The sequence below is a fragment of the Stenella coeruleoalba genome, assembly GCF_951394435.1.
Source record: "Stenella coeruleoalba genome assembly, chromosome: 1".
Taxonomy (NCBI): domain Eukaryota; kingdom Metazoa; phylum Chordata; class Mammalia; order Artiodactyla; family Delphinidae; genus Stenella; species Stenella coeruleoalba.
The window spans coordinates 33,411,861-33,553,324 of NC_137169.1; the positions used below are offsets into that span (position 1 = coordinate 33,411,861).

The following is a 141,464-nucleotide window of genomic DNA, read 5'->3' on the forward strand; positions in this document are numbered from 1 at the left end:
AAATTTAAGAAAATTGAAATTGTATCAAGTATCTTTTATGACCACAATGCTATGAGACTAGATATCAGTTACAGGAAAAAAAAAAACTGTAAAAAACACAAACACATGGAGGCTAAACAATACACTACTAAATAGCCAAGAGATCACTGAAGAAATCAAAGAGGAAATCAAAAAATACCTAGAAACAAATGACAATGAAAACACAACGACCCACAACCTATGGGATGCAGCAAAAGCAGTTCTGAGAGGGAATTTTATAGCAATACAATCCTACCTCAAGAAACAAGAAAAATCCCAAATAAACAACCTAATCTTACAGCTAAAGCAATTAGAGAGAGAAGAACAAAAAAAACCCCAAAGTTAGCAGAAGGAAAGAAATCATAAAGATCAGATCAAAAATAAATGAAAAAGAAATGATGAAATGATAGCAAAGATCAACAAAACTAAAAGTGTTTTTTTGAGAAGATAAACAAAATTGATAAACCTTTAGCCAGACTCATCAAGAAAAAAAGGGAGAAGACTCAAATCAATAGAATTAGCAATGAAAAAGGAGAAGTAAAAACTGACACTGCAGAAATACAAAGGATCATGAGAGATTACTACAAGCAACTATATGCCAATAAAATGGACAACCTGGAAGAAATGGACAAATCTTAGAAAAGCACAACCTTCTAAGACTGAACCAGGAAGAAATAGAAAATATAAACAGACCAATCACAAGCACTGAAATTGAAACTGTGATTAAAAATCTTTCAAAAAACAAAAGTCCAGGACCAGATGGCTTCACAGGCGAGTTCTATCAAACATTTAGGGAAGAGTTAACACCTATCCTTCTCAAACTCTTAGAAAATATAGCAGAGGGAGGAACACTTCCCAAACTCATTCTACAAGGCCACCATCACCCTGATACCAAAACCAGACAAAGATGTCACAAAAAAAGAAAACTACAGGCCAATATCACTGATGAATATAGATGCAAAAGTTCTCAACAAAATAGTAGCAAACAGAATCCAACAACACATTAAAAGAATCATACAGAATGATCAAGTGGGGTTTATCCCAGGAATGCAAGGATTCTTCAATATACACAAATCAATGTGATACACCATATTAACAAATTGAAGGATAAAAACCATATAATAATCTCAATAGATGCAGAAAAAGCTTTCAACAAAATTCAACACCATTTATGATAAAAACCCTCCAGAAAGTAGGCATAGAGGAAACTTACCTCAACATAATAAGGGCCATGTATGACAAACCCACAGCCAACATCATTCTCCATAGTGAAAAACTGAAACCATTTCCACGAAGATCAGGAAAAAGACAAGGTTGCCCAGCCTCACTGCTATTATTCAACATAGTTTTGGAAGCTTTAGCCACAGCAATCAGGGAAAAAAAGAAATAAAAGGAATACAAACTGGAAAAGAAGAAGTAAAGCTGTCACTGTTTGCAGATGACAAGATACTATAGAGAATCCTACAGATGCTACCAGAAAACTACTAGAGCTAATCAATGAATTTGGTAAAGTAGTAGGATACAAAATTAATGCACAGAAATCTCTGGCATTCCTATACACCAATGATGAAAAATCTGAAAGAGAAATTAAGGAAACACTCCCATTTACCACTGCAACAAAAAGAATAAAATACCTAGGAATAAACCTACCTAAAGAGACAAAAGACCTGTATGCAGAAAACTATAAGACACTGATGGAAGAAGTTAAAGATGATACAAACAGATGGAGAGATATACCATGTTCTTGGATTGGAAGAATCAATATTGTGAAAATGACTGTACTACCCAAAGCAATCTACAGATTCCATGCAATCCCCATCAAACTACCAATGGCATTTTTCACAGAACTAGAACAAAAATTTCACAATTTGTATGGAAACACAAAAAACCCCAAATAGCAAGCAATTTTGAGAAATAAAAACGGAGTTGGAGGAATCAGGCTCCCTGACTTCAGAGTATACTACAAAGCTACAGTAATCAAGACAGTATGGTACTGGCACAAAAACAGAAATATAGATCAACAGAACAGGATAGAAAGCCCAGAGATAAACCCACACACATATGGTCACCTTATCTTTGATAAAGGAGGCATGACTATACAATGGAGAAAAGACAGCCTCTTCAATAAGTGGTGCTGGGAAAAATGGACAGCTACACGTAAAAGAATGAAACTAGAACACTCCCTAACACCATACACAAAAATAAACTCAAAATGGATTAAAGACCTAAATGTAAGGCCAGACATTATAAAACTCTTAGAGGAAAACATAGGCAGAACACTCTATGAGATAAATCACAGCAAGATCCTTTTTGACCTACCTCCTAGAGAAAGGAAATAAAAACAAAAATAAACAAATGGGACCTAATGAAACTTAAAAGCTTTTTCACAGCAAAGGAAACCATAAACAATACGAAAAGACAACCCTCAGAATGGGAGAAAATATTTGTAAATGAAGCAACTGACAAAGGATTAATCTCCAAAATATACAAGCAGTTCATGCTGCTCAATATCAAAAAAACGAACAACCCAATCCAAAAATGGGCAGAAGACCTAAATAGACATTTCTCCAAAGAAGACATACAGATGGCCAACAAACACATGAAAGAATGCTCAACATCACTAATTATTAGAGAAATGCAAATCAAAACTACAATGAGGTATCACCTCGCACCAGTCAGAATGGCCATCATCAAAAACTCTACAAACAGGGGGCTTCCCTGGTGGCGCAGTGGTTGAGAGTCTGCCTACCGATGCAGGGGACACGGGTTCGTACCCCGGTCCGGGAAGATCCCACATGCTGCGGAGCGGCTGGGCCCATGAGCCATGGACACTTAGCCTGCGTGTCCGGAGCCTGTGCCCCGCAACGGGAGAGGCCACGACAGTGAGAGGCCCGTGTACCACAAAAAAAAAAACACAAAAACAAAAACAAAAAACTCTACAAACAATAAATGCTGGAGAGGGTGTGGAGAAAAGGGAACCCTCTTGCACTGTTGGTGGGAATGTAAATTGATACATCCACTATGGAGAACAGTATGGAGGTTCCTTAAAAAGGTAAAAATAGAACTACCATACGACCCAGCAATCCCACTACTGGGCATATACCCTGAGAAAACCATAATTCAAAAAGAGTCACGTACCACAATGTTCATTGCAGCACTGTTTACAATAGCCAGGACATGGAAGCCACCTAAGTGTCCATCGACAGATGAGTGTATAAAGAAGATGTGGCACATATATCCAATGGAATATTACTCAGCCATAAAAAGAAACAAAATTGAGTTATTTGTAGTGAGGTGGATGGACCTAGAGACTGTCATACAGAGTGAAGTAAGTCAGAAAGAGAAAAACAAATACCGTATGCTAACACATATATATGGAATCTAAAAAAAAAAAAAAATGGTCATGAAGAACCTAGGGGCAAGACAGGAATAAAGACGCAGACCAACTAGAGAATGGACTTGAGGATATGGGGAGGGGGAAGGGTAAGCTGGGACAAAGTGAGAGAGTGGCATGGACATATATACACTACCAAACGTAAAATAGATAGCTAGTGGGAAGTAGCCGCATAGCACAGGGAGATCAGATAGGCGGTTTGTGACCACCTAGAGGGGTGGGATAGGGAGGGGATATGGGGATATATATATACGTATAGTTGATTCACTTTGTTATACAGCAGAAACTAACACAACAGTGTAAGGCAATTATACTCCAATAAAGATATTAAAAAAAAAAAAGAGAAAGAAAAGACAACAGGGTGCCCGGACTCAGAGACCACCAGGTCAGGAAACATCTTCAAGTCTTCCCTTCCCCACATTTTATAGGTGGAGAAGCTGAGGCCCAGAGAGGAGAGGAATGTGTCCTAGCTGGGATTTGCAGCCAGTCCTTCTAACTTCCAGGCAAGTTTTCCTTTCTCAACATAATGCTGTCCCATTGGTATAAAGTATTAATAGTAGTAGTATTACTGGTATTGTCATTTTTATTACTGTTATCATTGCTTACGTGGTGACACTCCTTTTGACCAGACACTTATTTAATCCTCCCTCCAACCATCATATGCAACAATCTTAACCCCATTTTACAGATGAGGAGCTCAGGAAGCTTGGAGAGGTTAAATGACTCATCCGTAGTTTCCCAGTCAGTAGGTGGCAGTGTGGGGAAGTGGTCCCAGAGCTTGGAGTCCCAGTGCCTGAGGTCAAACTCCAGTTCTCTGCTTATCAGTTGTGTGGTGTTATGTCACTTGCCCTCTCTGAGCCTTAGCTTCCTTTCTTGTAGAACAGAGCACCTGTTCCTACCTGGGACGGGGCTGTGAACAGGCCTGGGAGCAACGCTAGTACCTGGGCCCACCACTGGCTGTGTGCCCTCAGCCAATCCTTCACACTCTGAACTTTGAGGCCTCATCCAGGGATGGGGAAAGCAACGTCCACTTTGCAGGGTTGGTGTGGGCGTTCCAGTAGAGTAACCGGCAAGAGCTGGTCCCTCCTGTTCCTGGTGCCCTTTTTCCACCAGGCCCATCTCTGAGGTCCCTCTTCCTGAGGCTCTCCCAGACCCCTCCATCAGGCTCTGCCCTGCCTGCCCCAGGCTCCGGAGCCAACCCTGAGTTCACTTCTCTGCTGAAACACAAGTCTGCCCAGCATGGCATCGAGTTTATTTATGAGGCTGTCTGCCCCGCCCCCGGTCCCGGGAGCCCCGGGGCAGGGCCCTGTTTGATTCACGGCCCGGTGCAGCGTCTGGCCAGCGTCGGGAGCGTGTGCTGAGCAGCGCTGATGGGAGCTGGTTCTGGGAGGAGGCATCGGAGGTCTGGCTGGCACAGATCTCAGGCCCAGGGGTAGTGGGGGCTGGCTGCTGCCAGGGCTGCTGGAGAAGGCTGGGAACCCTCATGGCTCTCCCTCCTTCGCAGGCTCGTTCACCCTTCCCTCCGCGCCACCCCTCAGTCACTGACTCATTCACTCAGTAACTTCTTCACTCGCTCATTCATGCATCTGCCTGCGCCTTCACGTACCCCTCACTAACGGGGAGCTCATCCATTCATTTCTCCACTCAGCCCTTTATTCATCCAACAGACAGTTCCTGAGCTCTGATATTATACCCAGTCCTGCCCTCTGCAGAAGCCCTAGACGCACACAGAGACTTGGGCCCCAGCCCAGCTCTGAAGATCCTCTATTCGGCAGTGGCGGGGAGGGAGGGCGAGGGGGCGGGAGGCACAGACTTATAAACAAATGACTGCGGTGTGGAGTAAAAGGGGCCATGATCACGTACTATGCAACGTGCCCGCAGATGCATCTGAGCTGGCTTCACAGAGGAGGTGACATTTGAACCGGGCCTTGGAGATTAAGAAATACCGAGTAAGGGCTGGTGAGGCTGGGCTTAGAGTTTGGGGAGGGGGAGGAAGAGAGACGACAGAACAGGGGGAGAGACACTTTCTACAGGACTTGGGGACTGCTTGGCTAGGTGACTGATGAGGCAGAGGGAGGGACAAGAATTGTGTTCAACCCCACCCTTCATGCAGATATACTGAATCCACAAATACATAGTCAGTGCACAGGCAGCATCCCAGGGGCTGGGGCTGGAAGAACGACACAGACACCCGCCCTCAAAGAGCTTACGTTCCAGTGTGGGAAAAAGCAAACCGAGCATGTAATGCTAGATGGCGATAGGATACGTGCTTTAAAGAACAGTGGAGCAGGGGATACTTGTTAACTCGTGTGCTCAGGGTGGACCTTCCTGAGGAGGCAGCACTTGCGAGAGATGCTGCATCTGGCGAGGGTGTCCACGCAGATCGCTGCTGGGAACTTGACCTGCTTGTCGAGGAAGGGGCTGGCGTCCATTCAGCATCACGTCCACACCCTGCATTGGGCTGAGCAGCTGTGCAAACTATGGCAGCCACAGTGGATGCTTTCATGTGGGCATCCGTCCACCCGTTGCCCCCTTGCTGCCCTGCAGCAGGGACCCGCCTTCATCTCTGAACGTGATGCCCAGCACAGGGCCTGGTACATGTGGCTCCCTGGGGACCAGGAAGCCACAAAGGGGTCAGACTGGGCAAGAGACTCAGGGGTAGCTGCTGCCCATCCAGGCAGGGGTCAGAGGTGGACGAGGAAGTTCAGGGCTTCTGGAGGGGTCTGGGTACCCATGGGGAACAGGATGTCTTCCAGCAGGTGCCCAGCCCTTCACGGAAGAGATGAGCATGGGGGAAATCCAGACCCACCCCACTCCCAGGCAGGGGTGGCAGCCTTTCTGAGAATTGAGATTCTAGAATTGGGGCCCGCACTGAGGCTTTTTCTGATCCTGGAGCCAGAGGCTCTAGAGAGGGACAGAGTCCTGGGACGAGGTCCAGGGAAGAGAGGGTGGCGGGCAAGGGTGAGCAGGTGCTGGAAAACTGTCTCTTCTTGAGCTCTTTCATCTTTCTTCCCCTTCTCCCCAAGCTTTGAGCCCAGAGCCCAGCCTCTCCGGCCCTTACTGGTGGGTATGGGGTCAGCCCTGGGGTTTCTCCTGGGGGGCAGAGGCTCCTTCCATTCACCCTGGGGCTCCTGCCTCCACCAGCCTGGGGGAATGCCAGAGACCCGCGCGTTGGGCTTGAACGCTGCATTAGGACTAAGCTTAGAAGAGGACCCTTAGGGAATGATGGGGACCCTGAGGCAGATCAGGGTGCTCCAGGGGCACTGGGGTCTGGGCTGTGGCCTCTGGTCCCCAGAGCCTGGAGACCTCTCCGGAGATGTTGAAGGTCCTCAGCTCTGTCCAAGGAGGATGCGGCATCCTTCCTGCAGGAGGAGCATGGGCCTGTCCTGGGAGTTTGCAAGGAGGACCTTCAGAGTTCAGAAAGGTGCATGTGCTTCATGCCCTGAGACTCCGGGATGGAAGGGAGAGAGGGGCCAGGCCTTGGACGACTCAGAGCTGCAGCCCCTCTCCTGACCCCAGAAGACACTGGAGTCCTGCCAGCTACTATTTGGCAAAGATTTGGTGAGGGTTTCCTGTGGCGGGGAGTATTCATGCAGCTAGATCAGGCCAGTGTAAGCTGTCGAAAACAAAAAGCTATATTTTAAAGAAATATTGTTACTATTCTTCTTGAGTCATTGCTTTGTCCTGCAAATAAACTTCCCGCAAAACTGACAGCTGAGCCGTAACAGGCACCTGGGGAATTCTGGATGCCTTGAATGACTTTTTAATCCTCAGGATTTTAAATTACAAATATAATTTATGCTTACACTAAACATGCAAATGTTACAGTAATACCAAACTAGAAAGGGACATCCATTTCCCCCAAGTTCTCTTCACCAGAGGTGACTACTGCTAACAGTTTAGAAGTTCTTCCCCCAGATTTTTGTGCGAATGTTAGGGTAACGTGGATAATTTCTTTGCAATATAGTAATGTGTATTTTTTCTCATGCTTCCTTGTGCTGGAGGCATCCATTTGCCTCAGGGAGGATTCAAATTGCTAGAACAGTAATATAAGAGGAATAAAGAACAATGCTCAGTTAGCTTTGACTCCCAAAAGAAGATCTCAAAGTCCATAATAAGACAATAGTCTTAAAAACCGGCTTTGGTAAGTGACATATTGGTTAAGATGCTTTGGGCTGCAGGTAATAGTAAGTCTAACATACACTGGCTTCAACAATGAGATGTACTGGCTCAGGTAACCAGATTCCAGAGATAGGGTGGGCTTCAGGGCTGGCTTGATCCGGCAACTCTGGCCCATCTTTCTGCAGTCCATTGACTATGCCCTCCTCTGTCTGATGGCTTCATCCATGGGTTAGTTTCCCTCAGAGTTGCCAGATGTCTGGCCCACACATTCACCACCAGGACACTTAAGGGAAAGGAGAGCACATCCCTTCTGGTGGTTCTTTCTTAAGAGCAAGGAAACACCTTTTACAGAAGCTCCCAGCACTTTCATCTTGGCTAAGGTCACATGTCTGTTCCTGTGGCCAGAAGTGCACCCTGCACTGGCATTTAGGCCTGAGTTTCTGGATCAAGTGGGATGGGATTCCATGACACCAGTTAGAGCTGCCCCTGGAACTGAGGTTGGAGTCAGTTTCCCCAGAAGCATGTGGGTGGCGTGAGGGTAAGACAGACTCCAGAAATGAAAACCAGGGTGTTTTTAAGAGGAGGAGCAGGGAAACAGAAGATAGGTAGAGAATCAGCACCACCTACTATAAGAGAGAGAAAGCCGAGTTCCCTGCTCCCAGAACTTTGTCAAGAGCAAAGTTAGAGGACTGAACATGGAGTTTTATACTCTAAGGCACAGGTAGAAATAATTTAGGGTGCAATGCAGGGGAAACGCTGCCCACCTTGGGAGGATGTGGGCAGTGCTTCCATTTCTCAGAGGAGCCACTAGAGAGTTGGATAAACAGATTTGGAGGAGGAAAGAGTGATGCGAAGAGGCTGCCTGAGGGATACTGTGCCCCACCCTTCCCTCTGAGCCCCAGCCTGGGAGAGGTTGTGGAAAAGATAGAACCCCAGAGTGGGACTTCTGCCCACTTCTAGAACTCTGTAGATGCTATCTGGAGGGAAGTTTGGTCCACGCCCACAGTAGAATAGAAAGGGCAGCAGGAAATGTGTATTGGTTTCTTGGGCTGCCATAACAAGTGGTTTAAAACAACGGAAATTTATTCTTTCACAGTTCGGGAGGCCAAAAGTCTGAAATCATGGTATTGGCAGGGCTGTGCTCCCTCTGAAGGCTCTAGGGGACAGTGTGTCCCTTGCGTCTTCTGGTTTCTAGTGGTTGTTGGCATTTCTTGTGACCCCATCACTCCACCAGTCTTCGCCTCTTTCTTCTCATGTCCTTCTCCTCCGTTTCTGAATCCTCTTCTGCGTCAGACCTCCCTATGACTTTCTCTTTAAAGGGCACTTGTCATTGGATTTAGGGCCCACCTAGATAATTCGGGATGATCTCATCTTGAGACCCTCAACTTAATTATATCTGCAAAGCCGCTTTTGCCAAATCACATTTGCAAGTTCCGGGGGTTAGGATGTGGACGTGTCTTTTGGGGGGTCAGCATCCAACCCATTACTAAGAGTGCAGGCAGAGGGAAGACCAGGGATAGTGCCCCTAGTCACGCTTGTCTTCTGCGTGATGTGGAAGGGATACCTCAATGTCCCAGTACCCCAACAATGGGAGGACACAGAAGCCCACAGAAGGTCACTCAGGGTTGTGGTGGGTCACTTGCCAGTCAGGACCCTGGACAGGGTCACAATGTCCCGGAAGTCCCAGCCAGACTGCAGGGGTTCTGATCAGCCCCCCTCTTCTGGAGTCTCCACAGTCTTTACCAAGTCAAAACCGGCCCTGGGCTCTGCCTGCTGCACAGGTAATGGCAGCTGGGATGGAAACCAAGGCTCATAACAAACAGGAGAAGACATTCTGACAAGAGAAACATGAGGCCAAGGAGGGGCCCTTCCCTGATGCCTTGAGAACACCCAAGCTTCTAGTTCTTAGACCCTCATCTTGGGAGGGGGACCTCTTGTGAAGGGGAAGTTTGCATGGACTGAATCCTCCAAAGAAACTGAGTTACTTTTAATTGCAAATAGCTTATTTTTTCCTTCCCTTCCCACCCCCCATCTAATTGTATAAATGACAAGCCTTCTGCAAGAGATAGGAGTGCCAGGTATTTTTTTTATTAATGGGCATATGCTATACATATTACTCTGCAAATCGCTTTTTAAAAAACCACTTTATTGAGGTGCGATTGTGCAAAGTGCATTTAACACTTCATACATTAGACATATTTTTATGATGGTATATTTTGGAGTTATCGTACTTCTTTTTAAATCCATGCATTATAATTTATTTAACTAACCCCCTCCGGTTAAATAAATTTGGGTGGATTATTGGGCTTCATTGAATTAACAAACAAATCAAGTCCAGCAAAGTGCAATATTGCCCATTCAAGCTGGAGTTGCAAAAATGCAATATTTTCTTTCCTTTCTCCTAAATTTATATAGCTCTGACCCCCACATTTCAGCAAATGAAAAAGTAATTAATTCTGACTGTTGGTCAGAAAGATGCACCTTCCAGAACACTCTGGGAAGTCAGGTGGAGGGCAGCTTACCAGGACTCGGCCCTTCCAGTGAGAGTAGCATTCTGAACTCTTGAACGTAAACTGCTGGCAGTGTTTACTCTGCTATGAGTTAGTCAATTGTCGCTTGGGAAAGAAGGGCAGCAGGACAGGGATCTTTGCCTCATTGCAACATGCCAATTGCAAAGTCCCTTTAAAGAAACTCCCTGCATATCTCTGTATATCTCTGAGGAATGAAGGTGCGGAAAGGGCTTGGTTATGCTCTCACCTAGTATTTTAATCAGAACATTTTAGACTGCAAGCAGCAGAAACCCTGATGAACCATAAGCACAGCAGGAAATGTGTTGGCTCATGCAAATGAGGAGTCTAGGAACTTCAGACATGCTGCATCCAGGTGTTTAACTGACACCATGAAGACTGTCTCTCTCTCCATCTCCCAGCTAGGACTGCCTGCCTTTTTTTTTTTTTTCTTGGGCAGATTTTCTCCATGGTGCAAGTTGTCCACCAGCTGCTATAATCTCTTCTTTACAGCTCATGATCTCAGAAGATGAGAGAGTTTCCAGGAAGCTCTAACCAAAGGCTCAAGGAAGACTCCGATTGGCCTGGCTTGGGTCATGCGTTTATCCAGTCATGGTGTCTGGGGCTGGGGCTCTGGCTGGCCAGGCGTGGTTCACGAGTCCCCCTGCCTGGGTGTGGGGGGGCTGCCCAACTTGAGCCACACAGACAGAGCAGGATTAGTGGGGGAGACGCAACTTGCCAAAGAAAGGCTGGACTGACAGACAGATGTTCACGAGGCCTGGTCCCTGTCAGGGTTACACCTTTGTAGAGAAGATGCTTGTTATTTGGATACAGAACTGGATATGGCTGAACTCCAAACTGATAGCTTTGCAGAGCAAAGCAGACTTTGACTGCAGAGCGTCAAACCCTGCCCAGACCTGTCTTAGATTCCCACTTCCCAGTCCCCCTCAGGCCAAAACAGTGGTTGGGGGGTGCTCATCCAAGCCCACACCCCTGGGCCCAGCCTCTCCCTGACCCTCTGCCTTCCTTATGCAGGCTCCACAGACAGTGCAAACACACACAGCTTTTCTGACCCATGAGAAGACCTTAGAGGAGCAGCACATTCTGAATTCAGGTAGCCTAAGGCTAGGTACTAAGTGGGTCCTTATCAGTGTTTCAGGACCCTGTACCTTAGCTCAAGGTCCTTTGTTAAGGTCAACCTTGGGGTCAGCTCTTGACTCTCCTGATTCCCGCGCTGTGGCCTAGGTCTCTGCTGGCCCCTTTGTCTTTGCTCTGGCCCTGGCTTGCAGCCTCTCTGCTGGGAGTTGCATCTGTGTCTCCGGCTATGGGAGGCATCCTGGGGTTTGGGTGTGCTTGTGGTGCATCGTCAGAGGACTGCGGGGGCCCTGGAAGACAGCATTTTGAGATGGTCTTAGGGACGCAGCCTAGCTTGGGTGTACGAGCAGATACACATATGGCTGGCGCATCTTCTCATTCGACCTTCATGGTAGAGTCTCTGCTGACCCCGCCTCAGTCTCATACCCCTCCGCTTCCCTATATAGCCTGAGCTGGACAATACGAACCCTTTCTCTAGGCCTTTGTCTATGCTGTCCCCTCTGCTAGAATGCCCTCTCCTCCCTGGTCAATCAATACACATCCTTCAAAATCCAGCTTCAAAAGAGTAACCACTTCACACAAGTGAGAATTCGACAGTGACTAGCGTGAGTAGACGTGCTGTAGCGTGTGCGCCCACAGCTCTGAGCCTCCGGGCTTCTGTGAGCCTGGGAGATGGCAGGGAGCTGACACCCTCTCATGCCTTGACATAGCCCTCAACCAGTGACTGACAGGCGTCGGTGTATAAAAACCCAGCTCCCTGGTCCCCTGAGTGGGATAATTCTCGGGGGTGTGGTTTATGCGATTTCCCAGAGTCTCCCTGTGGGATTAACCTCCAGATGCCCGAGGTGGTAACCTGCTCGTGGACACACACTTCCGGAGCCTCTTCCCTGCCCCTCTGTCGCTTCTTCACTCCCTTTTGAGTTTTTCTAGGATCGCCTGCTGTGATGGACTGAATTGTGTCCCCCTAACCTCCTATGTGACTGTATTTGGAGATCAGGCCTTTAGGGAGAGGATTAAGGTTAAATGAGGTCATAAGCATGAGACCCTAATGTGGTAGACTTGGTGTCCTTATGGGAAGAGGAAGAAACACCAGAGATCTCTCTCCCTCTCCGCACATGAGGCCATGTGAGGATGCGGTGAGAAGGTGACCATCTGCCAGGCAGGAAGGGAGACCTTGCCGGAAACAAACCCTGCTGGCACCTTGATCTTGGACTTCCAGACTCCAGAACTGTGAGAGAATAAATATCTGTTGTTTTGACACCCAGGCTACGGTATTTTGTTACGGCAGCCCTAGGAGGCGAACAACCTGCCAATGAAACTACTCGCTCTCCAATCCTTGTCTCAGGGTCAGCTCCTAGGGAACCCAAACTAGGACAGGCGCTCAGCTTCACTAGGCAGCAGGGAAATGCGAATTATTTCACACCTGCCGTAATGGCTAAAAGACAAGGCGCAACCATGCTGGTGCTAGTGATGACGTGAAGCTGTCATGTACAGCTGATGGAAGTGTGCAATTGTAAAGCGTTTTGGAAAACTGTCGGGGTCGAACAAAGCTGAAGATGTGTATATCCTATGACCTAGCGGTCCCACCCCTAGGTATACCCCCAGTAGAAATACATACATACGTTCATCAAAACTCAGGTGCAAAAAAAAAATGTTCAAAGCAGCACTATTTGTAATAGCTTCCAGACTGGAAACAGCTCAACTTCCATCAACAGTGGAATGGAGGAACACATTGCGGGCCATTCAGGTAATAGAATACTACACAGCACTGAAAAAGAAGAAATCCTGTTACATGTTGCAGCATGGATGAACGTCAAAAACAAAATGTTGCACAAAAGAGACCAGACACGGAAGAGGGCATACCATAAGATTCCGACATAAAGTTCAAGAGCATAATATTTGTACGGAAAAGCGTACAGATCATAGATGCCCAACTTGAGGAATTTTCACAAACTGAGAACACCCATGCAGACTGTAGCCTGATCAAGAAATGGAACATTACTGCTACCCCAGAAGTCCCCTTTCTGTCCCCTTTCGGTCACTGCCTGACCCCATCCGCCCAAGGAAACCACCTTGCTGACTTCTAACACCACTAAAACTGTAGGTTTCTATCTATGGAATCTTATGGGATGGAGTCTTGTTTTAGACATTTTGTTTGTGAGATCATCCATATTATTTTGTTAGCTGTAGTTCAATTTACTTATTCATTCTACTGTTGCTGGGCTTTTGCATAGTTTCTAGTTTGAGACTATTATAAATAGTGCTGCTATAAACATTTTAAAAATTATTATTTTATTTATTTTTGCCTGCGTTGGGTCTTCGTTGCTGCACCTGGGCTTTCTCTAGTTGCGGCGTGCGAACTTCTCATTGTGGTGGCTTCTCTTGTTGCAGAGCATGGGCTTTAGGCGCAAGGGCTTCAGTAGTTGTGGCTCGTGGGCTCTAGAGCTCAGGCTCAGTAGTTGTGGCGCACGGGCTTAGTTGCTCCGCGGCATGCGGGATCCTCCCAGACCAGGGCTCGACCCTGTGTCCCCTGCATGGGCAGGTGGATTCTTAACCACTGCGCCACCAGGGCAGTCCAAGCATTTTTTTTTTTTTCCACTGTCTCTTTCATCAGGTCTTTATTCAAAATTAGCTGTCCAAAATGATTTGACCTTTACAAAATAAACAAATTTAAGTTTATGCAGCAGCCCTCTTTTCTTCTGTGGTGGGGTTTCTTTTCTGTGGGCTTCCTTTCAGCTGTTGGTTTCTTGGTCACTGCCGCCTTTTCTCCCGCCAAACGCTTCTTCTGCTTCTTTTTTTTTTCTTTTCTTCTTTGTTTTCTTTTTTTTTTCTTCTGCTTCTTAATGCCAACAGCCTTCTTTCCTTTCTTTCCCACCACAGGCTTCTTGCCTGGAACCTCCTTCTCATCTGATTTGTCTTCTAGTGCTGCTGCAGCCCTATGCATCTGGATTTTGTGGTTCTTGGCCTGGAGGACAATGGTGTTCCGGCGCATGGTCTTTGCATATGGGTTTAGCTTCAACATGATTCTCAGGTTTTTCAGTGGATTCTTCCTCAGGACTCTGAGATGAATCTTCTTGCGTGGTGCTCAGAGGGCTCTTTGGATCTCTGGGCTTTTCAAGGTTCTGCTAAGGTCTGTACTGAGCACCTTGTGCATGGGGAGGTTGTATCAATAGTTAGTCTGGAGGGAGGCAGCTTTACGCCAAGTGCCGCACAGCTCATCTAACTTGCAGAAAGCACTTTCAGTCCAAATGCAGGAACATCCCACATGCCCACCAGGAGCAAGTTTCAAAACCTTCAGTTTGCTTATATTAAGTAGAGTAATTCCAGGGATGTTTCTGAAGGCCTTGATGATACCACTGTCCCCATGACAGATGATGCAGTGTATCCTGCTCTGGGTACAGCAACGGTTTCTCATTTTCCCTTTGCCAGCTCTCATTGGCTGAGAGGTGTAGACCTTTTTCACATCATTCCAGGCCTTAAGTTTCTTCAGAGGCAAAACAGCCTCCTTGGTCTTCTCGTAGCCTTCAACTTTATCTTCAGCTACCAAAGGAAGTTCAGGAACTTCCCCTATATGATGACCTCTAGACATGACCAGCGCTGGTGAGGCCGAGGCAGCCAGTGCAGAGCGGATGGCATATCGCTTCTGCATTGTATTCACTCTGTGGTGCCAACGTCGCCAGATCTTGGTTGGCGCAAACATGCAGCCTCCAAGACACATGTTTGCAAAACCATCCTGGCCAGAACGGTGAGTCCCGCCACCTCGAACCCTGGGAATTTGAGCCACAGCTCTGCCGGTACCCCAAGACTCGGCACTGGTTTGATGACCCGCTAACTCACGGATAGCATCGAGTGGTCTGTTGTTTTCACACAAGCTGGTGTGAACAAAGTTTACAATATCTGGTCGAATGGGCCTGAACACAGCAGGCAAAGTGACATTTTTGTCAGATGGCTCCCCCTTTTTGGAGTACACTGATATCAGTGGACGAGCACACGCCATGGCCGGGAGAGGCGAAGACCACGCGCCTCGCAACCCGGTGGCTCCCATAGGGAAAGCTGAATGCTCTAGTACACATTTTCTTTCTTTTTTTTTTAATTTAATTAAAACCTGTACACTTTTATCTTTTTTTTTAAAATTTTATTTATTTATGGCTGTGTTGGGTCTTCGTTTCTGTGCGAGGGCTTTCTCTAGTTGCGGCAAGTGGGGGCCACTCTTCATCACGGTGCGCGGGCCTCTCACTATCGCGGCCTCTCCCGTTGTGGAGCACAGGCTCCAGACGCACAGGCTCAGTAACTGTGGCTCACGGGCCTAGCTGCTCCGCGGCATGTGGGATCTTCCCGGACAAGGGCTCGAACCCGTGTCCCCTGCATTGGCAGGCAGACTTTCAACCACTGCGCCACCAGGGAAGCCCTGTAGTATACATTTTCTGATGAACATCTCTAGACATTTCTTTGGGGGTATATACCCGGAAGCGGAATTGCCAGTCCATTGCTTGCTTTGATTTCATTTTTCATCTTCTGCTGTCCTGATCCTTACTGAGGATAACCACGGAGGCCTCTGGTTTCCGTTTCTGGATGAAGTCAGTGGACTTCAGTTTCCCTCTGTGGCTGGGCCATGCCTTCCTCGCCCAGGTGCTGTGAGGCTTTAAGAGCGTCCCAGGGGAGTAGGATAAGGTCATGGCCCAGCTGGCCCAGCTCCCAGAATTCCTGAGGCCAAAGGTATTTATCCCAGAGGAATGCGGATACTAAAGACCCAGCCCTGGCTGCCCCACGGGCCAGGTGCAGGAACCGGGCAGTAGGTGAGCCTCGGGTCAGGGCTGGGCCAAGCAGGGGAATGCTGGAATGGACAGGACACAGCCCAGGCCTCAGGGGCCCCTGGGCAGGGGGCAGGCAGGTCCTGGGCCACTGTGGACCCACGTGAGCAGGGGCTGGCCTCCTTAGCACCTGCTTCCCAGGGGAGTAGGATAAGGTCATGGCCCAGCTGGCCCAGCTCCCAGCATTCCTGAGGCCAAAGGTATTTATCCCAGAGGAACGCCGATACTGAAGACCCAGCCCTGGCTGCCCCACGGGCCAGGTGCAGGAACCGGGCAGTAGGTGAGCCTCGGGTCAGGGCTGGGCCAAGCAGGGGAATGCTGGAATGGACAGGGCACAGCCCAGGCCTCAGGGGCCCCTGGGCAGGGGGCAGGCAGGTCCTGGACCACTGTGGACCCACGTGAGCAGGGGCTGGCCTCCTTAGCACCTGCTTCCTCTTCTCTGGGTCTGTACTGAATCAACTGGGGATCAGAGTTACTTCTTCACCAGACTGAGGACTAAAGGAGATAGAAGATGCTTACCTGGGTCAGTGGGCATTGTCAACCCATTTCACAGCCAACGAAGCTGAAGCTCAGAGAGGTTGAGGGGCTTTTCTGAGTCACCAAGGATTGGAGCCCAAGTCTGTCTGGCGCTAAAGCCTGTGCTCTTTCCACTGCCTGCCTGGGGGTTGACATGGTGTGGTTTGAGGGGTGTAAGGAAGACCAATCCACAAAGTCAAGCTAGGTCTTCTCAATGCTTGAATTTCCACCATTAGAATTTAACTCCTCTGCATTAAGTAATACCCTCTTCTGAAAGGCTTAGGGGTGTAGGATGTGCCACATCTAATGTTCTGTGTGCAGATAATTTCCTGGCAGAATCAGAGAACAGGATCCCTCTGAGGTATGCTGGGATGCCTTCATTCACTTCCTCAGCCCCACCAGGGCCCTGTGCCATTTCATGAATGGGAAACTGAGGCACTGAGTTGCTCAGATCCCTGTCTAGGACCTTCCCCAGGCAGCGTCCCTGCTCTGCCAGGACCCAGACCAGAGGGGCTGAGCAGGAGAGGGTCAGCGGGGTGCCCTGGGGTTTTCTAGCCGGGATCTGCCCTGGGACCTGCCAGGACATAGTTGTCCCTGGCCCAGTTCTGCAGAAGGGAGGGAGGTACGGGTGTGGTCTCGGGCACTAAGATAAGTGCTGCTCCCATCAGCTACTGCACTCACACCCTGCTGTCCTCTTTACCCCGGTGTACCTGCAGCCCTGCACCCCGACCTGACACTGTGCACAGCGCTAGAGCTGCAGCTGGGCTGGCCTCCCGCCTGCCGGGGCTCCTCCCATGGCCCCAGACTTGTGCTGAGGTGCTTCTGGCCCTGCACGTGTCTCAGGGCCTCTGAGGCAGAGATCCCTTTGCAGCGAGGTCCTCTTGGCTTCCTAGGGACTCATGGCTGCTGCCCCTCAGTCTTGGGTTGGGGCCCTCGGAGAAGACCTGAGCTAGGATTTGAGGGCATGGATTTATTTTTGAGGTGATTCCAGGAAGCTATAAAGGACGTGGAAGTAAGACCGGAAGGGCAGCCAACACAGGCAAGTTAATGAGCAGCAGGTGGAAAGCGGGGCTCAGCCCCACTGGGGACCTCCGGGAGACGGCGTGGAACCAGTCTCAGGGTCGCCCCACCCATGGCGTGAGGAAGCTGGGGTATCTATCCACCACCCCTATCCTTTTTGATCAAGGGCTGCTCCTGAGGGCATTTTCCAAAGCCCCTGGGATAGAGCCACGGACTCCTGCTAAGTGCTGGAAATGTGGGTGGGGCTTGAGAAGGAGAGATGGAACATGACGGGAGAGCCTGGTGAAGGTGCTGAGTTAGGAGGGCTTGAGTCCCAGCTCTGCTGCTGATTCATCTTCTCTGAGGGTCAGTTTCTGCATCTGTAAAATGGGAATAAAAGTACTGCTTACCTCCCAGGTGTGTGGTGGGGATCAAGTGCATGGGTGATGCTGGCACCTGGTGGAGATTGACAAATGATGCTTTTCCTTCCGTCCTTCAGGCCAAGGGTCAGGCTGACTCATCCAGTCTTGGGGCACCCAACGACCTGCCATGTTTACCAAACATTGCTCCTCCCAGAGCCCTCCTCCCTCCCCTCCCGTTATCTTCAGTTTCTAAAATCAAACCGTGCCTCATATCTAAGCCGTGCCAGGTGGTGTGGGCTCTAGGAACCCAGGAATACCTGAGCCTTTCTTACCCTGGGAGTTCACAGTCCAGCTGAGATGACAAATGTGTGTCTGGGTGGTGGCACGGGCGTGGGTTTGGACAGGCGGGTAGCAGTTCGTGGGTCAGGCCCGGGGCAAGGAGGCAGTTCAGGCTGAGAGAGAAGCGGAGGAGCTGGGGTGTGGGGATAGAAATTGTTCTGAGGGGAGGAAGGAGGTGGGCAGATATCAGAGCTTATATTTTGAGGTTCCTTGAGAAACCCCAGGTAGGTATGATTATCCCTGAGTTACAGAGGGAGGCTGAGAAGGGACCTGCCTTGCCTGGTTGCTGTCAGAGCAGGGGATGGTCTGACACCCTCACTCCCCCACTCCCACTCAAGCCAGAGTTGGGGGCATCTGGGCCCAGAACAATATCTCCCTTGGTGGGGGTGGGGATGGAGGTCAGGGCTGGGCAGCCTTGGAAACAGAGGCAGGGGTTCTCTGCTCTGCCCCCTCCGTCTCCTGCCTTTCTGAGCCCTGCGTGTACTTATCCACCACTGCCATCCCAGATTGGGGTGGGAAATCCTTCACTTTCATGCTTCTTGTTCAGATTCCATATGCATTTTGCATCTATGATATATCCATGTTTGTACTTAAACTCAGTAAGGTTTATAACCACTTACTAATTACTAAAATAATCAATCTGCCTGTAATGAAAGCAATGACACTGTCCCTCTGTTGGTTCCTCAGTGTGCGTAGAGGAGAGAGGTCCAGGCCATGTGGGATGGGCCCTGGAGGAGATGTCATGGTTTGCAGACCCTGAGGTGGCACCTCCTGTGGTGCAAATGCACACCTGTGTGTATCTGCATCAGCAGAGAGACACACTGCAGTAGTTCCGTACACAGCTGTGCCCACACGCACACAGAAGCACCTCTGGATCCACACACGTGGATGCTCTCCATCGACACTTACAGACACTCTATGCATGTGTTCTGACACATGCTCAGACACAAATACACACATTAGCTTGTATGCTTGTGTCACCGGTGCTCCCACACACCTGTAATCCCTAATCATGGACTTGCACACGCATCCTGCAGGTACGCCTGCACTCTCACGCATGCACACGGATGTAGGCACACGTATGCACACACATCTAGGCAGCCACAACCAGGCGAAGACTTACACTCTCAGGGACACTCAGGCACACATACTTGTACGTGTCGACGTGCACACAGGTGGATTGTGTATGGACAGCCATCCTACGAGACACAAACCTGAATGCCTGGACACCAGCCGAAGGATCCCCAGTCGTCACACAAGAATACATTTCACACGTTGGTGTGCCCTGCGTGCGTGTGCTCACACTTGGTCTCCCGTTAGCCAGGTGGGACTCCAGTGTGCCAAGCTCACCACGCAGCATCAAAGGTGCAGGGCGGGAGCCTGCCCTCCCCTGCCCTGAGTCTGCCCACTCCCAGCAGGAGCCATCCTCCCCCCTGCGGAGTGACTCATGCACGTGGCAAGTGCAGAGTCTCCAGAGGGAGCAGATTCAGCATCTACCCCGCGAGAGGGACTTCCCCGGCCTGGCAGCTGGGCGCTTGGAGCCCAGAAAGGACAGTGACCCGCCTGGGTCTACACAGCAAAGCCTGGGCAGAGGCAAGACCAGGATCCAGTCTTCTCTAAAAGGCTAGTTTGGATTGCAGGCTGAGGGGGAGGCAGGACTCCCCAGGATCCCCCTCTCCAAAGCATCTGCAGGTTCAGGTGCCCACCGTCCCCCACCACACGTGATTAGCCATGACAGTGCTGTTGCCAGGAGCCCCCTACTCAAAGGTGCATCTATTTGGGAAGGGTGGAGTCAGCTGAGGAAGTAGACTGGCCAGCCCCTCCTCCATCCTTAGCTCCCTGAAGGGCCAAACCACTGGGCAGGACTGAGAGGCTGGGGGCTCATGCCAGCCTCAGAGGGACAGGCCTGCAGCCAAACAGGATCCTGGAGAACAGCGCTGGAAGACCCTAGGAGGGGTCCTCTGTACCAGGGGATAGGGTGGGACATGGAGTGTCTCCAGGCCCCTCACCCTCCCCAATCCGGGTGGCATCAGGAGTCTCTCTTTTGCATATCAGATTCCTTGTGAAGAAGTGGTTTCGCTATCAGAGTAGCAAACAATAAGAGATGGATAAAACCCTGTGCTGGAAGGCTTGTGAGGAAAGGGCCCTTGCACCTAGTGGGGACAAGATTGTAACTTAGAACCTCATTCTTGGCAGAATATTTAAAATGTGCTTGTCTTTGGCCCAGCAATTTCATGTCTAAAACTCGGTTCTTTGAGGACAAAGATGTATAAACGAGGTGTTTACTGCAGCATGTTCATGAAAATGGTAAATGGAGGCCTTCCCAAAGCCATCAGCGGGTGATGGTCAAGTAACAGCAGTCTGTCCATGCCAGGGACCACGTGGAGCTGTTAAAATTCAGATAGGGGTGGATCTCTGTGTACCGGTCTAGAAAGTGAGAGGCCTTTGGAGTGAGAGAAGAAGGTCTCAGAATAGGGAGACTCATGTCACCATTTATTATTTTAAACACCTCTAAAACATTAGAAAACATATACCTGAATCCATAGGAAAAGGCTACTTACCCCACTCTCAGAGTGGTTGCCTTGGAGAGGGAGGTCAGGAGGAAACTTTATTTTAGAAGCTCCCATATTCTTTTCATTTTTTTAAAGCCACAAGTTCTTGTGTATGTATTGTCCTAACTTTGTAATTTTAAAAAAGAGAAAGTATTAAGATTTCTTATCTCATTATTTAGTAGATGGAGGCCAGAGGAGGCAGCGACCCATCCACATGACCTCAACTGCAGCTCTGACCTTGACCTCACCCAAGGATCCTACCTCAGCTGCCCAGTGGCAGGGCCTTGGAGCCAGGAGAGGAGCCATGGCTGCGTAGGTGGGGATGCGTGGAGAGATGGGCTCTGGGGTGCAGGCCAAAGATGTGCTGCAGAGGGAGCAGCTCCCCCCAGGCGTGGAGAGATGTCCCCTGGGAGAGCTACCCGTGTGCCGAGATAGCAATCCTTTATCATTGGGTGCCCTGACACCCCTGTTCTAGCTTGGGGCTCTGCCTGGCAGACCCTGGCTCTGCCACCTTCAGAAATGCCGCTGAGAAAAGCCACCCTTCGCTAAGTGCCCTATGGGTGCCACCTCTGGTGCAGTTGCTTGCCGTGGGTGCTGACCTACACTCTCTTACTTTGACTGAGGAGACAGTGATGCTTAGTGGTTAAGGCCATGGTCTCTGTAGCCAGACTTCTGGGGCAAAGCCCACCACTGCTGCTCACTAGCTAAGTGACCTGGTGTGGGTTACTTAACCTCTCTGGACCTCAATCTTGTTGTCTATACGATGATAACACAGCATCTCCCCAGAGGGTCGCTGAGGGCTAAAATAACATGCTTAAACCAAAAAAGTGGAAACAACGCAGACAAATGGATTAACAAAATGTGGCCTGTCTCTACAAGGGAATATTATTCAGTCATGGAAGGCATGACATGCCGACCCATGCTCCGACGTAGATGAACCTTGAAAACATTATGCTAAGTGAAAGAAGGCAGACACAAAAGACGACTTATTGTATGATCCCGTTGATATAAAATGTCCAGAAGGGGCAAATCCATAGCGATAGAAAGTAGATTCCTAATTTATAGGGACCAGGGAAGTGGGATATGGGGAGTCACTGCTAATGAGCAGTGAGATGTTCTTTTTGGGGTGATGGAGATGTTCTGGAATTAGATAGTGGTGATGGTTGTGTAACTGTGAATATATTAAAAAAAAAAACCACTGAATTGTACACTTTAAAACAGTGAATTAAGTCCCAATAAAAAATATGCAGCAAAAAAGAATTAGGAATGAATATAAAATTTATGTATAAATGTAGCACACGGTGTTTATTGGATTGGTGGGAAATGGGACAAACTTAAATACACACCTACAGAGTAACAAATACATGTGGCACAGCCTTATGGTGATGTGTTACATAGCCATGAATAAAATCTTGTTTTGGAAAATTTTTAAAAATTAAATAAAGTACTTGGGACAGTGCCTGACACAAGAAGTACCCACAGTGTGTGAGCTGTTATTAATGAACTCCAGGACAAGCCTATATGGTTGGTCCTCTTATCCCCACACAGCGGATGAGAAACAGGGTCAGAGAAGGGATGGGAGGTGACTACACTGCCCTCCTCCTGGTCTGCTGTCGGGGAAGGGCAGAGTCTTGGCTTCAGGCCAGTCTGGGTGCCCATCTTGTCCTGGGTCTGCCACCTTCTAGCTGAAAGGCCCTGGCCCAGCCCGTCTCTGCATCACTCTGAGGCTCTCATGGCCATGGTGTACCCTCAAGCCCCAGCCCGTGGAGGGGGGATAGGGTCGCTAGGAGGAGTCTTTGAGAACACGCCACCCAGCCGGCGGTGCTGTTACCATGTCACTGGGACCAAATGGGTGGAGACTCCAGGAGACGGGATCGCTTCCTCCAGCCCCGCCTGCCTGGAGTAGTGAATCACTGAGGGTGACCTATTGGCCAGGAAAGGAAGAGCCCCATAAGAAACCTCAGGGGAAGGCGATCCAAGCAGAGGACAGGGGCGCGGCCTTTCTCCCTGCAGGTACTTACCCCATTCACTATCCCAGGGCCTTTTTTTAATCCGCTGTCCTTGGGAAAGGCATCCCCCCTCCCTGGGCCTTGATTTCCCCCGCCGAGCCAGCCCAGCATGGTGGTAATGACAACATGGTCTCGGGGCCCAGACTCCCTAGGTCCGAATCCCAGCTTCCCTGCTTGTGCTGTCTGACTGCAGGATCCTGGTCTGGGAAATTCACCCGTCTGAGCCTCAGTTTCCTTATCTGCAAAATGGAGATCATAACGGTACCCACCTCACTGGTTCCTTGTAATGATTAGATGAGAAGTGAGTACAACAGGCTTCACACAGGGCCTGGCACACTTTAAGCCCTCAAGCGCTTTGCTATTACTGTTACTATTATTGCATTATTTACTGTGAAGGGGCTGGAGGACACGTGTGTGCCTGGAGGCAAGGGGCTGGCCCCCTGGGCCCCTGTCTCTGGGCCTCCCAGCCTGCTGTCCCCGCACACAGTGATAGACGGGCTGGGCCCGTGGCGTCCTGGCAGGCCTGTCCTGGCAGCTGCTCCCACAAGGCGAGGCCCTCTGAGCTTTGGAGAATTAATTAGGCCACATTCCTCTTCCAGAGTTCCTGGCGGGCCCGCACATGGCCCCCTTCCGAGCTGCTGAGGGCTCTTGGCTCAGGTCCCTGGCAGGCAGAGGAGAGGCCCACACTCTGCTCTCCCCTTCGAGGGGCTGGGAGGGCCCCTTTGAGCTGGAAGCACTGGCTGGGGAGGTGGGAAGGGCCGAGGGTAAGCCAGCCGCCCAAGGCCAGCTCCTGTCCTGGCTCTCGCCCCTGATTAGCCACCTTCGCTGGCTCCCCATCGCTCAAGTTCGAATTCCTGGCACTGGATGCTCTTCCCAGCCTGGCCCTTGCCGATCAGACGGGCTGCCTCTGTTCGGATTCTTCCATGCTCCAGCCCTTTCCCTCGTCCCAGCATGTGCAAACCCTACTCCTTCTCCAAACCCTCCCCTCCACCCCCGCCCCCCCAGCTGGAAGGGCAGCCCATAACTTACCTACTTCCTGTCCCTTCACTTTGCCCTTGTCTGTCTTCCCTGCCAGCCTGTGAGACGTCAAGGGCAGCAAGTGTGGTTTGATCCAAAGGCATGTTTCAGGGATGGTAGTATTCTCCAGGGAGAATTTGTCTGAGGCTGTGGCAAGGTTGGGGGCAGGTGGTGGTGATAGCTGCTGTGGATTTCCCTGCTTGTAGCCCCTCCCCCTGCCAGGCGCTCAGGAGGGCGCTGCCCATTCCTGCCTGCCCATCTCCAGCCTTCCCCATGCCCCTTCCTTGTTTTGCTCCCTGAGAGGGGCTGAGAATATCTCTCTTCCCCACAGAGCCTTCACCTCTGCTGTTCCTTCCACCTGGAACACTCTTATCCACCCTCCTCCTTCCCTTGACTGATCTCCTCGATCTTGGCCTAGACATCACCTCCTTCAGGAAGCCTCCCGGGCTCCCCCACCAGGGGCTCCATCACACTGTGGACCTACCCTCTTAGAGCAGCAGGACAGCAAACAAGCTGAGAGCCTGAGATTTAAATCCCCAGCTCAGCCACGTATTAGCCGTGAGATCTGCGTGAGTTACATAACCTTTCAGTTATCTCTTCTCTAAAATGGGAATAATAATGATAGAACCTGCTGCGTAAGGTTGCTGCGAGGAAGCAAGGAATCCACATGCAGTGAGAGCTCAATGAGCGCTCCATAAACGTTCGCTATCACTTCTGTCTTCATATTAACAGGGCTTTCTGGAAGGGCTCTTCTCTTGGCCTGCGAGGGCAGGGCCTGTGTCTGTCTTGTTCATGAGTCTTTGAACGGTGATTGTTCATAATGGTTGAATGTACGGATGGCCACATTCCAACGATTCATTGCTCTGATAGGCAGATGACTTTTCTCAACCCCAAACCCTGAGATTCAGAGAGTGAGAAAGCAAGAGTGAAACTAATTCCTTGGGGTTCTTGGCTGGGTGAGGGGGTGGAGGGAGAGGCAGCCCAGGGCAGGAAAGGGCCGGTTTTTAGCCTAGATATGTATCAGGCCGCACAGCCCCGGACATGGGACCGGACTCCCCTCTGCCTCTGCTTCCACGTGTGCATGTGACCCGCATAAATCTGGGTCAGCCTGTGCCCCCTTCTGGCCTATCTCTGCCTGGTGTTCCAATCAAAAGGAACACAAACTTGGCTCAGAAATCCTTGACAAAACCTGTGAGAGTTGATGGAAAAGGCAGAAAAAGGCAGGAAAAGGAGGAGATCTTGTCCCACAAAATCCAGACAAACTTTCTAAAATGTTGACGCCTTTCTTCCCAGGGTTCAATTTGACTCAACAGCTGCTCTTTGTAAATTTTCCTCTGCTTCTTCCAAACTCTATCCCACCTTCCCCCACACTTCTGGGGCCCCGGCTACCTGGAATGTGGTCAAGAAGCAGGCTCAGACTTTGAGTGCCCACGACCCTTGACCCTGCACACTTCTCATCTCGGGAGAGAGGTATGGCTGGCGGAGGGCTAGAGCAGGGCTCTCTTTAGTGCAGGGTCCAAGCCAGGGGCCCCCGTTTCCTGGAAATCAGGATCCAGGGGATTATGTTATCCTCTTGCCTTTCTTTACCTGCTTCCTGGGCCTCCCTTTAATCATCTCTGTCACTTAATCACTTGGGTCCCTGATCTCTGAACTCTGGCCAGGGCAGTGAATGCCTAATTCCCTGGGCCTCTGACACACCCTCAGCCTACGTTGCTCTGCCTGGCCTCTATCGCACCTGCCATCATGGGGTTGCCCCACACAGCTGCCTAGCCTTGCCTTTGGCTGTTGCTTTGGGATTTCCAAGGGGGCAGGGTCGTTTTGAATGGGATGCTGGGCTTCTGCGGAGTGAGATTCCCCTGGCGTCAGGCTCAGTGAGATTTGAGAGGTGTGCTGGCATCCTGGGCTGCGGTAGGAAGTAAGTGACTAGGCCAGCGCCATCACACCAACCCTCACCACCCAGAATGGACCCCTAAGGGCCAGTAGTGAACTTGCTTCTCTATCTTCTGTCTCCTCATTTGCTCTTGCCCTGTGCGGCCCTCTGGTGGCATTTTTCCAAAGCCGGGCTCTGACCAGGTCCCCGGTGCTGGTAGATCTTTCATGGGTCCCCAGGGCGTTCTGTTGCAAATGGCTGTTGCAAATGGCTGATTAAAAAGAATGAAATAATGCCATTTGTAGCAACATGGATGGACCTGGAGATTATCATACTAAGTGAAGTAAGTCAGAGAAAGACAAATATCATATCATATCACTTATATGTGGAATCTAAAAATAATGATACAAATGAACTTATTTACAAAACAGAAACAGATTCACAGTCTTAGAAAATAAACTTATGATTACCAAAGGAGAAAGGTGGGGGGAAGGGATAAATTGGGAGTTTGGGATTGACATATACACACCACTATATTTAAAATAGATAACCAACAAGGACCTACTGTATAGCACAGGAAACTCTGCTCAATATTCTGTAATAACCTATATGGGAAAAGAATTTGAAAAGACTAGGTACATGTATATGTATAACTGAGTCACTTTGCTGTACACCTGAAACTAGCATAACATTGTTAATCAACTATACCCCAATAGAAAATAAACTTAAAAAAAAAAAAACTGCAAATGGCTGTCCAGGCACATGGTAGACAAAAGTCCAGAGAGGGTGGGTTAGCAACCAGAGATGCCCAGCCAGGGCAAAGGGGTGTGGAACTCAGGGCTTGAGCCACTTGTCCCAGGCTCTTTTCTTCTCCTTCCTGTGTTCCCTTCACTTCCAAGCAGCCCCTTGCTGAGAGATGCCTCCCACCCCCTCCTCAGGCAAGACAAAATGCTAGAGCACCCTTTCATTGTTTATTACAAACACAAGTTCGCAGGTAAATAATTGAGAGTCTAAAAAAATACATTAAAATAAATAATCAGAATTTTCAAAGTTCTCAGAGCAAATAAGTTATATACAGACAGGTGAAGCAGACCAGGCCCTTCTCATCAGGAGTGTCCCCGGGTATGAGGGTACAAGGACTCTGGGGAGGGAGAGCTGGAGGGGACAGACGGGGCCCAACTGGGACTTCAGTCCTGGATAGACCCATCCAGCCTCTACGGCTGGCTTAGTTGTGAACGTCCACCACCACACATCATTCCTGGTTTGCAGCCACTAGACAGGACACCTCTTGGAATGTGGCCTCCAGGTTAGCGCACTCCCCACGCCGTTGCTTTCAGCAGGGCTGTCGGGCCAGAGCCAGCATGGGGGGCCGGGCTGCAGCCTGGGGGCTGATGGCTTTCCCGGGCAGTGTGAGGGCATGGAGCTGCCTTGAGGGAGGCCCCCTCCACAGGGCGAGGAGGCCAGAGCTTGTACCAACTCCAGCAGGTGGGTTTCCTGGCCCGGGAAACAGGCGGAGGGTCTCCCAGCCCTAGGATGGCCCTCTCCTCCCGGCTCCACGCAGGCTTTCTTCCCAGAGTTCCTCCAGCTTCCAGAGCTATCTCTTCCTCCACCTGGAGTGTGTAGGCCTGGGCTCCCTTGTTGCTTTCTGTTGTCGCCTAGCAAAGCGGATCTGGGCTGCAGAAATGTCCCTGGAATCGAGAGAGGTCAATTAAGCATCTCAGGAAATATAGATCACTCGAGAGTTCCCTGTGAGAGGCAGTGGCCATAGGGGACGGATCCCTTGCTCACAGCCATGGGGTCAGCGGGTGGCCACAGCTGACCCTGAAAACAAGGTCTGAACATCAAGGAGAGGCCAGACCAGGTTAGAAGCTGCTCTACCCACAGGGAGCTTTGGCAAAACTGATGTTCAACATCAAGTGCAACCAGAGTGACTGGACGGCTAAGAGCAGCCCAGTGGATTCCCCCGACCGCCTTCCCACTTCCACAACTCTGTCCGTGCTGCTCCTTCCAGGCTGTTTACCTTCCGTCACCCAAACTGCACCCCCTAAAATTCCCATTCCTCAAGGTCCAGCTCAAGGTGGTCCAACCCAGACAGGTATGGGTCCTAGCTGCCCTTTGAACTTGGCTGAGACCCTGGTGGGGACTCTGGTGTCATCCAAGTGGCCTCATCCTGGCTCAAGGCATTCTAGACTGGGAGCTAGGAGGCTGGCTTTGGTTCCCAGCTATGGGAACTTGGACAAGGGTCTCAACCTCTCTGAGCCCCTTTCTTGGCCTGTAAAATAAAATCAGGCCTCAACTTGTGTGAGACTGAGTACAGGTTGGCAAAGTAAACTCTTTGCTAATGACGGAGTGCCGAACACTTGCAAAGTCCTATCTTGAATTTTTTCATCCTAAGACAGTTCCTAAGTATAGCCTGGGTCCTACCTACCCCACCATTCTGCCTTTTCTCCTATGTTTCTGCTTCCCCACAGAAATGGGAGCCCCCGAGGGGCCAGGCTGCATCCCGGCACTGGCCAGCCACAAGGAGCCCTGAGGGACAGAGGTGGGGATGGCAAAGACCTCCAGAGCTCCCTCAGGCCAGGCCCTGTTTGAGTGTCTTCATGTGTGTCAACCTGTCTAACCTACAACAAGCCCATGAGGTGGATACACTGCTGTCCCCGCCTCACAGACGGGAATCAGAAGCACAGAGACGTTAAGTGATAAGACCAAGGTCACAAAGTTTGTTTGTGGTAGGGCTGGGGTTCAAGGCAGGAAGTTCTGGCTCAGAAGCTGCCCCTTTAGTCACTGTGCTGCATGGTTGCTGTGGGGTTTCTTTCTTTTTTTTTCCTTTTTTCTTTTTGGCTATTTTGTGTCTTCATTGCTGCGTGCAGGCTTTCTCTAGTTGCGGTGAGCAGGGGCTACTCTTCGTTGCGGTGCACGGGCTTCTCATTGCGGTGGCTTCTCTTGCTGCGGAGCACAGGCTGTAGGCGCACGGGCTTCAGTAGTTGCAGCACGCGGGCTCAGTAGTTGTGGCTCATGGGCTCTAGCGCGCAGGCTCAGTGGTTGTGGCACACGGGCTTAGTTGCTCCACGGCATGTGGGATCTTCCCGGACCAGGGCTCGAGCCTGTGTCCCCTGCATTGGCAGGCGGATTCTTAACCACTGTGCCACCAGGGAAGCCCGGCTGTGGGGTTTCTGTTCTCAAGTCAGTTTGGTTGGACAAACTTCCATGGGCACCTCCTGGGTGCCAAGCCTTGAGCTGAGCCATGCTGAGGCCGCCAGGGAGGCAATCCAGTCTGGGACACAGAGAGGGAGCAGGCCGGGTGGTTGACCCCTCTGGACCCCAGCATGTGGGAGATGCTTGATTCAGACACAGCCTGAATGAATACCTGTGGACCTTCCACAGTCACAAGCCCTCGAACCCTCTATAAAAGTCTCCTTCCAGGTCTGGTGGTAACAAAGAGCATAGTGATTAAGAGCACAGGCTCTGGAGTTAGCCAGAGGACAGCTTGCTGTGTGACCTTGGGCAAACACCTTCACCTCTCTGAGCTTCTATTGGGAAATGTGCAAGGCATACAGAAGATGCTCAATCAGTGCAGGTGCCCCTCACCTCAGCTGCTGGAGGAGCTCTCCTGCTGTGGCCCATGTCTTATCAGCCTGGAACATGGCTGCAGAGGACCCGCTGCCTGGGACTGCCACAGCTTCAGTCCTAAAAGAACAGCATTAGGGCCCAAGTGAGGGGCTGTTCAGAGCCCCAAGGCCACCTGGCTGCAAGCCTGGCCCAGCCGCCACCCACCGACCTGCCCTCAGGAGCAGATCCATTTCCACCCTGTGCACCTGGCATCCTTCCTTTCCCAGGTGCGGTGGGGACTGAGGAAAACTGAGCTATGGGGAATGTGTTCTTAGCCTCAGAAAGAGGCAGCTGGGTGGCTGGCCTTCCCAGAATCCAGCCACCTGCAGCTGAGCCAGGCCCTTTGCAGGGGAAACTGAGGCAGGGGTGGAGCCACAGCTGGAGTCTCAGGGGAGAAGTTTCTCGTAAACTGTCATGGGAATAGGAGGCTAGGGATGGTGAAGTCAGTTTCTACTTTCCCAAATGCTCCAAGTGGAGGAGGGAAGGAAGAAAGTCTCTCATCCCTTTTATAGACGGGAAAACTGAGGCCCAGAGGGTTCAGAGACTTGGCAAAGGCTCTCCCAGCAGCTCTGTGACAACCCTGGGATGGTGTCATGGCCTCCCAGCTCCGAAGTTACTTCTCAACCGAGAAAGTTCCGAAGTTCCCTGAGCCTCAGGTCCGAACCAGAACCCCTTGTCAGTGGACAAGGCCGAAGGCCCAGCTCTCCATCTGACTAGCTGTGTGGCCTGACAGGACCAGTCCTGTCCCCTCTCTGGGCCTAAGCTGCCTCAGCTGTCACCTAGGGAGAATCCCCCCTGCCCAGGGGTAGGGGCGTAATGCTCTCAGAAGCCCCCAGAGCTGGGCAGTGAGATGGGTTGGCACTCAGGGGTGACTGGTTCCCCGCAGGAAGGTATGCTGCCCAACAACCCAGGGCAGCCTCTGGGCCCCTAGGACCCTGCTCCTCTGCTGCCCTCCAGGGCAGATCCAGGCCAGCAGCCACCCCTGGACCCTGCAGGCTGGGTGCCCACTTACCAGGGCCTTCGATGGCAGAAGGTGGCACAGGCGGGGTCGCTGGCGCTGTAGCATTCACAGCGCCCTGGCAGAGAGCGGCGCTGGCGTCTTGGCGGGTTTCCCAGGCCATAAGGAGCTGTCTGTCTGTGGGCGCGCAGCCAGCAAGGTAGTGGTGTAGGGTGGAGAGAGAGAGAGAGAGAAATCGAGAGAGAGGATTAGATAAACCAGGACCGCTGGCAAGCTGAGACTGTCCACACTGCACTCTGGGACGGCCACCCATGCCACCAGGGTGGCAGCAAAAGTAACCAGCTCCTCACCTCAAGAAGTCCCACCACAGGCTCCTCCTTAGGTGCCAGGTAGCCCAGGGCAAGACCCTTCCCCTCTCTGGGCCTTTGCTCCCCCTCAACTCCCACGGGTCCTGCTCAGTAGGACTCTCAACATGGGGAGGAGGGGGTGGAAGCTGTCCTTCCCGCCCCTCCCTGCCCGCCCGGACAGGAACGTGAGCTGATGCAACCAGGCTGGTCCCCCTATCCTCAAAGAAGACCCTCAGCTTGTCCTGGAGGAGAGGAGGAAATGCCATCTCACAGAAGTAAACATGCAGGCTCAGAGCTAAACTGCCCCCACCTGGTCACCACTTGTCTGGAAGGGTGATAAATGTTTCTTAGAGTCTGTTTTTCTGTTGTTGTTTTTTTAAAAGTTTTATTGGGTATAGTTGCTTCACAATGTTGTGTTAGTTTCTACTATACAGCAAAGTTGTTTCTTAGAATTTTGACTTAAAAATGGTGTGTGTGTGTGTGTGTGTGTGTGTGTGTGTGATCAGCTGAGATTGAGCTCAGATTCAGTCTGGCCAAGGCGGGCCAGGGGAGGGCAGGGACCCTGTGGCCGGTTGGACCAGCAACTTAGGTGCCAGTGCTAATTTTAGACGGTGTGGTTGGAGCTGTAAAGACTCCAGGTAGACCCAGCACACAGGGACGGGCAGGGTTAGCTCCACACACGGATTAGCTCCACACACGCTTACGTGCCGGGCTTCTCTTGTCTTCTGTAATTTGGGGAAGGGAAAAAAAACACAAACACAGAGAAACTTCAACTTGAAGTATGCAGTGGCCCGGAGGCAGTGCGGGTGCAGACAGAACAGACAGCCCTGGGCCCGCACCCTGGCTCTGCCAGGTGACACAGAGCAGGTTTCTCATCTGTCATTTGGCGACAACAGCAGTACCTGCCTCATGGGGAGGATGGGGGTGGAGGGCGGCTCAGGAGATGGTAATGCACAAGCAGTGCTTGGCGTAGGGACTGGTGCCGTCAAGACGTGGGTGCTGTCATTGATCGTATTATTCTTGGAACGTTATGCAGAGGCAGCACGGTACAGCCGCTGTGAGCTCTGGCGTCCGCAGACCTAGGATGGAGTCTCCGCCTACCACTTACTCCTTCAAGCTGTGTGATCTTGGGAGAGGCATTAACCTCTCTGAGCCTCAGTACCCTGATCTGGAAAATGGAGCCAATACTTTCTTACCAGGCTACTGTGAGGATTCTCATGAGACAGCCCTCTATACTGTTCAGGCAGCCCCCACGTAGGAGTTGAAGCAAAAGCTGATTGATACTGATATTAGCCCAATACCCCCAGGGAGAGCTCTGTAGTGTGCCAGAGGTTCCCCGGCATGCCAGCACCCCCTACTCTTGCCCCCTGCAGCCCCACTTGGATCCCCACGGAAGCTCACCCGGGAGTGTTCACCCAGATGATGTCCAGGTGGCAAAAGTAGACGCACTCCTTGTCGAGCCAGGAGCTGCAGGAGCAACGGCGAAGCCGCAGGTGGGAGCCTCGGGCAAGGCGCAAGGGCGCTGGCTGCTCTGGGGTGTGGGTGGCAGCAGCCTGGCTCTTGCCTGCATACACAGGAGGGAGAGAGAGGTGGAGAGGTGGGTCAGGGCGCCTGGCACAGCTGGGATGGGGGACCCGCCGGGCTCCTCCTCTTGCATAATTGAGGAAGTTGGCATTCTCACTGCTCAGGAGTTCTGGGCCAACCCCGGGGAAGCCCCAGCGGCTCTGGGGGGGAAAGTCTAATGGCTGCCCTGGGACTGCATCACCTCTAATTGCACAGCCCCATGCAGCCACCGTGCTGCCCCTGTGTGCCCTCAGCTGGCTTTGAGGGCACAGCAGCCCCAGGGGGAGACACAGACAAACAAACCCAGAGGCTGTTGCAGCAGCCGAGGCCAGGGGGCTCACCTTCGTGCAGGGCCACGAGCAGGGCTAGAGCGATGGAGCACCAGGCGGTGGGCATGGCGACCATGGTGGTGGCAGAGTGAGCAGGCTGGACCGGAGCAGGCAGCGCGCCTGTTGCCAGCGACTTGCTGCCAAGCTGAGCCGATAGCTCATTGCCTCGGTGCCCTGGCTGCCACTTATAACACCAGGCACGGCCCCGCCCCTGCCCGTCCGCCCTGCCCCGCTGCACCGGTGGGCCGGGAGCCAGGGACAACGCCTCCTCCCAGGGCGCCTGGCCCGCCCCAGCGCCCGCGGTGTGGGGAACGGGAGGGGGAAGGAAAGAGGGGGGAGGGAAGGCCCCTGCTCCTCCCTCTGAGCCTGGAGCACCTCCCAGCGTCCTGAGGCTCCCCTGCTGCCCCCAGGGACCCCTCCCAGTCCCACTGGGCCTCCTCAGATAATCCCCCAAGTGTCCTGAGCCCCCTCCCTCACTCTCCGAGGCTGCTCCACAGGTCTTGCCCAGAGCTCAGAGTTTGGAGTGAAAGGTCCCATAAGCAGAAACCTCCCTTTCCTGCCTGCCTACTGCCAACCAGGTGGTGGGTGTCCCTTCGGTGGTGTGAGATCTGCTCAAGGCTGTGTGGCCTTGGGCGAGTCAGAGCCCTCTCTGGGCCTGCTTTCCCCAGTGAAGGACACAGCTCACCCCTGGCCTCCGACCAGCCTGGAGTTGCTTCCTCCCCCCTCCCCCCAGGAAGCACCCTTCTTCCCTTGTTCCCCAGCCCCCACCCCCACCCCCGGGGGCCTGGGAACAGGAATTCTGGTCCCCTCCAGAACCTATTCAGTTGCGCAGCCACCGCCTAGGACATCGCTCCTGGGCCTCAGTGACCTTGTTTGCGAAACAAAGCCAAAATGCTGGGTGCTTAACCTGTTCGGCTCATAGACTCCCTTGATACCAAGAAGGGGCCTTCCGATGGCTTGTGGGCACACACATCCAGTGCCCCTTAGAAGGCCTCCCATCTCGGACATGACAGGAAGCCTTGGCTCACCTCTGTGACTTTCTGCAAAAAGGGCAAAGTGGTGGAGGGGCTCGCTGGGGGCCAGTGTTCTGCTCCCGCCCCTATGGTGGCTCAGAACCCACCCTTCTCAGGGACCCTGTCTTCAGGCACAAGAGGAAAGGCCCTTTCATTTCTCGGAACTCCCAGAACCCGTGCTCTTACGCCTGACTCATGACATTGGGCTTATCTTCTCATGATCTCGAGGTCCAGAGCTCCAGAGACGGCTGGGCCTGGAGCCTGCCTGCCACACAGTAGGAGCCTCTGAGCGGGTGCTCTCCGACGGAGGAGGAGGGAATGAATGAATAAAGGCCTGGATTTGAACTGTGGAAATTCAGGAACCCAGGCTGCCCAAGTTTTAGTTCCTGTGTTCAGCTGTTCTTTTACCATTAGACATTTAAGAAGGGAGAGATAGATGACCATGAGAAAACAGGCAGTTCTGTTTCTTCCCAGGGTCTGTGCATGTGTGTACACAGGTACGTATGCGATCCTGGTAGAGCAGGGCAGAACGGAACAAAGACGGGAGATACCTCCTTCCCCTAGGCTGGCTCAGGCTGCAGTGGAAGCAGAAACAAACATTTCTGAGCACCTACTGTGTGCTCAGGGCACTACAGACCCCTCTCCTTCACAGCCCCGGACACAGCTGTTCTCATCTGGGTACCAGCTCCACTGCTGCCCGGGAGAAAATGGAGACTCTGACAAGAGCCCAGTCCGGCCAAGGTCACACGGCTGGTGGACGCAGAGCCCGGATGGGAACTTGGGTCTTGGTCTCTCCAGTAAAGCACAGTGACTCCCCACCCAGCGCTCACGCCCTACCCCGCCTGGTGCCTCTCTAAGAATTTAGAAGAGTATTTCTGGAATGAGGTGAGCAATGCTCTCAGTCATTTCTATGAGTCTCCAAGGGAATATAAATACGGAATTAAGCTAGGTTAGGCTTGGGGTCGGGGGTGGTGGGGGGAAGAGGATTCGAAGTACTGAACCCTGAAGAGAAGACAGAGGAAAAGCAGGTCAGCGGGGAGAAGGAGGGGGTCAGGGAGGGGAAGAAAATAAACAGGGAGGCTGATAAAGACAGGTAGGGAGAGAGGGAGGACAAGGAAGCAGAGTGTAGTGAGAAAGAAAGATCTCGGATTTGAGAAAGTAAAAGAGAAAAGACCATCGGAGTGAGAGTGAAGGTTCTAACGTGCCTAATCTTTGCACAGGTGCAAAGTGCCTGCTCAGGACAATAGGCAACCAGAGGCTCCTAGTCTGGGAAACGTAACAGAAGAATTAAATGGACCAGGAGACAGGATCCTTCTCCGGTGTGAAAGGAGGATGACGACAGGGCAGGGGTCAACATCCGGCAACCAGGGTCAGCTCAGGAAGCTGTGCCCGACTCCAGTTTCCCTCTTTCCCTGCCCTCAGCTCGAGCCGGGAAAGCAGGGCTCCTGTGAAATGGAGAGGCCGGACCTGGGAACCTGAGTGAGCCCAGGTCTTATGGGGTGAAAGAATTCCGGGAACAACGTTACCCCACTGGCAAGAGTTGGTTTCCAGGTAGAGAAAATTCAGCTGAGTTAAAAACAGCCAGACCCGGGCTTCCCTGGTGGCGCAGTGGTTGAGAGTCCGCCTGCTGATGCAGGGGACACGGGTTCGTGCCCCGGTCCAGGAAGATCCCACATGCCGCGGAGCGGCTGGGCCCGTGAGCCATGGCCACTGAGCCTGCGCGTCCGTAGACTGTGCGCCGCAACGGGAGAGGCCACAACAGTGAGAGGCCCGTGTACCGCAAAAAAAAAAAAAAAAAGCCAGACCCATCCCCCTATGTCTCTTGGCCTGGGCCCTGACAGTCACCTCTATGCCTCCTGGCTGGTGTGGCTGCACGGAACCCCCAATCCCATTGCCCTGGCTCCTTCCATCTGCCCCGGCCAGCTGCTCTGCAGCACTGCCTCAACTCTCACCTGGCCCCGCTACCTGACTGGGCTGGTAAAGTCTACGGAAGGTCACCCCGTCAGAAGTTGGAGGGAATTGTTTTGCACACAAAATAATTTGCTCCACGTATGCTTGGCACCAGCCTAATCCAAGAAGGAGAGGGCAGGCTGGCAGAAGAGGTGTATTTCTGGGTGAGACACCGTGCTAGGAACTGCCCTCTAGAAATCGTCTCTGCGCTTCACTCCCATTTGGCAGATGAGGTAACTGAGGTCCAAGAGGAGGAGCAACTTGCTCAAGACAGTGATGGGCTGGACATGTTCTCTCGGCTGCTAATCCAGCCCCACCCTTTCCTGCACAGCAGTGAAGCTCCCAGGGGTCCAAGCCGAGCCCCAGACCCTGGGTCCCTTTGAGAAGGACTGTCAAGAAGGATCCCACTGGGATCTCGGGAAGACTGGGGCACTGGGACGGGTCTAGGCTACCTTCCCGTGGATCCCAAAGTTCCCTCGATCACCCCTGAGCTAGTAGTAAATTTGGTCCCATCGAACAGCTGTCCAGCTGAGTGGGATGGAAGATGCACAGGAGTGAGGATTAAACGTCCTTGTGGTGACGTCCAACAGGGCAGGAAAGGGCTGCAGCAGGTGCCTGGTGTTGCAGGAGTGGCCCCAGCTTTGCTCTTCATGCTGTGTGGGCAAGTCCTGTCCCTTCCCTGGCTTCCCTGGACAGCTTTCCTCCCTTCCCAGTGAGCGCGGGGTGCGTTCTCAGCTCTGACAGCCTACAACAGGCAGAATCAACCTGCCCTGAGTTTCCAGCTCCCCAAATGCAAGCCCTGCAGAGGCTGTAACTGCATCACTATCGCTCTCGCTCCCAGCTTGGAACCCTTCGCTCTCTCACCTTCTAGAAAACCGGCCACTCTCCTGTTGCCACCTGGTCCCACCAGGTTTCAGGAAGTTCTGTTTGCAGCCCCAGCAGAAGGGACACAGTGTCTCAGCTGCAGGCACATACCGTGCGGGCAGCTTAGCAGAGCAAGCAGCGGGGCAGAGGGGCTGGCCAGGGGGAGATGTCTGGAGCCTACAGGGAATGGGGGGCTGGGGAGGGTTTGGCTCTGGAGCCAACCTGAGTTGGGGATTTAGGGACTGAGGGAAGTAAGACATTCCCATCATGACCTGCCCCCAAGCTGTGTTCCCTTGGCTGTGGGTCAGGACCGCCCCCACTTAAGCCTGGGGCCACTCAGCCTCAGGGCGTCTTTCCGGTGGGTGGTCTGGGCCTCCTGCCATCGACCAGAGCTCACCCTGAGCCAGCAGGGCCTGCCACCACCCACAGCAGCGTCCCCATGCTCGGTCCCTGCAAGCGCGGCCTCGGCCCTGTGGGGCCAGCTCCCCTGGTCTCTGCCTCTTCCCTCAGAGGACACCCCCTTCCTAATTCTCCTCCTCCCTCCAGCCCATTGGAAAGATTTATAGGTCCCACATAAACTACTTTTAAAGGAATAATTCATGTGCCCTGTCTGTTATTAATCTGAGGGTAATCAGAACAGGGTCAGCGAGGCCCATGGAACTGCTGGAATTTCAGCTAAAAACAGACACTGTTCAGTAAAGGCTCCCTTGTCAAGAGGCATGTGAGTCCCGCTGGACTTTCTGAAATAAGAAAACCAACCCAGGGACTCAGCATCCAGGATGGAAATCTTTGCACTTGATGTTTTGGAGTTAAAGGGCCCAATTCCCTACTGGGGTAGGTGTGCATTTCGTGAGCTTTTAATGTATTCCAGGCTCTGCACATAGCACAGGGAGATCAGCTCGGTGCTTTGTGACCTCCTAGAGGGGTGGGATAAGGAGGGTGGGAGGGAGACGCAAGAGGGAGGAGATATGGGGATATATGTATACGGATAGTTGATTCACTTTGTTGTACAGCAGAAACTAACACAACAATGTAAAGCAATTGTACTCCAATAAAGATGTAAAAAAAATATATATGTTCCAGGCTCTGTGTTAGGGGATTTACATACCTTTATCTCCATTAATTGTCATAACATACCTGAGGGGTGGGTACTATAATTCGTTCCTATTTTATAACTGAGGAACCTGAGGCTCATGCCTCGCCCAACGTCACACAGCTGGGAAGTGGCAGAGCCAACACTGTGGAACTCCAAAGCCCTAACCCTCAGCCTGTGTGCTCCCCTCGCGGACCCTGTTCTGTTTACACTTAGATTAATAACAAACAGGACACATCAGTTATTCCTTTAAAAATACAGCCCACGCGGAGCCCTCTGGCAGCAACTCTTCTCCGGAGGTCACCTCTTTTCTCCTAACCCGGCAGAGCGCCCTGGGCAGCCTGGGGAAGTGGGAAACCCAGGAATAGGCCTGCATCCATGGAGGGTGAGGGGTGCATCACTCCCACAGCTAAAACACAGCACGTTGCCTATGCCTGCGAGGCCAGTGGCCGAGGCCTGGTCACAGCCGCCAGGTAGGCGTGGGCGGTCCACACCTATTTCACTGGATACCCAAAACAGAACCGGGAGGCAGACTGGGCTCATGACTCTTCACTTGACAGATGAGGTCTTTCCAGGTAAGATTCTCACTTTACAGATAAAGAAGTGACTTAGGGTCACACAGTGAACAAGAGGCAGGGCTAGACCTTTTTCCCTTATACCCGTCTGCTATGGGACCAACAGCCTATATCACACATATGCAATGACCCTCCCATCTATTCACCTACCCACCCATCCATCCATCCATCCATCCATCCACCCACCCATCCTTCCACCCATCCTTCCTTGTATTGATCCATCCGTTTATCCATTATCTAACCTTTTAGCCATCCTTCCATCTATACATCTACACAACCAATCTCCCACGCACCCGTCTTCCTTCATGACAGATGTGGTTAGAGAAATTAGAAAGGTCAAAGAGCTTTGAATGGTGTGTTAAACTTGTGCTGGAAACATCTGGTTATTTCCTGGGGAGAGGTGTCACCCCGCTGAGCCGATGAGCTCACCGAGACATAGTCTGCCCTGGAATCCCCACCCCAGGGCCTAGCACACCGGCTTGGGCACATGGTCTGTGCCCAACGCTGGAGTGAATGTACAGGATGACTTGATCTCACCAGACAAACCCTGCTCTTGCAGAGACACCCCTTCTGATGAAGAAGATTTAGGTCCCTTTTTCTGCCTGATACCATCTTCAAAATGCTCTAGGGATGAACACTTGACATCATCTTTAAGAGAAAAAGACAGGCAGCCAGAGAGGGAAAGGCCCTTGGCCTATACCTAGGCGAGGAAACTGAGGTCCAGGGCGGAGGAGCAGCCTGCCAGAGGTCACCCTACCAGACCTGGATCCTGGGAACTCAGAATGCCTGCACTCTTCTCTCTGAGGCCTAGGCCCTGCACTTGGAGGGGCTGGAACCCCAGTCTTCTCCTCCATCCACCACCACCAGCCAAGACATGCAGCTAATAGTTTTTCAGAGTCACACCCACCCCGTTGCCTGGAACCCATATTTTCCAGGGCACACCCAGTGCCCGACCAGGAGGCTGTCTTCCCTCTGGGAAGGGGTGAGCCACCAGGAGGCTGGTCCACGCAGAAATACAGTATTTTGTTCTTCGTTTAAATGTTAGCTAAATATAAGTGCCTAGTGCCTCATCATCAGGCTGGCAAGGCCCGGGGTTCCCGCTGTGATTCTAGGCCGACATTCCTGAGCAGAGATGGGCCTGGGATACTTCCTCGCCTAAAGGCCTCGGCCTGCCCGCCCAGCTCTTGGGAATCCTGAGCCATGAACGGCCCAGTAGGGGCACAGCTGGGCTCCGGCAGGCAGGAGGGCAGCCAGGAGCTGAAGCCGCTGCCTGGGGCCGGCTCAGGGTATGGGGGTGAGTCAGGGGCCAGCCCACCCTGGAATCTCTGAGGTTCTGGCTGCCAGCTTCAAAGCCCTGTGACTCAGGCTCCAATCTCCCCCCTTCCCCCCGTGGACAAGTGCCCAGCACTGTGTCAGGCCAGAAGTAGTGCAGGGCAGGGGCGGCCAGGCTGGGCTCTGGTTTTGTTACTCACTAACCCTGTGACCGAGGGCGCACCACTGCTTAATCTTCCTGAGTGTCAGAGGCCACATCCATCAGAGGCGTCTAAGAAGAAAAATCCTATCTTCCAGCTGCTGGGAGGCTTTGTGGCAGAGCCCGTGGAAGGTTGGGCCCGTCGCCTGGCGCGGGGGGTTCTCTTGGCCAGCATCTGCCCTCCCTTCCTCACCCCAGGCTTCAGGGTGTGTGGGACCCTCTTGGTGCAGACACGCTCCTGGAAAGGAGTGGTGTGTGCGTGACTGTGTTGGCGGGATGTTAGTAGAAACTGTGCCGTCTTCACGCCACGGGCCAGATGCAGCATGAGTGGCCCTTACTCTGCCGCGGGTCACACAGTACCTCCAAGCACCTGAGGCCAGCCTGGCTTGCTCCACTCACCCGTGTTTGCTTTGGACACCACATGGTGCCACACCTCACATGAGGTGTGTTGAGGTTTGGATCAACGCTGCCTTCCTATGAAAGCCAGGCTTCTGCAGCCAGGACCTGGCCTGGCATCAGGGTGAAGCATCTTGTGAAGCCCAAATGCCCACCCTGGCATCAGGCCCGCTTGGGATCTGACTTGGAGGCGTCTTGCCTTCCTTCTCCCACCAGTGCTGACCTGGGCATCCGCGGCTTTGGCCTACCAGCCCACTGGGCTTGTCACTCCCTGGATACGCTGCACACTTTCTTGCCTCCCTGCCTCTGTGCAAGGTGGGGCCTCCTCTCCTCCTTCCAGTCTTACTTGATTTATTCTGCCCATCCTCAAGACCCATCACAAATGTTGCCTCCTCCAGGAAGCCTTCCCAAATCCATCCAAGACATGAGCCCTAACCCACCTTTGAACACCCACATTATTCTCAACTATAGCCATGTCTGGCTAGGCCTTATCTTGTGTCTCCGAGGTCAGGCTAACGGCTAAGGGCTCTGATTCTGGTGTCAGGCCTGCCTCTCATCGCATGTACCTTTCCTCCTTCTTTGAACCCCGGTTTCCTCATCTGTAAAATGGGTATAATCACAGTACCATGGCTATGTAAGGATTAAATGAGGAAGGGCTCCATCAGTGGTCATCATAGTTATTACTGACCACAGCTTTTTACAGAACCTGGTCAGGCTCTTGCTCTCACTTCATCCTTACACTATAACCTTTCCAGGTGTGTCAGTGTGTCCATTTTCAGACACAACTTCAGACTCTGAGAAGTTGGAGAGCTTGACCTGTAATGGTCAGGGTTCAAATCCAGGTCTGTCTGACCGCAGGGTCAGTGCTATTTTTACTCCCCCTGCCCTTCACTTACGTGACCTCCCTAGCCTCTGTCCCCTCCTTCAGATCACATGCTCAATAGATACCCATTGAATTGGAAATGAGGAGGTTAGAGAAGTTTTTCCTGGGTCCACTCTTCTTCCACTGTCTGCAGTCCCGGCTTGCTGGCTCCCCGTGGCTCAGGCAGCTGCCTCCCAAGCATAATGGGAGAAGATAAAGACAAAGGCTTCCTGGGCTGATGGCTTCAGAACCCAGTTTCCTGCCATGCGTTCCAAGGAAAACACTGGTAGCAGGTTGGACTCTGTTACCAAATGAGTTTGGGAAACTGTGTTTCCAGCAGGGCCACTAAGAGCCTCCAGTGCGCAGATGAGCTCTGTGAATCTCCCAGAGTGCTCTCTGAGACTGGGCGGTGAGGGTGTCCCTGGTCCAGGAGGCGGCTCCTGGGCTGGGAAGAGGGGGACATGGAGATGCAGGCTGGGGCTCAGCTTCCAGCTGGGGGGCTGCAGATAAGCCCCTTCTCTCATCTGAGCGTCGGCTTTGCCCTCCATGAAATGAGGTGCTTCTGGGGTGCCCTGGACACTGTAAAGTGTGAGGCCAGCCACAGTCGGAGAGCCTCTGGACCCACCGAGGGGAGCTGGGTGCTCAGCCTGCAGGAGGGACTCTGGAGCTTTCCGACCCAGGAAGCCCTTCCCTGATGCTACTCCATCATCAAAGGAGGAGCCAGACCTTCTCTCCCCATCTCCCCGTCATTCATTGGACCCATCCTGGGATCACTAGCGCCCGGCACGTTAGGAATTAATTACAGCTACTGCCTGCACATTTAAACACTACCCTGGCATCGGGGTACCATATGGAATCTTCATGGGATGCAGTGATTATCTTTGCCCTCCTTGTTCAGATGGGTAAACTGAGGTGTCTTGTTGGAGGTCACCCATCTAGCAAGGAAGGAGCTGGGATTTGAACTCAGGTCAGTCTGAGCCCTTGGCCTGAGGCCTCAATCTCAATTCTAGATTTTCCTGTCAAGGCCAGAGAGTCCCCAGAAGCAGGTCCTGGGGGTTGACCTCAGGGCCTGAGTCTGAGGGCAGCAGGAAAATGCCCCCATGCCTCAGCCTAGCTCCTGGGCTGCAGGCAGTGGAACCCTGGGCGCTTGGGGGAGGAGAGTAGTCTGTTTACGCAGTGAGCATTGTGCTGGGTGGTGAGGTGAGCGGTGGCTCATGGTGGGAGGCCCTGAGCGGGTGGGCAGGCAGGCAGTGGGAGCAGCCCAGGCCAGGCCAGACCTGGAGTTCCCTGGAGGAGGAGGTCTGGGGAAGGCAGGGCCGAGTCACAGCAGCGAGATCTGACAGGGAGCTGAGATGGCCCCATGACCTCATGCTTTCATCTGAGCTGGCAAGGAGCCTCAGGCCCAGATGGGCCTGGTGGGCCCACGCTGGCAGGACAGGCACACCTCCTCTCCATAGCCAGGGGGTGTCTGGAGACCAGAGGGCTTCCCTGCAGGCTCGCTGAGGTCTGGCGTTGCTGGAACCCTGAACCCCTTCCAGACTGGGAAAGCAGCTGGTATAGGCCACAGAGCAGAGATATGGGAAACTGAGTCTCACTCCCCCGCTGTGCGGTGTGACCTGGGCCAAGCAATTCCAGTTCTCTGAGGTTTTGCCTCCTCCTTCATTTTATATTCATGTGAGGATCTCATAAGCTGGTGATTGTTGTCCAAACCCTGGCACAGAGCTGTTGTCCTAGGGTGTTGGGGGGCAGGGCGGGGGGAGGGGGGAGGGAGGCAGCCCTCACCAGCCAGGAGCCCACAAGAGGATGGAGGGTTGCAGTAGATGGTCCCTGATGACTCTGGCTGCAGAGCCACACACCAGTGTCCTGACTATTGGCTGTGCAGCCTTGGGTGAGGGCCTTCTCCTCTCTGGGACTCAGTTTCCTCATGTGTCAAATAAAAATAATCACCCCAGACTCTCGGGAGGATGCTGGGAGCTCCCATCACCATCTTGGGGCAGGTATCAGGGAGGGAAAGAGCAGGAGCCATTTCTCTGGGGCCCAGAAGCAGTGGGGGCGTCCCCCTCCCCATGTCTGTCTAGAAGACATGCCTGAGAGCCTTGGGAGGCCGCTGCCTGCCCCTGGCCCTGAACTCCCCAAGGCTGGTCCAGAGAGGGTGAGGGTTGCCAGGGTCACACAGAAGCCAGCTGAATGGATCCACCATCCAAGGGGAGGGGGCCTTTATCTCCCCAGATAAGAGGCCCTGAATGGGCCTGGGAGGCCTTGCGGCCTCAGATTTGGGTGACGCCTGGGGAGGTCCAGAGCTGGGCTGGCTCAGGCTGACCGTAAAGCAACCACATCTCCCAGGGCCTCCCCAGCCTGAGTCAGCCCGGGGCTGCTGCTGCTTCTGAGTTCATTGCCTGCCTGCCCGTCTGCCACCCAGCCTTGGAACCCAGGCCCCAGGCACAAGGCAGGTCTGTAATAGTGACAGCTGTGTGGGAAGCTGTGCCCACATGCCAAGCATTCTCTCTGCCTTCATTCATCTGATCTTCCAAACAGGCCTGGGAAGCAGGCAGGGCAGGGCCAGGGAGTGAGGTTCAGAGAAGCTGCACGAGCTGCCCAAGGTCACACAGGCAGGAGCAGAAGAGAAGGGTCTTCAGGTCCCAAGGCCGTGCCCTCTGCCGTCATGCAGTAGACAGGCTGAGCCTGCTCTGTCAGACCTGGGCTGGTTCTGTGGCTTTCTGGCCCAGCTGGGATTTGGGGAAAGGAGACCTGAAGGCATTTCCCTGGAATAGGGACCTGGGAGCGTCTGTGATGATGGCCCTGGCCCTAAGCGCCAGTGTGTGCTCTGTGTCTGGCTTTGTGTTGGCCAAAAGGAAAGGACAGACAAGAAGCTACCAGACCCCAGAGGAGTGAGTGCCTGCCTCTGCCGGGAGGGTCAGGACGGCTTTCCAGCAGAAGAGACATCCGAGTGAGGCTTTGAAGGCAGAGAAGCATTCCAGGCAAGGGGAACGGCATGGGGAAAGTCTGGGAGGTCTGAAAGAGCATGACATGTCCTAGAAGCTGCTGCAAACACTGTAAGGGACCCAGGGAGGAGAGGAGCTTGGAGGCCTGCCTATAGGCTTTGTACGTCCCACTGGAGCTGACCTCTTTCTGAGTTCAAAGTGGAGTCAGCTCACATCTGCGCCGTGGTGGCCCAGGCCCACTGGGACTCAAACCAGTCCTGGCTTGGGGGGGGAACTTCCTTCTAGGGCCTTACCTGGACTATAAGACAAGCCCCAGGTGGGGCATCACAGCCGGGGGAAGAGCTGCCCAGTCTATTTCTGCACCTGAGAACAAAGCCACCTGGTGGCCACCTCATTCCTGCAAAATCTGGGCAGGTCTCTGACCCCGACATCCCACAGGTCCAAAGAGCTCCACTTTCTCTGAAACCAGGTTGCAATGAGGAAAGAGGCCAGGATGGCAGAGGGATCATGGCAGGGATCCTCCCACTGCCTCATTTTCCCAAGGGGTACAGGCAACTCCGTGCTCCCCAGCCTCCTGGGCACCCTAAGGAGGCCCAGCCGGGTACAGCCTGGCCTGGCTGGTGACCCCAGGCATAGCTCGGCTCCTCTCTGTACTTTGGTGTTGGCTCAGATGACCACAGGAACCGGTGGTTGGAAGTCTTTTTTTTTTTTTAACATCTTTATTGGAGTATAATTGCTTTACAATGGTGTGTTAGTTTCTGCTTTACAACAAAATGAATCAGTTATAAATATACATATATTCCCATATCTCTTCCCTCTTGTGTCTCCCTCCCTCCCACCCTCCCTATCCCACCCCTCCAGGAGGTCACAAAGCACCGAGCTGATCTCCCTGTGCTATGAGGCTGCTTCCCACTAGCTATCTACCTTACATTTGGTAGGTTGGAAGTCTTGTGGAGCCAAATCTGTCTTTTCTTTTGCAGAACACACTTGGATCTTCACTTGTAATTTCCCTGGCAACCCCTTGAGGGCGCCCTTCCGCAGGCACCCACTTTACAGGTGAGGGAATGGAGGTTTAGTGAGGTGGAGTGAGGGACCTGGTCTCAACCACCAAGGGACAGGGGGCGGGGAGGACACCCGCTGCGCGCCAGACACTGTGATCTGCACTTTAGCGTAAAGAGGATACGTGCAGATTCCGAAACCTTACAATCCGGGTTCAAATCCTAGCTTTGCAGCTCACTGGCACCTGACCTCGTGTAAATCAGTGTCCATGCCTCAGGTTCCCTACCTGCAAAACGGTGATAATAATAGTACCTCCGCATTGGGTTGATGTAAGAATTCCGGAAGATAATTCATACCAAGTGCTTGCAACCATGCCTGGCACATCCCCATTTGGCAGATGGGGAAATTGAGGCTCAAAGATAAGCAGTGCCCTCGGGCCGGAATTCATCCCCAGCCCGCCACCTGCGCCCTATCACCCTCCTCACTCCCACGAGGTGGTCCCACTGCCTGACCCTGCACGTCCATCGCGGGGACCAGCGGGAGCCCCGGTATCTCTCCCTCTCCTGCCTGTTTCAGGAAATCCTAGGACTGGGGGCCCCCGCAGCCAGCGCGGAGCAGGCAAGCGAACGGAGGACCTGCAGCGGCTGTGCTCGGCCCGCCCTCGCCTCGCGACCAATTTTGGGCAAAGCAGCGGCGGCAGCGGGCGCTACGTGCAGGCGATGAGTCAGCGCGCAGGAATGCGCAGGACGCTTTGTTCCCGGCTCTGCCAACAAACGTGCCGGGCCTGGGGCGCGGCGGGGCTTGATTTCACTGCGCGGGCAGCGCTGCCACGTGCCGCCCCGGGACCCGGTCTCAGCTCCCCCGCTGGGGACCCCAGGAGACCTCGGGGAGGCCGGTCCCCTCCCCAAATCTCAGCGGCTCTGCCTCTAAAAGGTCCTGGCAGCCCAAGCGCCCTGTGTGGGTCACAGGGCAGCAGCCACGGCGGGGTGGGGGTGGGGGGGAAGCGCCAGTGGGTGGAACAGAGAGGTCGAGAGGTCGCTTAGCCACAGCAAGACCCTCAGGGTGCCCTGGAGACACTATTTGGGGCCCGGGCCCTTTCTCTACATGAGGCTGGTGTGGGAGAAGGAAGCAGGGCAGGAGGCCTCCAAGCCCTGACACCTTGCTGTGTGTCTCCCCCAAGTCACTCCCCTTCTCTGGGCCTGGGTCTGTCCAGCTGACAAGTGGGATGACACTGTCTGTCTTGCTTTTCCCCAAAGTCCTGTGCTGGGTAATGAGGTCTCTAGATGTGCTTTGGAAAGGAATGCAGGGGCCTTGAGAAATCTTTGGAAACTACAGGGGGCTACAGTGAGGCCTTTTGTGTGCCATGCCGGGCCATGCTTTGACCGTTCTAAGTGCGACGCCATCTAATGATCAGAGCAAACGTGAGTGGTAGGCATTGCTGTTTATAAGAACTGGAGGCTCAGAGAAGCGAAGTCATCTGCCCCAGGCCACACGCTGGTACTGCAGAGCGGGTGGGAACCCGAGGCAGCGCGACTCGGCCACCCTTATTCCTGAGAGTGTGGACCCTCTTCCTGGGCTGGAGGGCCAGGCGGGCCTCCCCAGGCTTCCAGGAGCTGCTGTTGTGGCCAGCCCTGGTGAGTGCAGCAGGAAGCCTTGAGGTTGTCTGTCTGGTTGTCCCCAGAAGGAGCAGTCGTGACTGGAGTCAGAATCTTTCTGCCCTGTGTGGCCTTGGGCATGTCACTTGCCTTCTGGTCCTCCCATGACTGCACTGTCATTTCCCCATTTTAGCTCCCCTAGGAAGTAAATGGCCAAGTCTGTGAATAGAACCTGCAGGGGGCAAGCAGAGTGGCTGCTGGGGTGTAGGGAAGGTCCCCAGATGGAGTTTTTTCATGCACTGACTCCTTTCTTCCTTTCCTTATCCTGAGGTCCTGGAGATCAGGGCATAGCCCGCCCTTCCCCCACAGTCCCACCCAGCAATAGACAGATCTGGAGTGTGGGGTTCCTAGTTGGCCTGGGGGCCTTTCGCAGGAGGCCACCAGCGTCAGCCCTGACCTCAGAGACTCAGCAGTTGGGCAGGTCCTCACTGGGGCCCTCGCTAGCCCCTCCCCCGCTCAGTCTCTTCGGGAACTCTTTGGCTTCTGGTCCCTCTTAGGCCATGTTTTCTATACACAGAAGATGGAGGATGACCTCTCTCCACCCCAGGGTTGAACTTGCAGAGGCCATGTCCCCACCTTAGTGCCTGTCCTCTCTTGGAACACTGACAAGGCCCCCACCCAGCCTCAGCTGGTCCCCAGGGACGGATGCTGGCAGAAGAGGCCAAAACCCCCAGATGGCTCTCAGCCTGCCCCCCTCCCCTGCCTGCAGCTGCGACCTGGAGAAGGCTGATGCTGCAGGGGCCTGAGAAGGCCTCGCTGCCACCTGGGCCAGAGACCCCTACATTTGGGACAGTGACTTTCATGCTGCCTGCAGTGTTTAGGCCTCACTTGCAAACCTCTCCACCAGGGTGTGAGATGTGCCCTGCAGCAGAGGTCACACAGCACAGTGATTAGAGACTGGTATCTGGAATCAGCCACTTCTGGGACCTGAGGAGGTTATGCCACGTCTGCTCCTAAGATTCCCCATCTGTAAATGGGAGCAGGGTCCCCTTGTAAGCATTCAGGGAGTTGATAGATGCAAGTGCCTTACATAACGCACAGTGGCTGTTGAGTCAGCCTGAATCCTACCTGAAGCGTTCTAGTGACTTCCACATTGTCTCTGTCATCTCTGACTTGAGTCAATGACAACACTCCTCCTCTTGTCGATCTCTGTGGTCATAGATTCTTCTGAGTCTATGGGTAAGTGATTCTTACCCATAGATTCTTCTGAGTCTTCTGGGTAAGTGCTTTGCACTAATCTCATCTCACTTAATCCTCAACAACACTCTGGAGACCAGTGCTATTGTTAGGCTATTATTATTATACTATATGTAAAGTCCAGTGAGTAAGACTCCTCAGTGTGGCCCCTCACAGCCTAGACCAGGCCACTGAAGCCCAGAGACGCAGTGCCCTGACATGCAACAAGGCTGTGCAGGTAGGACCTGCTCGCTGCCTGCCTTGGGTAGAGGACGGTGGTCTGTGAGACGCTCTGGCCTCCAAGTCTCAGAGGCTGAGGACAGGGAGTGATGAGAGAGGAGACTAGAGTGAGCCAGTGTCTGCACATGCCCCGCCCCCCGACACACTTCCTGGCACCCTAAGGCCCCGCCTCGGCTTGGCACACCTGCCCGGATTCCTGCCCGTGTGGTTTCCCCTGGGCCCCTCCCTCACGTCCGCTGGCAGGGCGTCCCCAGCTGTCTGCATTTCTCTGTTTTGAAGACAGCCACTTCAGGGCCGGGCCTGGCTGGGATACCCCTGACTGTGGGAGCGTGCGTGCTGGTGAGGTGCGCAGGGACACACCTGTGCACACCTGCTTCTCTGAGCTCGTGCAGAGCTGTGCCCTGTGTGTCCACATATGCATGCATGTGTGTGTGTACAGGTATGTGGGGAAGGGGTACAGACACCTGTGTGGACGTGCATAAGTGCATGAGGGGTGCAGGGGGAACTTACGGATCCCCGGAGGTCCCAGGACCCATGGGGAGGGACCTGCACTCCTGCATGACGTGGGGAGTGGCGCATGTTCCCCATACCCGAGGGCCTTGCATGTGTGAGGGTCGTGCACCTAGAGGTGGCCTCTCCCGGGCCGAGCTCATAGCCACTGAAAGAAGCCGGAGGAAATAGGAGAAGGGGCTCAGGGTGAGCTCAAGTGTGGAGAGTCCATCTGCCTGGCTCAGCTGCGTGTTTCCCACAGGTTCCCCTATTTAACCCTCACACCAATCCCAGGAGGGATAAAAGTGGGATTTGAGGCTTGGAGAGGGCCAGTCACTTGCCCAAGTTCACACAGCCTGTAAGTGGTGGAGCCAGTGTTCAAATCCACGTCTGCCTGACTCTTGAAGCTTTCAGGCCAGGCACAGAGGGCAGGGAGCTGCTGCAGGGGCCACAGCACAGAAGAGACAGTGCACCGTTCAGCTCAGGGCTGGGCTGTTCCCTTGGAGGGTGGGAGACTTCGAGCTACCCACCCAGGCCTCTTGTACCTGGCCCCCAACCTACTCTGGCTGGATATATCATAATAAACATGCATGGAGTAGTTGCTCTGTGCCAGGTCCTGGGTAAGTGCTTTGCACTAATCTCATCTCATTTAATCCTCAACAACACTCTGGAGACCAGTGCTATTGTTAGGCTATTATTATTATACTATATGTAAATAATACTATATATAATATTTGTATCATAGTATAGAATAATAATTCTTATTATTTGAGAATAATAAGTGCTGAGGAAACTTCAGCACCAATGTGTTAAGTAACTTCCCCAAAATCTCATAGCTGAAAATGGCAGAGCGGGGATTTGAGTCCATGCTGTCTGCCTGCAGAGTCCCAGTGCCCACCCCCTACACGTGCCGCTCGGGCCGGTATCTCCTAGTGCTTGAGACCCCAGTCTCATCCCCTTTCTGCTGGGCAGTCTCCAACTCGATCCTCCATGCAGGCTCAAGGAAGTTGAGGGCTGGGTGTACCAGGCCCCCATCTCACAGATGGGGAAACTGAGTCTGGGCTGCTGTAGTGCCTGGGCCTGAAAAGTTGACTCCTGATGGCAGGTGCAGATCTAGCTTCACCCACTCCCAACTTACTGTGGGATTTGAGGCCAAGGTCCTACTCTCTCTGGGTTTCAGTTTCTGCCCTGCCCCCAGAGAGCAGGTAGGAAGGGCTGTCCCCAAGTTTGCAGACAGGGAGTCCTGGGAGCAGGCAGGGCAGGCCTGGCAGCAGGCACCAGGTGGGCAGGCAGGTGAAGGTGAGACTGGGCCAGGGCTGAAGTGGAGGCTCAGAGCCGGTTTTCCCTGGCTGTGTCTGAGTAATCCTGTGTCTATATTTATCTCCTCCTTTCTTGGGTGAGCAAACAGAGCCCGATGCCAGCCTGGCCTGCCACCCCCTAGTGCCGGCACGTTTCCCTCACCTGCTGGGTGGCCCTGGGGAGTACCGCAGTCGTGGCCCTGAGCTCAGCTTGGCCCACATAAGACACACAAGGATGCTTGAACCCAGTGGCTTCCATGACAAACCTAACTGTCAGTGATGGCCTGGGAAGCTCCACAGGGGCTGCTGCACACGTGCACAGCTGTGACCGTGGCCTGGGCAATGGCGGTGCACTGGGGGCCTGGGAAAAGCCCTACCCCGCTCAGGAACAAAGGGCCGTCTTATCTCGGACAATGATTTTCGCTCCTTCATTCACACTTTGGTCTAAATGTCAGTCCCCTGTCCCTCCAGGATCTGAAATTCCTAGAGGAGGAAGTCTGCAAGCTACAGAGGTCTAGAGTCAGACCACTCTGGGGTTGAATCCTGGCACCCTGACCTTGGGCAAATAACCTCTCTATGACTTGGTTTCCTTGCTTGTCAAATGGGGCCAATAGTTCCCACTCCCCAGGTATCTTTTTTTGTTTTTTAATTTTTAAATTTTTTTTTTTGCGGTACGCGGGCCTCTCACTGTTGTGGCCTCTCCCGTTGCGGAGCACAGGCTCCGGACGCGCAGGCTCAGCGGCCATGGCTCACGGGCCTAGCCACTCCTTGGCACGTGGGATCTTCCCGGACCAGGGCACGAACCCGTGTCCCCTGCATCGGCAGGTGGACTCTCAACCACTGCGCCACCAGGGAAGCCCCTCCCCCAGGTATCTTGTGAGCATTAAGTCATAGGTGTTATGAGTTGACAGATGGGATGGGCTTTGGTGGGCAGGGGCTGCCTGTCTCCACCTGCTTCCACCATCCCAGGCCCAGACCCATGGCAGGGACAGTGGACCCACAATAGGCCCACAAGGGGACCTATGCATACCTGACTCTCACAACGTGCACTCAGTAATGGACACCCCAATTCCAAGAGGTGCATGCAGCCTTAGACCCAGGATGGATAAGATGAGTTGAAGCTTGGACCCTGAGAAGACCCCAGAAGGAACCAGATGCTCACTTTGCTGAGACCCTTCCCAGAGGTGAATGGGGAAGGACAAGTGGCCATTCAGGCCAAGGGGTGATGGGAACAGAAGGTCATCTTATTGAGAGATGGCTCAGCCTGGACTGGACCTGGGCTCCACCACCCCTGAACCCAGCTGGGATCACCATGGCTGGCTGAGTCTTTGCCCTGACTCTGGCCTCTGCCCTGGCAGTGCTACCTTCCTGACCTTGGGGAAACCCTGGGCGTGGTGCACGTGTGCCGCAGCCCTGCCTGCTCCCAGGTTGGATTAGGCAGAGTCCGAGGACGTGCCGGCTTGGCAGGCTCACGGGCGGGGCGGGTGCTGGCGCTGGGGCTGCCCTGTGCCGGCTCGGGACTGGGCTACAGCAAAGCCTTGTACGGCTCTGGCAGAGAGAGCAGGTGGCCGTGACGAGCCCCATGCGGTGTAGCCCCCTTCTGCTCCCTCCTCAGTCGTCCCCTGTCCTCGCCTGACTCTTGCTGCTTCCTGTTTCTCTCTGCTCACGCCCATCTCAGACTGGCCTGCCCTCTGAGCCCACCCTGCCGGCAACGGTCTGTCCCTGGGAGCCTCTAGCACCGAGTGTGACCTCCAGGTCCTGATCCCAGAGAGCGTCCAGGCCTAGGGTGAGGGCCCAGGGGGAGCAGCAAGGCCTGGCTGAGGCCTCAGCGGCAACAGGCAGCAGCCCAAGCCTTCCTGAGGCTCTGGGTCAGGTGTAACCCGGGTTGGTGGCCCTGCCACTTGTCAGGGTATGATCTTGGGCTCTCTTCTTCTGTGAAGTGGGGACATGTGGCCCAACCTGCCTCGCTCCGAAAGCGAAACTGCTTCGTGAACTCCAGAGTGGCTGTGGGAGGCCTGGTGTGAGCGACTGGTGGGTCTTGGGCCCCGCCGCTTGCTGGGGAGTCTGGTTCTTCAGAGAATTCACATCCACTTTCCACGCTCTCAAGCACCGGATCCCCAGCCCCGGGGTCTGCTAGCGCATCCCTGTGCCTGCAGCCTCAGACCCGGGGATCCTCGTGGCTACCAGACGGCACTGCTGAGCCGTCGGGCAGCTGCCGGGAAGGAGCTCTGGCCAGGGCCCGCCTGGTCCCGCTGGTGCCTGGGCAGAAGGAGGTGAAGACCCAGGGCTCCCCTTGGGACCAGAGCGCAGGCTGGGGAGCAGAGGGAGGAACTTGGGGTCCTCGGAGGCGCTGCGTTGGAGCCGGACTAGAGGCAGTCCTCACGCTGCCTCTGGCTAGCCCTGCACCTTTGGCTGGTGGAGGCCTTTTGGAACTTCTGTAGAAATGGGGACAGTAACTCTCACCTCCCTGGGCTGTGGTGAGGACTGGAAATAGGGCTTGTAAATGCTGAAGGCAGGGCCTGGCGGACACTGTGCCCTTCTCCTTCTGGGCCTGCTTGGGATTCCACTTTCCCACTGGTCTCGACTGAGACCCGGGCTCTCCCTGAGGACTTGCTCCCAGGCAGCTGCTCCTTGCCTTCCACAGCCCATGATTGCAGCGCCAGGTACCATCTTCGCTTCCAGGCCTCCTTCCACGCCATTAGTTTTTTCACTCGCTGTAAAAACCCAGCACCTTTGAGGCCAATGCCATCAGGCCCTGCCCCTCCCCTGTCCCATTGCTGACATCTGCTCAGCTCTTAGGCACTTCTGACACTATGTCCTAGCCTCGCGTGATTGTCATTAGTGCCGTATCCATATATCCCTCGTCTCTTCCGCTAGGCACAGCCGTGTGACTTGCTTCGGCTGATGAAACGTGAAAGGAGGAATGTTTGTTCCCAGGTAGAGCATTTAGTTGTCAATGCAATGTTTCACAGCTGTCTCCTTTTTTCTGCCTCTGAGGTCATGGGAGCACGGGATAAAGCCTCCGTCAGCCTATAGGTCTCTGAGTGATGAGGAAGAGTACAGTTCTGCGGCCGACCCACCTCAGACACATAGCAGAAGGGAAAACCTCAGCTTTCACTGTTTTCAGCTCCTGAGCTTCTAGGTTGCTTGTTTCTGCAGCGTGACAGCCCCCATGCTGATTGATGTAGCCTGGCTCACAGCTCAGGTCTCCAGCCCAGGGCTGCAATCACCAGAGATGACTGCACAGGCCACTTGCGCGACCCACTTGGCATCCTGGACACTCGCTTCCCAGCTTCTTCATCTCCAGTCGTGTCCTCTTTCCTTCCAGCTCAGCACCCACACCTGTGGTCCACACCACCTTCATCCATAATTGTCCTGCCTCTGGAAAAATGAGATAAGACAATTCCCAGCCTTTTCTTCTCTGTTCTCATCCAAATCCCCAGTCACTTGACCACTGGACTTGCTCTGTGGAAACCACCCCTGTTTGCTTCCTTCCGAGCCCGTGACTTCAGGGGTCCATAACGTCACCTCTTCATTGGCCAATTCTCTTACCTCCCGTACCCCACTCCTTCTGTCCCGTGGCCGGGCAACCCCCCACCCCCCGGAATGAATCTACCTGGCCACCTTCTCCACGCTGACAGCGTGGCCTCTGAACACCGCTGGACAAACCACACGTTGAGCAGGAGTGGTACCACACCAGCTTTCTCCCACTCCCCTCAAAGGCCATTCACACCTTCTCAAGTCTCCAATCTTCCCCCACCTGCAGCTGCCTCCTCCCCTCTCAGCAGGTGACCTTACTCCATTGCACAGAGAAAATGTCCTCAACTTCTGTCACGGACGTCACTTGCACCTCTTCCCTTGGATCAGACTGGGAGAGATGTCTGTATCTCGTCCTAATCAAGCAGGCTGGGGTCTCACCATCTCCTTCCCACACTCAACGTCTTTCTTTCCTGGACTCCGTACACCCCTCCAGCTGCTGCCCCAGCTGTCCCCTGCCCTCCACCGCAGGCTCCTGGGAGGGTGTCTGGATCTGCTGTCCCCACTGCCCCCTTCTCCTCACTCCCCAGCCACCACCCCGGGCCTCCACCATTCATTCAACACTCGGCAGTGTCTACCAAGGGCCTCCCGTGGGTCAGGCGCTGGGCTAGGCCAACTTTTCACTAAGTCAGCAATGATCTCCCTGCTGCTGAAACAAGCAGGCCCTCTTAGGTTCTTAGTGCTGAACTTGTGGGCGGCATTTTACCCTGAGGACCTCTCTTGATTGTCCATCTACCTCTTCCTCTGCTCCTTCTCCTGGACTCCCCCCACCCCCGCTGCCACGACACCCCCATCATCCTCCCACCCCGCCCCCACCCCCACCATCCCCCTCACCCCCGCCCCCACCCCATCCCCCCCACCATCTCCCCACCCCCCCGACCCCCGGACCCTCAAGAGTTTTCCAGGAAAGGTCTCCAGATGTCTGATTCACTCTGGACTAGAGCTTTGCTCTCTCCCACAACAGCAATTATAGCCACTGTGATTGAGTAATTCATGATGTCATTATTTGCTTAAGGATGGCCTCTCCTGTTAGAATGTAAGCTCTTTGAGGGCAGGACTGTCTGTTTTGCTCACTGTTCTATCCGATGATTAGTCCCGCACTGGCGCTCAGCAAGTCATTGTTGAATACAAAAGGTGGGGACCTATACCTGTCTTTTTCATCTCTGTAACCCCAGCACCCTGTGCAAGGTCCGCTCAGAGGATATTTGTCGAAGGCTTACTATGTTCAAGGTTCTGTTAGCCGTGCTGTATACACTGTCTCAGTTAATGCTCACAACAACCCTCCACTTTACAGATTAGGAAACAGAAGCCCAGAGAGGTTGTGTAACTCGCCCAATATCACACAGGCAGTAAATAGCTGTGTCATGATCAGTTTCCAGGTCTAACCTTGTAGTGAGCTGAACGGTGACCCCTCAAAATTGAGTGTGACTGATATAGCCTGGCTCACAGCTATATCTTAACCCCTGGAACCTGTGAGTGTGAACTTATTTAGATCAAGATGTGATCATACTGAATTAGGGTGGGCCCCAAATCCAATGACGAGTATCCTTAGAAGAGACACACAGAGAAGGCAGCAATACGAAGGCAGAGGCAGAGATGAGAGCGGTGTGGCTACAAACCAAAGGCCAAAGATCGCCTGCAGCCACCGGAAGCGAGGAGGGAGGCGTAAAACGGATTCTCCTCCAGAGCCTCCAGAAGGAACTACCACCTTGACTTCAGACTTCTGGCCTCCAGAAATGTGAGAGAATAACTTTCTCCTGTTTTAAGCCACTTAGTTTGTTACTTTGTTACGGCAGCCCTAGGAAATGAATATAGACCCCAAACCACATGGCAATGTACCTGTGCCTCCTGCCAAGCCGGGAAGGGAGGGGCCCCTTGAATCCCAGGCTGTGTGACCGTGGCCTGCTCACTTGCCTTCTCTGGGCCTGATTCTCTGTAGCAAAAGAAGCACCTGGGACTCCAGGTGTCCCTCCATTCTACAACCCTAAGAAAAACCATGAGCCGGGCAAGCAGGCCTCTGTTGGGATTTTCAAATTTATTCCAACGTGCTGTTTTTTTTTAAAAAATACCCTCAGGCTGAACACTCAGCCGGAGCTGTAATAAAGGCAATTATTATACTTGTAAAAACTTCTCATTCACAGTACAGATGTAATTTACAACAAAGGTCACACACATCAATACTGAGCAGTTTTTTCCTTTTGTACATCAGACTCTGTGCTTTAGACCTGCAGGATTTTTTGTTGAGATTTTTTTTTTTTTTCTTTTGCACTGATATATACCATACCAACATTGCAAGATGCAAGTGGAGAAACTGGAGTTTAAATAAAATTACAGGCAAAACTACCCTATCCCAGTGTGGTTGCTGTACATATCTACAGTACGATTTTTGGAATGTATTGCCATTTAAGAACATAGAAACTCTCTACAGACAATTTCACATACAGAATACGTACACCTTTTAGAAAAAAAAGGCAAATTTTTATCTTACAGAGAGCGTGTATCTTACATTTGCCTATACGTTTCTTTCTTCGGTTTCTTTTTTCTTCCTTTTTCAACACTAGGTTTAGTAAAGTGATCGTAAGTGCCGAAGCAGTTTTCCAATGGCAAGCGGACGGGATTCTCAATGCAGAAGCCGACCTGGTGGGACAGGTCTTTAGGAACCTTCTCCCCTTGGTCACTGCTGTGGATCTGTCTCCATGGATGGCTGCCCAGGGAGGACTTTTGCTTTAAAGATTTGCCTGGAGGAAGGACTAGAGAGCAATTCAGCTCTGTTATCTTGCTTGTTCCTATTCAAAAGGGCCGGGTGAGGATGGAGCATGAGTTAGAGGGGTCCGGAAACTAATTCTTTCAGACTTTTTCGAGGAGGGACTGCTGGGTCTGGAAGTTGGAGTTGATGGAGGAGGGAGAGTGGGAAGTTCACTGCTGTCAGCCTCCTGGAGGGTCGTAGTGGTCGGGGCTTTGGCGGAGGGAGGGAGATTAGGCTCGTAAAAAGGCGCCTTGGAGAGGAGCAAGGTTAGTACCCAAAATGGCCCTGAGCTTGCTGAGGGTGAAGGGCATCCTGGAGGGTAGCCCTGGGGGGCAGGTGGCTTGGAATCCCCAAGACAAGGCTGGCTCTGAAACCTCGGCAAGTTGGCCCACACCCCCCAACCCTGCCGGCACCCGAGGACCACAGCAGGCCTGTATCAAGGAATGGCCATCCGGCACATTTCAGCAGAGCACATGACGGGTGTCCGTGCCAACAGATCAGCACTGCTTTCTCTACCGTGTCCCTTAACAGGGACAACAGGGTCACAGGCAAGCTGTAAATGTGCAAGTGGTTGGGAGCAGGGCAGTGGGTCCCGGGGTAGGGGGTGGGGGAGAGTGCGGAGTGAGAGTCTTCCCTACATCATGAGGGTGGGCCTGTGGGCTGGGAGCTCTGTGCTTGGGGGAGCCGGAAGAGAGGCTGGCAGAGGGGCTTAGAGCCATGCTCAGTGACACACGGCCAGGGCTGGTGGCATCAATTCCATTTCTCTGGGCACCTGTGTAGGGCAGTAGCCCTTTGGCCAGATTGCTTGCACAGTGTGTCTCTGTCATTGAGAAATGGCTCTCCAGTGACTCCCGGCCCCCATCCCCTCTGCCTGTGCCTGTGAGCCCCAGTGGCGGTGAGGACTCTCCCCTGCTGGCCACACAGGCCTCCAGAAAGGAAACCTTGGCAGCTGGGCTGTCTGAATACAGGGGGGAGTGACGCCCAGGAGAGCTGGGGTGCAGGGCTTGGGGGAGGGGCCCAGCCACCCCCAAGGTCACGGGCTAGTCTAGCAGAGCCCAGTCTGCTGCTCTGTAGGTCTGGGGCTGGAAGATCTGGCCCAGGAATATTTCAAGCCTGGGCTGAAGCAATGCCCTTTATCCAGCTCCCAGGCCTCAGTGCTTGAAGTCTCCAGTCCTTGGGCAGCCCCCTGGGGTGGGGCCGGAAGGTAATGAGGAGGAAAGCCCTGGCCTCTGGCCTAGGCTGTGACTGGGGCTCAGGCTCCTTCCCACCTGCTGCCAGACCTGACCAGTGCCAGTACAGCAAAGGCTGGGCTCGTTGGCCTTCTTCCAGGGGGGCCGGGAGCCCCAGACTCTGGGTCAGACAGCCAGGAAGTGCTGGCTAACCCCACCCCCTGTACCCTGGAGCCCAGCAGACCCCCAGGTAGGCCCTTCCCTATTGTCCCCTTTTTGTCTTAGCCAAAGGGAAATGAACTAGGTGGTCTGGCTGGAGGCTGACCTGTGGCTGGTTTGTCCTGGCAGCAGAGGCCAAGCAGGGAAAGGGCAGAGGAGGGAATTATGCCGGAGGGCGGGGAGCTCACAGAAGTGCCCCAGCCCTATGCACCTTATGGTGTCCCGTCTAAACAACAGCTCAGGAGCCCCTTATGGCCACACGATTCATGCAGCCTGCCTGAGGAATGGGGACTGGCCAAGGAGGTCTCTGCTCTGCAGCGTTAGCACCTAGCCTGGCTGGGCCATGACCGTGGTCCCCATGCTTTCTCCCCCTGGTAGAAACTACAGAAAATGATTTCAGAATATTGTGGAAAACCCCACCCATCCCAGGGCTGGGTAAACATGCTAGAGTTCAAGTTCCATATTTCAACTCGGGATTTTAATTTCTAGTCTTTTTTTTTTTTTTTTTTTTTTTAAACAAAGCAGGCTTTTGCACCAGGAAACACAGGGCAGCTTCGTAAAGGAGGAGATGGGGATGAGGAAAGAGGCACTAGCTCTTATTGATTGCTTTGGAGAAGAATTCAAATGACCTTGGACAATAGGAGGCTAGGGGAAATATCAAACACCAGGTTTATATATATATATATATTTAATTTTATTTTTTAAAAGAGATTTAAACCAACCAATAGGAGGCCTGGGTAGTTCCCACCAGTCATGGTTTTGGGTACTTCCTGGGGGTAGTGGAGACCTGACGGTGTGTGGGACGGGGACAGGGGGACCAGTCGTGCTGCAAAGTGGTCCAGAAATGAGTCCTTGCAAACTTCCAGTGCTGAGCACAGGAAAAGCCCAGCCATGGAGGAAATAGGGCCCTTTGTACCCCAGGGACCAAATGTAAAATGAAGCCCAAGCCTGGCCTCAGGAATGGCGAGGCAACGCACCTTGGATCTTGACCCCCAGGGGTTGGGCCCTGTCACTTCAGCCTTGTGGGTAGTTTCTAGAACAAGGATGGCAGCCAGTGGCTGGGACCCTGAGAGCAAGGCCGAGGTCAGGTGCTCAGGAACCAGTGGAGATGGTCAGGAACTCCTTTCCCAGCCCAGACAGGGGGAGGGTGCAGTGAGGGGCAGAGGTGCTGGGCCAGGGGGCAGGGGGATTTGTCTACTGGTCAAGTGCCAGGATGGGATCGTGACGCAGGCCACCTGGACGTCTGGGAGTCCTGGGGAAGCAACCAGCTCCTACCTTCTACCCGTTCCAAATATTTTGTGTCGAAGTCCTAGGAAAAAGAAAGTCGGAGTTTTCTGGGCCTGCCCGTGGAGTCTCCCTGCCCGTCCCTCTGCCTCGGGCTGCTGGCCCTTCTGCTGGGAGCCGGGGGAGGCCACTAGCTGGGGTGGGATAAAGCAGCAATAAATAGGAACCATAAACAACTGTACATAGGAGAGCTTGCTTTTACATTTAATTATATATATCTTTAAAGTTTCTTTTTCTCTCTCTCTCTGCTTCAGTGCATTCCCCTTTCTCTTAGCAACTGACCGCCTCTTGCCAGCCTTGGGGGTAGCTGCTGACCACGGTGGCCCAAGGTGAAGCCCCACCTAAATGTTCACAGCCTCAAATACCTCATGGGGTTTTTCATGTTTGTGTGTGTGTGTGTGTGTGTGTGTGTGTGTGTGTGTTGTTTGTATCTTTTCAAGCAACAAAAGGTCACAGAAAAAGGCACAGGTAACTGCATACATGGTGGGAAGATAAGACAGACCGGGGCTGAGCAGAAGCTTCTTGGACAGAACAACAGATGGGACAGGGAGCCCGTGACAGCAAGATGATTCGAGGAAGTCGGCTGGAAACGTCTGTGACCAAACACCGGAAGCCAGTTGCTGAAGCGGTCGGGGAGAGGCTAAGTGCTCTGGGGCCCCCGGTCCTCGGGCTGCTGTGGGGGCGCCCCGGGCCCCCCACTTCCCGAGGGCTTGGGGGAGCCCTGACTGGTCCTGGGTTCCCCGGAGAGGTTCCTCCTCCGGGCTGGGAAGCGAGCGGAGGCCTCGGCCAGGCAGCCCACGGAACTGCTGCGGTCCAGCGGCGGGGTGGCGGAGGCCAAGGGGTTGGCCGGCGCACGCAGTGACTCCAGGCGGGGGCTCCGGGACCCTGCCCGGCGGCCCTGGGGTGGCCGGGGCGAGGCCTCGGGTGGGGTGCGGGGACTGTGCGTGGGCACGGGCTCTGCGGGCACCTCGGCTGCGCGGGGCTCCCAGTCGGGAGGTCTGCCCAGGCCCCTGCTCGTCCTGCCCCTCTCCTTGGGGTAGTCCCTGGCCTCCAGCTCCGAGGAGAGTGTGAATTTGGAGACCTTAGCCACGGGGGACACGGAGGCCGATGAGCTCTCGGTGGGACTCCGGCGGGCTCTCTCCTGGGCCTCCCGGGCCCCCGTCAGGTCGCTGCCACCCCCTGAGAAGCCGCTGACCCAGGCCGTGCTGGGCCCGGGGAGCAGGGTGGGGTGGGCCCCCGGCCGGGCCTGTACCATCTGGATCCCGCCGATGGGAATCAGGGGGCACGGGGTGCGGGTCAAGTGCTGCGAGTGCAGAGGCAGGTGGCTGAAGACGTTCTCCTCTGTCCGGGCCGGGGTGTGGCCGTGGAAGTCATGGGGGGCGGAGAAGGGTCGGGAGAAGAGAGGATGAGCAGGGCCAGGTGAACAGGAGGGACTTGGCGACTCGGCCTTCTGCTGGGGTCAGAAAATAAGACAGAGTAAGGCGAGGATTATGTGCTGGGCACGTGGAGACCCCAAGGCCTAGAGTGAGGGGGGGACTCGCTGAGATCACAGAGCAAGTCCTGGCTGAGCTGGCCCAGAACCGAGTCCCGACCCCTGCCTACGGTGTTGCCCTGTGTGGGCACCCTCTCTGGAACGGTGACCATGGGTACACTCCGGACATGGTCCCCCGCCTCCAACCAGCTTGTCTGTCTTCCGAGGACGGGGCTGCCTGGTTGGCCCCTGTGCACCTGGTCCTCTGTCTCGGTTCTGTGGCTTCTCTTGTTCCTCAAATGATACTGACCCAACTTAACCCTAGAACATGAGTTCCCACTCCAGTCTCTTGGCCTTCTCCCACCTCCAGGAATTTGCACACGACCGCAAAATTAAAAATCAAGTTCAGATTCCTAGCTCGTGTTCCCCCTGGAGCTTGAATCTCTGCTGGTGGTGAGCAGCAGTGCTGGGTTATGACAATCTGGTGACAGAAGAGGTGTTGGGAGGGGAAAGGTGAGTTGACGATGATAATGATATCGGTGCTGGCGATCATGACAGCGGTGATGCTGTGACAGCCATGATCAAGCTGATGGGGTGGCTGGAGTGTAATGATGGCAGATGGCAGTGGTGATGTGACAGTGACAGTGCTGACGGTATGACAGGGAGGGTGTTGGCTGCAGTGACTCTGAGGGTGCTGGTGGCAGTCATGCTGGAGATGTGATGATTTTGGTTGAGCTCTGCCATCTGCTCAAAGAATACGTGGGGATGGCGATGGGGGTGCGGGGGGAGGAAATGGCACAAGTATTTACACTCACATCCAAGGCCACACAGCTTACGAGTGGCAGAACCTGGCTTTAATCCTGGGTAGTCCAGCTCCAGAGTCCGTGCTCTGCTGCTTCGGACGCTAAACTAACTGGTTTCAGGCACTCAGCACAGTGCCTGGCACAGGAGGTGCCCAGTACACGTCTTCTTGGTAACCGCTGAGCTGGCAGGGGTGTACCTCCAGGTCTGAGGCCTCAGGGAGGCGTGAGCTTACAGCCCCCCACCTGCCGGCGAGAAGCGGCCCCGCCACCCCGGGGACGGGAACTCACCCACGTGGAGGTGCAGGTCTCCGCTGGGCTTCTGGCGAGCAGCTTGTGAGGTAGAGGCGCGGGTGGGTAGAGAGCCCTTGGGGCCAGCCCTGAGCCTGGGCCGCGCTCGCCCGCCGAGGGGCTGCCCGGCCCCGCCAAGGCCCACTTCCCTGGCAGCGCTGACCGTGGCGGTGACTCGGCCTGGCCTGGAGACCATCTCCTCGTGGGCGAGTGTCTGTGCGGGCCTGGGTCTGTGGCGCCCTCGCATTCAGGGGGCAGTTCCCTACCCAGGGGGCGGGGGGTGAGAGGAGACAGCTCGAGTCTCGGAGACCCACGGGGGAGAGGGCCCGTCTGGGGGCCAGGTGGGCTCGGGGCCGAGGCCGGCGGCTCTCGGGCAGGTGAATGTCGCCGGGGAGACGAGTCGCTTTTGGTTAGTGAGTGTTTTGGGGCGAGTGGTGGGCGGCTGCCTGCTTCTTTGCTCGGGGACCATGGCCTCCTTGGGGACACGGCCTTGGAGCTCAGGGCCGAGCCTGTGTCCTTCTCCATGGGGCCCGGTGGGGCCGGTCCCAGCCGGGGGAGGCACAGGATGCTTTGGCTGGACATGAAGCAGCTGCCGGCTGCCAAGCGCTCGGCTTCTGAGACTGAGCTGCTCCTGGTGGCCTGGCTGCCAGAGGTGGCATCTGGGGGCTGGGGGCCCCGAACAGGTGAGGAGTCTGCCGGCAGCGTGGCAGGCGGGCCGGGCGGGGGTGCCTCCGAGGACGGTCCTGATGGCTCGTCCTGGCTCTCCTCCTCGTCTTCATCCTCATCTTCGTCCAGGTCCGAGTCTGAGTCCGAGTCGTCCAGGTCTGAAAACTGGTGCTCCGCCACGGCCTCTGTGCCCTCTCGCCCTTCCGAGTCCTGGAACGGGTCATCGCTTGTTCCTGAGGGGCAGACACAGGAGACCCGAGGTCAGAGCCAGCCCCAGGCTGCTCTGCTCTAAGCCCCAGAGTCCCAGTCTGCAAACTGGGCCTGACAGCCACGGCAGTGGCACAAGATCATTGAGAGGATGGGAACGCTTTGTAAATAACCACAGCAAAAATTACCGTGTATCTACCATGTGCCAGGTTCAGTTCTAGGGCCTGCATGTGTTAATTCACTTAGTCCTCAAATAATCCCGCTGGGTCGGCACTATTCTTATCTTCGCGTTATAGACAGGGAACCAAGGTGAGACAGTTGAAGTCACTTGTCCAGGTAAGGTAAGTAGTAGGGCTGGGACTGAACCATAGCAAACAAGATAGGTTTTTTCTTTTTTTTTTTTTCATTAGTATTTCAGTGCTGGCTCCACCGTGAGCAAGTTAAGTGACCCTGTTGTGCCTCAGTGTGTCCCCCTCTGTCAAATGAACTTGACAGTCTCACCTCACAGGGTTTGCTAGGCGGAGGAAACACACTCCTGACACACAGCAAGGACTCAAATAATTATAGTCACTCTTAATACATCCATGAAGAAATCTATTACTCTGGGACACAGCAGCCTTGCTGGCCAGTCCAGCAGCGCTGGGCATGGTCAGTTTACATACACGTCTGCCACTGCGGCTAGGCTGCTGCTGGCTGATACAATGGTATCTGGCAGATGGCAGGCCCTGGCCTCTCCGGGGGTTTGGCTAAGCTGGCCTCAGGCTGGCTGCAGAGCAGGGCCTCATCCCAGCCACTCATGTCCAGAGAAGGTACTGTCTTTGCAGAACCCCTGGTGCTCCCAGCTGGGGGGTAATGGAGCTCTGAAATACCAGCCTCTGGTCTGGCTTTTGGTGGGGCAGCCCAACCAGCTGGGTCACCACTAACAGGACACAGGCCTAGTTTGGGGATCTATGAAATCGGCAGCAATCAGGACTCCATGGGGAGCTCCGCTAACATCTAGCCCACCTGGCAGGCTCCTGAGGGTTTGGGTCCTGCTGGCCCAACACTCAGCTCATGTCAGTACCCACTCAACTACTGACCAGGAGAGCTGGACACACAAGCTGACTCAGGCCACTGGTGCAACCAGGCTTCTGCACCCCACCATGCAGAGCTGCCCTGGGGGTAGAAAGCCCAGCACTTGTGCTTCCCAATGGCTCAACACACAGCAGTAAGATGCATGCAGTGGATGACAGTCGGCATTCAAGAGGATGTAGGTCAAAAACTATGGGGTGGAGCTGGAGCTGGCAGGGGAAGGGAGGGCCATGGGGCCAAGGGCATGGCCTCCTGGCAGCCAGGAGCAGAACAGTGAGAGTGGGGAAGGGACTGGATGCAAAACATCTCTGAGTTTTGTCCCACGCATTTACTTTCCCGCCTAAGACTTTAGCCGGGGGTGGGGTGGGGGGGTGGGGGGGTGGGGGGCGGGGGGGGCGGAGCTCACCTCGCCTCACCTCTCATTTACATGCGGAGAAATCCAGGCCCAGAGCAGGCAAGTGCTTCCCCAACACCACCCAGAGAGTCCAGGACTAAGGTTTACAACCCTTGCAGGAAATGGTCTGAGTTTGAACCTTAGTTCCACCCCTTCCTTGCTGTATAATGTTGAATAACTTAGTTTTTCTCTCTGTATTCAGTTTCCTTGTCTGTAAAATGTGAGTAAGACTAATAAACACCACCTCATGAAGCTGCTGGGAGGACCGTGAGGGTCGGACACCCAGTAAGTACCCAACAAACCTCAGCTATTCTCATCCCAAGTACCTCACAACCTCAGCAGACAGGCAGCAATGAGAGCATCTCATCTTGCGGTTGAAGGTCAGAGGGGTGGTGCTACTAGTCAGAGTCCTGATATTCACCAGGAAGGATCCTAATGTCCCTTTTTACAGATGAGGAAGTTGATGGGCAGAGAGGGCCGGTGGCCTGCCCCAGGCACCCAGCAGGAGTGATGGAAGCCAAGGGTCCCTTGCCCAGCACAGGGTTCGCAAAGCCCCCCACATCTGGACTCGCTCAGGGCTCTATGGGATGCCCCAGCCGGACGGCCCGTTCCCAACGCCCCTCACTGTCAAGTCTCCACAAAGCTCCGCCTTTCTGTGGCCTGGGACCGGAGGAACGAAGCGCGCTGGGGCGCAGAGGGGGTTCGGCCACACGGTGGCGCTGGTGCTCAACCTCCTCAACCTCAGGGGCGGGGCTGCGGCGCCCGCCCGGCCACCCGTAGGCAATCTTTCCTAAGCTGTGCTCCCAACCGTCACTTCGCGACTAACAGACAAGCTCCTCCCCGAGCCTTCCTCATCGCAGGAAGTGGCAACTCCAACCTTCCAGTTTCTTAGGCCATAAACCTCAGAGTCATCCTTGGCTATTTTGTTCCCTCATGCTTCCCCGCCCCCCGCCCCACTACGTCAGCAAACCCCTTCGGCTCTACTTGCGGAATGTATCCAGAATCCGACCACATCTCCCCACCTCCCTCGGCCCACCCAAGTCCAACACGTGCTCAGCCTGGATCCCTGCCTCCAGCCGCGCCCCCTACCGGCCATCCTCTGCATACGGAGTCAGGGAACGGCAGAGGGCGTTGCTCCACCAGGCGGCCAAGTCCATCCCTTGGCCTTCACAGCCACGGCTCTCTCAGACTTCATCTCCCCCCGACTCTGGCCCTCAGGGGCTCTGCTCCGGCTGTTCCCTTTGCAGGGAGAGCCCTTCTCCAGGCCCCACTTGGCTTCCTGACACCTCGCCTCATGTTCTCTGTTCACACCACCGAACAGAGAGGCCACTCCCCACGCTTCCCAGCCCCTCAAGGATGTATTGCTTCATACTCATCACCCTTGCCCTAGTCCACATTTGTTCATTGCCCAGCTCCCCTCTAGAACGCAGGCTTCCCGACGGCAGGAACTATGTTTTATTCATTGCAGAATCTCTAGCACCTAGAACAGGTCTTAGAACGGGTCTGGTGCTCAGTATTTCTGGAATGAATGCATTGATTTCCTCCTCAAATAAGGTCATCCTTTTTGGCCTCATTGGGAAAATGAAGCTGGGAGAGGGGCAGGGACAGCTCAGGGTCCCTCAGTGGACCCCCGGTGCAGTGCTAGTCGGAACGCCCACCTCCCATCCAGGGAGGGCTCTGGGCTTGGGTGCAGCTGGCCCATCCAGCCCGCCAGGCACCGCAGCCAGCGTTTCTGTCTGACCTTGGGCAACTGCCTTTACCTGTCTGAGCTTTACTAAATGTCTTCAACTGAAAACGGGGCAACACAAGTTTCTACCACAGTTACGAGGACTCAGTGAGACATCTGTAAATGGCCTGATGTTCTTTTTTGATAAGAATGGTAACCCCACATCCTCATTTTCGGGGGTACAGCCCCAAGTTCACTGTGTTCTGTTCAATAAAGGTGATCTGTTTCACCTAAAAGGAAATGCGACCTAACTCTTTTGTAAGATTGTAGATACATTCCCAAATCAGAAAAACAAAAACAAACGAGACACAGACGCACACACCTCTCCTTGTCACACTGTAATTCTTGATTCCGATTTTAGGGAATCTGGTCAAAGGTTTGCCCAGTGCAGGAGGAGTACCTCTGGCCGCTCATCTACCTGCCAAAAAAGCCCCTCTGGCCTCCTCCCTGGATGCTGAGGCTGGGCAGGGCACAGCCACACACACTGCCTTGTCTTCTCAGAAACTGGCTCTAATGTGGCTCTAATCTTGCTAACGGGGGACTGAGGTCAGGGTGCGGTGCTGGGATAGGGGATGGGATTGGGAGGTGACATGGGGCTGTCAGGTCTGTCTGAAAACCTCTAGCTCTAAAAGGCCCGGGCGTCAGGCTCATGCCCAGAGTGTGTAAGTGTGAGTGTGGGTGTGTACCTCACAGCGTCATCGTGAGAATTTGCCAAGATAATCATGGCACGTGTCTAGAGCATGCCTGACGCAGAGTGGGTGCTCAATCAATGTTGACTGTAATTACTCATGTGCTAATGTATTCACCATACATTCACTGAGCACCCACGGGGTGCCGGGCGCTCCACCTGCCTGGCAGACCTTAATGCACCACAGCTACGGCTCCCAGCACGCTGTAAGTCTAGGGGGTGGGGGCGGTCATCCTGTGAATTTAACCTCTGTTGCCCTGCAGTTGGGAAAACTAGAGGAGAGGGCACAGAAGAGGGAGAGGAGGCAGAGCAGAGGAGAGGAGGACAGAAAGCAAGGGGAGGGCAAGGCGGACAGGAGGAGAAAGGGGGAGGCGGGAGTTGGCAATTCATTTACCTTCTTCGGCTTCCAGCTCCTCCAGCACCCCCGTCTCTTGGCACTTTTTGCTGTGGGCCTTCGACTTCATATGCTTAGTCAGATTCCCTGGAAAGGAATGAGAACAGACTCAGGTTCGGCTGGAGGGCAGGTGCTGGGACGTCGCTCCGCCCAGGTGCTCAGGTGGGATGCGCAGCCACAGACCCCGTGCAGGATGGCACTGAGGAGCTGGGGGAGGGTGCGTGAGGGGTGTGAGGGGACAAAGGGTAGAATGAAGAAGTGAGATGCTGATTAAAAAGACAAACAAAAAAGAAATTAAAAGACAAGTCACGTGCAATAAGTTTTTCCTGCCTTTAACTCTGGGCCCAGGAGCTGGTGACACTCATCAAACAGGATTCCCGGCCATTTCAAATACCGGGATGACATCAGGGCTCCCATTAACCCAGCATGGGGGATGGGTACTGAGGATGCCCTCCTGGCTGAGGACACTGTTAGGGCAGCCCACAGGGAAGAAGCTTAGGGTTTGGGAAGAGGAACCAGGACAAAGTTACTGTTAGAAATGGAGAGAGGGCAGAAGACGTAGAGAAATCTGCTAGATCCGGACCTGGGGGCCACAAGGCTGGGGCCCAAGTCCTGACTTCCTTAGAGAGTCATGTCCCCTTCCTGGACCTCCAAGGTCACTGCCGTGCAGACACGGCCGGGGGTGGTGGTGCGTGCGGGGAAGGCCGAACTAAGGCTCTGCCCCTCCCCAAGCCTACGAAGCCCTGGGGGTGTGGCTGACTCTGTCCGCAGTGGGTTGAAGAGCAGAGGTGGCCGCTCTGTGGCATGAGGGGAAAGATAGCGACACCAATTCTCCCCCACGTGCGCACAGCACTTCCCAGGCCACAAAGCCCTGTGGGCAGGTATGCTCTATGAAGGCGCAGCACAGGGCCTCCAGCCGGCCCCAGAAGGATGCAGGCCAGATGCCTCAGGATGCTGCTTTGGGCTCAGCAATCACCTCCAAGCTGGGATGTGCTCACTGTTGCTCTGTAGGTTGCTGAATTTCCATATGGTAGTTCATACAAGAAATCGTAAATTCTTTGAGTCAGGTGCTCTGTCTCACTAATCTTATCAGTTAGCAACTTTGAGCAGATAGATGGAAGAGGGAAGAATGGACTCCTAGAACAGACACATAGAGAGAGAGATGGAGGGATGGATGGATGGATGGATGGATGGATGGATGGATGGATAAGTGGATAAGAGGAAATATGGAGTGATGAACAGGATGAGCGGGAAGGAGCTGGACAGACGGATGGGATACTGGATGAGTAGATAAGCAGATGGATAGACAGATGGAGGATAAAAATAAATGGAAGGATAGATGGAAAATGGATCAATAAACATATGAGAGGATGGAGAATGGGAAAGGAGGAGACGTGGGTGAGTGGGAGAATAGCTGGCTGGATGCAGCACACACAAATGCATGGGAGGACAAACAGACAGGAGGATAAAAGAATGGGCAGGTGAATGGAAGGATGGATTGGTGGGAGGGCGAATGGGAGAGGTGGAGGAACAGATGAGAAAATAAATGGGAAGGTAAATGGATAGGAAGACAAACTATCCGGATGAGAGGATGGGAGAAATGGATAAACAGGAGGATAGATGGGTGGATAGATGGGTGAATAGGGAGAGAGGGCCCATGGATGAACCGAAGGGTGCTTCTTAATCATTCTGAGAATTTTAAGGAACCTTAGGGTTTTGCTGAGAGGGTCAAGGGAATCTTAAGCTGAATTGCCTGAGGTGTGCAGGCCTAGGGCGGCAAGGATGGAGAGAAGCTGTTTCTTTCCTCTTTCCTTCCCTTAGTCCTAGTCTGTGACTCCATCCTTCCCAAGTCAGATTTTCTTCCTTTAACTAGACAGAAACCTGGATCTTCTACTCCTGGCCAGATGGAGAGCAGAGCCATAACTTCGAGTCATTCCAGGGCCGGAGGGTCCCCAACATCCCCTGTCCCGCACTGTGGGCCTCTGCCCTCACTGTTGTGAGCAGGCTAGGCCTGAGCAGGATGTCAAGGGGGTGGTCAAGGCATCTGGGGTCTTCCACGGGCCAGAGAAACTGAATATCCTCTGAGGTTCTGAGACCAGCCTGCCATCCCCTGACTACCCCAGACCCCAGGAGACTATGCACACTGCTCATTCTGGCTATGACATTATTGTTGTACCTGTTCGGCCTGGAACGTTCGGGTCTCTACTCAACCAAGTTAGATGATGAGCACACAACGGGTGCGTAATAACCATGAGCGGGAAATGCTCTTCTCATCCCAGAAGCAAAGTATTGGAAGGAACCTCACAGACCACGTGATCCACGCCCACCAGGCCCAGGGTCTTCCTGCTTCTGTTCTAACTCCCGGCCCTGGCGCTGAGGATGCCATTAGACGACATGATCAGGTGACGGGATGCTGTGGGAGGGCTCCCATTCACCAACACGGCGAACCAACCAGTCAAAGCCACACTGCTAGCTAGTGCAGAGCCCCACGTGGGACCAGGTCTCAGGACCCCAGAGACCTTGCTCGCTCCACGCTGGCAGAGCAGAACCAGCATGTGTAGGAGGCTGATGGCCTTGGGTTTGAGTCTGGGCTCTTCCACCTGCTAGCTGTGTGCTCCTGGGCAAGTTTCTTAACCTTCTGAGCCCCAGTTTCTGCAACTGTAAAGTAATACCTACCTCTCGGGGACGCTGGGAGGAGCTGATGAGGAAACATGGAGAGTGACAGCAGAGTGTGCCTCGCAGATGCCCACCACGTGGAACCTCCTTCCTTCCCACACTGTGTGCCCCCCCCCCCCCCACCAAGTAATCGCTCTTTACTGAGCACCCGGGGGACTCTGCCACAGTCACGGGGGTGAGGAGGAGAGAGATGCTGAGATGATGCTCGTGTTGTTGCTGGCTTTACCAGTTAGAACAGGCTGGGCTTAGGAACCCCCAGGAGAAGGCACCGGGCAGGCCCTGGACGCCAGCTTCTCCTCTGCCCCTGCCCTTGGAGGCTGCAGGGAGGAGGTGGGAGTCTGGGTGGCTGCCCAGATAGATCACGGGGTTACAGGACCGGATGCGCAGCCCCGAGTGTTATTCGGCGCCCTCTTTGGTTTCCCCTCCGTGGGCCTACCTCCCCCTCTGTGAATTGAGGGAGGTGTACCAAATGACCTCAGGTGCCTTTCTTTGGCCTGGACACCATTTCCTTGTCAAAGGTCAAAGCCTGGGCTTGCCAAGCAGAGTTCACAGCTTCTCACCGTCGTCCCAGCTCCCCACCAAAACCCCGACAATCCTGGAATGAAGGAGGAAAGGCAAGTGGATGGAAAATGATGGGTGTCTGGAACAGAGGCGGACCCTCCACTGAGGGCATCAGCCGGTGACCCTGCCCCATTCAGCTTTGGGCTTTGACCAACCACCCTCCCTCGGTCCCTGAGGCCTGCCCCAAGCTGCCAGCTCTGTCCCGAGGCGATCGGTGCAACGGCCTGTACCCAGCACAGCCACTCTGCTGGCCTCTGGGAACCTTCTGAGAAGATGACATGGGACCCCAGACCCCCGCAGGGACATCCCAGTGGGCCTTTCCTGGCCGCACCCACCGAGACAACCCTTGCTAGCGCCCAGGGGCCGGAGCTGCTGCCACGATGTCTAACACAGAGACGGAGACACAGACAGGCAGACGGAGACAGACAGGAAGGGCTCCTGGGCTGGGTGCAGCCAGGTGGTGGTGACGGAGGGCCCTGAGGACCACCTGCCCAGCCTCATCTCTCATGCAGCCTGGCTGGGCCTGAGCCCAAGGGTGAGGGGAGGGAGGAGATGGAAGCAGCTGTATGGAGGCAGGAGCCCTGAGAGGAGGGGACCTTTGGCATCTGGGCTGGTGGCTGAAGGGTCCATGACTCCAGGGAGAAACAGGAGTGTCAGTATCCTGCGGCTTCCCTCGCTCCCTGCCTTGTTCAGAGAGAGCCAAGAGGGAGCTGGTTCTGCATCCACCTGCCACCACCCTTACTGGCCCCCCTCTAAGTCCCAGAGGTTGACATTCCAGGATTTCGGATGCGTTCACTGCTCTGGCTCTGGAAGGTGTCATCTTCCAGAAGCTTCTAGGAGCATTTGCAGAGGGCTCAGCCCTCCCCCATCACAGGGTGAGAGCAAACCCTCTTGGGCGGGGCCTTCAGGGCTCCACCCCAGGCTCCACCCCCAGGGCACTCAGAGGGCCTGCAGACCCTCCCCTCAGGTTAGGAGCTCTGGACCCTCCAGGGCTGTGTGCTGGCTCAGAGGGACCGGGGGAGGGACAGCAGATAGCTCGGCATGTGGCTTCCAATGCAGGAATTTCCTGGAAAAGGGGTGTTCCTGCCAGGGACCCAGGCCTCTCTCAGACCTGACAGAAAAAGACCAGGCCTTTCCTCTCAATAAAGCCAGAGGGAATTGAAGAGGGATTGCTCTGGGAGACTGCTCTGGCTGGGAACTCAGCCCCGTGGGGCTTTCCAGTCTCACGTGGCAGGATGACGGTTCTCCACGGTGGCGGGCAGCTCTTCACGGCCCTGGCGTGAGGCACTCTCAGGGCCAGGCTCTTCATGCTGAGAACAGAATGGTGTGGTCCCCTGGGCACACCCTGGGAATAGGGCCAGCAGCTGTGATCCACTCTGGACGCCACCTGGTTGGCCACCTGATTTTGCCACTCCTTCCAGACAAGGGGGCAACTGCTCACAGAGAGGACGGCGGTGGGGGTGATGCCCAGGAGGCAGGGGTCCCGGCTTATAGTTACAGCTCCGGCTTTAACAGTCGTTTCTGTTTTGAGGGACCCATTTTCCGCACCGTCAAGTGAGGCTTGGACAACAAGGTTTTTGGTGTTCAGAGTCAAAGGCCGTTATTTGAACTGTTGAGGGATTATGCCCATCTCTCTCCACCATAAAGTCCCAACTGGCCGCCTAAGGCCAGAGAAAGCGGGGTTGTAGGGGGCGTGCGTGGGACAGAGCCCACGAGCAGGACCGAGGCATGCTAGGTGAGCTGTCCTGGACACAGCAGGGCTCCAGGCCTACCAGTTCTCTCTGAATGCCCTTTGGAATGCTGCTGACGAGACACCAAGAAAGAAGAGGGTCAGGGCGAGGAAGGAGGATGCTCACCTCTATGCAAACCAAAACCTTGGTGGGAAAGTTTGAGCTCCGGTTGAGAATGATGGTGAGAGGACAATGGAGGGCAGCCTAACGGGGTCAGGAGACCAGAGATGGGCACCCGGTCAGAGAGGGGGCCACGAGCGAGGGGATGAGATAAACTGCTCCCTGACCTAGCACCAAGAGAACGGAAGGGACCAGCAAGAGGAGGGGGAAGTAAGGAAGGCTCAAAGACCTGGAGGGGCCCTCCTCAGAGCCACTGCCCACTGCTCTTTCTGGGAGCAGCTTTGCCAACAAAAGGAAGGTCGACAGGCGTCAAAGCTCTCCAGTCCCATCTACTGAAAAACCACGTGGCTCTGGTGGGGGCTGGTGTGGAGGCCCCCAACTTGCCCAAAGGAGAAGGCAGCACCCTCGTGCCCAACCCTGAGCCAGGAAACTGCGAAGCACGAGAGGCTGAAGCCACCAGGGGCTCGAGAGCCCCAGGCTTCCCTCTGAGGCACCTCAGTCTGCTCAGCTACCAGGAAGGAAGAAGCGGGTTGCGATGCCTTTCCTGCCTGCCCTGTGGGAGCAGCCGATGGAAGAAGCAGAGACGAGTTCGGTCCGCGTCTCGTGGACACAGCCTCACTGGTCCACACCGGGGTCCTGGGTGGCTGCAGTGGCCCTGGCCACCTCCATCACCCATCACAGCGCTCTGGTTGCGTACCCTCACCGGCCAGTCTTCCTTCCTTTCACAGAGCCTGAGCTGACCCTGCTGTCCAGTGTCGGGGGCAGGAATGACAGGGCTGCCATTCGGGGGTCGGGGAGAGCCCGGCCCTGTGTCAAGAGGTGCAGAGAAGCTGGACGGGGCAGGAACGTGGTCTGAGTGGTGAGGCGGGGTGGAGGCTGGGGCAAAGTGTGGCATGAGAGGTGACCATGCGAGTGTGTTAAGTGGCTCGGGGTGGAATGGATTTCCAAACTCAAGAGCGGCAGTGACCAGTGTGGATGCTGGAGCTCATCGGGTCGGTGGATAAAGGGCTAAGGAGACATGCAGAAGGAAGGGGTGATGAGATCAAATACAAAACCAGGAACTGTGTGCGAGAGTGCCACCGCCTGGCCGTGGTGGGAATCGCACGGGTGGAGGGTGGAGGGGCCGGCGTGGGATCCAAAAGCACCGGCAGGGCAGCCGAGGGGTGCCACTGCCCAGTCTGGAGGCGGCTGCTCTGTCACTGGGGAGCCCAGGAATCGGGGGTGCCCAGGCCCCAGGCAGAGAGGTCCGGACCCCGGGCTCTGTGCTGGGGCTCCCAGAGGGGAGCTCCCTGCAGCGGGCAGGGCCAGTGCCCCGCTGACCGTCTCTTACCTTTGGTTTTAAAAGCAAAGTGACAGTGCTTGCACACATAGGGCCGGACGTCAGTGTGGGTGCGGATGTGTTTCTTCAGCATGCTGGGCTTCTTGCAGCGAATTCCACACTCCTCACAAACATATTTCCCTCGGCCGCGGCCTCGCACATATACATACTCTTCGTTTGATTTGTACCTATGAGCAACAGGCGTCATGGTAAAGGAACAAAAAAGTAGGAGAAGAGGCAGGTTCCCACCTCAGAAGATGCGCGCGCTTCCTGGCTGCATCCAGCCCTTAGGGGCATCGGGAGAGGCAGACGCGGAGCAGAGAGAACCACGGGTGGGGGGATCCGCCACGGAGCCCTGCACCTGCCCTGCCCTCACACAGGGGGGCTGCCCCCTTCTCTCCCTCGGAGGCGGCACACTCTGGTGCTCCCTGCCAGGAGGGAAGCCGCAGGGGCACAGAGGGCCTCTGGTCCAGACCCGGCCCCGGTGCCGGCTTCTGCTCCCAAAGACCAGCCGCTCTGGGCCACCGTGTAACAGAGTAAAACAGATAACGACCACAGCTCTGGTAGCCGCCATTGACGGAGAGCTCACTCTGTGCTGGGCACGTTGCCCGAATTCAATCACAGTCTCCACGAAGAGCCCTTAAGAGCCTGAGGCTCCCACAGCCAGAAATGGACAGAACTTGAGCTGAACCTGCCCGCCCCAAAGCCTGTGCGTACCCCACGAGGGGCGACACGCGCTGAAAGAGTCTGCTAGGAGGCGTGTGAGGGGAGGGACGAGGGCTTCATCATTTCCCAGTCCTCAGACTGGAAACCAGGGGCCCTGCACTCTCTCCCCTGTCCCATCTCCAGCCGAGCCAGAGCTCTCAGGACCCAGATTCCAGCCACCTGGCCTCTCACATGGCCTCCAGGGATCACTTGGGGTCATAGCGGGAAGTGTCAATAGCTTTCAGGAGCCTCCTGGGGCGGCTGGCCCACCCGCTGGGCCTCAGCGCCACTGCGCTTGTGGCCCAGAATCAGAATGTTCTTATTTCCACTCGGAAGGAACCCACGAGTCTCACAGGCTCACTTGATACCCAGCTGGTCTAATGCTGTGGATGTGTGAGTGTCTCGATGGGGACACGGAAGGCTGCGACGGGGTCCAGGGGGGGATCCTGGCATATCCAGGAGAAGAGCTTTCTGACTCATGAGGCCTGGGGATCTGAAGGCGCGGGTGCCTTGGGGGAGGTGTGGTCTCTTGGCCTGCAGGAGGCCTGCCTGTGCCCACACTCACCCCGCACATCAGGCCCCGGCCAGGAGTTGGCACCCAAACTCGGGGGTGGGGTGGTGCAGAGAGGCAGGAAGGGGCTTGGGGGGAGGTAAGGACGTGACAGCGGCTGGGACTCAGTCCTGCTCCACTGGGGCCATCAGCTTACAGCTGAGAGGATGCCACAAGGATGGGCCTGCAGGAGGGAACTCTGAGGGAGGGAGCTGGCAGGCAGCGGCACAGCGATCACCAACACACATACACACACACTCACACACACACCACCTCCCCACTCTCACACACAAACACATGCACTCACACTCACACACTGACACACACACTGGCACACTCACCCCACCCACACAGTGACACACACTCTCACACACACACACGTGTGTGCCCACACACTCACGCACGGACTGCTCTCCAAGAGCACAAGTGGATCGCCTCAGCTTTGGCCAACCGGTGCCTCTCAAGTTGTCTAACACCACCGTTTCTTCCTATTACGGGTCCCGATGGGCCAGTTTTAGGCGCCCAGTCCTCAGGCTGGGGGCCAACTCTTGCCCTGATCCAGGACAAAGCACCGTCTTGCTTTCAAGGGGAGGTGTGGAAGGCCATGGGGGGCTGGGGGAGAGGGACTCATTTTGCTCTTAGGGAGACCACCCTGGGGGCAGGCAGGGGGTGTCTCGCCTCCCCGTGCCAGCAGCTCACCCTCGCAGCACGCCCCCCAGACCTCAGCCAGCTTCCTGGGTTTTAATTCCTAGGTCCCTTTGTCCCCCGGGGACCCAGTCTGAGCTGGGGTGCCCTTTTCCCATCTGGAGAAGAAAGAAGCGAGGATGGCTTGGTTTCCCCTTGGCACTGGACACCAACCTCCACTTGGCACTGCTTGGCGGGTCCATGGCAGCCCCCCACTTCCAACGATGATGGCGCTGCCGGGGTCCCCCTTCCTTCACCCCCTCCTACCCAGGCCCACAGCCGCCCTGACTTCTACCACACGTGGGATTCCCCCTGTGCTCAAGCCAATTCAGAAGAAGGCATTCGGGTCCGTCTACCTTGGCTGTTCTCAGCCCCTTCGTTCTCCTTCCACAGCGAGCTCAAACCACCTGCGGTCGCCTGAATGGAGACACACACACACAGAGAAAGGACCCTGCTTGACCCTCTGTGGGTGGTGCCCTGACTTGGGGGTGGGGTGGGGAGGCATGTATGTAACCCCAGATACCACTCTGTCACACTCCACAACCTGCACAACCTGCTGGGTAGCACAAAGGAGGAGCCTGGGCTGGAAGGGGCCAGAGAGGATGCTGAGAGACGGAGGCGGGAAGGGAGGACCCCAGGCAGGGACCCCAGAAGCAAAGGCACGGGTGCTAAGAGGCCTGGAGTGTTTGGGGGGCAGGACAGGCTGGGTCACCATCGGCCTTGAATGCCATGCTAAGAAGCTGAGACTTGATCCAAGTTTTATTAAAGATAAACAAAGTCTAAAGAGAAGATGCTTCCTTGGCACCATGGGGAATGGTCTGGAAGAAGAGAGGCTTAGAATCTGGGTACAAGGCACGTGTTCTAGGACAGAGATTCAAGTCCTTCTGGACGTAGAATCTACAGGCCTTGGTGGCCACCTGGATGACGCAGGGGCCACCATGAAGGAGTAACGAAGATCGAAAGTTTTCAGCTTGGCCAGCTCAGGTGGTACCATCCGCGGGCTTAGAGAGAAGCGATACGGGACCCTGGTCCTTAACGGCTGAGTGTGAGTTGAGGAAATGTCCAGTAAGCAGCTGGAAATCCATGGGACTCAGGATGGGACACGTAGATCGGCGCTGAGGCCCAGCGGGTGCGCCAGCCGCCCCAGGAGGCTCCTGAAAGCTATTGACACTTCCCGCTATGACCCCAAGTGATCCCTGGAGGCCGCGTGAGAGGCCAGGTGGCTGGGATCTGGGTCCTGAGAGCTTCCGGCTCGGCTGGAGATGGGACGGGGGAGAGAGTGCAGGGCCCCTGGTTTCCAGTCTGAGGACTGGGAAATGATGAAGCCCTCGTCCCTCCCCTCACACGCGTGTCTGGGTGGCCTCCTAGGAGACTGTTTCAGCGCGTGTCGCCCCTCGTGGGGGATGGACGGGCTTTGGGGCAGGTAGGTTCAGATCAAGAGAGTATGAGAACAGGAAGAGGGCAATGAGAGGGCCCAGGAGGCACCCAAATGTAAGGGCGGGGGAAAGATGGCACTAAAAGCCACCCCAAGCAGAGATCTCCCGGTAGAGAACCAGGAGAGAATGTGATTTGGGAGCCAGAGAAAAGAGGTTAGAGGAAGAGGCGCCCAGGAGGGTCCAGGTTGTGGATATCTGGAGGAGGGTGGCCACTGCGGGTCCTGAGACTTGAAGAGAGCAGTCCTGGTTGGCCAGCCTGGAGCCTGTTGACTTCTCTGCTCCTTGAAGGCCACTGGGGTTGTACAGCTTTGTGGTTCCCAAAGGGCCGAGTCCAGGGACAGGTATGGGGCAGCTGTCCACTGTGAGCTGGACCCTCTTCCCCTTCCCAGCTCACGGTCAGCCCCTCCAGCCTGTGCAAGGCCCCTCTCTATAAGGTCCCACCCTCTCCCCAGCAGCTTCAGGTCTCCGCCTTCGGACACATCTCACCAACACGGACGCAAGCTCAATTCTCTCGGTACCAACCAACCCCAAAGTCCCCCGGACCTCAGCCCGCTCCAGCGACCGCTCCGTCTGCTTCCCTTCTCAGCCCGAGTCTGGAAGGGGCCGTCACGCCGGCAGAGTCACGCCTCCTCACTGCCCCAGCCCAGCTTCCCTGCTGACTGTTCTTGCCAACAACACAGGGCGCTAAATCCAAGTGGCAGAGGCGTTACTGCCCTGTTGCTCGCCCTCTGGAGACACCTGTTGGCTTGGTGACCGGGTCTCCTCTGCAAGTTCCTTCTTTGACCCCCGCCTCCCATGCTGGTGTTCCCCAGGCACCAACCTGCACTCTTCTCCCCTCACACCTTCCCCCAGGTGAGCTTCCCCGCACACGCCTGACTTTCCACCTGGATGCTGATGGCTCCCGTCTCTCTCTCCAGCTCTGACCCCTCTGCTCTGCATCCAGCTGCCCCCTCGGCATCTCCCTGGTGGTCTTTAGGCACCTCACAGCCCACGTGCCCTGAACCATGTTTCCACGTCCCCCAACCTGTACTACCGCCTCCTGGGTCCCCGTGTCAGTAAACGGCATGCGCATCCCATGGTGGCCAGGCCAGCATCCCTGGTGCCTCTACTTCCTTCAGTCTTCATTGTCACTCCATCACCACAGCCCGTCAATGCCGCGTCCCACATATGCTCCAGGGAGGCCCACCTCTTTGCCACCACTAGCCCAGGCCACCATCCCCTCTCCTGACCCGCAGCATCCTTTCCTCACAAAACATCCAGAGGGGGCTCTCCCCAGATACACTCCTCCCAGCCCAGGGCCCACCATTCAATGCTCCTCCCACCGCTCTCAGGATAAAGCCCCGCCCCTCACTCAACGGGCGCAGAAGGCCCCGGGCACCACCTGGCCCAGCTACCTCTCCAGCTCTTCTCTTACCTGCACTTCCCCATCAACAACACTGAACATCATCCCGTGCCTCCCAGTCCCTTTCCTCTGGCCTTCTCCCTCCCCCCCGCCTGCTACTGACCAGCTCCTCTTTCCTTCAGGGCTTTGCCAAAAGGCCTCTTCCTTCGGAGCCCTCTCCCACACCCCTGGGCCTGGGGGTCCCGCCACTCCTCCTTCACGGTGCCTGTCAAGCTGTGTGTACTGTGTGGCCTCTCACAGCGTAGTCCCCATGAACCCCCTGCGGAGGGCACCTCTGCCTCATTCACTAGAGCATCCCCAGGGCCTAGCTCAGTGCCTGGTACCCAGCAAGTGCTCGGTCCTCATCGCTGCACAGAGGAGAGCCAAGCCAAGGCCTTCTTTCCTCGTGTCTGCTAGAGACTCTCAGCGGAGACGCTCCCCCTCCAAGAGTCCCTGAGCACAAGTTCAGCCTGACGCCGTGGGCTCCCCATGGACGCGGCACAGCCAGTGCCCCTGTAACCATGGTGGACTGGCTGGCTGAACACTCCCCACTTTCTGGTAGGAACCACTGCGCTAGAAGTCAGAAGGTAGAAGTCAGCATGAGACCTGGGTCTGAGTTCTGGCTCCTGTGTGAACTTGCTGGGTGACCTTGGGTAAGTCATTTCCCCTCCCTTGGGAATAGTCAAACTTTGCCCTGAGATACACCAACCACCGCCACGTGCCTGACGTCATTCAGTCCTCCCATCAGCCCTTTGCCATTGTCTCCATTTTATAGAAATGTGAACCAAGGCCCAAAGAGTTCAAGTGACATGGCCAAGATCACACCATCAGCGATCTTTCCACTTATCCCCGTCCCCGCACCGACGCTGCACGGATGCTTTTAGGTGATGCTGACCAAGTTTCCTTAGCACCTTCCTTCATGGAGATTCTCAGGGTCCTGTAACACCACAGACAGATGAGAACGGCATCACTCTCCCTGCAGCCCTTCCTGAAAGGCCACCAGCTCTGGGTGGGACCGAGGGTGTTGACAGCTGCAGAAAAATGCCATGCAAAGAGCCAGGGAAGGAAGACAGAAAAGCATGGTGGGGACCCCAGGGGCATGGTCCTGTCTCCTAGGTCTGCTGGCCGCCCCACCCTCCACCCAAGGCTGCCCTTTGGAGGCCTGTGCCACAGGTTGCCCTTCACCCGGTGAAGAAGCGCCCGCCAAGCCTCCTGCCTGTTCTGAGCCTGCAAGACAGTTCACCTCCTGGGTACAGCTGACTCATGGCTCTTTGAGCCCCACCACCTGCCCGTCTTCTGCTGATCTGACAAGCCAGGGATGTCAGCCAGTCTGGAAAATGCTTGGTTTTGTTCTTAAAAAAAAAAAAAAAAAGAGCTGTTTCTGTGGATTCCAGAATGTCTTAGTTAAAGGGGCCCTGAGCTTGACTGCCTGAGGTCACGCAGCACCAGGGGTCCTGGACCCTCCCATGGAAGCAGCTTTCTGTTCCACTGTTGTGGGTCAGGAGGTAAGTGAGGCTGCCAGGAGGGGTGTGGAGCTGCCAGAATCTTCTGGATCTCTTTTCATTCTTATGCTGTAGGTCTAAGACTCACGGACTCAAAGGAAAATAAAAAAGAATCTTGCACAACCCCTTAATCAGGAGGGTCTTATTATTTTCATCTAATGGAGGACACAGAAACAGAGAGGTTGTGTGTCTTGCCCAAAGTCACAAGGCAGCTAGAAAGTGGCAAGGCAGGGACTGGAACCCAGGTCTGACCCCAGCGCTCTTATGCGTGACACAGTCTGCCCTCCTGCCTTCAGCCGCGTCTCTTCCAATCCTGCAACTGGAGATGCTGAGCTGCCTGACTCTTGATCATTCAGCACATGACCCCTTGGGTTGTGGCTCTAGACTCTTGGCAGGCATTTCTGAAACCTGAAGCTTCCACCAAGCACTTGGGAACTCAGAGCACAGCTCCCAAAGGAGGTGACACATCCTCTGCTCCAGATTCCAAAAGAGGGGATGCGGTGGAAATTAAATGGCATTTCAGGCAAGATGATGGGTGAGTTGTTGTTCTTGGACTCAGCATATGACGAAGACTCAGTGATGAAGCTGCTCTATGAGGTAGTGAGCTCCCCATCACTAGTGCTGGGAGGCCCTAGAGCAGGAGGGAATGAGTGGTTATGGCAGTTCACTGATAGAGGCAGCTTTCAGCGTATTAGCCTGTTTGCTCCTGTAACAAGGCTGTAAAATGCATATATTTATCCTTCAAATATTCCATATTTATCCAAAAAATATAAATAGATCTATTCATTCCTGACCAAATGGAGGCTCAGGACACTAGATGGGAGGGTGGGGTGAGCTGGCCACATGACTGTGCAAAACAGAGGAGGTATAAGGAGGGGGGAGGGGTCGGGATTAAAGTGAGCTGGAAGGCAGCGCACAGTCCCTCTCTAAAGGAACAGTGGATACACCTTTCCAGCCAAGTGTTGTATGAGGCTGTCAGATCTTCCAGGTTTTCAAGAAAACCACAAATCCAGATTTTTAGAAAACTAATAATATTAGCATACACTTACATAGCTCTTACTGTGTGCCAACCACTATTTTAAATGCTTTGCATACCTTTCCTCATTTAAACCACAAGGCAGCCCCATGATGCAGGGACTCTAATCATCCCAATGTACACATAAGAAAATGGAGTCACAGAGAGGTTAAGTAACCTGCCAAAGGTCACACAGCCGGTAAGTTAACAGAGTCAGAATTTGAAACCAGGTCACGTGTTACAAAGTTACCAGGTGCTTAATTGCTATTAAATTCTAAGACTTAAAATCTCCTCTTTTGGGACTTCCCTGGTGGTCCAGTGGTTAAGAATCCGCCTCTCAATGCAGGGGGACGTGGGTTCGATCCCTGATTGGGGAACTAAGATCCCGCATGCCGCAGGACAACTAAGCCCACACGCTGCAACGAAGAGCCCACAAGCTGCAACAAAAATCCCGCATGCCGCAACTAAGATCTGACGCAGCCAAAAATAAATAAATAAATATATATTAAAAAAAATCTCCTCTTTTAAAAACACAGTTTAAGGCAAATAAAATAGGAGAGGCAGAAATAGCCCAGAGCTCAACTTCTGGCTCAAAGAGATTTCCCCAAGGTCATGCGGCCAGTAGATGCCTGTCTGACCTTCAAACCCATGACTTCTTTTTCCACCAAGCTTCATTTTTCTCTTAAATGAGGGGATAAACTCAATGACCTCCGAGTGACCTTCCTAATCTGAGCTCCTAGGAGGCTGTTCTGCATGTATATTATTGATGTTTTCATATATCAATATTTTATCATAAAACTGTCACCTCTTCTCCAAATTTGGATATTTTAAAGTCTTGTCAAATGTCTGTTTTTATTATGATCTTGTGGCCGAATATGCTTTCCCCCAGGGGCACATACAGCTCGGATATAATCATGCGAAGCGAGAGGAAGACGCGGCCAGCAACGTCCACACTGTTGCTCGGAGGCCCACTTTTGCGGGCAGCCTGTGTCCCATGAAGTGAGGCTCAGGGTCGGCTCCTGGCGGTCACTGGCCCCCAGGAGGTCCGGCCCCAGCGAGCCCACCAGCTTGTCTGCAGTGACGCGCTGCTCTCCGGGTGAAGCTCAAAAAGGAAGGGATGTCTGTGGGAAGAGGAGCAAGTGCCAGTTGGCACTGAGCTGTGTATTTGCTAAAAATATTCAGTTGCCAAGAGGTCGGGAACACACCCCTTGGTGACAAATGTACTGGGGAGGCTGAGCTGTGGGTCATGGGGGAAGTTCACGCCGGGTTCTGGGCACATCCCAGACTCTCGTTTTGTCAGGGTTCTGCAGAAATCGTATCACATCACTACATCCGGGATGGAGGGCATTTAATGTGCTGTCCAGGGACAGGCCTGCTGTGCCCGGAATTCCACAGCACATATGTAACACAAGCACGGGCTCAGAGCCCACCAGCGGAGGGTCTATTTTAAGCAGTATTCTTTGTATTTACTCAACAATACTTACTAAGACCTGGTCTGAGCCTGGCCCAGAAACGCAAAGCTAAATAAGACTCTGACCTCAGTCTTGAGTGTGAATAACAGCTACTTAAAGGACTGTAAAACAAAGAGGTAGAATCCGTAACCCAGACAACGTACCAAGTGCCGTGGAGGATCAGAGGAGGACCAGCAGGGTGGGCCTTAGGTGGCTTTTGCAGAAGAAATGCTTTTCACCCCGGTCTTTCCGGGTGAGTCGGGTCTGACTGGTGAGACTCCTGCTTTGGGAGCCCCCGCCTGGTGTGGGGTGGAGGATGGTGTGGGCTGACAGGCCTGGAAGCTGGGGAGTGGTGCTGTAGTTGTCTAGAGCCCCAGCCGCGGCAGAGGCAAGGGCGGGCGGAAAGAGGACACAGATTTGAGAAGTTGGGGCTGTCTGACAGGGGCAGGAGGGGAGAACCAGTCAGGAGCCTTCTTTTACAGCTTCCGGGACTCCCACCACGGAGGCCAGCCTTCGTCCATTTTGCAGGTTTGCGTGTGTGCCATCTGGGCCCTTTCCTCGCTTTTCCTGGTGTGAGTTTTCATTCTAGGGGGTCATCAGCAATCGGCATCAGCTACCCGGAAGACAGGAGCTCAGGGGTCTTGATGCCCAGCACCGGTCTAAGGAGAGGAGGTGACTTTTATTCTAAAGAAATGGATACTATAAAGCTGAGACGCTGTGCAGTGCATGACCAAGTGCAGAAGCCCAAGAACCACCGAGCAGGCAGCCAACCTGCGCTGAAGCCAGCTCAGGTCCGAAGAATGCAGCCAAGGCCCCGTTTCCGACCAGACGGCGAGATTAGGGAGGGAGACAGGATGCCAGAAGCTGGGCCTGTCGTGTTCAGAGAAATGAAACTACCGAGGAGGAGTGGACTTCTTAAAGGTGCCCATTACATGGGGGTGCCCCAGCCTTCAGCAGGCCCTGACCTGCAGGGTCTAGAACAATGACTTTCACAGTGTACTCAGGATTCACGGCGGGGGAGACCAAGCAGCAGGGTCTGGGCCCTCACCTGCCCCACCACGCTGAGCTGCTTTGCAGAACAGGCATCTATGTAAACCGAACTTCGTAAAAAAGAGTTCTGTGAATTTAAAATCAATTTGAAATTACTGTGAAAGCACAACCATGCTCGGAAGGACCTTAAAACCTCTGACTTCCTGGGTGGGAGGGGCCTCGTGCATCCTCTGATGTGGTCATTCTCAGGGCAGCCCATCCACACCCCACCATGGGCGCAGCTGCCTCTGGCACCTGGGGTCCCTCGGTGTCCCAGGCAGCACCTTCCGCCTCTGGGCAGCTCTCCCCCTAATAAGCTAGAGTTGCTGACCTCCTGTAGTCTGAGCTCTGTTTAGTGCAACCCCTCTTTGCACACGACAGTGCCCCAAGGATGCTGTTCTACCCAAGATTTCTCTGCTCCAGGCCTCCGACAGGCGCACTCATGATGGATTCCAGATTCCTCCCCAGACTTTCCCAACCTCTCCAGGTTGTCCCTCTTAAGATGGGAAGGCCCAGAGCACCCAGAGACTGCTCCCCCCACCCCCTGCACCCACTGTGGCTGGAGCCAGCCCGGCCTGATGCAGGACTATGGTCAGCTAGTTTCCCAGCTTCACTTCCTCGTTCCCCAGACAGGAAACAGGCCCAGAATGGGGAAGTGACCAGATCCTGGAGGTTGAATGCATGTCTTATTCTTTACTAAAAAAAACACTAAAAAGAAAGTCAGCCAGGGTCAGAGGTGTTTCTTTTGTCATGGAAAAAGAAACAGCTAGTATTTGTGGAGTGTTTACTCTGTGGTAGGCGTGTGTTACAGGAATTATACTGTGGAAGCCTTGGCATGATTCTATATGGCAAGAAGCAAGAATGGAGGCTGGCTTAGAAAAACCTCAGGGGCTGGCGCAAAAGCCTGGCCTGTGTCTTGTGGGCAGAGGGGGGTGGGGAAGGTGTTCAGTTACAGCCCTGCTCTGGAAGCAGCCCTCTGGGGCTGCGTGCGACAGCAGCTCGAGGGGACCCTGACTGAGGCCATCTGTGGTAGCAGCTGATGAAATACGTGTAGACACTGGGTGCCTGATCAATGCCTGTGGGCCAATGGCTCTGAGCTGCTGTGTCACCACACCCTGGGAAACCTCAGTGTTTCCTCGATGCTCAGAGATTCATGTGCCTTGAGAAGCAAATAAGATGAGAAAAGGCCGTGAACTGTATTACATTCCCATAATAAATGCAAGGTATCATTTCTGTGCCGGGGAATACTTGTGAGGTAATGACCGTGGCAAGGTTGTCCCAAACATCTGAAGGCACTGGGGTAGCCGCTGCGAGGCACATCAGACCCCTTCTCAAGAAGGGGCTGGCTGGCATCACTGGCTGCTTCAACCTGCAGAACACACAAGTGGGCTGTGTGTTCAGGCCTCAGACTTACAGACTCAAATCTTATGGGAAGAGGAAAGAGAGGCCATTCTAATTGTCCCATGATGGCAGGCACCTTCTTGGCCCTTGCTCTGAGGAGATCTGCTCCCCACCAGCTGGGAGCAGAAGAGAAACCGGGCTCATGGAAAATCTGCCCACAGAGACCTTAGGTCACAGGTGCAACCACTGCCAGCCTCCTGGAAGGCAGCTCAGTCCACAAGCAGGACCGAGACAGGGAGGAAGATCTGGGCTCATTTTCAAAAAGAATTTTCCAACCCCAGAGCAACAAACTTGGAACAAAGCAAGCTGGAGTGGTAGTGAGCTCCCGACCATGGACAGTGTGCAAGCACAGACTAAATGACCTCTAAGATTTGGGGCAAAATATCAATAGATTCCTATGCTGGGAGGGAGGCTGGACTTGAGGTAAATAGGTCTAGTTGGAATCTAAATGGACACAGCACAGTCACTGAGCTGGAAATCAGTACGATAAAGGATCAGGGCCCAATAAAGAAAATGCAGGGGTCATGAAAGCCTCAGTGAAGTTAACCGAACTATCAGATTTATATCAGGATGATAGAGGTGCAAGATGGGGAGCAGCTTTAGAAGAAATTCCAAGTTTAAGGATAAAGGGATTTGGTTATTTGCACTTGAAAAACAGGAAACAAGACTTCCCAGGGAGGGCTGGTAGACTGGACCATATGAGCTTTATGCCTACAGGCAGCCTTTCACCAACCCCTCACCTTAAGTGACTGACCAAAGCTGCAGCCAACTTAGCGTCCTCACCACTGGAATGTGGGGTTGAGGTCACGGCACAGACACAAGCAGGAATGGTCCACGGACGACGTGAGCTCCTGCCGACCGATCATATCTCATCTCCCCTTCAGTTAAAAGCTTTCTATGCTTTGGACAGTTCTTAGCATGACAGCAGGGCTGGATACTTTGCACAGAGGGAGACAGGGTGAGAGGCATGGCTGTTGAAAGCTTCCGGAGCGCGTACGTTGAGATCAGACTGTTGCCACTGCTGGCTGGGTTAGCCTTCAGAAATGCCATGTCTATGAAGCCTTGTCAGAGATTAGCAGACGTGCTGACCACTTAGCAGAGAACACTTCATCTGTTCCCAGCGCAGTGAACCAGACATGACCAGGTGCCGGACGTGAGAAAGCAAACCCAGAGTGTGAAAATGAGGTGCTGGTCACCAGGGACATGGCCCTTTTGGAATCATCTGATGTACAGGGCAAGCAGAAGCTTCTGAACCTCCTTGAAGACATTTTTCATGGACTGGGAACTACACCTCACACAGTGGGCCATCTCCTGTGTGGCCTTTGTCACGCTCTGCTCTCCTCAGTCCCCTTACAGCCTTCACCTCTGGGAGCCGGTTTCCTCGTTTCTGTTAATTCCAGTGCTCACCCTGGGGCTGCAAGTCTTAAAAGATTACAGCTTCTGACACAGTCTCAGGAGGGTCTTCTTTATGGTCTGCCTGAGTGTGAAGCAACACTCTCATTGGTCAGAGCTCCATGTCACCTTTATGATCAGGCCTCCAGTCTGACAGAGTTGCCCACGATGCCTTTGCCTCTGGCTACTGGACTTGACACTATTGCTCAGCCCTTTTCTGCACTGGACAGAGCAGCAGTGATAATAATACAAGCCAAACATCTGTGATCCTTCAGCACTTACTGGACATCTTCCAAATTATAGGACTTCATTTATCCCTTACTAGAAATCGGTGAGGTGGGTAATGGCATTCCTCTTTTTCAGATGAGGACACGGAGGCTCAGAGAGGTAAAGTAACTTGCCCGAGGTCACACAGCCAGTGAGCACCAATCTCTCAAGGCTCCTTTTTGGATGACGCACCCTCTGGCTCTTCTGGCCATAGAAGATGCTGCTGACGGGAGGCATGTTCTCCAGCACATGGAGAGATAGTGGGAGAGGGGAGAGGACGCTTCCCCCTGCCAACTCCGTCCTACACCACGGGCCCTGGGGAAGCACCACCATCATCACCATCTGTATCCATAAGCATTCACTGGGGTCCACTCAGGGCCTGGCCACGGGCACATGGAGGGGTAAGAACAGGGTTCAGCTGGGGTTTGCCCCGCAGGTGGCTGCGAGTCAGAGGATGCAGAAAGCAGGGTCCCCCGTTAGTGGCAGGGGGCTGTGAAGGAAAGAACACAGGATTTGGAGCCACAGAGGTCTGGGTTTGAATCCCTGCTCTGTTTCTCACTACCTGAGCGACGATGGTCAAGTTCCTTCGTTTCTCTGAGCCTCCACCCCTCATCTGGAGAATGGGTGTGTGTGTGTGTATACATATAAGTGCTATTCAGCAGGGGATGACGAGCATTAGAAATTCTATTTGTGAAGTGCTTAGTGCTGAGTTCTGTACCTGGGGCACAGCAGGCCCTCAACAGACAACGGCTGCTGTTACTACAAAGGAGGGTAGGGTAGGTTGGTGGAAGGGTAGGGGCAGCAGGGCGAGGGGACTGCCGGGTGGGACAGGGCTCCATCTAGGAGGCCATGTGCTGCATCTCAATCAGTGGTCACCAGAGGTCAGTAAGTTGCCTGAGGTCCCCCCTCAAACGTACACAGGCGTGGACAGTAGAGCCAGGACTACGAAGGCCAGAGTCTGCTGCCCCCAACCTGGGTCCGGGCCTGATGGTTCTGGGTGTGAGCTCCTCACAAAGGACCACTGCATCCCCATGCACCTCCCTGCAGCAGGCCCGGTACCAGCAGAGAACTGAGTCAGCACACCGTGTCTCCAGAAAGCCCGAGGGACGCTCTCCAGCAGCGCCGGCCCTGTCTGGCTGCAGCATCGCTTATAACCGCTATCTACAGCACGTGAAGGGCCTTTCAGAGCAACCGTCGGCAAGAAGGCAACCCCGTGGCTAGAATGAAGTTCAGATGAGATGCAGAATCAGCTCGGAGCCGCTGAATGAGAACAGAGCCTGCTGAGGCTTCCTGCAGATCTCCTCGGTGTTTGCTGAGAGTGGAGGCAGATGCCGCACGTGTCCTCCAGCCTCACAACAGCCTGGGAGGCGGAGACAGCTGCCTCTGCTCCAGAGATGGAGAAACTGAGCCCACAGACGCACAGAGACTTGCTCTCAGCCACGCAGCTAGTCAGTGGCACCACAGCAAGCCACAGATCGCGGTGATCGGCCCACCGCCTACATTGAAAAATTTACACGTGGTAAACGGTACACGCTTTGTATGAAATGGATTTCCCCTGCCTGTGGGCTCTAACGTTGGCCATCAGGGGAAACATCCATTTGTCTGAACCAAACAGAAAATAATAACTGTCAAGATAAGGTGAGATAACAGGTCCGGGGGCTTCGGAAGGGGAGGCGATGTCTGGCAGGCAGTGGCAGGGTGGGGAAAGGTCTGGGAGACTCCGTGGAATGGGGACATTTGACCTGGGCTCTAAGGACAGTCCACTGTGGGGATCTGGAGCTGGAGAGGAGGAGAGGTCCCTCCAGGTGGAGGTCACAGCAAGAGCAGAGGAGCCTGGGATGTACAGAGGGTCGGGCTGGGGCCGAGAGAGGAGCCTAGGGAGACAGTCTGGGGCGTAATCAACCACAGCGTGCTTTGGAAGGACCTGGGGAGCTAGTAAGGGCTCTTTCTGAGCCGGCTTTAAGGCCAAATGTCTGGTGGAGTTATAGGAATACCAGGCTTTGGGGATTTCAAAATAGCCCCAAATGCGTGGAGTGTTTACAATTTATAGTTACTTTCATTTGTGCATTCCCACTTTCCCATCGAAAAACATGAGATGAATGATATAGCTTCTTTTATTTGATGGAAAAGGGACAGTGGTCCTTCCCCATCCCCCAGTGACACCTGTGACCCCATCCCAGGCCCCTTCTCAGCCTACCCATCTCTCTCGTCCTCTCAGGCCGCCCCCCACTCACTGCCACTCCCTTCCCCCTCCAGCCTCAGCCTCACCAGCACCCTGGTCCTCCAACCTTGGGCCAGTTCGTCCATCTGGAACAATCTTCCCACCCCCGCCTTCTGCCTTTGTTAACTGCACCTCGTCCTCAGGCTCAGCTCACCGCTATGTCCTCAGAGGTGTTTCCTGAGCACTGCCCAGCCCTCCTGGTCAATGGACACAGGCGCAAAGCCAGCCAGGAGGTGCAGGAGCGCAGCTGCGGGACTCGCCAAGCTGCCGTTTTTGAGCGTTCAGTCCCCAGAACAGCCCCTGGCTGTGTCATCAGTACTCTCCCCACTTTGCAGACGAGAAAGGGAGGCCCAGAAGGGCTGAACAACCTGCTCCAGGTCACATACCCAGCAGTGATGGCGCAAGGACTCAACCCAGGTGGCCCAGCCCCAGAGGCCACGCTCCTGACCCCCACCCATCCCTGCCTCTGTCCTGCCCCGCCGGCTTCCTTCCAGGCATGCCAGGCTCCATCTCCAGACACATGCTGGTTCCAAACGCTGGGGTGGTGCGTTCGAGGCCGTCTTCTCATTTAGTCCTCACCTCAACCCCAGGAGGTGGCACTGCTCCCATCACCCTCCAGGTCAGGAGCAGCTGCACAGGTGGGCTAACAGTCTGCCCCACATCACACAGCCTGTTAGGGCAGAGCCAGGGCGGCTCCCAGGTCTGTCAGACTCCAGATGCAGTGGTCTTCCCTGAGACCGTAGAAGACAGCCCAGGCCGGCGTGCCCAGCCTCCTTCCCGGTTATCGCCACACCTGACCCCCAGGAAGCGAGCTTCCCGTGAACTGCAGAAAGGCCTGCGGTGATGGTCCTCAGAGTCATGTTTCAAAACCCACACCAGGGACCACATCGCGGGCCTTCCAGGAGTCTGAGCTCAGAGACAGGCTTGCCTGAGCAGAAGCCTGAGCTTCCTGCCCCAGCGAAGCTGCACCCCAAGGGCTCACAGTCACAAAATCTCAGGTGCACGCGCAGGTTATAAATTCCTAACAGACATTAAAATAAAACATGACAAATGTAACAAGGAGCATTTGTCCAGGTGCCGCCTGAAATCGACCTGACGGTTTGCATCACAGCCTGCAGGAGGCTCTCACCTGGGTAAGCAGGTGCACGATCACCTGGTATGAAGTGGGCCAGGGAGGATGGAAGCCAAAGGCCCAGGAGTCCAAGGAGGGGACAAGACACGTGAGGGATTCCTGCAAGGACGGAAGCAACCTTCCCAGCATGATATGGGCGCGATCACCCCGATTCCTCGCGAGCAGAGGGATAGCACCCAGGCCCGGGCAGCAGGCGGGGTGCTGAGAGGGTGCCCGGCCCCACGGTGGACGGTCAGGGTGCGTGCAGAGCCTGCTGAAAACCAGACCGCCTCCTCACTCCATCCTTCGGGGACCAGGTGCTTGACCCCCATCCGGGCATCTCATGGCTGTACTAGGTAGACAAGTGAGGAGGCCGGGCTCCTGCCAGGGCTGGCCCGACACCTGGGGGAGCCCAGCTGGCTACTTTCAGTGTGTTGTCCCTGCTGGGAGGGCCCTTCCAGGCACACTGAGCAGAGGAGGCCCAAGGAAGAGGGTGAAGGGTGAGGACGCTTCGTGGGGATCTGAGCCAGCACAATGGATGCCCAGGGCTGGTAGAGCCCAGGCAAAGCCCCACTGCGTTCACAGTAGCCCCTCCCCCGCCTCAGGTAAGGGCTGGCTGACTAAAGGCACTCTGGCCCCTAGAAGGGGGAAGGAAGAGAGCCTGGACCAGCGTGCGGATAGCCGTGGTCACTGCTCTGCCCTTTCTTGCAGCAACCGGACCCCACGGGCACCGCGCTGGAGTCCGGGCGGGGGACGGCCCCCTGCCCAGTATGAATCCATGGCACCGCTGCCTCCTTCAGCTCCAGCTGGAGCCCCCGGGTCACCGCTCAGCCCGTGGCTGGCTCCCTGGGGACACTTTGTTCTCCTGGTCCAGACCCATTCAAGTCCCCACCTCCACTCTGCCCCACGGGCTCCTTCCTCCTCACTCCTGACCATGAAGGAGGGGGACACAAGTCCCCAGCTGCCTCCTCCCGGGAAGGGTTTACCGCTTGACGGTGAAACCAGAGCCGCCAGAGGGCAGCCGCTAGGAGGTTACAAAGCTCAGGAAAATCATGGTTTATAGAGTCTGGACCTGAGCTCCCGAGTCCCAGAAACTTCTGAGAGACGGATTTGAGGCAGCCCAGTTGCTAGATCTGCTGACGCTTTGAAAGTCTACGGGAACTGGTCTCCTCCTCTCTACTAGGGGATGGCTTCCCTTCCTCCTGAATCAGACTGCATCCAACCTGGCCCCCCTGGGCGAGCACACTTTCCTCCCTGGCCCCTAAAGGTCCGGCCCCCGGCTGAAGAGCACAGCCTGCGGACAAGCCTCCCTGCCCTCGGGCCCACCAGCTGCCTCCAGTCCTTGCCGTCTTCCCTGGGGAGGCGCCCTGCCTGCTCCTGGCTTCAGTCCCCAGAAGCCCAGCCTGGCCCCTGGCTGGTGGCCTCCTGGCCCCAGTCTGCCGGCCACACTTGCCAGCGGGTTACAAGACCCTGCTCACAGCCTGGCTTCTCCCTGGCCGCCTTAGGTTCACTTTGGCTCCTGTTTCCGCCCTGTCTGCTGCCACTATGTTCCTGGGAGCCTGCCTGCCCAGCACGCCCACCCCCTGCTGCCCGGGCTCCAGCCCAATCTGCTTTCTGCTGGCTGCTGTGCCCTGGGACACACTCTCCTGGGGACCCAAACTCTCCCGCCAGCTGCGCTGCCCTTCTTTGGTCTGCAAGCCACCCATGGTGACACATGACGCCTGTTCACAGCACAGATCCAAACTTCTGCGCGGAGTTCAGGCCCCGCTCCTTCCTTGGTCTGACGCCTTTCGCTTCCTCTCTTGGCCTTGGCTGACCCACTTGTTCAGAGATCTGCCCGGCGGCCCCTGGCAGCCTCTGCCCTTTTAAACTCTCCTCAATTCCTGGCTTCCCTGGTCTCCTTTCTTCTGAGCCAAACTGGTTCTCTCTCTTTTTTATTTTAAGTTTTTATTTTGAAACAATCACAAACATACAGAAAAGCTGAAAGTATAGTTTAAAAAAAAATTCTTTTTCCTGAACTGTTTAAGCGTAAATTGCCAACCCCATGAACCATCACCCCTGAATTCTCTAGGGTATGTTGCTTCCATCCAAGGCCATGCCAGGTCTCCCTGTCCGGTCAGGCTCTAACTCCCCATGCAGGGTCCACCCCTGAGGGGTGGCTTTGGCTCCCCAACCAGGCCACCCTGTTATCTCTTGAACCCAAGGAATCCTCTGGAGTTGAACGTCTCTCTTCACGGGAGCTGAAAGTGCTTCAGAATCGCAGCCTGATTCACCACAATGCCACCTCCCTCCCATCACCACAGTCACGGTGAGATGGCACAGGTCCAGTACCCTCGTACACACTCACCACACAGCCTTCCTCCCTTCCTCCTGTTGGTGTGTTTTGAGTGAAGGCCAAGAGGCTGGCTTCTATCATTGCTGTGCTGTGTTAACGCCTCCCTGGGCCATGGTTTCCTCACTGGCAAAGTGAGGAATTTGGATCAAATGATTTCTAGGGACGCTTTCATAATAATGATAACAGTGGACTTTTATTAAGTGCTTATTATTCATCATGTACTGTAAATTCTTTACATGCGTTAAGCCTCATATGAACTCTTTGAGATGTAATTACTATTATCGTCTCCATCCTACAGATGAGGAAACTGAGGCACAGAGCAATTACATAACTCACTTAAGATCAGCTGGTCGCCGTGACAGAGCCAGGATTCCCACGCAGGGGGTTTGGTTTCAGTGTTTACAGTCTGCCACAATGTGCTTGCAGAAGGGGGAGACATTAGTTGACCCCTTACTTGAAGAGACAATCATGTAAGGAAATATTGATCATTCATGGCAGAATAAGACACTGTGCTGGGTACATTATACACCAACATCTTCGTTTCCTTTACTTCTCAACAACTTTGATCAACAGGTTACTATTATTATTCCCATTTTTCAGATGAGAAAACTGAGCCATAGAGAGGTTAAGTGACTTTCTAATCAGTAGCACAGCCAGCATTTGAACCCAGGTCTGGCTGATACCAAAGCTGTGATTTTCTCATCATGTTCTGCTGCTGAACTGAGATACGAGCTCTGCTCAGAGGGCGGGAGTGAAGGACGCCACTCATCCCCTCTGATTGGCAGGGCGCTGGGATGGAGCGTGCCAGACCCTGGACAGCTGATTCACGCGTCTGATTCTATTGAACATTCACAACAGCACCGAGAGGCATCTCCACCTCCAGAGAGGCACCCAAAGCATGACTGAAGGCACCCAGGTGGGCAGGCGCAGGTGGGATGTGGCCGCTGGAGAGTATCAGTGTCTCCTGGGACTGGGCCTTCACTCCCTGGGCACCAAGGTGCAGCGGATGCTCGGGGGGACAGATCACAGCAGGGACCCCTCCTCCAAGAGACCAAGAGACTGCAGACCAACTCTCTCCTTATTTTTTTAAGCTCCTCATTTTTCGAGTGGGTTCTGGAGATTTGGTATGTCTTTTGCCCCCCTCATCTCCTCACCTGTGTCCAGGCAAGCAATACCCAACACCCAACTCTGGGCTCCAAGAGGAAACTCTTCCCAACAGATGTCTTATCTCAGGACAGGGCACACTGTCAAGGTCTCCTGCCCAGGAAGGGGTACCTGCAGATGAGCTTGGCTTAGATTCTCTGACCTTTAGAAAAGGCAGCTTCTCTGAGGCAGAGACAAGGGCTTGCAACCAGCCCGCACAGACCCCTCGCCCAGACCTTTCCCTGTAAGCTGCCTCTGAGCAACAGCTTCCTCAAGTATTGGGTGCAGAGCTGAAATGGCTCATCGACTGACAAGAGCTGGAAAGATCCCACACAGCACATCACAAGAGCCAGAGATGGTTCACCCAAGCCACATGGCCATCATTCACGCTACAGATGAGAAACCTGGGTCCACCAGGAGCAAAGGCCTGCCCAAGGCCTCAGCTCTAGTAAAGACAGAGCCAGGACAGTCCCCAGCCCTGGACTCCAAGGCCCAAGCCCTTTCCCACATCCTCCAATTACCAATGGAGAGACTGCAATCCAGAGAGGAAACATGATTTGCCCAAAGTCTCCAGCTCCAGGACTCACCCCACTTACCTCCCTCCACGTGAGGCCTCATTTCAAACAACACCCAAAGATGGAAAAAGTAAAGTTTCCTGTGATTTGCAGCTAATAAAATTCAGGTGGACCCTAGTGTCAGACTCTCCATCTGCCCAACCCACGTGTCATTTTTCTTTTCCGATTTCATTTTTATTGTCCATAGATCACACTCGACCTCTTGCCCACCTGATGCGCTGTCCGCACACAGCCATCAGAGACATAGCCTGGCTTACACCTTCAGCGGCTTTCTACTGACTGGGAAGAAAGACCACCTGAGCCTGGGGACGATTACAGTCATGCTGGCGGAGGGAAGGGGGTGGGAGGAAAAGAAGATGGAAGGAAGTAAAGACAGTGAAGAAAGGAAGCAAGGAAGGAAGTGGTCTCTTTGCTGAGCACTTCCTCTAAGCCAGGCCCGGGAAAACAGCCCGTAGTATCTTACCATTCAATTCTAACAAGGAGCCTGTATAGTAGATACCACTGTCCTACTTTAGGGACTGGCCAGTAACTGCTGGAGGCAGGCCTGGAATCTGATTCTGTCTCAGGCCAATGCCCAAGGACTTTCCAGACTTCCTACAACACTGGCCCTTTCCGTGTTCCTCTGAGTCCTAGAAGTTCAGGAAGGTGCCACAGGGGCCCCAGGAACCTGTGGGGGAGGTTGATAGGGTGACCTTCCCTGAAGACTTCTTTGGAAGAATGAATTCTGTGCCTAAAACATATTTAAAAACAACCCTACTACGCGTCTGTTATTGCAGATGGTGGGGAAACATTCTTTATTTACCTTTCCCTTCCCTTCCCTTTCCTTCTTTTTCTTTTTCTCTTTCTTTCTTTCTTTCTCTCTGTCTCTGTCTCTGTCTCCATCTCTCTCTCCCTCCCTCCCTCTCTCCCTCCCTCCCTCTCTCTCTCCCTCCCTCTCTCCCTCCATCCCTCCCTCCCTCCCTCCCTCCCTCCCTCTCTCTCTCTCTCTCTCTCTCTCTCTGTCTCTGTCTCTCCCTCCCTCCCTCCCTCCCTCCCTCTCTCTCTCTCTCTTTTGGCATAATAAACCCACAAAGCAGAAAAGAGCAGGAGAGGAGACTGACAATAAAATTGTGGAAGCTGGAAAGAGATGGATGGGTGAAAAGGACTTTGCAGACTCAAGACAATGGAATCTAAGTTGACAGCAGGGAATGTGAGAACCAACCCAATTTACACCACAGGGCCCCTCAAGGACTCTGCAGGTGGGGATGGAGGGAACCAAGATAAGGATGACTAGTGGAAAGTCTTGTTAGAAGCAGTCAGACCCCATCCCTTCCTCAACTCCAGCAGCCAGGAGATCACCCCTGAGAAAGCCTGGAGGTTTATTCTCTGCAAAGGGGGAGATGGAAGGCATTTGAGGGGGACATCAGGCCAGGTAAGGGCAGGGCAGGGGAATCACAAAGAAGTGAAGGGATGGAGTGAATGCATCACTGGAAGCTGAGACTCCTCTCCCTTTCCCCTCCCACCTTTTTCCTTTCTGTGGCTCCCAGGCTATGGGAAATGAACCCTGCCATCTTCAGGCGTGAGACTGGAGTCTTCGCCCAAGAAGAACGACGTAAGACTCTGCCGCTGCAGCCTCCCCAGTGGAACAGCCCAGATGGGCAGTCACGGGGAAGCCTCGCTCTCACACCCAGGCGCCCAGCCGTCTCTGAGCCTCCCACTCTTAACACAGGAAGACAGCAGAGGTTATCAGACACCTGAGAGAAGAGACTAAACAAACACAAGGATGAAGGGAACCTGAGGGAAACAGAAACCAAATGGAAAAGAACACTAAAAACAGAACAAAACTAACTAAAGTTAATAGCCTCTGAGAGAGAAAATACTGAAATCAACCAAATACGAACAGGATATTATTACAAGGAATGTTCAGAGAAAAGAAAGCACTCTTGAAAAATGAAAACATGAGTGGCTGGAAGACAAAATGGAGACAAGTACCCAGAAAGTAGAGCATAAATACAAAGAGGTGGGGATTCTGACAGAGAGGTGTGAAAATTAGAGGAACAAGCCAGGAAGTCCCACCGCAATGAAGAGTAGCCCCTGCTCGCCTCAACTAGAGAAAGCCCGCGCACAGCAACGATGACCCAATGCAGCCAAAAAAAAAGAGCCAGGAGGTCCAACACCAGAATAACAGGAGTTCCAAAGAGAGGAGACAGAAAAATGGAGAAGAGGAAATCATCAAGGAAACCATTCAAGAAGATTTTTTAAAGCAGAAGTCCCTGACTTGCCAGATTAAAAGAGTCGCCGAGTGATGCAAACAGCCCCACACCGAGATTCACGCCTGTGGAATGTCACTGCGCTAAGGAGGAAGAGAAGAGCCTTAGACAGTTGCAGAGGATGGAGTGGAAATCAGAATGGAGCTGGAACTCTTGAGAGCAACCTGGAAGCTTGAGAACAAGGGAGCAATGCTCTCAAAACTCTTTCAACCCGGAATCTGACATATCAATCAACTGAGGAATTGAATATTCCAGTATTCTCAGTCATGTGACGCATCAAAAAGCTCACCTCTCATGGGCCGTTTCTCAAGAAGACCATGCTGAAGGGTGGTCTCTGTGACAATGAGGAAGTAAACCGGGGAAAAGGAAGACGTAAGTCGATGAGGAGATCCAACATAGGTAAGAGAATCTCCAGGGCGAAGAGTGAAGGCAGCCCTGGGATGGCAGCTGTGCCCCAGGCAAAGGGCCAGGGGCCAGCTGGACCCCTCAGGGAGGGACTGTGTCAGCAAGATGAGTTTACAGAGGACCCGCTGCATCTGAACATCTGCAGGGGAGAGTTGGTGAGGTGAGAATTGGGGGGTTGAATTAGCAATACATATATAGAAAACTAATGAAGTTAACGCATACACAATTTTTATTCCTAGAGAAAATAAAAGCCGTACAGGAAAGCCAGAGGAACTACAGTTCATTACGTGACATAGCTGTGAAGGATAAATGGTACAGTCTAATGAGAGGAGGGGGGATGAGGGGGCATATGTGGACCAGGAAAGGCTCTTGAGTCACTAGCTAATACCTAAGCTGAAGCGCCTGGTAGTAGCAACCCAGGCACATTATTTAGAGATATGGAGGTCAGCTAAAAGAGATGAAAGTTATTGCTTCTGGGGGTGGGGGGCCGGGCAGAAAATGTGGGGGAAAGAAGGGTGCTGCTGTTTTCCATAACGAAATTTGTAGAAGAATTTGGCGTTTTCAACTCTGTGCAATTTTGATAAAAATAAAAACTGAAACAGAGAGAGAGAGAGAGAGATGCATGCCACTGTTAGCTAAGAGGCTGCTTCGCCTACAGAAGAGAAGGGGAGAAGCCAGCTTCCTCCTGGGCGCCCAGGCTGACTCCCCAGGACAGGAAGGAGGCTGGGACTCAGGCAGATGCTGTCCAGGCCCAGGGGATGCCTGGTCCTCGCTGTAGCTACCAGGGGCGACCACCTGCTGGCATGGGGACTCCACTTCCCACACCCCCAAACCCTCAGGCTGAGCCCCTTGCTGCCTTCGACCCCCTACAGCAACCGGAGGCAGTGTCTTCTTGAGAAATGGATTCTCCTTTAAATTTTAATAGGATGCATTTAGGTCTTCCCTGACCATCCTCAGGGCTCTGGGGACTCTGGCCCCAGCATACTCAGACACTCAGTCTGCCCCGTGATCAATATGTCTTTTCTTTTTTTTTTTTTCACTGTCGGTGACTTGGGTTTCATAGTGACATAATCAGCTTTCTCTAATGCCTGGAGCCAGTGTTCCCTGGGAAGTATTTTGAGTGCTCAGGAGAAAGATGCTAGGCCAGTACAGTCAACCTAACTAGACAATTTAACATCTGAGATGTTTATTTGGAGGATAATCTTTACAAAGGAATAACTTTTCCAAGAATCTAAGTGGCTTCCTAGGAACAGACATTTCCTGCTTTTGTTTTCAAAACAGCCATTCACAAATCTATTGCTGGGAATGTAGCTGTCCAGGAACAGTGAGAAGAGGTCTGGATGGGGGCTGAGAGAACCCTCCCCACTCCCCCGCCCAAACTATCAGTCTGCCTGCAGCACACCCACATCTGTCTTTCCTCCTGTTACTCTAGGAGAAGCACCCCCTTCACATCAGCTCAGCCCCACCCCTTGCACCTCTTCTAGAACTCCGCCCTGCGCTCGGCCCCTTCTCTCCCGGCACTGTCATCTGTGCCTACCACCTCCACACCCCCAGCAGCACAAGCACACTGAGGATCTCTCTGTGTAAACACCCACCTGCTCAGCCTCATACACACTCACCCAGGTCCCACCCCTCACCCCCTCGTAGTTTCCTCCTTCCCTCCATAGCCAGCCCCTTGGGACAGGTTTACTTACATGTGCTGCCTTCAGGACTCCATCTCCCAAAACAGCTCCCATCAAGGCCCCATCAGTGACCCACATGTGGCCACATCCCGTGGACACTTGCCTGGCTTCCCTGTCCTGGGCCTGTAAGCGGCCCTCAGCACAGATGACCTTGAACTCCCTCTGCCCTTGGCTTCCATGACTTCTCACTCTGCCAGGTCTCCGCCACTCCTCTGGCTTCTCCTTCTCAGACTCTTGCAGCTTCCTCTCTGCCTGCCCTCTGACTGCTGGCATGTTCCGGCTCAGTCCTGGATGCCCTATTCTTTTTTTCTCCTCCCCTCTCCCTAAGTGACCCCGTCCAATTCCATCCTCCTAAACAGCATCTATGCATTGACAAACGCATGTCCCAAAGGTGTCTTTCCTGTCCTCTGAAGCCAGGCTCACATATCCAATTGCCACACGCCTCCCTGAACACTTGGATGTCTGACTGGTATCTCAAAGGGAACATGTCCACCAAGCTCTGATCTCCCCTTCCCCGAGCCCCTTCTTACTGTCTTCCCCATCCCTGCCCATCTCGGTGTACGGCAGCACCACCCATCCAGCTGTTACTCGAGCCAGGAACATGGCAGTCATTCTACATTCCAAGCTCCTCGTCCTCACCCTTCATATTCAATTCACCAGAAGTCCTCTAGCTCCACCCCCATCTCTAATGTGGTCTCCCTGGTCTGAGCCACCGGATGTCGCACCTGGACTCTGCAATATCCCACCCTCCCCTACTCCCACCCCCTTCTCAAAGCTCAGGTCACATTCCCTAGGAGAGATGAAACAACGGGATTTGGGGGAAACAGAAAGAGAACAAAACCAGTGTGGGCGCGTGTGATGGAGGTTGGACAATTCACTCCCGGCCCACTGGGGCCACACTCAGAGTTGCCTGTCTACACTTCCAGGGAGAAGTCTGAGAATTAAAGAGAAACCAAGGCACTGGATCAGGAAGAAGACAGGGACCTGGCAGCCTGGACTCACCCAGGAAGGACAGCAGCCTCTATCCAGAGTTGGGTGCCGAAGACCACTTCTCTCCGGCCCCAAGACACAAGGGATCTGCTCAGAGCAGGCACTGGCCTAGGAGCTGGCAGCCCATGAGCCGGTCCTTTTTGGAATCATGTTTCATTTTTACCTGTAACACTTGAAGGCAGGTCAGCAAGCAAATGACCTTGGCTCCCAGCCCCAGGTGCTTGCCCCATAGCCGAGGCCACCTGACTTCACCTTCCCAGACCAAGCCTGACTCCAGGTTGGTGGGCTGGTCCTGTCTGGCCTGGTTTGGCCCTGATTCTGTGTCCTTGTTCCTTCCTGAGACCCAGAGCGTCCACCCTGTCACGGATTCTGAGAGCTGCTGAGGTCAGGGATCCTGTCCCTCACCTGAGGTCTCAGTTAAAGGGAGATTCCTTCACTTAATAAACATTCTCTAGCACTGCTAGGCACCATTTTCAGCACTGGGGATACAGCAATGAATAAAGCATAATTCCTGTCCTCTCACAGGGTGTACATTCTGGTGGAGGAAACAGAAACAAACTAGTGACTTTCTGGGGAAAAATAAAGCAGGGAAGGGAAGGGGGATAAGAAATGCTAGAGGAGGGTACATGTGGGAGGGTGGCCTGGGAAGTCTTCACCAAAGTGTGAGTGAAGGAAGTGAAGGAGCTGCGGGACCCTGGAAAAAGTGTTCAAGGTAGAGGCTTCCCTGGTGGCACAGTGGTTAAGAATCCGCCTGCCAATGCAGGGGACACAGGTTCGAGCCCTGGTCCGGGAAGATCCCACATGCCACGGAGCAACTAAGCCCATATGCCACAGCTACTGGGCCTGCACTCTAGAGCCCACGAGCCACAACTACTGAGCCCACGTGCCACAACTACTGAAGCCCACGTGCCTAGAGCCCGTGCTCCACAACAAGAGAAGCCACCACAATGAGAAGCCCGCACGCTGAGGCGAAGAGTAGCCCCCGCTCGCCCCAACTAGAGAAAGCCCGCGCGCAGCAACGAAGACCCAACACAGCCAAAAATAAATAACTAAAATAAATAAATTTATTTAAAAAAAAGTGTTCAAGGCAGCGGGCACAGCAAGTGCAAAGGCCCCGAGGCAGAAGCATGTCTGACAAAGAGATCCTCGGCTGGAGCACAGGAAGCAAGGGGTAGAGGGGTAGGCAGAGGTCAGGGAGGACCTGGGGCCAGCACACACAGGCCACTTGTGGGCTGTGGAGGGTGCAGAGTGGGAGTGCCAGGGTCTGCTGGTGTTAAACAGGATCATTCTGGTTGCCGGGTTGAGAATACACTGTAGTGGGTAAGGGTGGAAGCAGGAGATTACAGCGGGACACTGTGACAAACCAGATGAATCTTGGCAGTGGTTTGACCCAGGAGGTGGGAGAAATGGGCAGATTCAGGGTGAGTTGACAGGATTTGTTAATGGAGGAGAGACAGAGCCGTCTGGGGCCTGACGACAGGAAGAATGAAGTTGCCTGTGCAGAGTTTGAACAAGTGGTTTTGCTTCCTTCTTTCAAAGTATATCTTTTTTTCTTTGGCCACTCAAAAAAACTTTCAAAAAGACATTCAGCGAATGAGCAAATGCACACAGTTTCTCTGCCTATGTTTACAAATCACCACCTTTACGTTACAAACGGTTTGGTAGCAGGCTTTTTTTGTTCCAGTTTGGATTTTTAGAGCGGTTTACCTGCGGAGTTTATTCTTTACCCCTATCCCAAAACCTCCAACTTATTATTATGTATGTAATTCATAGTTTAATCAATTTGTTCCCCAATAAATAGAGAGGTAACAAATCTTCCCAAAGGCATACTTCAACAACGTCCTTAATCTGGAGTTCACAGTAAGATGGGGCTATACAGAGTAGAAATTTAGGATGGAAAATATGCTGCACTTTTAGGTTTCAAAGTCCAAGAAGGAATGGGTTTGTGAAAAATTATTAGCAAACCAACTTTAAGTTTTTTAAAATTAAAACTATTCTCTCCAAGCTACTATTTCATAAATACGCACACACGTATGCGTGCGCATGCGTGCTTGCTTTAAAAATACAGGTACACGATAAACAACACGTGGATATACCGCATAAACTCTTAGACCTCAATAAAAATAAATTCAGCTATTAGAAATGAAAATACATGAGATAGAAAAGCACACCTGTTAAAAATATAACTCCTTCAAGTGGAACTGTACCAAATTAAGCAAACTTTCAAAATAATTTCTTTAACAAATATACCAAGAGCCCCAGGAGTCACAGTGGTTCTTCAGCATCTGCTGTGCTGTGTTCTAAGGATGAGTTCATTGAACGCCCAGGTGACCATCACACAGATGGCTGAGACCTGACACGGAGCTCCGGGGAGAAGTCTGGCGGGAAAGGCGAGTCTGGGAGTCATCAGCCTATAGATGGTACACAGAGCCACCTTGGGAGTGAGTTTACACAGAGAAAAGGGGAAGCCCAGGGGCTGAGCCCTGGGGGCCCTAATGTTTAGAGATCAGGAGATGGTGGGAAATCACCAAAGATGACGAGAAAGTGCTGCTGGCAAAGAAGAGGAGGGTCAAGAAAGATGGCCGCCTGGAAGCCAGGGGACAAAGTGTTTCGAGGAGGGTGGAGGGGTCACCTGTGTCAAATGCTGCCAGTAGCTCAGGAAAGAAGAGAAATGAGAACTGACCACGGAATTCCTCAGCGTTGGAGGTCACTGTGGACCTTGATAAGTGCAGCTTTTGAGGTGTGATGAGTCCAGCGCCCCACCGGCATGAGTCTGAGAGAGGATGGGAGGAAAGATGAGACGTGAGCAAGTATAGTCATCGCTTTCCGGAGTTTTCCTTTTGAGGAAAACAGAGAAATCTGGCGAGTAAGCCCTTTAGTCAAAGGAATGTTGTTAAGGTGGGAAACTTTAAGTTTGGATGTACTGAACTGAATGGGCTAGGAGAGAGGCAGTGGCTGGAGGGATGTATTGGGCGGTACTGGGGAACTGAGAAGAGATGGGAGTCAGTACCCTTGGACAGGAGCACAGATGGCCCTCCCTTAATGGCTGAGTCCTGCCACTGGCAGTGGCAGGGTCTGGCGTGGATGCCTTCTGCTGAAGGCCTGAAGGGCTTGGGGGGCAGCCCCGGACAGCCCCATGCCTGTGAGTCACCATAGCCACACTCACTGGCCCAGCCCACAGCTGGGCTTCTGTCCCCTGCCCTGTATTCCAGTTCCAAGCTAAGGCTGGGCTGCCCCTCTAAACCCAGCCCACCCCTTGCCCCTTGACAACGGCCACCTTTCTGAGGACTCCCCACCCCAGCTGGGCCTGACCTCTATGGTTTCACCCTCTGATCCCATCATTCCCTTCAGGCCTAAGCACCGACCCCTCCCCCGCTCGCCCCCCCAGCTGGGCCTGGACGAGCACTTTTGGCATCCAGGTAGTTCCTATCAATTCTAGCCTCTTCTTCCACACCAGCCCTTTGGGCTGAGCTCTCAGCTTTCCTTGCAACAAGTGAACTTGAGTTAGGACAACACAGGCATTACCCTCAATGAACCGTATAACCTTGTAGGTGTAAAGTCAACATTCTCGTAACAAAGGAGCCCTTCTAAAACAACCGAGGCAAATGCAGGGATGCTGGGTGAGAAAGTCAACATGCTCTTGATGGGCACTCCCGGAGGCTGCCTGGAAGACGCAGACTGTGTTCGGGTGTGGAAGGGATGGGGAATGCAGGGCGGGGGCTGTGTGCCGGAAATCAGTGCGGTAAATAGGAACGGATGCATAGCGTGGACAAAGCATGGCCCTAGGACCCAAGGCAAGAGGGGACTTGCAGGGGAGACAGGAATGGATTTCAGTACCACTGTTATTCCAGAAGTAACGCAGAGAACTAGGGAGTATGGAGGGATCTGAGAGGTTAATCGGAGGAGAGGGCTGAGTACTGCCCTTTGGAGGTGGCTAGGATTTGGCAATGGGCAGAGCCCAGCAGGCACAGAAGGTGAAGCACAACAGGGGTGAGTGAGGCTGTGGGGCCGGGAAGACCAGCCTGAGTTTCAACTGGATCCGGCAGGTAAGGCGGCCACAGAAGGCCCTGGAGCAGAGGTGTGACACAGGCAGAACCATGATCAAGGACACCCAATAGCACCAACATGGGGGCCTGGAGAGAGGGGGTAAGAGCCGTGGTACAGGGAGTGCAGAGAGACCACCTCTGAGTCATGGACCACTTGGTGTGGACACCAGACTCTGGGGACTAATTGGAAGGGGGAGGGTTGGGGGAGAAGAAGGTGTCCAAGATGACACTAAGGTTTTGAGTCTGAAGGGCTGGGCACATCATCTGGGCTCTGGATGTGGAAGGAGATGTCGTTGGTGGCAACTGGAGGGCTTGGTCCAACTCACGCTGAGTTCGAGGTGCCCTAGTCTCCCAGGCAGAGGTGCCTGTGAGGCATCAGAAGCCATGGTCTATAGTTCAGGAGCGAGGTCCCAGCTGGACACTCAGATTTAGTGTCCTTGGCACAGTGAGGTTTGAAGCCAAGGAGGTGGATGACGGCGACCAGGGAGACCACTCAGGGCCAGAAGAAACCAGTCCGACTGACCAGGTGCGTGAGTCACCATCATACCCAGACCGACGACCGACCCACCTTTCCTCTCTGCCTGTCCCAGTCTCACGAACCCTCCAGGCCTAGCCCTCCCCCTCCAGGAAGCCAGCTCTGGCTACTCCAGCCTCGGGAGTCCTTGCCCGCTGCGAGCATCTCAGTATTGGGGGTCCACACCTCAGCACCGGGCCTTGTGCTGCACCTGAACCAGGCTCCTCGAGAGGAGAACCCCAGTTTACCCCCTCGGCTCTGGGCATCTTCTGGCACAGAGCACCCATAAGGCACTGAATAAATAGCTCCTCCTGGATGGACTGAGCGATTGATCAACTGCTGGGCTGGAGATCAAGAAGAACAGTAAGGAGACTAGTGATGAGAAGACTCCTGCCTGCTGGACGCATCCAGCACCTACTCTTGCTGTCTGGTCTCTTGACTCATGGCCATGAATTAGATCTCTATGGATCAACCTGACTACATCTCAGAACATCACTGAGTAGAAACAACAAGTTGCAGATGTACGGTAAACCCTCTGGTGTAGTCAGTGCTACCTACCAAAGAGCCCTGGTCCTCCCCCGTGCACGGCAGGGCTGTGCTTCCCTACTCTCAGGGAGCTGGGTGAGGCCTGCAGTTTGCCCTGGAAGATGAGATGGGAGCAGAAGCTTCTGGGTGGAAGCCTGAAGAGTCAGTGCACAAGGCACCACTGTCCCATCTCACTCTCTCGGCCTTGGCTGGCCTGAGTGACTCCCAGGAACAGAACCCCATTGCAGACCCTCGTCAAATAGGTACTGGAGTGAAGTACAAATACTTGCTGTGTTAAAAAAATACACAAAAGAAAGAAAGAAAAAAAGGGAGGGAGGAAGGGAGGAAGGGAGAGAGGAAGGAATGGGCCTAAGGCAAAGCCCTGGTGACCTCAGGTGGGTGTGCCTGAAGGTTCTAGTCAGTGTTTCTGGGTGGGGACACCCTTGGCATTTTGGGTGGGACAAGTGGTTCTGTGGTTGGTGATAGGATGGTCACATACCCAGCCCTGTCCATGAAATGCCAGAGGTGCCCCCAGTTCTGTGGCAACCCACACTCTCATGCCCAGATTTGCAAATCTTCCTGGGGGTGACACCAGCCCCAAGAGAGCTGTAAATGTTGAGGGGTCACCAGAAGGGAGGGTGGGAGGTACAGTGGGGGCCCAGATGGGACAGCGGGGCTGCAGGAGAAGATGACCTGACCAGTGGCATTACATAACCCCCCCACCAAAGTGCTCAAATTAGATGTGACAGGTAGAGGCAGTGAGGGTGACGTTCTTCGCAGCTGACAGATAGAGCGAGGTTATCCTGGAGGGGATAAAAGCGACGCACACAAGAGTGAAAAAATGCTCCGATGCCCTTTGTCAGCACCATGAACTGCAGCCTTTACCCGGGGCGGCAACAGGATCCCCCGACCATCCACAAAGTATGTCATGATCCCCTTTTATAGACGGGAAGCAGAGCTGGAGAGGGGAGGGGATGGTCTGAGTGGAACAGCTAAGTGGGAGAGCTGCTCGGGGGCAGGGATGCTGGACCTGGGAAGAGAGGGAGATTCTGAACAGAGCGGGTAGGATTAAGTGATGACCTGGGTGGGATGGTGGGGGTAGGTTACAGTGAGGACCACTGCCTAGGCTGTAGGAAGAGGAGAAGGGGACTCAGGTGTGGCCTTCACCTTTCAGCTGAAGGGAGACCGTGCGGCAGAGACTCTGGTGGCTGAAGCTGTGAACTAACTGCGGTGGGGAGAGGCTCCTGACAACTGCCCTTTGGGGCTCAGGCTTCCTGGGGGGGGGGGGGAATGAGGGCAGCAGGGAGCCGCCTGGCACCAGATCTCCAGTCTGGGGACAGTTGCCTGTCAGGGCAGAAGCAAACCCCCTCCTTCATGGCCGCTAACACTCAGCCACCCCCTGGGGCCCCACAGATGGTCCTTGAAACTGCTGGGAGAAGGCTGTGACCGACGCACCCATCCCAGGACGAAGTCTTATGTGGCCTTTGGAGGACCCCAATGATGTGAGAACACAGAGACACACGGGGGCGCTCTAACCAAGTAGCAGAAGAGGATACCCGTCAGTCCCCAGATGGAAAGAGGGCAAATATTTCGAAAAATCTCTGGTCTAGTGTTTCAGTGGAGCAGTTACTGGAACTCTGAAAAGGATATTTCTCTCCCCGGGGGTCGGGTCCCTGCCACTGCAGGATGTCTGCCCTCCCTGACCCCCTCCCTGTCACTATGACAACCCAAACCCCCAAGTTCAGTTTCCAAACACTCCCTCTGCTGAGAGGCCCTGCTGGTCAGTGCCACCGGAGGATGCCCACTGGTGGCCTTGGGGAGCTGGGTAGTGTCTGCTCTCCCAGCGCCACAGAGGAATCCAGCACCTCCCACTTGGACCTTGTGAGTTAGGCACCTGCAGGTGCTGGAGGACTGTAGGTACCATAACGTTCCGTGTTGGCTGGGGCTCAAGGGGACCATCCTCCTTTGGAGGTAGGTTCTCCTCCGTGCTGTTATCCCTCAGGACTGGGTAGGACGAGGGCTGCATTGATCACACTGGGGACACAGACACAGGACCCTGAGACAGACACCACGGGACCTGCGTACAGACACCCACGTCCCGAGAAGCACACACGTGGTCACAAAGAACACAGCTTGCACAACACTTCTACAAAGCAGGTCTGAAACCAGGCAGCCTGCCGGAGCCCGGGGAGCCCCACAGTTGAGAGTTCTGAGATGTTTCTATCATGAGGTTTACAGAGACAAAGAACCAACGGTGAAAAACCAGGGGTATTATTCTAAATGTTTACCAACCAATGAATCCTGGACTCCAGCCAGCCAGAACAGAGACCGGTGTACACAGCTGGTAGGTGCAGTGCGCTACCAGCCCTGTAAACAGCCTTGTCAGCAGAGCCCGAGTCCCCCTGGGGGACACCAGGCCTGCCACGGTGGCTGCTCAGAGGACAGAGGTGACTTCTGGGGAACACACACCAAGGTTAACAGCAGTCCGGACAGGACCTGGGAGAATCACTATCAATCCCAATGCAGGGTCGAGGAACCCAGCCAGCATGTGAGGAAAGAGGGGCTGGGGGAAGACCCAGGCGGCTCCAGTCCCCAGCACACACCTGGCATACCCCGCCCCCAACCAAGGAGCCCGCATTCCTCAACAGAGGCGGTCAGCGAGTCGCACACAGATGTCACCTCCTGGAAGGCCGGAAGCCCAGGGCTCCTGTGGGCACAGCCCTGCCCGTTGAGATGCTCACCACCTCTGAACGCAGATGACACCACCCCCAGCCCTCGGGCGGGCGCGAGCTCTTACTGCATGGGAAGCAGACATTGCAAACCAAAGGTGATTCTTACCCTCCTTCGAAGATTTTGATCCTCGCCGGCTCCCCTCTCTTGGAGGCAGGAGCGTCCTCCTCCGGCTTCCCTCGCTTCTCCTCTTCCTTCTCCACTCTAGCTATCTCTTTCTGGCCTTCCGGGGGAACCAGCGAAGGGAGGCGAACCTGGCCCACCGCAGGAACGACAAAATCATGGCTGGTTAACGGGTGGTCATGGAATGATGCCTTCGATGGCATCGCACACCTACACTTCATCCTCCCTCTACCCAGTGAAGAGGTGCTCTTAGCCCCACTTTACAGAAGGAGGGAAACGGATCCTCAGAGAGGTGAAGTCAGAACTGGGACTGACCAGGTCTTTTTCAGGGGAAGACCAGGCCTTCCCATGAGAGCTGCGTTTGCTCGCTTTTTCACACTAGTCTAGGGGCTTCTGGGGACAGGTCCTCATCTTGGTCTCCTCGGTCACACCAGCCTCAGAGAAGGCATTTGAGGAATGCTGAATGCATAAATGAAGGCCCCACCTTTGGAGATTAACCAGCCCAATTCTCTTTTATAGATGAGAAAGTCAAGGTCACACAGCAAGTTAAGGGCATTGCTGGGAGCAGAACGCAGGTCTCCTGAAGGCCCTGACCAATAGCACCCCCCCAGTCCCCCACCCCCGAGCCGGACACAGAGAAGCTGTGCCGCCCACTGATCGGCCTGGCTGGTGCCGCCTACGGATGGGCCTGGGCCTGGCGGGTGTGCATCTCAGGGAAGCTGTTCTCTTCAAGAGATAAGGGCCTCGGTGGTGAGAGCTGGCTGGATAACATGTCCCCCAGATCCTCTGATGGTGGCAGGGGTGGGTGCACCCTTTAATAGGGAGCAGCGATGCTAGGCTGGGGGCTGGGGCCAGCAGTGACATTCTTATCCTACTTCATGCCACTGTCATTAAGGTCACGAGGAACTGCACTGTTGACAGTCCACAGGAGCAGCAACCCTGTCTCCTGGTACTGGGACAATCTAAGGACAGAAGTCCCTGTGCCAGTCACCACACCTGCCCCTACAAGGATGGGCTGGGGCTGAGCAGAAAGGTAGCTGGTTGGGAATCAGGGAATCTGAGTTCTAGCCCCACATAAGCCACTGCATGCTGAGCCACCCTTGGGTGCATTACTTCACCTCTCTGGGCCTCAGAGTCTGAGGGGATTAGACCATCTTGGAGATTCATTCCAGGGTCAACTTCTAGGACTCAGTGACCCCCCCCAAAAAAATCTCTTCAGAATTGGAGATGGGGAGTGGAAACCAAGTGAGGCTACGGACTGCTGCTTTGGCAGAAGGCAGGTGATTTTATGCAATACCCAGGGATTTCCAGAGCATTGCTGTTTTCACTTCCATCTCAGTCTGCCATCTGGGCCATCCTTGGAAGGACAAAGAGGCCTCCCCCAGGCTGATGAATGACTTCTGTCTCACAACCAGCTGTGATGTCAGGGCCAAGCTAGAGGAGGCTGGTTTTGGTGGCAGGAGCCACTCTACCAGGAAACACTGTTGGAATTGAGCAGGGATCCACTTTAGCTTTTAATGATAATAATGTGAATAACTGCAGATAATGATGATCAAGTGCCAATGTGCCAACCACTGTTCTAAACACACTTTGCATATTTTAACTCATTTAATTACCTCTACAGTCTTATGAGCCAAGAATTATTATTGTCTCTATTTTATAGATGAGGAAACCAAGGTGCAGAGAGGTTAAGTAATTGGCCCAAATTGGGATTCAAATTCGGGCAACTTGGCACTGAAGCCCTCGCTCTTAATTTCTTCGCAATGGTGCATGTGGTTGTCAAAATGATCCCCAAAGAGAAAAAGGAAGGAGAAACCTGGGGGATGAAATGTGGCTGCAGAGTGAACTCTTGTATAAGCTTGGGTTTCTCCAGGGCTTAAAATTGAAAAAAAATGTATGTGACCAAACTCAAACCTGATTGGGTGGCCTAGAGCTGCACAAAGATGGTTAGGAAGAGCTTTGAAATGCTGGTATAGCCCAAAGGGCCTTTTCAGAGCTACTAACAGGGAATGGAAGCTATGGGATGACAAATGTCAGCTCAGTATAATAGGGACCTTTCTTAAAGCACTGTCCCAAGATGGGCTGGGTTGTACTAAGAGGTTCTGAGCACCCAGTCACTGGAGATATGCAAGCAGAGACCAGAAAGAGGTGTAATTATAGAAAGGCATCCATCAGTGGGCCATGCAGTTACATTAACGGACCAGACTGGTGAGCTTCTGGTAGGAAACACGCCAGTGAATCAAATGGAATATTCCAGGAAAAAGTGTGCACGGTTCAGCTCATTTTAGGAAAGCAGCATTTTGAACAAATGCTTGCCAAACCCAGTTAAGCCAAGTTAACTCTTTGTTTTTCGTAAACCACCTTTCAGTGTTCAATCATTAAAACAGAGGAGCAGTCCTGAGCATCCAGAAGAACTTTGGAGTGAGATCTAGTTTTGAATCCAGGATATTTACTGTGTGTGGGGCCTTGTGCAAGTCACCTGACTTCTTTGTGCTTTTGTCTCTTTATCAATCACATAGTGATATAGAACCCTGTCAAGGTTGGTTGTGAGGATAAAAGTAACACTGAGCACAGTACCTGGTACATAGTAAGTGCACTATAAGTTCTAAGTGTGAACATAATTACAACAGCTTCTTGGGAGTAGCCATAGCCAGTAAGAGACACTGGAGAGAAAATCAGTCATGATGTTTATGGCGAAAGTGGAAACCTCATTTAAGGATGTCTGTAGACTGACAAGGATATTTAGGGAATAAATTTGGGAAACAGTTTGGTGAAGAATATCCAGTAGAGCTAAGGACAAATTCAATGCACAAAAGTCACTCAATAAAAGAGCAGGATACAAATATAGGAGAAGTTATCGAACATAGTTTTGTTCATTTATCTACAATAGGAATTTAGGGGACTTATTTGGTCAAAGAATCTGAAGACACACTAGTGAACATCTCTAAACTTGCAGTCACTTTTAAGGTTTTCTTTCCTCAAATAAATGAAAGAAGAAAAATAGACTCTCTGGAGTCAGACAGGTTTGGGTTCAAATTCTGGGTTTGCCAAATATTTGCCCTGTGACCTGGACCTCTCTCACCCTCTGACCCTCAGTTCCCTCATCTACAGAATGAAGATGATACTGCTACCTCACAGGTAGAGATGAGTATCAACTGGATTCAAGGGCACAGAGCAATGCCTGGCACAGTGAGGCTACTCAACCAATAAGACCAATTGTTATTCCACAAATATCAAGTCAGCATAGCACATCATGGCCTAAATCCTTATGCTGGCCTTGTCAGGATATGGAGGTGTCACTGGTCTGAAGCAAACTTGGAATGATCAAATGTCAATCTTCCTGAACTTGCAGGGATCAGTTCATTTTATGCCTCCTGATGCAGCCTCAAGTCAGAGGCAATGGAGTAAACATGAGCCCTTGGTCGGGGCTGTGCGCTACCACCATCATAGATGAGTCAAGCCGTGACATTGCCACCTACTGGTAGAGAGGGATACTGCAGCCAAGCTCTATTTGCTCTCCTACTCACAGAAAAGAAAGAAGGAATATTTCAGGAGTCATTTGCGTCCAATTCTAGACTCTCTGACAATGGGAAGATTTCAAGTGGCACCAGAGAACAGAAATAGTAGATGTGAAGAACAGGAAAAGACTAACCAGATAAGGGAGAAATGTATGTTGGAGTGGCAGCTTTCCATCTGTCTTTTGGCTGAGATTGTGTCTTTGATTTTTCAATAGAAGCTAATGGGAAAGTGGATCACTTTAAAGCTCACTTTATTGAAATGTATCTAGTCCAATGATATGAGGGACACTGACAAAGAAACCCAATAAATAAGGGGGTCAGTCACAGCTGATAGAGAGGAAATCTGCCCACTCAGTTGGCTCTCATTTTGCAAATGGAGCTTGAGGAGAATGTGGCTTTAAAAGCTCACCAAAGACTTTTAAAATCAGTGGGGAGAAGAAAAACAAGGCTGAACTCACCTCTGTCATGCGGGGCTTGCGGGAGCTGGATGGCACAAGCCTTCCCGTCTCAGGATGCGGAGCTGTGGCCATGGTGTATGTCTCTTTGCTCACCTTCTGCTTAGACCTCAGGAGGGACAAAGCAGCTTTAGTGGAAACCCCCGGAAGGTTGGGGTTGTACAAACTTATGCACCAACCAGCGTAAACAGAGGACCTCCTATCTGCATGCTGGATGTGATTTGGCTTAATGTAGTTTAAATAGCACCAACTGACATTAGTGGTCGTGTGGAGGCTGGGGAACTGCAGTACCTTCTTTGAGTCCGTACCTTCTTGCAACTTGGCTGGCCTGGGGGACGTTTCTGACAGAGGCTGTGAGCTGAGAGGTGCCAGTGGAGGGAGGTCAGGTTGTTCCTTGGAATCTTCTTTCTTCACACTCAGTGGGAGCAACCCTCTTCGGTGAGGTTTACCAGACGGCTGGGCATATTCCTTCATAGCCTCTGAGCCCGGGGTTGTCACACGGGGCAATGAGGGCTGAGGAAGGGGAGGAATTTCCTTTGGGTCGGATGGATCTGAGGACAGGCTGGACAGTGTCTCTACTTCCCTCCTGCCCTGGCCCTGGCTGCCCAAGTGGGACTTCTCTAGTCTCCTGCTATCCTCGGTGCTGCTAAGCACCACACTGCACGGTTTCACCAGCTCGAGTTTTTCATCTGCCTTGGAAGCCTCCTCTTCCTTTACTCTTTTTTGCTGCTGGGTTTCCATGGTAAGTTCAAGGCTGCCAGCTGGTGAAAGGACACGTTTGCTTCCCCCCACTGTTGATGAACTCCCCTCCAGGCTCAAGACACTCTCTGATGACAGGGAAGTGCCTTTTCTTTCAGGTAATGTCACAGGCACTCTCAGGTATGGAGTCGGGAAACCTCTGCTTTGCTCTTCACTTACCCCAGCCGGTCTGGGCCCAACCTCGTACACATCTGCCCCACACACAGTCGTCCCCTTGCATGAGGGCTCCTCAAACTTGGGAAGAGCCACAGTTGCTGAGCTGCCCTGGGACTGGGTGACCAGGATCTGGGAAAGAGTGGTGTACATGGCGCTCCCATAGGACGGCATGTTGGTCTGGATGCGGACAGGCACAACCAGAGACACCATGGTGTCTGGACAGGCAGGCAGGGCCAGCGGAGGGGCTGACGTGGGTGCTGAGCAGCTGGATGGCAGAGCCACGGGGGGCAGCTGGATGTCACTGCTGTACTCTGTGCTGGGGGAGAGGCCAGGGGTTCCTGTTGCCAGTGTGGCCAGGCTGGTTTTGACCTGGGGTACATGGCTTTCCACATCACCAGGGAGCTGAAGGGCGAACTGGGACTGCAGAGGCAGGAAAAAGCCAGAAGAAAGTGCTGAGGAGGCAGGGTAAGGCATGGGGAGAAACGAAGGGGGCTGCCGGAAGGGGATGTTGGCTGGGTGAGGCATGAGCTGGGGGAGGTGGAGTTGGCCTGGGTGCAGAACAGTCGGTTGGAGAGGAAGTGGGGGGGCTTGAAATAAGGAGGGAGGAAGCGGGGGCATGGAGTACGGTGTGGAGAGCAGGCTGGACATGGCCTGGGTGGAGAAGAACTCTGAAGACTGCCCTGGCTCATGCTGTAGGAGGTGCTGGAAGGAGAAAAGGGAGACGGGAGGGGGCAGGTACGGCTTCTCCTGCAAGGGGAGCTGAGCAATGGGGTGGGGGAACACCTGCAGTGCTTCTGTGTAGGGTGGCGTGGCCCCCAGCGGGGGTCTGTCCTGCGCCTGGCTCTTGCCTCCCGGGTGCCCGCTGTGTGAGGTGGCTGCAGAGGAAATCGGGGGCAATGGGCTTTTGGCCGAAGATTTACTGGATGAGGGCTTTGGTTCCTCACTCTCCTGTCTTCCCTTGTGGGTGGCCTCTGGCTCGGTTTCGGGAGGCCTGCTCAGAGAGGCCTGTCTCACCAAAAAGCATTTCCTTCTCTCTGCTGGGGCCGCTGAGGCTGCTGGGGCCGCTGGAGCTGCTGGGGCTGGTGCAGAAGGGCCTGTCAAGGACAAGCTGCCGTAGTCGAAGGATTTGCTGCGTGTCTCGGTCATATGGGTGGAGTGGGAAACATTGGGGCTCTGCTCTGAGGCTGACCTCCGCATCTCGCGGGTGTGCGGGTGGTGGCTGGGGACAGTTAGCATGTGGGTGCCCAAGGGTTTGGAGCGTGTGTCGGACGAGGGCCCGGCAGCCTCGGCTTTTCCGTGGTCGTCCCTCTCGAAGGAGGCAGAGCGGCTGGACCCGCTCAGAGAGACACCGCTCTCCTGGCTCGGGCTGCGAGACAGAGGCATGGAGGACTCGAAGCTGGACTCCCCGGATGACTGGGCCATCTCCGCCAGGCGCAGTCTCTTCTTCTTGGGTGGCAGCTTCTCTGCTGGGAGCTGGGCAAGTGTCTGGCTGCGCTGGGGCCACTGGAACTCCTCCGTCTTCTCGGGCTCCTTAGGGGGCGGCTCCGGCTCTGTGTCTGGACGGTTGGGCTCCTCGGTCACCAGGATCTCGGGAACCTGAATGTTGGGCTGACGGACCAACCTGGGCTGCAGGGAGTGAGCCGAGCGTCCATGCGGGGCGGGTGGGGGCGATGAGAACGGGGCCGCAGACCTGTCTTCCCCTTCCAAGCCGCTGGGCTGCTCCAGAGAGTCGGATTTCTCAAAGGAGCTGGTGTGCTGGATGACAGAAATTTCTTTGGACGTGGTTCTCCTCTCCTTCCCTGATTCTGAACTGGACCCTGGCTTGGGAGTCCTTGGCTGGAAGCTGGCGGATCCCTCCAGGGAGGGCACTGACTTACTCGGCTCTGCTGGTGACTTGGCGGATTCCAAGGGAAGGTTCCGAGCAGCCTCCGATGGCCCGGGGCTGCTGAACTGACTCTCTGTGGACTCAAAGGCGGGTGGCTCCTCCTCGTCCCCGAGGCTCTTCTCTTTCCTCCTCTTCCTCAGTGGAGTGAGCTCCAAGGTGGTCCCCAGTTTGTAATGCATCATCTGGGACCAGGGCTCGTGCTCCGCCTGGCTCTTTTCAGCTTCCGGAGACGCGTGCGCACCTGCGGTGACGGGCTTTGCCATCTGAAGCTCCGAGCAGTAGTACTTTTTATGCGCTTCGTAGTTGTCCCTTTTCTTGTACCGAGCACCACATATGTTACATTCATAGATCACCCCTTTCGTTTTCAAACCCTTCTTGGTCTTTTTGGTGAGGTCGCTTTCCCTGGGTTCCGGTTCATCTGCGGGTTTGGAGGCTGCCTCTTTGCTGCTCGGCCCCGCCTCCTCGGAACTGTACTCCCCGCCCAAAGGTAGTTCGATGGCCGGCTGACGCTTGAGCATCCGGGGGTGGGAGGTAAACAGTTGACTGCTGCGGCTCAGGGCTTCCGAGTCGGCGACGTGGTCGTCGAAGGAGTAGCTGCCTCGGAAGGTGTGTGGGGGGGTACTGAGGGTGCAGGTGGCAGAAGGCATTGAGTGGCTTCTCAGCAGAGGCACAGGGGGGGTGGTGCTGGGCGGGTGCTGGAGGCTCAGCAGTGATTGTTCGGGCTTCGTTTTCTCGCTGTGGGAGGACAGGGGCTCCCGGTAGAGGCTGGACTTGGGCGACTCCATGCTGCTCCGCCGTGACAGGGAGCTCCTCCTGGGCTTCACGCTGTCTATCTCGCTGGTGTCCACCACGGCCTCGTTGATGGTGATGAGCTTGGTGATGTGCTCGATCACCTGCGTCCGGGGCACAGACAGAGGCACCAGGCTGGGCTTGTCTTCGGTGGGCAGGGGCAGGAGGGGCTGGGTGGAGGTGGCCGTCAGCATGGCGGTCCGCTGCCCGATCCGCCCACACTTGCCGAAGATGATCTCGGCGTAGGACCTGGCGTTGGTGTTTGGGGGGCTGACCTGCTGCTCGGCGCTCTCGGAGCGCGAGAAATACCCAGATTCAGTGCTCCCTTTGCTGCCCGGGCTCAGGAACGCCTGCTCGTCGATCACCTTCTTCCTCTCGCTCAAGCGGAGGGCCAGCTTCTGCTTTATCGTGTGGGTGTCTTCGGGTTTATGGCTCAGGGGGTGTTCGGATGAGGCCTCTGCGAAGGGAGCAGGGTCCTCGAGCGACGGGGCTGAGCTGGACTGGGACAAGGAACAGCGTTCGTGGCTGGAACCCTGGCTCCCAGAGCTGTACAAACCGCTGGACAGGAGGGGGTGTTTGGGCCTCGGCGACAGCTCTGCGGGGTGAGTGGACGTGCCGCCGGTTTCCTCTTCCGAATCTGTGCTTTCCCCCTCAGTGGGTTCCTCAAACTCTTCCCCAGGGATCCTCTCCATCTCCAGCCCTGGGGGGTACATCTCTCCGCCCATTCCCGAGGCCAGGCCGGCTTTGATGCGGTGGGCATGGGACTTCCTGTGCTTGTAGAGGTTACTCTTGGTCTTGAAGGAGAAGCCGCAGGGGCCACAGGGGTAGGGCCTCTCGCCCGTGTGCGAGCGGATGTGTTTCTGGAGCACGCTGGGCTTGGCACAGGGGCGGCTGCAGTATTGGCATATGTACTTGCCCGGTTTCTGTGGTTTCCTCTCCTTCTTGTGTGCCTCTTCTGTGGGCTTCAAGGAGACCTGCGAGGGACGGGGCACAAAGACTTTGGGGATGCCAGGCAGGTCCTCGGGAGGAATGATGGAAGCATGGGAAGGGAGGAGCTGGCTCTGAGGATGGAGCCCAGGGCTCACGAAAGAGCCTGAGGGTCCGGGTCTCATGGGGTCAACCAGCTGCCACGTGGACCCCTCCAGGAGATGCTCAGGTTTGCCAGGCGACATGAATGCTGGTGTCAGAGGGTGCTGCGGAATCTGCGAGATGTGGACCGAGGCTTCGATGGAGGACCTCTTGGGGGGATTCTGTGGCTGGCCTGCTTTCTCCTGAGAGCCTTCCCTAAGAACCGATGAGGGGCCTGGGAAGGGCTGTGGGGCTAGGAGCTCTTGGAAGGGGCCCTCTTGGGTGGCAGCGGTGCTGCTGCCTGGGTACGGGGCGCTGGATGAGACACTGGTCTGAATGGCCTCTCCTTTGGTCAGCCGCTTCCGGGGACTTCCCTCAGCCTTCTTGGTGCCCTTGACACTTTGTTCAGGATCCATGACCTCCACGGGACTTCAGATGCTATTCAGGGAAGGTCGGGGCAGGCCGCATTCACGAATAATCCAAGAGTCCCAAGGAGACGTCTGGCTTGGGCCACATTGGTCAAGAGCTGTGGAAGCCAAACCCAAGATGGTTTTGGGAGTTTTTTTTGCAAGTGTCACTGGGTGCTAGTGGACTCAGAGCAGGTCATCAGGGCCCAGTCTATTCACGTCAGTGAGGCATGGCCCTCTACTTTGCAGACAGAAAACGCGCCAGCACTTTCTGCCTGAATGTCTGTCGTGGAAACGTCATGAAGGATGTCAGTGTTGCCATTGTATTGTTTCAGTTGGCAGTGGCAAGTGGCCCCCCACAAGTCCCCTGTGTGCTATGTGAACCGTTGATGGCTGGAGACGGCTGTGTGCATGGCCCAGGCATCCCTGGTCCCCACACGAGAGAAGCCACGCTGGACACCGCAGGCAGCTCCGTCCCGCCTCTTCTCCCCTTTTGTCCCGTGTTGGAGATGAACGGCCGCGGAGGGGAACTCACGCTCTTCTACTTGACAAGAGCACACACACAGAAATAGAAGAGAAGAGAAGAGAAGAGAGAGTTACTGCGACTCATCCACAGCTCGGGCAGCTCCGACCTGGTGAGATCCCTACAAGTTAACCAGGGAGACCCGACCTGAACCCAGAGCTCCAGGCTCTGTGCATTGAAGCACTGCTGGTGCCTCCCTTGTCTGCATTCCCAGGGATGCCCACTGTGGTTCTGAGGACAGTGGCTGTGTGGAGCGCTGGGAGCAGGAGGCAGGGTGGGCTCTGGGAACCTCAGGGCACTTAGCGATGGGAGGCTTGGGCTCCGGTCTCTGCTCAGAGAGTGACTCCAAGTGGGTTTCAGCTCCCTAAGCCTCAGTTGCCTCATCTATGAAATGGGATAACAGCAATTCCTGCCTCAACTGCATCTCGGGCTGCGGTGGGGTCCAACATGGAAATGGATGTGGATGCTATAGGAGGAACCCCGGCCGGTCCCATGGCTGGTGCAAGAGTTGGGGCCAGTGGGTTATTTGGAGATGAGCTTTCTAAGAGGGGGACTGTTCTCGGGTTAGTATTTCTCTCTGGCCCTGGGTTCTGCGGGTGTCCAGGAAGGGCATCATTCATGGCTTTGCTAACCCTTGCTAACCCACCTTCCAAACCAGTGTTTCATAGAAAAGCTAAAACCACTGCCCCAGCCTGTGGGAGCTCACAGTCTAACACAGCGTGACCACCAGATCTGCCAAGCAATAGCTGGAGGGTCATTCTGGAAGTTTCCTCCAGGTATTCAACCTTTCCTTGTCCAGTCAGTGCCCCAGGGATACCCTGGAAGTAGTTCAGAATGGGGGTCCTTGCCAAACTGAGGGGCAAAGCTGATCAGAGCAGAGCCCCAAGTGTGTGTGCCCTGCCAGGGCCAGCCAACAGTCGGGCAGCCTAGGCTTCCTGGGCTCCAAGGGCATTGCAGAGCCATTCTCCCCAGGAGCATGGTGAGCATTTCAAAGCTGGAAGTCACTGTGAACTTTGTCTTGCCAGCCACCTTACTTTCCAGTGGACAGAACTAAGGACTGCAGAGGGAGGGTGGCCTGCTAAGGTTCTATGTTCCTAAGAGGCAGGGCCAGCACTTGAACTCAGGCTCCCCATGGCCAGATTTTATTCCCCAGTCACCTTGCAGGTGTCTGTCCCCTGGGTGAGGGTCTGGGGGGGGGGGGTGACCGTGTCTCTGCAGCCTTCTTCCCTCTCCTGCAGGCTTGCTCTGCCCCTGGCATCCTGATCTCAGGCTCCCTTCATGACCTCACCTTTATTTTCATTGGGTGTTTGCTGATGCAGTGTTGAAAAGTTTCCTTCTACTTTCACAGAGTGCTCAGAAAGTTAACAAGTCTGAAAGACTCAAATAATTTTCGCTCAGATGGCAGGACCTCAGACATAGTAACATGCCACAGAAGGGCAGGTAGTTCAATAACTAACTAAAAATTATATTCTATAAATTTATTCCTTTTTTGTTTCTTTCCATCTTGGTTCTATAGAGACTTCAATGTAACTATAACAAAATTTTATAAATATTTTTAAAAGAATGAGAAGCTATAAATAAATATAAGAAAGTTGTAAATAAGAATAACAGGGCTTCCCTGGTGGCGCAGTGGTTTAGAGTCCGCCTGCTGATGCAGGGGACACAGGTTCTTGCCCCGGTCCGGGAAAATCCCGCATGCCGCGGAGCGGCTGGGCCCGTGAGCCGTGGCCGCTGAGCCTGCGCGTCCAGAGCCTGTGCTCCGCAACAGGAGAGGCTACAACCGTGAGAGGCCCACGTACCGCAAAAAAAAAAAAAAAGAATAACAAATCAGAGCAAAGGAAAATGTAAATAAGGCAGGAGGTCAGGATTGGTGGGATGGAAAGAATATTGGTATAACAATCATAACGGCTTACAGTGCTTCTATAGTTCAGCTATACACTTGTATCTGAGCTTCCTGGCAGTCAAGGAGAAAAGAGAGATATGGTCCATTACAGAGTCTTTATATCCAGAGAGGAAGAAATATATAAGTTCCTTGCAGGAAGCAGAGAATTGATTGAAAAGAACTTTTTCATGTGGTACTTCAGACAGGGGCAGTGAATGATGCATGAGATCACCGATGTCTTCAAATGACATCCCTCCAAGGCTATTCTTTGAGCAGTCAAAGCCCTCCTTTGACTCAGGCAGAGAGCATCCTCCCGAAGCAGGGAAATCTCATTTCATCATATTACTGTCAGTAGGGTGGCCAGGTAAGATATCATCCAAACTAGGACACTTTTGAGAGTGAAAGAGGTACAATAATAATTATGGGGGAGCAACAGCAATAAACCAGGGCTGTCCCAGGCAAATCAGAACAAATGGTTACCCTTACAGTCAATATTTACCTTGTGACCCAAACCAGGCACAAGTACCATCTCTGGGGGTCTGGTACAAACTTTTGGTCTTTGCTGTGAGGACTGAAATGACACCATGGTCTCCTGTGGATTCCTAGAGACTGGTTGCCTAGTCTCATCCCCTCACTTGACAGATGAGGAAACTGAGGCCTGGAAGGATGATGTGATTTTCCCTAAAAATGGCACAGTGATGTAGCTGAGGCAGACCACCCTCTGCCTCCCACCCTCTGGCCAGGGCTCATCTCCACCTCGGTGAATAAATGCCCCCTGGGTCCACTGTGGCACAATGGGCACTGCAGTCTGCGGCCAGGGCTCACCTCCAGCTCGGTGAATAAATGCCCCCTGGGTCCACTGTGGCACAATTGCAGTCTGTGGCCAGGGCTCACCTCCACCTCGGTGAATAAATTCTCCCTGGGTCCACTGTGGCACAATTGCAGTCTGTGGCCAGGGCTCACCTCCAGCTCGGTGAATAAATGCCCCCTGGGTCCACTGTGGCACAATTGCAGTCTGTGGCCAGGGCTCACCTCCACCGCGGTGAATAAATGCCCCCTGCGTCCACTGTGGCACAATGGGCACTGCAGTCTGTGGCTCCCTGTTCTATGGAGGTACCAGCTTGGCCCCACAGGACGTGGCTGTATCCCTGGCAATGAGCATCAGTGGGCGTCCAGAGGCTTAACAATCAAAGGGGCCTTTCAACGTACGTCCTAACCTCACTGTGGCTGCTGGACAGGAGAAATGGGGAGCAGACTGAGGTTGGGGAGTCCATCCTGGTGGCATTACCCCCAGGCCTCCTTTATCCAAGCTAATGTGGGCTGAAGTGCTGAGTCATAGAAAAGTCAGATGAGGCAGCCAGCAACTGCAGTGTAGATGGAGAACTGTGCTCCGGACTGGTCTGTAACTCCCGGGCTTGGCTGTACCTCTAGTGACCCTTTCATGCAAGGATCTCAAAGCACCCCCAGAATACTAGCTAGTGGTAAGCTTTGCTTCCTCCAGTGGATGGAAGGGACCCTCCACATGACTGGGTGGTGAACGATCAGTCTGGGTGAGGGTCAGTTGGCCAAGGAGGACTCTACATCGTCGAGTCCTGTGGTTCTCCCTTCACCGAGCCACAGGCTCTCCAGGGGCAGGTGGGGAAGTGCCCAGAGGCTGGGGTTGGGAGATTCCCAGGCCAGGTAGGAGGGGTGGGGTGGATGAGGGAGACAGGTGACTACTGTGTCATCAGGTGACTCACTGGGCCAGCACCACCTGCCTGGGGTCAGCATCCAGGCTGCACCTGTGAGCCGGGCTCAGGGCTCTTCCCAAGAGGGCCCTCCTGCCAGCACCCTCTGGGGCAGGAGCAGCCAGGACACGTCAGCACCATCGGCGACCCAGAAGGAGTGGGTCAGTGAGGCCCGAGGGCCGAAAGGCCCACCCCTTCATTCTGCATAGAGGGCACCTGAGCTGCAGGGGGCCATGACTATTTCAGGCCACACAGGTCCTCGGGCTCCTGGGCCAGTGCTCTCTGCTGCCACACCTCATGCCAGGCCAGAGGTCCTTAATACGAGAGGCAATGGAAGGTGGCAGCAGGGCTGGGGCAACCCTATGAGGGGGGAGAAGACTTCGGCCTTGGAATGGAGTACAGTTCACACTGGCATCATCACTTGTTTACTTAACTCTTTAGTCCCTTTAGAAGGACTGTTTCCAATCACTGTGACCAAGTGACACTAAGAAGATGGCTCTTTTCTATCTCCTGTGCTTCTGAAGGTATGTGTAAAGTTTTAATATAAACTTGAAGTAACAGAAGAAAAAGCTGCCTCTGCAGAGAACTGGTGAGCACACCCGTAAAAGTCACCAGTGACATGAGGTCAGAGCGTTTTCTTGACAGGGCCCAGAAGCTGGGCCAACAGGGGCCTGAGCCTCAGGCCAGAGGGAGGATGGATGTCCTCTGCTGATGGTGGCAGAATGGCTATGGGGTCCACATTGCCTGCCACTGAGGCCACAGCCTTCAGAGCTCTGGCTTAGAAGCCAGCTTAGAACCATGAAGAGAATCTGAGTTTCAAGATCCAGTTGGCTAGCATATCAGACAACTTGGCTCCCACTTCTGGAAGCTTCCATAGGTCTAGCTATTAGGACAGCCCGACAAGGGAGACAGCAGGGTGCTGGGGCTGGAGTCACAAAGGCCTCAGGGGAGTGGGAAGTGAGGCAGGAGCCAACAGGGCCGAGGCAAGGGGGCCTGAAGCTCTGAAACCAAACTGGAAACCACTTTCGTATCCAAGGTGCAGGGACAACGTGGCCATGGCCCAGGGTGGACTCCCAGAGGGCTCTACCAAAGGGGAGGTGGGAGGTGGGCTCTGTCAGGTGGTCAATTCCACCAGTCCTGGCAGGGGGCCAACTTGAATCTGCACGGGCTCTAGACTAGGGAGCTTGGGTCACCAGCCAAGTTAGAGAAGAATGAGACAAGACAGGGACGGGAGCCTGATGTCCAGGGGCTATTAGGTCAATCTGCCCCAGACTTGGAGCATAAAGTTCTTATAATTTAGTTACACATATACATGCATGCATGTACCCCAATATGCCAAAATCTGGTCAAAATTTTACTGACCATAAATAATAAAACATACCAATGTTAAAAACACCGGGAAAGCAAGCCTTCCCCTTATTTTCAAAAGCTGAAACCCAGCACAGAAGGCCACAGGCTGGACAGGAGGCAAACAGTAAGTGTTTCTATTTAAGGACACAACACCAAAACCAGTGCCCCTTCTGAGAATCTCTGTGTGTGACACTGTGTGTGTGTGTGTGTGTGTGTGTGTGTACAAGACGGGGCAGAATTCTTTTGCTGCAAAGAAAAGTAAAAGTGGCTGGGGCCCCAGCTGGTGGCAAGAGAGGGTGAGTGTGAAGATGTGGGTCTGGAGACTAACGGAAGGGGCTGTCAGAGACTCACCGAAGGAAGTCTGGACAGAGAGTGGCCAAGGCCAATGGTGGAGCTCTGGCTGGGAATGGGGAACGTGGCAGAGACTGAAAATGTCTCCCACTAGCCGCTCCCCTTTCTTTTTGTAATTGAAGCCCCGGAGTATCAGCTGGATCTGTGGTCACCCAGTTGGACTGTATCTACCAGCCTCCCTTGCAACTAGTTCTGGCCAACAGATGTAGCTCATAGGTCATGGCCAGAAAGAAAGGTGTCTGCTCTCCACGTCCTCATTTTCTCAGGAAGGAACATGGAAGCAGTGGTGGTGGTGAGCCAACTCTGACCACATGGAAGGGAACCTGACCTCCAGGGATGGCGTGAAGCAAAGTCGCCTGCCCCCATGAGAGAACGACACTGTCTAGCTCGTCTTAAGCCACATCTACTCGGTCCCTTTTAGAGCAGTCAAACAAACACACTAACTCACACAGGCAGTTGCAGTGCAATATTAGTCCTGGGGAGTCTAATAAGAGCTTGACAGAGCCCAGGCCTGGGAACATTGGGATACAGGGAAATGCAGCAACACAGACCGGTGTCCAGGCTTAAAGGACATGATGGGCTCTTGCGAAGGGGCAGGTGTCCAGTCACCAAGCCCACACACACGGCAACATGGCATGAGACCCCAAAGGCAGCTTTGCAACTCAGCTTGTGTTTGAATCCTGGCTTCTCCACCTCCTAACTGGAAATTTTGGGAACCTCTCTAAGCCTCAGTCTCCCTACCTATAAAATGGGGACAATGAAAGTATCACATGTGGTTTAAATTGAGTTATTTCATACGCAACGCTTAGTACAGTACCTCCTGGAATGTAGTAAACAGTCAAGAAATAATGGCCACCACTGTTATCAGGGGAAGTCTTTCTGTTTGAGGGGCTGCCCTGGCCTTGTGGAAAGAGAACTGGCCTGGATGCCGATCCTGGCTCTGCTGCTTTTAGGCCGCAGACTGTTGTGAGCACTCAATGTGATTATCACTTATAGGAAGTACAGGCATAACTCATTGAACTGTGCTTCGCTTTACTGCACTTTGCAGACAATGCATTTTTTTACAAATTGAAGGTTTGTGGCAACCCTGCATCGAGCAAGTCTATCAGCGCCATTTTTCCAACACCATTTGCTCACTTCCTGTCTATGTGTCACATTTTGGTAGTTCTCATAATATTTCAAACTTTTAAATTATTATTACATTTGTTATGATGACCTGTGATCAGTGATCTTTGATGTTACTATTGCAATTGTTTTGTGGCTCCATGAACCATGCCCGTATAAGATGGCAGACTTAATGGATAAAAGTTCTGTGTGTTCTTTCTGACTGTCCCAACAGGCCATTCACCGTCTCTCTCCCTCTTTTTGGGCCTCCTTATTCCCTGAGACAAAAACTATTTTGAAATTAGGCCAATTAATAGCCCTACAGTGGCCTCTTAAGTGTTCAACTGACAGGAACAGTCACACGTCTCTCACTTTAAATCAAAAGGTAGAAATGATTAAGCTTAGTGAGGAAGGCATGTTGAAAGCTGAGATAGGTCAAAAGCTAGGCTTCTTGTGCCAAAGAATTAGCCAAGCTGTGACTGCAAAGGAAAAGTTCTTGAAGGAAATTAAAAGAGCTACTCCAGTGAAAACACGAATAAGAAAGCGGAACAGCCTATTGCTGATAAGGAGAAAGTTTGAGTCGTCTGGATAGAAGACCACACCAGCCATAATGTTCCCTTAAACTGAAGCCTAGTCCAAGGCAAGGCCTTAACTCTCTTCAATTCTATGAAGGCTGAGAGAGGTGCGGAAGCTACACAAGAAAATTTTGAAGTTGAGCAGAGGTCTAAGGAAAGAAGCCGTCTCCATGACATCAAAGTGCAAGGTGAAGCAGCGAGTGCTGACGTAGAAGCTGCAGCAAGTTATCCAGAAGATCTAGCTGAGATAATTCATTATGGTGGCTACACTAAACAACAGATTTTCAATGTAGATGAAACAGCCTTATTTGGAAGAAGAAAACAGCCTTATGTGGAAGTCCATCTAGGACTTCCATAGCTAAAGAGGAGAAGTCACTGCCTGGCTGCAAAGCTTCAAAGGACAGGCTGACTCTCTTGTTAGGGGTCAATGCAGCTGGTGACTTCAAGTTGAAGCCAATGCTCATTTAACCATTCTGAAAAATCCCAGGGTTCTTAAGGATTATGCTGAATCCTACTCTGCCTGGGCTCTATAAATGGAACAACAAAGTCTAGACGACAGCACATCTGTTTACAACATGGTTTACTGAATACTTTAAGCCCAGTGTTGAGATCTACTGCTCAGAAAAAAAGATTCCTTCCAAACTATTACTGCTCATTGACAATGCACCTGGTCACCCAAGAGCTCTGATGGAGATGTTCAAGATTCATGTTGTTTTCATGCCGGTAACACAGCATCCATTCTCCAGTCCATAGGTCAAGGAGTAATTTCAGCTTTCAAGTCTTATTATTTAAGAAATATATCTCATAAGGCTATAGCTGCCATAGACAGGGATTCCTCTGATGGATCTGGGCAAAGTAAATTGAAAACCTTCTGGAAAGGATTCACCATTAAAATACCATTAAGAACACGTGTGATTTCATGGGAAGAGGTCGAAGTATCAACGTTAATAGGAGTTTGGAAGAAGTTGATTCGAGCCCTCATGGATGGCTTTGAGAGGTTTAAGACTTTAGTGGAGGAAGTAACTGCAGATGTGGTAGAAATAGCCAGAGAATTAAAAGTGAAGCCTGAAGATGTGACTGAACTGCTGCAATCTCATGATAAAACTTTAACAGATGAGGAGCTGCTTCCTAGGGATCAGTAAAGAAAGTGGTTTCTTGAGATGGAATCTACTCTTAGTGAAGATTCCGTGAAGACGAAATCAAACAGATTTTGTGAAACAATGACAGAAGATTTAGAATATTACATAAACTTAGTTGATAAAGCAGCAGCAGGGTCTGAGAGGATTGACTCCAATTTTGAAATAAGTTCTACTGAGGGTAAGTTGCTACCAAACAGCATTGCATGCTACAGAGAAACTGTTCGTGAAAGGAAGCAGTCAATGAATGCGGCAAACTGCACTGTGGTCTTATTTTAATCAACTGCCCCAGCTGCCCCAGCCTTCAGCAATCACCTCCCTGATCAGTCAGCAGCCATCAGCAGAGGCAAGACCCTCCGCCAGCAAAAAGATTATGACTCACTGAAGGCTCAGAAGAGGGTTAGCATTTTTTAGCAATCAAGTACTTTTTAATTAAGGTACGTACATTGCTTTTTTTAGACATAATGCTATTGCGTACTTAGTAGACTACAGTATAGTGTAAACATAACTTCTATATGCACTAGGAAACCGGTACATTTGTGTGACTCGCTTTACTGTGGTGGTCTGGAACCAAACCCACAACATCTTCAAGGTATGCCTGTGTCTGGTACACAGCTGGTGCTCGAAAAATGAGAGCAGATGTTGAATCTGTAGGTCGAAGCAGGGCCTCCAAAGAAGCCAACACAATGCTGAACCACTCAGCTAGTGGTACAGCCTTTCTAAGTCCCCCAGACAAGAGAGGTATTGGTTCCCAAGCTGGGCAGGGCCAAGTGGTAACAGCAGTGGGGACAAAAGCATAGGCAGGTGATCAGGTGGTGATGACAGGTCTTATGGACCTGATTTTCTGGGACACTTTTCAGATTGAATGTTTCGTACCAACCCAGGGCTCAAGCTAGAACTGAAGATACTCGTGGATGAAATCATTGCAATCTTGGCACACAGATGGACCAGATGGGCTGGTCCCTCCCGCTGCCTCCAGGAAAGCTGTACTAGATGGTTCTCCTACTGAGGCTGGAGATTTTGGGGCCTCCAGTGTACCTCTTGGTCACTGGCTTCCTGTGAAATGGTGCCTGGTCGGTGAGGCCCAGGGCAGGACAGCTCTCAGAGGGGCCTGAATCCTGGCCTCCATTACAGACAAATGGATGAATTGCATGAGAATACCCTGTCCTCAGACTCACAGCACTTTGTACCCATCATCGTAATTTGCTTCTGGGAGGATACTGAGGCCCAGAGGAGAGGCATGACCTGCCCATGGACAGCCAGCTAGGAGGTGTTCAGGCCAAATGGAAGAAAATTCCTGAGTCCTCCAATTCTCTGTTTGGGGCCATTTCCCCTGAATGGCAGGGACTGCCTGACTCTGATTCAGCTTCCCTGGGAGCTCCTCAGGAGAAGACAGATCTGGGCTGCAGGTAGGATGGCAGGTAGGGCACCTGAAGAGAGCCAGGGGGCAGAGCACCTGGACTCCTCACCATAGGCGGCTACCCTGTTTCTCAGGCTCTGTGTGTCCCCTCCAGCAAGGGCAGTGGGAGAGGCCTGGAGTCACTCTGCCTGCATGGGACCCAGTCACCTGTAGCAGGAAGCCCCTGACACAGCTCTGTTGTGTGATCGTCAACATTTTCTTGCTTTGTCCACCTGCTAGAGGTCGCCTGCACTCCTTGGATCCTGGCCCCTGCCACCTTCAAAGCCAGCAGTGGCTGGCCACATCTTTCTCACATCGACTCACTCCAACACTAACTGCTCTGCCACTCTTTCACCTATAAGGGCTCTTGTGATTATGTTGGTCCCCACCTGGATAATCTAGAATAATCTCCCCGCCTCCACATCCTTGATTTAATCTCATCTACAAAGTTCCTTCTGTCATGAAAGGCAACAGATTCACAGGTTCCAGGGATTAGGATGTGGACATCTTTGGTAATCAGTAGTCTGCTTACCACAGAGATACCTTATTTATTTATTTTTATTTTTATTATTATTTTTTATTTATTTATTTTTTGCGGTACATGGGCCTCTCACTGTTGTGGCCTCTCCCGTTGCGGAGCACAGGCTCCGGACGCGCAGGCTCAGCGGCCATGGCTCACAGGCCCAGTCGCTCCGCAGCATGTGGGATCCTCCCAGACCGGAGCACGAACCCACGTCCCCTGCATCGGCAGGCAGACTCTCAACCACTGCGCCACCAGGGAAGCCCGCTTATTATTTTTTAAATCTGTATTTCTTGTTCTCTAGAACAAGGCTTAGCACTGTGCATAAGCTTATCAAACAATTATTTCATTCAGGGAATTATTTTTCATATCCTTTGCATACGTTTCTAATGAATTATATATTTATTTGTTTATACAAACTCTTTCGATACTGGGGATATTAATCCTTTCTATATGAACTGCAAATATTTCTCTATTTATTATTAGTCTTTAACTTTGCTGAACAGAAAAATTTTGTTTCTAGTCGTCAAATGCATCATCAATCTTTCCTTTTATGACTTATAGGTTTCGTGTCCAAGATTATTCTTTAGAATGTCGCCCACTTTTCTTCTAGTCCCTTTATGATTTTTTTATTTCTTCCCTCTCTCTGTCCCTCTACCCCTCTGTTCCTCCTTCCATCCTTCCCTCCCTCCCTTCCTTTCCATTTCTATCTTGGCTCCATCTGGCATTTATTTTTGTGTAAGGAGTGAGGTAGAGATAAAGCTTAGTGTCTTTTCAATATAGCTAGTCAGTTGTCCTAACACCATTATTGAACAGTCCACCCTCACTCCACTGAAATGTCCTGGGGCATCTTCTAAAAGCACAGGTTCTAGCCCCATCCAGATCCACTGAAACAGAATCTCTGGGAAAACAGCCTCAGAATCTATATTTTTACAAAACTCCCTTTGTAAAAATCTGACATAAACTTTTCTACAGCCCCATATTTGGGGAAACTGATGAAACTCCTCTAATTGCCTCCTGTAACTAATCACCTTACCTCTAGGCCCCCCATGTTCCTCCACCCCACCCCACCATTTACTGTGGAAAGTGAAATCTCTTCAACTGCCAACTTCACCAGGCCCCTCCCTCTGTCAAGAACTCTCAATAGCTCCCAACTGCAGGGAGATGCAGCCAATGGTGTTTCAGCTTCCTCACAATCAGGCCCCGCCCAGCCTGTCCAGCCTCCTCTCTCCACCCAGTGCGTTCACTTTGCATTAACTCTAACCTACAGGCTCTTGACCTCTCTGCTTGAACACAGTCCCCAGGGAACAGACAGAGAAAGGAGTCTGGAGGTTAATTTCACAGAGGAGTCAGGGAATGCTTCCTGAAAGCACATGTGCTTGAACTAGGCCTTGAAATATGGCGAAAATCTTGATGGTTAGACTTGAAAGAAAAGGACTGTAGTGTAGCGGGGAGGTTCAACACATGCAGTGCTCGAGGCCGGAATGTGGTCACAGGGAACGGTGAGTTTGCTGCCTCTCTCCCCTCCAGGGCTTTGGGGCTTCCGAGCCCCGTGTGCAGGCCGTTCAGGGTGTGGGCAGAAGATTTCAAAAGTTCCCTCCCAGGTCCTAGAATGACAAGAAAAAGCCCCAAACTGTGAAGGCTCAGTTCTGCCAAACAGATCTTCCAACTGAGCTGGGGTCAGTACTGACCCTCAGAAAGCAGGTAGAAGGCACAGGCTGGTCCTATGGGGTGGCCCAGGGTGTGCTGCTGGGCCGCATCAGGTTTCCAGGGTAACCAGCCCCTCACACCCTCTGGCCTGGAAGCAGGCAGCACCTAGGGTCTGATGGATTGCCTATGCTGGGAAGAAGTTTCTACTAGTCCAACAGGTCCAATAGTGCTGCTTCCCTGAGAAGCCTGAGATGTCTGCCTTGGGTCAGACCTGTGGCTTAACCAGTTCATCAGTATCTTCCTGGGAAACTTGTCTCTTCCTGAACTGGGCAGTGGCTGGGCCTTATTCACCTTTGTATTTCAGTGCCGGGCACTGGACCCAGCACTGAGTAAAATATTACAAATATTTTAAAATTAGTTAAATGAGCATCTACTGTGTGCCCAAACTATACTAAACATTAACATATTGATCCTCACACAGATGCCCTTTTGAGAGCACTGAGGCTCAAAGAGGTGAAGCTAATTGCTTCAGATGATACAAGAAAGGGCAGAGGTAGGATGTGAACCCTGAGTTCAGGCCACTGCCTAGAGAACCCCCAATAGCATTGACCTTGGTCAGGGCCCTGGGTGGATTCTGCCTGTTTTCCCAGCACCCAGCTCCTCCAGGAAGTCTTTCCAGTTAACCACAGCCATCTCCGCTTACACCACTCTCCTCTCTATGTGCAATCACTCTGCATGACCCTGTTAACCTCAGGGCTGAGTTTCTTGATAAATGCTTTCTATCAACAATGAGTGATAGATTATTCACTGTCTGGGCAGCTCCCAAATCATTTCCCTTAGATGACTGTCTCTGTGTTCCTACCTTCCCTTCTCCTCCTCCCTTCCAACCCCAAGACCCAGACAAGGCTTGGAATTTGTACACACTGGTCGAGAAGCAAATTCTATTCATAGCAAAGAGAAATCTAGGTAATCCCGGGTGAGTTATAACTGGCTGGTGTTTGTCTTCCTGTTAGAAAGCCCAGGGATCGAGGTGGAATTAACATCACAGGGGAGGGGCCATCTCCAGAGACATCTCCAGGAGAGCAGGAACAGGTTTTACAGTCAAGACCAAACAACAACGCAGCCAGAACTCCACTCCGCCAGACCTTCGGAAGCCCAGACTTAGCCTGATTATTTGTGGTTGTGATAAGTAAGGCAAAGATGGTCCTCACCAATGCCTCGTGTCTAGACCAAACAACTGAACTCTTAGTATGTGTCAGGGCCATTCTTAGTGTTTTACACAATAATTCTATCAGGCAGGGACCATTATCATCTGCATTTTACAGATGAGGAAACTGAGGCACAAAATCACAAAGCTGGTAATGGCAGAGCTGGAACCTGAACTTGGGTCATCGGGTGACTTCTGCCGTGGAGACCCTCAAGGCAGCTGGAGCCATGCCAGCCTTGCAGACAGGACTCAGATATGACTCACAGTCCTAACACTTCAGGTAAGCAAATACTGTTCCTAGCAGCATTCCTTCCCATCCTGTGGACTGGCCTTGTGAAGAGTTCTTTTTTCCCTCTTTCACCAAAAAAGGTAGCTACTGTGTTTAAGTCTTCTTCCCACTGAGACTGAAAATGAAGTAAGATCAGGAACTGTAGCCTGAACTCAACAAGGGCCCAGTGAAACCCAGATGCTTGTAGTTAATCAATTTATGAAGTTACCTACTGTTATAAATCTAGTTATCTATCCACCCACCTATTTCGTTATTTATTTATAACCGCCTTGTTCCGGTAAGGATTAAAAGAGGCTTCTGGACACCTGTAAGAACTTGGTGAGCATCTGAACTTAACTCGACCTGCTTATCTTAAATGGGCCAGGAAGTACTTGTGGGTAAAAGAGCCTAAGGAAGAACAAGGCCTGAAATGAAAGCTGGGCACAGTCAGGCAGACTTGTCTTCTAGCCATTCGCATTCTGCCAGTCCTAAGAAACACCTGTACTCCACGTTTGTGCCAATGGCCTGCTCCCTCATGGGTGTCCAGCAGGTCTAGCTGTTCCTTTGATGTCATTTTGTTTCTATACAAATGCCCATGGTACAAAAGTCACACCTGCCTACAAGCTTCCTAGGTAGTTAAGGTCCTTTGGTCCACTCTAAAGGGTAATATATAGAACACACTATGACACATATATGCACACATCATAAACTCTATAAGGACAAATGACCAGAGAGACTGGGTGACATACAAAGTGTATTCCAAAATGTACAAAAGTAGGGAATACCTATGGTCTCCACCATTCTTGCCCATGTGGCAAGATGGCTATAAACTATACTACTAATGATACAGCAGTTACAATGATTGCTTTGCAACTCATTTCTTCATTTATTCACTCAGTCTGCAAATATTACATGGGCCTTCTCAATGCCAGGCCAGTAATATGAAAACAGACATACATTATAGATCTTACTATAAAAAGCTACAGTAATCAAGATAGTGTGGTATCAACACAAGGGAGAGAACAACAACAACAACAAAAATCAGTGGAAACAACAGAGTAAGAAAACAGACCCCCACATATACAGTCACCCGATTTATAACTAAGGTGTGATTGCATTTGGTGGGAGAAATGTTAGCCTTTTCAACAGACGGTACTGATGCAATTGGATATCCATATGGAAAAGAATGAACCTTGTCTAAAGCATACACAAAAATTAATGTGAAAAGGTTGACTGGCCTGAATACAAAAGATTAAACAATAAAGTTTGTAGGAAAAAACAAAAGAACGTATCTTCATAAACTTGGGGCCAGCAAAGACTTCTTACGCCGTTCACAAAAAGCAAAATCACAAGGAAAGCGTTGATAAATTGGGCTTCTTTAAAATGAAAAACTTCCGCTCATCAGAAGATACCAATAATAGAGTAAAAAGACAAACCACAGACTGGGAGGAGATATTTTCAATACATATTCAACAAAGGACTCATCCAGAATATAAAAAATTCCTAAAAATAAATTTTAAGAAGGCACACCACCCAATTAAAAATGGGCAAAGTTAAAATGAATCAAAGATCTAAACATAAGAGCTAAACTATACAACTCTTAGAGGAAAACATAGGGGAAAAGCTTCATGACACTGGACTTAGCAATGATTTCTTGGATATGAGACTAAAGCACAGGAAACCAATGTAAAAATAGGTAAACTGGACTTGATCAAAATTTAACACTTTTGTGCACCAAAGGACACAATCCACAGAGTGAAAAGGCAGTCTACAGAATGGGAGAAAATATTTTCAAATCATATATGTGATAAGGGGTCATATGAAGAATATACAAAGAACTCCTACAACTCAAGAACAAAAACCAAACAACCAGATTAAAAAATGAGCAAAAGACTTGAATTTCTCCGAAGAAGATATACAAATGGCCAAAAAACACATGAAAAGATGCTTAACGTCACTGATCATTAGGGAAATACAAATCAAAACTACGAGAAACCAACTCACGCACATTAGAAGGGCTACTAAAAAAACAAAAAGAAAAAAACCCCAGAAAATGACATGAATTGGCAAGGATGGAGAGAAACCTTATGCAGTGTTGGTGGGAATCCAAAATGGTTCAGCCTCTTTGGAAAACAGTATGGTGGTTCCTCAAAAAAAATTAAAATAGAATTACCATATGATCCAGCAATTCCACTTCTGGGTATGTACTCCAAAGAATTGAAAGCAGAGTCTCAAAGAGATATTTGTACAGCCATGTTCAAAGCAGCATTATTCACAATAGCCCGAAGGTAGAAATAATCCAAGTGTCCACTGATGGATGAATGAATAAACAAAATGTGGTATATACATGCATAGAATATTATCCAGTCTTAAAAAGGAAGGAAATTTTGACACATGCTACAATATGGTTGAACCCCAAGGACATTATGCTAAAAGTGAAATAAACCAGTCACAAAAAGACAAATACTATATGATTCCACTTATACAAAGTACCTAGAAGAGTTGCCTTCATAGAGACAGAAAGGAATGGTGGTTACCAGGGGCTGGCAGGGAAAGGGGAATGGAGATCTGTTGTTTAATGAGTATAGAGTTTCAGTTTTGAGAGATGAAAAGAGTTCTGGAGAGTCACCGATATTGCACAGCCCTGTGAAAATAATACTACTGAACTTAAAAAGGGTTAAAATGGTAAATTTTATGTTTTGTGTATTTTACCATGATTTTGTTAAAATGGCAAAAGATTTGAACAGGTACTTTAAAAAAAAGAGGTTATCTAGGGCTTCCCTGGTGGCACAGTGGTTGAGAGTCTGCCTGCCGATGCAGGGGACACTGGTTCATGCCCCGGTCCGGGAAGATCCCACATGCCGCGGAGCAGCTGGGCCCGTGAGCCATGGCCGCTAAGCCTGCGCATCCGGAGCCTGTGCTCCGCAACGGGAGAGGTCACAACAGTGAGAGGCCCGCGTACCGCAAAAAAAAAAAAAAAAAAAAAAAGAGGTTATCTAAATGGTCAACAAGCATATGAGTAGGTGTTCGACACCATTACTCATTAGGAAAATACAAATTAAATCCAGCACACTTTCACCAGAATGGCTAAGGTGAAACAAACAAAATGATACCAAACACAAGAATGTGGAGCAACTGGAACTCTTCTTGTACATTGCTGGTGGGAAAGTAAATAGACACAACCATCTGGACAATTGATTGGCAAAATCTTCAAAGCCAAACCCACACCTATTCCATGACCTAAAAATTCCACTGTTAAGAATGTTTCCTACAGAAATGCATGTAAATGTGCCCAAAAATGCAAACAAGAACGTTCATAGTAGATTTATGTTATGAAACAGCAAAGAACTGGAAACAACCCAAATGCCAACAACGAACAGAATAGATAAATAAGTTGAGGTATATTCATACAAGGATTATCACACAGTAATTAAAAAGAACAAAGTACTGCTACAGACAAAACTACAGATGGATCTCACAGGTAAAATAATAAGCAAAGGAGTTCGTACACAATAGGCTAAAAAAAATACTGTATGAGTCCATTTAATTAAAGTTTAGCAAAACTAATTATTGTATTAGAAATCAGCATGGTGGTTAGCTCTGGTGGGGCATGTAGGTCTTGGCTAGGAAGGGGCGTGTAGGAGTTTCTGGGGTGCTAGAAATGTGCTACATCTTGAGTTGGTTACATATGTATTACATGAGTGTATATATGTAAAAACTATTTGAGTTGTAACCTTATGATGTGTGTTCAGAATTATATGTATGTTATGCCGCAATTTTAAAAAAGACATGAAAAATACAAAGCCTATGAGAAGAGAGACACAAACAAAAATAGATTATAAGGTGTGGTAGATGCCATGATAGAAAGAGGCTGCTCTGAGTACAGGCTGGGGGTGGGGAGGAAGGGGAGGCTTTAGAGAAGGTACACTGGGCTCCGAAGGACTCTCGGGATTTCACCAACCAGAAAAGGGGACCAGTGTGAGCAAAGGCAGGATGAGGCTGGGGGAAACCCTGAGTGTGTGAGAAGGTAGGTCAGTGTGGTTAGAGGGTCGGGCGTGTAGAGCTTAGTGGTGGGACATGAAGCTGAAGATACGAATCAAGTCAGTCTTCAGATCTGTTTATTTAAATGAGCTCCCTATAAACACTGGCTGAGTGAATGAATGAGCCTTCCCACAGTCACGACACATCTGATGCCTGGAGTCCCAGGCACGGCATGTTTGCATGGCAACATGTACTGATGAGATACAGCCCCGGTGTGGCTGTGCAGCCCGTTTCTTCTAAAATTGTTAATTTCACTTCGAATTTTGGTTCAGTGTCTTCCAGGCCCCAGAATTAGAAACCATCCTCACTCAGTGACAGTACTGGCTCTCTGTGAAGGCTGAGGGTTTTTGGGTTTTTTTTTTTTTTGTATTTACCCTCTCTCCCAACTTCCTTCCACACCATCTCACCATTATATATTTTTGGTTCTTCTGGCAGTTGCCTTTAACATCTTTCAATAATATACTTAAATTGCTATTTCCTGGTCTGTCAACTTTAGACAGGATCCATTCATTTCTATGAACAACGAAGAAATTTGTGCACTCTCCCACCTTTCCACCTCCTTTCTTCTGTCCACCTTTCAATTCCTGTTAGTTATACATTTATTACAGTATTCTTATATTGTCAAGTTTCATAACGTTTACATTTTCTTCCATATTATAATTAAGTCTAGTCTATAGGTTAATTCTAAAAATTGAAGCTAATAAACAATATGATTGTAAAGAGATCATTTCCTGGGGAAACACTTCATATGAATAGACCCAAGAGAAAGAAATGTAATTCCACATGACTAAGACTTTGTCGCAAGAAGAAAAGTATTCCACAAGTTAAGAACCAAGCAATGCTCCTACACAGTATTTATGGCTTCCTTCACTTCTTGAATTCTCTGTCATCATCTTTTTGGATTCCTTTTTGTATTGATAGAAACAACTCCAGGGTTTTTTTCTTTTTCTTCCAGAAATATGAATGACTGACTGAATGATAAACTTTCTTTTTTCTGTCCACACAACTTGCGGGATCTTAGTTCCCCAACCAGGAACTGAACCCGGGCCCCAGCAGTGAAAGCACCAAGTCCTAACCACAGGACCACCAGGGAATTTCTGAACTTTCTAAATTCTTACACATAAAAAGTCTTTATTTTGCTTTCAACGTTTGAGGAGATAGAATTCTTAGTTCAAAATCATTGTCCTCCAGAATTTTGAAAGCACTGGTCCACTGTCCTTGGGCATCTTGTGTTACTGATGAGAGATTCCGATGTTAAGTTTTGATTCTCTCTGGAAGCTTTTCATTTTTTATCCTTGATGTTCTGAAGTTTCAGTAAGATTGAATGTCTAAATGTTCCTTTTCACTGATTCCTGTCCTGAATTCAGTGTGGTTTTTCAATTTAAAAATCTGTGCATGTTTCTTCAACCCAGGGAAATTTTCTTTTGGTACATCTTTGACTATTTCCATGCCTCCCTCTCCCTCTGCCACTGTCTGTCATCACTGCTTCCAGATCTCCTATTTGATGGATACTGAACCTCCTGGATCTATCCACCAACTTTTTCTCCTTGATGTTTTGCTCTACATTCCGGGATATTTTCTTAGTTTGAACATCTAGATTACCAATTTGGTATTCCTCTATTTCACTGTGTTATTCAGTTCACCCACTGCATTTTTTTAGGAGTCATATTTTAAATTTTCAATAATTATTTCCTTTTCTCGGATTGCTCCATCTTCATAGATACTGATTCCTTTCTATTAAATGGGATAATCTCTCAATGATTGCCAAGGATACTAATGGTAATTTATTTTAGGGTTCACTTATGTTTGAACTCCCTTCCTTTGGAGTGAGCTCTTCTTTTTTTCCATTTTGGGCCTTTTTTTCTGCTATTGGTTTTCTTCTAATGTTTGGTGACCCCGGTTGTCCGTACATATTTATAAATGAAGAACTATGTTGTGAAGATAGTATACATGTTAGGATACAGGTTCTAGCCCCTGTAACAAGGATCCAACTATAAGAGTGGCTTAGACAAGAGAGAAGTTTACTTGTGTCTTGTGGAACGGTCTGAGTGTAAGTGGCTGTGGGCTAATACGGTGGCTTCACAGTGCGTCTTTCTTTGATCTATCTCTTCTGTGACCCATAGCATTTGCTTTCCATCTCCTTTGTCCACACCCTATTCAGAGGGAAAGAGACAGGAGAGGGCAAGCCTGGGAGTTGTACTTGTGATTTGGGTTCACAGCCGCCACAGAGCCACACCTGGCTGCAAGGAAGCCTAGGAAATGTAGTCTTTAGCTGGGTGGCCATGTACCCTGATAAAATTTTCATTACTGCAGAAGAAGCGAAAAAGGATACTGGTGAAACAAGGAACTGGCTAGAGCTTCCTATGAGGTTTTGGTCTATTTTTCTGACAGGTTTGCCCTTGAATGTGATGATGGAATCATGAACCCATCCTATTTAGGGTTCTTTATAAAAGAGTAAAGCATTATGATGGCAAGTCTCCTTGTAAGGACTGTGGAGGGGAAGCTGGCCAGTGGACTCCTGCAATTGCCAAAAGAAGGGCTTTACTCCACACTGGGCACAGTGATATCCTCCACTCCAAGGCAGAGCTGCCATATTTCCCTGCTTGTCCCTGACCACACCACTGAGCTGGCTAGAGAGTTCTGGAACTCCCTCAGCTGGGCCTGTCTCTTAGATCCTGGCCCCACTACTTTCCTTAGAGAGCATTTCTTGGGATTCGGCCTGTCGTTGGCTGCCTGCCTCTGCATGTAGAAAGTGAGAGGGGTTGCACTGGAATTCCTCTCCTGAAAAGCTCTTCAAGGGACTCTGCAACCCTGGCAGCCCATTCCTGTTCTTTGTTTTGTTGGCTCTCGGCTTGACCTATACTTGGCTTCTCTGGGATAAAAATCACTCAGGCTTCTAGAGTCTTGGCTGTAGTGTCTTCTGCTCTGATTTCTCCATCTACCCCATCTCATGGGCTTCCTATCTTCCTAAGACTTATCAACGTTTTTCGTTCATGGAAGGCTTTCTATCTTGTTTTCCAATATTACGATGTCATCCTTTCAAATGGGGCTTTCTCTGCCATCTAATAATTCTCAGGGTACATGTGGAGGTGGACACTTGTGCTCCAGCTGTTAGGAAATCTTTGGGCTGTGACTCATTGGCAGAGAGGCCAATGGCCCTTCTAGGAGTCTGACACATGGGCCCTTCCAGCTGAGGGTCCCACAGTGTCCAGTCTTGCAGAGAGCACATTCAATGCTCCCAACTCCAGCCTCCCCACTGAGGTTCCATGAAGGGCAGGAACAGCTGGTCCTGTTCACCTGGGCAGCCTGGTGGCCCACCAGGTAGTGTCAATGACCTGACTGTCTCAGAGGTCTGCAAGCCATTGCATGGGCACCTGGCATGCTCTTTTGTTTTCTCTCAGATTCTGGGGAGAGCCTTTGGAGGTAGCTAATTAGCCAACCCTTGTACCCTGCCACCCACTGTCACCCAGGAGCTGAGAGCCATGGAGCTGTCTACACTGAGTGTGCTGGAAGAAGGGGCTCCAGAGGCTGTTTCTAGTCCATAGTTACTCCCCTTCCCAAGACCCTCTAGGCTCCCCACATAGTTTCGGCTCCAGGGTGTGGCTTTAAAGGTCTTTTCAGTGGGCTCCTGCCTGCGTCTCCAGCCTCTTCTCTCCCTTCTCCCTCCAATATGTGTGTTCTAGCCACAGGGAGCTGAAGAGTTCTCAGAACACATGCCATTCCCATTGCCCCAAATGCCCTGTCCTTCCCTCACATGTGGCAAATGTCTCAATGTCCTCCAAACCCACCTGTGATGGCACCTTGCCTGGGCCATGGTACCCAGATGTATGGTCAAACATTGTTCCAGATGCAGTTATTTTTTAGATGAGATTAACATTTAAAGCTGTAGACTCTGAGTCAAGCAGATTACCCTCCATAATGTGGGTGGGCCTCATCCAATCAGTTGAAGGCCTAAGAGAACATAGACAGAAGGAACTCTGCCAGCAGACAGCCTTAGGACTCCAACTGCAACTCCCCTGAGTCTGCAGCCTCCCAGCCACCCTGCAGGTTTGGGACTTACCAAGCCTCCACAATTGTGTGAGCTGATTTCTTAAAATAAATCTCTTTCTATATATATTTAAGTCCTGTTGGTTCTGTCTCTCTGGACAGGCCCGACTAATACATCACCCCAAACATCAAATCCCCCAGCAAGCTTTCTGCAACCCTCTTGCATTCAGTCAAACACTTCTGTACATCTCACACCATGTTGTAATTTATTTCTTTATGGGCTTTTCTCCCCCTATGAGACAGACTTCTTCTAGGCCAAGGTCCTCACTCATTCACCGTTATATTCCTAGCACAGTAGCAGGCATACAAATAAATGGTGCTTAATAATTAATGTTTGCCAAAGGGTGGGTAAATTAGTGAGAACAAGAGAGAGTCAAAGGCAAGTGGGCTAGGGGAGTCTTACTGTATAAAGCGATCAGGTCAGGCTCTTGAAAGAGACCCTGTAAGATAGGCCAGAGAGGGACAAGATAACTAGTTCCTGAAAACCAGGCTCACAGCTCCACTCCTAAATACAGGTCACTGAGTGTGGGGCGGGGGGGCGCCTCTGTGAGTCTAACCTAGGGGAGGTTAACCCGTATGCCAGCGTACAACCAGCCCAGCTTCTCGGGCCCCAGGGAGCTGGGTTTAATTTAATACTCACTGAATTCTAACCTCAATTTCTTGTTAGGAAGTCTCACTTTGGGTCCTGATCTGGGTCTTCCTTTTCTGATGACAACTGAACTCTGCAAGCACTTGGGGGGCACTGCTGTGTCCTTGAGGGGAGCGACTCTCAGCCTTCTCTAACCCCCACCCCCTAAATCTCTCGTGCTCTGTCCTCACTAAGCAAGGAGACATAGTCAGGCATAATTTTCTAAGACTGCATTACAGGGGGAAAAAAAAAAAAGGCTTTTGCAATCAACACATCCTTTTCTCCATCCAAACCAGATGATTTTGAAAATTCCACCTGGCAGAAGGTCATGGGCTGGGGGTGTAGGGCAGGAGGTGAACCCTTTGGGAATCAGGGCTCTGTGTTTCCCAAAGCTCTAAGCACAGGTCACTGGCTGCCCAGGGAATCAGGCACGAACGAATGAGTGAATGAATAGAACAGACAGGTGCTAAATTGAATGGATTATAACATGCCCCAAGTTCCTCCCTATAAGACCAGCTCAGGCCAAGAGCAATTAATTCAGGAAAAAGAAAAAGAGCCAGAAGCAAAGATAAGCTGGAGACTGATAAAGGGACTGGTGGTTTAAGAAGGATGAATTGGATTTTGTGACAGAGACAAACCGGCCATCAACTGGGATAACTTCAAGGGCTGCTGGTGTTACTGAGCGCTGACTACGTGCCGGGCACTCTGCTAAGCGTTTGAAACACACAGCCCCACGAGGTAGGTAATGTCTCTAAGTCCATTTGTCAGATGAGGCAAGGAAGGCACACGAGGTCACGTGACTTGCCCAGGGGCACACATTCAATAAAGGCTGGACTGGGAGTCCAGGCAAGCAGGTGGCTCCCGGGCGTGCTCTGCTTGCAGCCACCTCCCCACATAACCTCCTTGCATGGCACCGGCACATTTAATCGAGGAAATAGGAAAACATGGAGTTTTGCTTAAGGCGTGAATTTTGCTCAGGCCTGGAGATCCAGAGACTTGGCTTTGCCCCGCCTCACTGGGCTCCCTGAGCAAGTCGTCCCCCATCTGTGCTGCCTGTTCCCGTATTTGAAAAAGAGGGTATTGACCATCGTTGGGCTCTAAGGACTTTACTGCCCCGGACGCTTCTGCTCCCTGGCCTGGGTCTTCCCAGCTGCCCTGAGGCCCACTCCCCCAGAAGGCCTGAGTCTGGCCCTCAAGCAATCCTTCTGATGAGGCCTGAGTGGATACAGACCACCCCACGCCCAGGACATTCCAGGCTTCTTGTACAGTACCTGACCCTCCTGCTGCCTGTGATGCTCCACCCTGGGCCCCACGCCCTCCACCTCTCCAGCTTCCCAACCCCCTACTCCCACACACTCTCACCTGTGCCCCACACCTCCCACCCTTTTTGCCTCCTGGCCAGGGTTCAAACTCCTCCCTGGGCCCTGCTGCCTGGTCCCCCTCCTTCCCTTTTGTTTTGTCTGGCCAAACCCTACTTGTCAATGCTGCCAGTCCCTCCCTGGGGCCTCCTCCAGTGTCCCAGACAGAACCAATTTCCCCCTTCCTCTGGGTTGTGCTTACACCTCTATTTCAAATAATAACAATAATATGAATAATGCTACCTTGTATGGGTGCCATGATTACAGCTCAGTAAAGGCTTTCATAGTCATCCTCTCATCTAATTTTACCTGGTTCTTCCCTGCAGAGACGACCTACTGTGTGCTCCCTCTGCCCCCTTAGATTGGAATCACAAGGTCTGAACATCACTTCACAATTGAAAAGTTCCTCAAGACCGCCCTCTGGTTAGGGCCTTATCATCTCATTTTGCAGATGAGGAGACAGAGGTTCAGTGAGGCTGAGGGACTCCCCAGACACAGGGCTGGAACGTAACCAGGTGGGATCCACAGCCCAGGCCCCTCATTCTCAGACCAACGTTCTTCGAGGGTACCTTGCTCCCTGAATCTGCACCCAGGATCTGACTCTGTGTTCCTGGCCCATCCTTAGCCCTGACAAACATGGTATCCTGAACTCAGGAACCAGGAGCGGTACGTTGATGTGAAAAATTAATTCATCAGGGCCTAGAATCATCTTCCTAAGTGCCCCCCTCCAGAGCCCTATGAGGCCAGCCCCACCACCACCTTTCACCTTTTATAAAAAAAATTTTTATTGGAGTATAGCTGCTTTACATATACATATATCCCCTCTTTTTTGGAGTTCCCTCCCGTTTAGGTCACCACAGAGCATTCACCACAGAGCACTGAGTAGAGTTCCCTGTGCTATACAGTAGGTTCTCATTAGTTACCTATTTTATACATAGTATCAGTAGTGTATACATGTCCATCCCAATCACCCAATTCATCCCACCCACCCCTTTCCCCCTTGGTATCCATATGTTTGTTCTCTATGTCTGTGTCCCTAGCTTTGCTTTGTAAACAAGATCGTCCATACCAATTTTTTTCAGATTCTTCATATATGCATTAATATACGATATTTGTTTTTCTATTTCTGACTTACTTCACTCTGTATGACAGTCTCTAGGTCCATCCACGTCTCTACAAATGACCCAATTTTGTTCCTTTTTATGGCTGAGTAATATTCCATTGTATGTATGTACCAATCTTCTTTATCCATTCCTCTGCTGCTGGACATTTAGGTTGTTTCCATGTCCTGGTTATTGTAAATAGTGCTGCAATGAACACTGGGGTACATGTGTCTTTTTGAATTATGGTTTTGTCTGGGAAAAGATGCTCAACATCACTAATTATTTGAGAAATGCAAATCAAAGCTACAATGAGATATCACCTCACACCTGTCAGAATGGCCAACATCACAAAATCTACAAACAATAAATGCTGGTGAAGGTGTGGAGAAGAGGGAAACCTCTTGCACTGTTGGTGGGAATTAAATTGATACAGCCACTATGGAGAAGAGTATGGAGGTTCCTTAAAAAACTAGAAATAGAACTACCATGTGACCCAGCAATCCCACTACTGGGCATATACCCAGAGAAAACCATAATTCAAAAAGACACATGGGCAGGGGTTGGAAGATGGGCAGGGCAGGGGTTGGAAGGTGGGCAGGGGTGGGACCTTGAGAGCCTGAAATCCTGGTCTCTTTTTCCTTCACCCAGAAACTCAGGAGACCCAATGGTGTTTCTTGTTTGTCATGCAAAAAGCGGGTGGCCTCTGTTAGTTGTTGTCCCCACGAGTCTGGCAGGATTAATACGGTGCCCCCTTCCAGGGCACGGACCGGGAGGCTCTGGGGCACCTAGAAGGGGGAACTACAGGGACGCCCCGGGGAGGGAGTGGTGGAGGGCAGCCAGGACCACTGGCTGCTGAGTCACCTCCCTGGGTGGCAGGCAAGGCAGAGCCCTGCTCACTGGCCTGCAGGGACTCCCCACTCCCTTCCCAAGAACTCCAAGTCCTTCTAACATGCCACAAACCTCTCCAAATGGGTTTCCTAATGGGTTTTGGCCCAAGTGAGCGATTTCTCTTTCCCAAACAGGATCACACCCATCTCCCTGTCCAGGTCACTCATAGCTCCCCTCTCCTGTGGCAAAGACCGCTGCCAATTTTTGAATGCTTACTATTACGTGCTGGGCTCAAGACAGTTTCTATCGTACCCCTCACCGTACTGATGGTTTCACATATCGTATCTCCAGCTACAGATTTTATAGAGCAGAGCTGTTTGTTTGGGTTTTTTTTTTACAATTTTTTTTTTGATGTGGACCATTTTTAAAGTCTTTATTGAACTTGTTACAATACTGCTTCTGTTTTGTGTTTTGGCCTTCTGGCCACAAGGCATGCGGGACCCCAGCTCCCCAACCAGGGATCGAACCCGTACCGCCTGCATTGGAAGGCAAAGTCTTAACCACTGGACCACCAGGGAAGTCCCCAGAACTGTGTTTTTAACTCCCTTGACGTTCTGTGTGCCTGCCCCATGGTAGGCACTCATGGGTGTCTGTGAGTGAAAGAACGAATGAATGAATGAGGTTTTAATGGTGGAAAACCTTAGCTAACGGATAGTTTACAGAAGTCACCTTGATTCCTTTCTGGAAAAGGGGGTGTATT

General features: G+C 52.8%; 2 protein-coding genes and 1 pseudogene across 4 annotated transcripts; all 3 read right to left on the bottom strand.

Annotated features, from left to right (window-relative positions):
• Positions 1 to 13,812: 13,812 nt before the first annotated feature.
• LOC307183248 (large ribosomal subunit protein uL4-like) lies at positions 13,813 to 15,471 on the bottom strand (annotated as a pseudogene). Its single transcript has one exon. The product of its transcript is annotated as a large ribosomal subunit protein uL4-like (transcript).
• An 11,061-nt stretch (positions 15,472 to 26,532) lies between these two features.
• EDN2 (endothelin 2) lies at positions 26,533 to 32,551 on the bottom strand. Its single transcript, XM_079915516.1, has 5 exons — positions 32,430 to 32,551; positions 31,927 to 32,089; positions 30,233 to 30,355; positions 29,200 to 29,298; positions 26,533 to 27,299 (listed from the first exon to the last, which is right to left on the bottom strand). The coding sequence occupies exons 1-5, from the start codon at positions 32,491 to 32,493 to the stop codon at positions 27,206 to 27,208; spliced, it is 543 nt and encodes a 180-aa protein (XP_079771642.1). The 5' UTR covers positions 32,494 to 32,551; the 3' UTR covers positions 26,533 to 27,205.
• A 25,909-nt stretch (positions 32,552 to 58,460) lies between these two features.
• HIVEP3 (HIVEP zinc finger 3) lies at positions 58,461 to 115,386 on the bottom strand. Of its 2 annotated transcripts, none has more exons than XM_079915480.1 (6): positions 109,947 to 115,386; positions 105,956 to 106,101; positions 72,521 to 72,696; positions 66,104 to 66,190; positions 60,958 to 61,856; positions 58,461 to 59,845 (listed from the first exon to the last, which is right to left on the bottom strand). In XM_079915480.1, the coding sequence occupies exons 1-6, from the start codon at positions 115,014 to 115,016 to the stop codon at positions 59,036 to 59,038; spliced, it is 7,188 nt and encodes a 2,395-aa protein (XP_079771606.1). In that variant the 5' UTR covers positions 115,017 to 115,386; the 3' UTR covers positions 58,461 to 59,035. The 2 variants fall into 2 exon arrangements, with proteins under 2 accessions (XP_079771606.1, XP_079771605.1); XM_079915479.1 differs by having other exon boundaries at positions 58,461 to 59,848.
• Between the last annotated feature and the right edge of the window lie 26,078 nt (positions 115,387 to 141,464).

What these genes read in the sequence shown, in the direction of transcription:
- EDN2 (XM_079915516.1), bottom strand. Translation starts at nt 32,493, where the DNA reads ATGGTCGCCATGCCCACCGCCTGGTGCTCCATCGCTCTAGCCCTGCTC. An exon ending in GCTCGTGGCCCTGCACGAAG is followed by an intron (nt 32,090 to 32,429) that starts GTGAGCCCCCTG and finishes CTGTGTATGCAG; the next exon opens with GCAAGAGCCAGGCTGCTGCC. An exon ending in GAGCTCCTCCAGCAGCTGAG is followed by an intron (nt 27,300 to 29,199) that starts GTGAGGGGCACC and finishes TCTCGATTCCAG; the next exon opens with GGACATTTCTGCAGCCCAGA.
- HIVEP3 (XM_079915479.1), bottom strand. Translation starts at nt 115,016, where the DNA reads ATGGATCCTGAACAAAGTGTCAAGGGCACCAAGAAGGCTGAGGGAAGT. An exon ending in ATCAAAATCTTCGAAGGAGG is followed by an intron (nt 72,697 to 105,955) that starts GTAAGAATCACC and finishes TGTTGCTCATAG; the next exon opens with GTACAAATCAAACGAAGAGT. An exon ending in GGAGCTGGAAGCCGAAGAAG is followed by an intron (nt 61,857 to 66,103) that starts GTAAATGAATTG and finishes TCTGCCCCTCAG; the next exon opens with GAACAAGCGATGACCCGTTC.